The sequence below is a fragment of the Eptatretus burgeri genome, chromosome 8 (assembly GCF_056783735.1).
Source record: "Eptatretus burgeri isolate ZD-2024b chromosome 8, Ebu_testis_v1, whole genome shotgun sequence".
NCBI classification, from domain to species: domain Eukaryota; kingdom Metazoa; phylum Chordata; class Myxini; order Myxiniformes; family Myxinidae; genus Eptatretus; species Eptatretus burgeri.
In genome coordinates this window covers 87,948,160-88,083,159 of record NC_140968.1, presented here as the reverse complement: position 1 = coordinate 88,083,159, position 135,000 = coordinate 87,948,160, and the positions used below count along the sequence as shown (strand labels likewise).

Genomic DNA, 135,000 nt, shown 5'->3' with positions numbered 1-135,000 from the left:
AATATAGCTTTAAATGAAATATTTGTTATAATTCCCATTTCCAAGAAGCATTTAAGCATTAAAATGTTTAGATACTTAAACTTTTGATCGATTACCAGCATACATCCATACATTATATGGTTGTTCAAACGTGTTATAAATATTTCATAAACACAGAAGTCAGTTGTTGAAGCTGGGTTCCAATGAACTCATCTTCAACCATTAAACTTATCGCACCACTCGACCATCCAGGCTTGTTCAGCCATCTAAATAGGTAGGAAGTATTATCTTGACATTCTCTGCACCTCACATTATACAATGTCCATTTAGTTTTCATCACATAATACAAGGTTAGTTTGCGGTAGCAAGCTGTGTGTAATGTTCAGTCGAAATGTGCGTGCAGCATCGTGGTGTGTGAACATTATTCCACAAAATGAATTTCAATGAGGAGCACTAAAATTGGTGTGAGTGAGGTGGGGTCGGGCAATCTCATCCATCCTCAATACGGTTGGCTGACTCGACGTTTTTCATCTCCCAGAGAAGCTCTTGACAAGTGATGATCTTAGACACGAGTAGCACTTATTTAGTTAGTGATACAGTGCAAGCGTTTTCCTATATGAGACATCTTTAGTCAATGTTAACATCTTCACAGGACTGTTGCGATTGCTTCTGGCCGAGAAGCTTGATAATCGTTCAACAATGACACAGGGCAGCTCAACTGGTGGGTGAATGAGTACAAATTACTTGTGATAATAGACAATTTTTGTCTGAAGAACGGCAAAGCAATGACTAATTCCATCTGCTAAAAATTACATATTCTATATGTATAAATCAAATACACATTGTACAAAAATGGTTGACTTCATTACAAAGGCTCATGGTAGGGACTGTTATGGACTGTACATACATTTCTTAAAGACTAGAGAATTGTACGAAATAATGAAATTAATTGAACATTATATTGTTACGGTCTTGCGTCCTTAATGACCGTCATGCTACACACCGAAAATGGGATGACAAAATTTCTGTGTCCACCGGGTTAATTTACCGTGAACTGGCATTTTCGAATGCAACAACCACAGCGGATCTGCTAACAAGATGGCCAAGAAAGTCTGTCGACAATCCACATCGAGGCGTGTAAGCATGGACCCGATGTGCCCATCTCATGAGTTTATCAACCAATTTACTGAGAGCTTTTGAGTCCGCTCGTGGCGACGATGGAAGGTTTCATCAAAAAGAGGGGATTTATTCACAAGCAAATCGGGAAAGGGTATGAGAGTATGACCATGCATCGGCGATCTCAATTCACAATTAATAATGATATATTTTCGCACCCCACTATTCGCAGGGGATACGTTCCTTGAAAATGCCACGAATGGCGGATATGCAAATAGTGAGGCATTGTTTCAATGGAAGAAGGGAGATAGGTTCCCGATGGTTCATGACCCACAAAAAAATACTGCAAATAGTGAAGCCACAAGTGTCGACACTGCAAATGTCACACATTGTTTCAATGGGGAAAAGGGGGATAGATTCCTGGCAGTTCCAGATTCATGAAAAATGCCGCGAATGGCGAAGTCGCGAATGTCATGCATCGTTTCAATGGAAAAAGGGGGATAGGTTCCCTGTGGGCAGATCCTGATTTATTGGGGAAACTTATAAAAGTTTTAAATTTTTTGACCACAAATGCACATGATTAGTTTAATAAAAAATGCTTTAAAAAACAATAAAATAAAAAACCAATGTCACCCGCAGGGTGACCCGTATCTTGCCAAAAGGTGACCACGTATGACTTCTTTAAGGTCACACTGAGGTGAACAGAGCTGCTATCCACCAGGAGCGACTCCTTGAGGAATATCTGCCTACGAGAGATTCCGATGAGAATCGTTCTACAGAGTAACCATGAAAAATATGCTTTTGCCTCATAACGTCACCAAATGGCGTCATAATGTCTCAAGCTTGACATATCTAGAAAGCACTCATCGAGGTGTTCAATTTGAGGTACGACACGATATGGTTCCTAAAACTTGAAAATTTGACCTTGGGGTCAAATATGTTTGACCTGAGGCGCTAACCATGAAGGTCAAGGCCAATCGCCACCAAAAATTAATCAGCTGAGCGCCAGACCATGAACTATATTCCCATGAAGTTTGAAGACGATCTGATCAAAATTATTCAAAAAATAAGGGTTTCGTCGACTCCCCTGATTTGCGACAAAGTGACCTTGACCTTTGACCTTGACCTTCAAAATTTTATGCGCTGAAAGGGACCTCTATAGGCCTCTGATATGCGAAGTTACAAAATTTTCCAATGACAACTGTGCTATGCAGAGTGATTTATACATGATTACAGACCAAAAAAAAAAAACAACAAAAAAAAAAACATATGAAGGTCAAGGCCAATCGCCACCAAAAATTAATCAGCTGAGCGCCAGACCATGAACTATATTCCCATGAAGTTTGAAGACGATCCGATCAAAATTACTCAAAAATAAGGGTTTCGTCGACTCCACTGATTTGCGCCAAAGTGACCTTGACCTTTGACCTTGACCTTCAAAATTTTGTGCACTGAAAGGGACCTCTATAGGCCTCTGATATGCGAAGTTACAAAAATTTCCGATGATAACTGTGCTCTGCAGAATTTTTTCCGTGATTACAGACAAAAAAAAACAAAAAAAAAACATACAAGCTGACTCACATATCGTGCAAAACTTCGTTTTGGCAAGATAATAAAAGACAACACCATGTATTGTTTCTCATGTTTATTGAAGGAATGTCATTACAGTTTATTACGAGAAGGGCACTTGGTAGAGTACAAACCTCTGCCACATAATGCCTGATCCACGAGAACATATCAGGCCCAATCCATTTTTGAAACATCATGCATTACAGTACAATATCGTTTTTGGCCCTTTTCACTCAATAGTGAAGAATCACTTTGAAAATTAAATAACTCTCATATCCAGATCCAGATTTGAACCTTCACCAAAATCGAATCAATTTGTCATAGTCACACACCAAATGTGTCCACCATGTTTCATCCAAATCCTTTCACAACTTTTTGAGATATTGTGCTCTATATCATTTTGGGCCCGATCTCTCAATGGTGAAGAATCACTTAAAAAATTATCAGATCCACATCTGGATTTGGATCTTCACCAAAATCTAACCAGGTCGTCCTTGTCACACACCCAACCTGCCCACCTAATTTCATCCAGATCCGTCTGCAAATTTTTGAGATATCCTGCACACAGCAAAACAAACAAACAAGCCGGTAGGCGGCCATGGGTCACCGAGCATCCGATGACCTTTGACTCCTGATCTGAGTTAATCTAGTACTAAGTACTTCCGAAATTGCAATCAAATCGGTTAACCCGTGTATGAGAAAGGGGCTTTGAATGGTCATTTTGCCCGAACAATGCACTCATTGACCTTTGACCCTGGACTGAGCAGAGATAGGTCAATATGGCCTGAAGAAAAGTTGTAGTACCCATTGAGTACTATGTACCTATGAACTTTCATTCGTATGGGTTAATCCGTGTAGGAGCAAGGGTGCCTTGAATGGTAATTTCGCCCGAAAAATGCACTTATTGACCTTTGACCCTTGACCTACTCGAGATAGGTCATTATGCAAATGAGCAAAGTTGTAGTACTCATTACGGTCTATAAGCATGTAAAGATTCATTCGATTCGGTTCAACTGTCTTGGAGCTAGTGTACTTTGAATTTTCAGCGGGAATGCTCAATGGCCCTCGGACACCCAAGTTGAGAGGGTTACCATTTGGAAACTATAAGATATAGAAAAAATGGATGTCATATAGCGGATAGAGAATCACCTTAAGATTATGCATACCAAATCTCATCGAGTTCCATCTACTGAAAACTACTCGGTATCAATTTGAATGAAAAGTACCGAAAATGCAGTTTGATATCGGAAAACCCCAAAGTTCGAGGGGGTGCTGTGGGTGAACAAAGATGTAAATCGAAAATCCGGCTCAATCGTTTGTGCAAAATGCATTCCAGATGATTAGTGTGAATTTTCATGACCATCCGACCATAACCCTAGGAGTAGTAGCATTTGGCGCGAAGGCACCTCCAGCTCTCGCATATTATCGATTTTTGCACTAATTGACCTTTGACCCCTGACCAAAGCGAAATCAGTCAATATGTCCTGAGACAAAGTTGTAGTACTCATTGAGTACCATGAACCTGCAGTTTAATTCGTATCGATGCAATCACCTCATCGCTAGGGGCCTTCAATTTTCGCCAATTTTCGCGCATACCCTAATTGTAGGGGGCGCTGTGGGTAAAGTTTTCTATATATCACAAAAACCGGAATATATTTGATAGAGCATCACCTGTAGATCATTCGTGCCAAATTTCATAACCCTATGTGGGGTTAATGGCTTTCGTAATTGATTTCGGGTGAACGGTACCGATTTTGAAGGTTTTTCGGTTGTTGCTCGCGAACCAAAGCGTCCCAAGCAACCATCACAATTTCCAAAGCACGAGGTCATAAGATGTACCGAACACCCGAGTTTGGTCAAAATCGGCCCATATTTACTTCCAATTATGCTGATGACAAACGAACAAACAGACAGAATTACTGACAATAAGGGTCACCTATTTCGGCGACCCAACAGACAGAGGGGTGAAAACATAACCTCCTTCACCTTCACCAACCATACCGTAAAGGTAAAAACAAAAACAAAACAACAGCAGGTACACTTTCAAATTATTATTTGCACAAACACATGCAACTTTTCAAATTATGATGATGTTTTAAAATCCAGTGAATGCGGTGAGTCGTCTGAAAACCATGCAGGTGAGGGTGCTGATGAGTTGTGCACCGAAAGGAATGGAGGTGAGGGTGTTGAAGCAGGTGAGGGTTCTGAGGAGTCGCTCACCGAAGGGGATGCAGGGGAGGCAGGATAGGGAGGAGAGGCAGGCGAAGGTGCTGATGCTCCTGAGTTGGACGCACCGGAGTGGAAAAATTCCATGATCAGGAGTTGCCTAGCAAATTGCCGCAGGTTTCGATGTAGCTCCTTGTATGGGAGTATCATTCCATCCAACCCCCTCTTGAACTTGAGGTAATGCTCCATGACGAGATTGGTGTCTTGCAGCCTCTTGGTCATTGACCTCATGTTGTGCAGCATCTCAACCAGGAACTTGATCGTGAAGTTGGACCTCAACACCTCTTCCTCATCATCACCGCCTGTTTCCCCTACTACTCAGAAATCTTAGTCATGGCTTTCAGCTCCTCGTTGGTGACTTCCTCGGCATATGAACTGATAAGTGTCCTCCTCCTCAGGCTCCATGTTTATCAAAGCCTTCCCCACCCACATGCCATGCCAACCCGACAATTCCATGTCTCTCCTCAGTATTGTCGGGAAAGCCTCTGAAGTTCTTCACTGCCTGTGGCCGCAGGATGTACAAGCAGGTGTTGTTAATGGAGGCTCTCACCTCCTCCAGTAACTCTTTAATTGCACGGATGCAGTGGGCTATGTTGAACTCCTTCTAACACTGCCCAATGAGTAGCTCTGGGTCCATCACATCCAAAATGAAGCGAAAGGTGCAGTGGGCATAATAGGTTTTAAAATTCGAGATTACCCCTTGGTTGAGCAGTTGGATCAGGGAAGTGGTGTTGGGAGGCAGGAATATCACCTCGACATTTGGGTGAGCCACCTTCAGGTCTCCAGGCTGGTCAGGAGCATTGTCGACGAGCAGGAGAACCTTGAACCTAAGGTTTTACTTCGTCAGGTACCTCTCTACTTGAGGGATGAAACGGTTATGAAACCAGTCCATGAAAATTTCTGCCATCACCCACGCCTTCCTGTTGGCCCTCCAAAACATGGGCAGCATGTGGTTGTTCTTGCTCTTGAGAGTACCTGGGTTCAGGGAATGGTACAGCATCATAGACGTTCACCTTTTGAATTTGCAAAGAGGCGAAGAGAGACTTTGCAGCCTTGAATCCTGATACTGTCCCCTCATGCTTCAAGATAAAAGTTCTCGTTGGCATCTTTTTCCAAAACGGGCCAGTTTTGTCAGCATGGAACACCTGCTCTGGCAGGTACCCCTTCTCCTTGATGAGTTGCACGAGTTGAGCAGAGAACGTTTCAGCCGCATCCTGGTCCACGGAGACATACTCGCCTGTCATATTGACATTTCGGAGTGTGTCGCGCTTCTTGAAGCAATCAAACCATTCCCTGCTTGGAATGGACTGGGGCCGCTCTTACCCACATCACTTGTGCCAGCGCCACCCACGTCAACCAGATGCACATAGATACTCATCGTCTTTGTGTGAATGAGAGGTTCACTTTAAGGCATGTTCTTCTGTGCTCTGTCCTCAATCCATACACTGAAAGCCTTCTCCATCTTTTCTGTGTGGACATCCTGCACGTGGGTGACCACTTTGGTGTTTGGTCCAGCGTCGCCGCAACACTTTCTCGGATCGCTTTCTCATTCTTCAGTATGTAGCGAATGGTGGATTTGTATATTCCATGCAGTCTGCCCACAGAAGCCACACTCTGTCCTCTCAACAACCGGTCCAGCAGCTCCAATTTGTTGCTCAGGCTCAAAACTTTCTTCTGCCTCTTGGCAGTTGATGCATCTCCTTCACTGGTCTTGCATTTGGAAGCCATGTTTGATCAGCAAAACACTGGTCAAGGCAGCGGGGCGATAAAAATGATTGAGACCCAGGACACACCGCACATAAGTAGTCATGCGGGAATAATGGGTAGCTGCGGGAGGTGTGAGTAGTTTGCCCATTGTTTGTGGGGGATGTTGGCAGATGATAAAGTTTTACACGGTATGCGGTAGATAAGGCGAAGCTTTTTAATTGTGTAACTCGTGGTGATGATGTCTTACACAGCAGCTGGTAGCGACAATGGAGCATCTTTTTGCGCGAATGGTGGGAAATGCTGTGTAGCTCAGTTTATGGTGTGAATGGCTTGTTTATAGCATGGCTCGTGGAACATATGTTTTAGAACTGTGTTATGCATGCGACTCATGGAAGATTTTTTTTTTCGTACATGAAAAAACGTGCAAACGCAAAGTACAGGCCATGAATGTAGAAACAGGTCATGCGTGTGACTCGACGAAGATGTACTTTTGTGTGCGTACAGCTGTTCTCTGCATGGCTGGTGAAAGATATGTTTTAGAACTGTGTTATGAAGTTTTTTTTTTAAGAACTTTAGAAGTTACAACTTTAGAACTTAAATGGCACATAAGTTAGAACTGGAATATATATTTTTTCGCCAAAAAAAAAAAAATCGCAAATATATGTGGCACAGGGCCTCCAATGTCAAAGCAGCTCGTGAATACATGGGGTCCGCAGATAGCGAATCCGCAAAGGGCTGCGTCCGACAGTACAACACCCCATCAGAACCACGACAGCTTATAAAATACGTCTTATTCATTCACTGAGCCGGCCTGTCATATCGGCAGTTCAGGCATGCTTCCTCGGGCCCCCCCAACCGCTAAGGCCCCCCCCGCGATGCTCGAAATGGACATTTACCAGGCAGCCCAAGTCAGAGATGCTCTTGTGGAGGCTTGGCAGAGTTTATCTGATCCAATTGCCAAAGTGTAGGCCCAGACACTGGCAGAAGAGATTGCACCCTACCACTTCCTGATTTACTGTGTTGTGTTGTGACATCCTGACCACTGTCAAACAGGTCAACAAGTTTCTGCAGCCAGCATCCATGCAGTTGGATGTTGCCATGAATCTGATCAACACTGCCAAAACATTCTGCACACAGTACAAGGACTCAGCTTTTGCTGTGGCACAGACAACTGCAAAGGATCTGGGTGAGGAACTGTTATGTGGAGGCAGTTCTAAAGCAGAAGAGGCTTCATCACACAAAAAGACAGTTGGCCTGTGAGGCTTCTGACGAGCCAGTTAATGATGCCCTTCGAAGCCTGAAAGTCACATTTTTAATGTGGTGGTGAATGTTGCTCGTGGTTCTCTGGAAGAGAGCTTCGACAAACTCAACCAGGTGCAAGACAGCTTTGGTGTTCTGTTCAACTTTAATGATGTCCAAGAAATATCCAGTGATACATTGAGGAGGCATTGGGAGGAGATAGAGAAGGCATTGAGCTTTAATGGGGACTGATATCAGTGGATTTTAAAAGGCACAGAAAATCCAGAATCTGCCATCAGTGCCATCTCAGATGACTAGCAGCTCTGCAAGTTTATAGGGATTAGGGGCCCCGAATAAATTATTGCTTTTTGCCCCTTGTGGCGAGAACTGGCACTGTTCATTCACTAGGGGGAGCACGGGACTCAGCAGGGGATCGATGAAACAAAATAAACCTGTTTCACTTGCGCACACGGTGCGAGTCCTTGTTTCGGTGTGCAGTGGTCTGGTGTGGAGGCTCTCCTCGCTGCACCATGCACACCAGCTTCTCAACAACCCATGACATGTGCTACAAACCCGAGCCACCAGGAACTCTCTAACAATGACCTGCAGAGAGCCACCAACCAACCAGAGTCCCAGGACAGAAGAAGAACAGCCACACATGCAGAGTGCGCACTTTTATTACGTCCCACAGGGCCCATCAAACCGTCCATGACAAGCGCCCATTTGCTTACGCAGGCCAACAGATGGTGATTTGTGGTTGTCTTCCATTGGCTGGCAAGTGAGGAAAATTCCACACAATGGACAGGTGTCGATTTATAGGCCTGATTACCGACCACAGCATTAGCGCTCGTGGACCGCGCCGATTGGCTGTTTGCTAAAGCATTCCATGTAAGGACAGATAAACGACAGTGAAGGCTCAAGAATGCTGGAAGGGGGAAATAGATACTGGAGCAGGGTGGGATGAAATCTTTCTAAACACATGGTCGACACGCTCTATTATTCACGGGAACTACACGACACTTACACTAACATGTAGTAGAAATGACTATTCTAATCTATCCCCCAGTTTACCCCCCCCCCCCCCCGAGACCTGGGGTGTGTCCCATTACCAATCAGCTTGCTATTGCTTGCCAAGTGGCTTGTTTGATTCAAAGCGCTCAAGCAAGCATTCCAACAGAACAGATTCGCGGCACCGCTTAACAACATGACAGTCTTCAACGTGAACAATGTTATCGTGCGACTCGAGCAAATGCTGTCCGCGCCGTCGGTTTCAGTTTTACTCGATCCTCTTGTGACGACCTGCCCAAACATATTTACTATGTTAGTAGTGGCTACAGAGTACGAGGAATCAGGAAAGAAAGATAAATAAATGGGGAGTCAGATGGGGCCCCCCTGCCAAGTTTATCCATGGACCCTTCCATTGTGTGCATTTTGGGGGGGGAGGGTTGAATGATTGGAGATGTTGAAGAATTAGGTTGAAAAGTAGAAGTAAAAAATTAAAGTATGAAATACACATTTTAAAAATATTATGAGCCTCTGAACATTTCATTTGTTGAAGACTTGTGAGTGGCTTGCAAAGCGGTTGAAATGGAACGACCGTCTTGCAAAGCGACTGCAAGCCGCTTGCTAACGGAACACACCCAAAATCCGTAACACTCTCTCTCTCTCTCTTTCTCTATCGAGTGCAGCCTGGAGCTGCTGGTTCCATCATCGGTTGGGACGCAGCGACGCCGCTGATGTCCCCCTTACCAGTACACCGGTGCTCATTTTGCCGACCTCGGAAGGATGACAGGCTGAGTCAACTTCCTGGTGTATTTTAATTCAACGGCCAACGGGGCTTGAACTCAGGACCCTAGGATCCCAAGCAACCACCCTAACCACTAAGCCAACACCAGGCTTAAATCCGTAACTATATATATATATATATGTGGTGGTGTCAGGAAGTTGCGTCAGGAAGGGCATCCGGCGTAAAACATGTGCCAAATCACTATGCGGATCATACGGATGATCCGCTGTGGCGACCCCTCACGGGAGCAGCCGAAAGAAGAAGAAGAAGATATATATATATATATATATATATATATATATATATATATATATATATATATATATATATATATATATATATATATATATATATATATATTCACAAAAGTGCTTTAGACGTTATGAAGAATACACTTAAATATTCCATATAAAACGCTTTTGTGGTTTGTTTGACTCTCATGAGTGACTTCTTTGAATTAGATGTTATCGTTGTTGTGCAGCGTCATCCGATTTCTGGTCGGTGCTGCGACGCAGCGAGAAATCAACCAGAAGACAAGCTCTTTCCAGGCTTCGCAGCATTGCATCGTAAACCCTGAAACACACAAGTGAGCGTTTGATCAGTAATTTGAGCTTGCGCGCCGCATACACAGCAGTTTCTATGTCGAAGGTGATGCGGATTTGCCATACATTAGATCAATTGGTTTAGTGTGCGATGGAGTCCAGAGCCTTGTGGGTCAAGGACAGACCACGGATAGAATTGGTATTTCCAGGTTCCACATTTAGCTCAAAGCACCCACGCACCCACCGATGCGATTGCAAGTGCCAGATGGCAGAGTATTTCCCAAACAGAGCACCGCAGGCATGCGATGAACTAATTCCGAGACAAGAAAATATTTTCCTCTGTCCCCGAGGCAAGTCGTTTACTTGTTGTTTTCTTCTTTTTTCATGGAGCTAAACATAATTTCTCCGTTAATGGTGGAAGAGAACGATGCACATCCGATCGGCCGACGCATCCAGAGCAGTGTGACCACTCCTTGGCTTTTTTTTCACAAGATCTTGGCTATTTGTTGTTCACCTTGGCATCTTGGTTTTCTATAGGTTTTCTTGGCGTATCGGTTTTCTATTGTCATCGCTTTTCCGAAACCTTGTGAATTCCTGGCTTTTTTCATTAGCTCACCTTGAGATTTATGAAAATGAGGAGTGGTCACACTGATCCAGAGAGCCGGCATCGTCCGCATCTTCATGTCGCGTGCATTCTGTGCGGATCAGCACGTTGGGCTCGTGCGCACGATGGCGTTACGAGTGCCGGAACTCGATTCAGGATAATACGCCATCAAATACACACGATTGACCAAAAAAATTGCACTTCCCACCTGTCAAGTCGATTGCATCTGCTTTCCTTGCCAGCCTCAAGGCCAGATAAACAGGTAATAATACTCACGCACAACGTCCATATTCAGCCTTAGTGAGACAATTTATTTGCGCAATTTGGCTCGCCTGCATGCTGAAATGTGAGGTTGTGCGTAATCACGTCATGCACCTTGATTCGAATATCATTCCAGGTGTTGAAACTGAGGTTTTGTTTTGCGCTCTGCTGGAGATGCCTGCTGCACCTCCCTTCTCGTCGATATGTTGCGACCTACGAGCTGCGAGCAATTGGTTTCACACGAATGTTTACACGAGATTTATATGCACGACTTGTTGTATGAAGATATTATCATGTTACACTTATAGCTGCGGTCATCATGTCATGGAGTAGAGCCATTGCCATCATGATCCCTGTGCTTATTATGCACGATAGTTTGTCCTTGGCCTCCAGAATGGACGATCTGACGCATCCACAAACAAGAGCGGCTCTTGGTAGAGCGCAAAGCTCCGCCCGGCTGAACAGCTTTTTCTTTTGTATCCCACTGATGGGCTGGAACTGCATCCAGACCTGAGCAAAATATGACGGGCTTGTTCTTGCCACCGACCTAACTTATTCACCAAGTTTCATCCGAATCCTTCCACAACTTTTTGAGATATCGTGCTTGTTTACTTCTATAGCCATCTTGTCCACCCCGTGCATCCTCCCATACCCCTCTTTTGCCCCACACCCATTATTTGTCCAAGTCTCCCTCTATTTTGTCCTTTAACTCTGCTGTCAGTGTTTTCTCTCTCTCTCTCTCTCTCTCTCTCTCTCTCTCTCTCTCTCTCTCTCTCTCTCTCTCTCTCTCTCTCTCTCTCTCTCTCTCTCTCTCTCTCTCTCTCTCTCTCTCTCTCTCTCTCTCTCTCTCTCTCTCTCTCTCTCTCTCTCTCTCTCTCTCTCTCTCTCTCTCTCTCTCTCTCTCTCTCTCTCTCTCTCTCTCTCTCTCTCTCTCTCTCTCTCTCTCTCTCTCTCTCTCTCTCTCTCTCTCTCTCTCTCTCTCTCTCTCTCTCTCTCTCTCTCTTCCATCTCTCTCGTCTCTCTCTTCCACCTCTCTCGTCTCTCTCTTCCACCTCTCTCCTCTCTCTCTTCCACCTCTCTCGTCTCTCTCTTCCACCTCTCTCGTCTCTCTCTTCCACCTCTCTCGTCTCTCTCTTCCACCTCTCTCGTCTCTCTCTTCCACCTCTCTCGTCTCTCTCTTCCACCTCTCTCGTCTCTCTCTTCCACCTCTCTCGTCTCTCTCTTCCACCTCTCTCGTCTCTCTCTCTCTCTCTCTCTCTCTCTCTCTCGTCTCTCTCTCTCTCTCTCTCGTCTCTCTCTCTCTCTCTCTCTCTCTCTCTCTCTCTCTCTCTCTCTCTCTCTCTCTCTCTCTCTCTCTCTCTCTCTCTCTCTCTCTCTCTCTCTCTCTCTCTCTCTCTCTCTCTCTCTCTCTCTCTCTCTCTCTCTCTCTCTCTCTCTCTCTCTCTCTCTCTCTCTCTCTCTCTCTCTCTCTCTCTCTCTCTCTCTCTCTCTCTCTCTCTCTCTCTCTCTCTCTCTCTCTCTCTCTCTCTCTCTCTCTCTCTCTCTCTCTCTCTCTCTCTCTCTCTCTCTCTCTCTCTCTCTCTCTCTCTCTCTCTCTCTCTCTCTCTCTCTCTCTCTCTCTCTCTCTCTCTCTCTCTCTCTCTCTCTCTCTCTCTCTCTCTCTCTCTCTCTCTCTCTCTCTCTCTCTTCCACCTCTCTCTCTCTCTTCCACCTCTCTCTTTCTTTCCACCTCTCTCTCTCTCTCTCTCTCTCTCTCTCTCTCTCTCTCTCTCTCTCTCTCTCTCTCTCTCTCTCTCTCTCTCTCTCTCTCTCTCTCTCTCTCTCTCTCTCTCTCTCTCTCTCTCTCTCTCTCTCTCTCTCTTCCACCTCTCTCTCTCTTTCCATCTCTCGTCTCTCTCCCTTTCTCGTCTCTCTCTCTCTCTCTCTCTCTCTCTCTCTCTCTCTCTCTCTCTCTCTCTCTCTCTCTCTCTCTCTCTCTCTCTCTCTCTCTCTCTCTCTCTCTCTCTCTCTTTTCCTCCTCTCTCTCTTCCACCTCTCTCTCTCTCTTCCACCTCTCTCTCTCTCTTCCACCTCTCGTCTCTCTCCCTTTCTCCTCTCTCTCTCTCTCTCTCTCTCTCTCTCTCTCTCTCTCTCTCTCTCTCTCTCTCTCTCTCTCTCTCTCTCTTTTCCTCCTCTCTCTCTTCCACCTCTCTCTCTCTTCCACCTCTCTCTCTCTCTTCCATCTCTCGTCTCTCACCCTTTCTCGTCTCTCTCTCTCTCTCTCTCTCTCTCTCTCTCTCTCTCTCTCTCTCTCTCTCTCTCTCTCTCTCTCTCTCTCTCTCTCTCTCTCTCTCTTCCACCTCTCTCTCTCTTTCCATCTCTCGTCTCTCTCCCTTTCTCCTCTCTCTCTCTCTCTCTCTCTCTCTCTCTCTCTCTCTCTCTCTCTCTCTCTCTCTCTCTCTCTCTCTCTCTCTCTCTCTCTCCTCTCTCTCTCTCTCTATCTCTCTCTCTCTCTCTCTCCTGTTCCTTTTCCTTTTGTCATGGTGTTTCCTGATCCATTTAGTGCTCAAGCTCTTCCATGAGCCTCAACTTTGTATACCAAAAGAAAAAACATCATGGCACAATCCAAAGCAAGCTCAAGTTAAACGTGCATTCTGACCAATAGCGTAGTCTCTCGGCTCATATTGCAGACATAAATAGGATTAATTAATGTTCTTGAGCTAATTTGATGGGTCGAATCTTTGGTTGGTAAATACTGCTGTGATGCAGTAATATGTATCCAGGATATTCTGCAAGTTAGAATCAAAAAACATGAAGTTTTTTTCATGTATCAAATTATTTACCTCTGCTACGGAAGGTGAACGAGGTTATGTTTTAACCCCTTTCTGTTTTGTTTGTCTGTTTGTTTGTCTGTGTACAGGATATCTCAAAAAGTTGTGGACGGATTTGGATGAAATTTTGTGGATAGGTTGGGTGTGTCACAAGGACGAACCGATGAGATTTTGATGAAGATCTGGAACCGGATCTGACTACGAGAAATTTTTTTAATGATTCTTCATCATTGATTGGGCTAAAAATGATATCTCGCACGATATCTCGAAAAGTTGTGGACGGATTCGGACGAAACTTGGTGGACAGGCTGGGTGTGTCACAAGGACGAATTGATTCCATTTTGGTTAAAATCCGAATCCGGATCTGGATAAGAGAATTATTTAATTTTTTAAGTGATTATTCACCATGGAGAGATCGGGCCAAAAACGGTATATAGCTTGATATTTGACAAAATGTAATGGGCCCCATATAATATGTTCTTGTATTGTGGATCAGGCATTACGTGGCGGAGGTCTGCGCTCCACCGAGTGCCCTTCTCGCTTTAATAGCCTAATTTTAAAAAGTGCAATAATTCACTCATTACATCAAAGCATGTTAATTATTTGATAAGTATGGACATCCACCATGAGTATAGTGACGGTGGTTAAGTAGATCTGATACAAGATACCATATATAATGCCTGAACAGCACTTTTAATGACGAGTTCAAGAACAATGAGCACCTTGCTTTGAAGAACCTGGCTCATGCCCAGAACATCACTTCACCTTCATCCTCAGGCCTGATAGCATGCCTCACTCAACATTTGGTTGAGAAAATTCGATGAACTCAAAAATATTCTCCAGTCAGCTCATTAATTACACCCCATGTCAGAGCAGTGCTGTTTATTTATTTTTGTTCTATCTTTGGTGAAAATGGTTCGACCCAGGCCGTTGTAGTTTATCGGTGGGATCAGCTGTCATGCTTGACGGATATGCTTAATCTATGGGTGTTCTTATTAACTAGGTAAAATATCGCTTATGAGTATTGTGAAGGTTCGTGAATGAGCGAGAAAATCGAGGCTCTTGGAATATGAGCATGATAAGCCGGGTGTTGGCTTAATGGTTAAGGTGGCTGGCTTAAGATCTTAGGCTCTTGAGTTTTAGCCCCTGTCTGCTGTTGAATTAACACCAGGTGGGTTGACTCAGCCCGCCATCCTTCAGAGGTTAGCAAAATCAGCAACAGTGTGCTGGTAATCGAGGGTACTGCATCAGCAACACACCTGCATCCCCAGAAAAAAAAAAGATGCAACGGCAGCCACATGCTGTTCATGATAGCTAGTTGGCTGGCATGATGATGGAAGATATCACATATGCTTTTTATGGCAACGAGTGACAGTGGGACACACACACACAAACACACACTTGTCTTTCAAAGCCTCAAAAGGAACATTTTTTTTGATCCAGACAGACCACCAAAATTAGGTGGATTGCTTGCTCTTGATCAATGTTCTTCCTCTGGTTAATGCAGTAAGTGCGTAGAACTCCAGGACTTCAGGAAGAATCCTCTTCGTCCAAAGAGATACCCAAAGTGAGACGGTTCTCTGACGACTGAACCCACAAATGTAAACGCCAAAGGACACAGGGGTTCAGATGGTGGATGAACAATGGCGGCTTTTCATCGCCTGCTGGCAGGCGTTGCTGAGCCCCACAACGTGAATGCTGAAGGACACGATGGTGATTGAAGAGGGTCCAGGAAGGTAAGTGCAGCTGCTGGTGTGTTCATCTCAGTTTACACTACGGTGTTCTTTTATTTCATTGTGTGGCAAAATGGAAGCTGGGATGCATGCTGGCCCGGTGAGATGCAATATGGCGAAAGTGTGCCAATTTAAACGCAAGCCCTACATAGTTGGTTCTCACTGTCATGACATGTACACTATCGTCAATGCTCCAAGGATGTCAGATTTAAAGGATTGCTTTGCTTTCTTTTTTTAAACTGATGAACCACAGTCAGCAACGTGTCAATGGCTTCGTGCACAACAATTTCTAAGTTAGTTCCAGCATGTTCCTAATTTATCTAAAGCTACAATGCCTGAAGTTTATGAAGTATTTTGGTTTGGTAGATTCATCGTGACCCAAGTGGCCTATGCTTTTTACATGCGATGTGTCTCTTTGTAACGCGCGTTATGTTCATGGTTGTGGTGCCCTGGACACAAAGGGGTCAACAATTTATAATGTACCATTAATTTTTTTAAGTCTCGGTATAACGAGTGTTCATTACGACAGCCAGGCCAGGGAGCATAGCTGTTCGTTGCAGCGAGACGACTGTTATATGGAAGATCAAACACACTTGAATACAAAGCATGCCTTGAATAGAGGGTATCCAGTCAATGCATGGTTCGACCCAGGCCATTTTAGTTGACTGGTGAGATGAGCTATCATACTTGACCGAGACGCTTAATAAATGGATATTGTTATTAACTTGTAAAAACATCGCTTTGAAATATTTTTTCTTGAGTATTCCAGGTTAGAAGAGTAAATCCAATGTGGAATAGCATTGAAGAACAAACTACATAAACTACACTACGTCATGCATAGCTTATCATGTACCTTGGCATTCCGCCGTATTTTTTTGCAAAGTTATGCCATTTGGTTGTTGAAATTTGGTCCCAATTAATGTATTTTTGGCTATATCGATAATAAGTTTGAGAAACACATTTTACTGCACCTTTTGGTGTGGAACAAGGGAGCAGCACGTGAAAGTAAGGTATTGGCAAACGGCAAACAAAAAACTGACTTTCTCAAGAAACTGAAATTCTTCAGAAGCTTTTTTCTCCACGAGAGAAAGGCTCATGCAATGTCGAGGTGGAATTGAGAGTCGGGGTAGTGGGGAAATAATTGGGCAACAAGAGGACAACAACCAATAAAGGAAGAAGCAAGTAAGAAGGTTGGGTAAGGAAGAGGATGGACCATGACATACCTGGTGTTGGCCTAATGGTTAGGTTGGTGGTCTTGGGATCTTAGGGTCCTGAGTTCCAATCCTGCTTGGCTGTTGAATTAATACCAGGTGGGGTTGACTCAGCCTCTCATCCTTCTGAGGTTGGCAAAATGAGTACCAGCTTGCTGGGATGATGGAGCCATTTGAGTATCCTGTGTCAGAGTGCTGACCCATCCAGGATTGCTCCCGATAGCCCAGGAGACTGCTTCGGCAACACAGATGCTCTGTACAGAGTATGGTCCCGATGAACGGATGGAGCATGACACGAGATGGCAGTGCGCTGTGTGGTCAAATCTTTGGAGGGAAGAGTGAGGCTGAACAGCCTCTTCAAGGTGGTTCCACAGATGAGAGAAGTGAGGAATAAATGAGTTGGGGTGTGCCATTGGCCTGGATTTACTGGAAGAACCCATGCTTCCTTGAATTTCTGAGGAGGGTTGAAGGATTAAGAGAGCCGAGGGAGCAATATTGGAGAAGATGCAATGGAAAACCTGCCTGCGATGTGAGAGCAATGGACCTTGTGCTTAAGCCTCATCCAGTGATGGACTGGGATTAAAAAGCTGCCCAGGCATTTGTAAGCACACAGGCTTAAATTTGGGCTGTAGGCAATTATTTATTTCATTATTTTTCCATGCTTTTTTCAAGGCTAATTCACCGTACATGTCTCAGCTAAAATAAGTAATGTTATTAGTATCATTCGTTTTACGCAATTCAATACCGAAATAAAAATGTTGAATGAATGAACAAGGTTAACCTCGACTCATTGAAGAAAATTTTGAAGTTTGTTGTGTGATAAACTTGGGACGTGACGTATTCGCAGGATTTGGCTAGGTGATCTTATTGGCCCATTTGGGCTGGTGCAATAAACACATGGGCTGGTGAGGAAGGATCTCTGGGCCTGCCGAATATGGGAGTTAATGCCAACTGAGAGTGCAAATAAGCGATGAAGAGTACAAATACTTACAATTTCCCCACACAGACTGGCCCACCGGCCCTCAGAGTGGACCAGCCCACTGGGAATTCGCCTGTACTGCCCTATGGACAGTCCGGACCTGACCTCATCACAGGAAATTCCAACAATTTTGAAAGATTTTGATTCCACAGAATCCAGGAGAGACAAATGTAATGTTGGCGCACCAGCCAATAGCAGAAGGCAGTACATCTCTATTGAGCTGCAGGCAGTCTTTTTAGACTGTGAGTATCTCTGACTTTCGAAGAAAAGACATAGAGTGATGGAGGATGCCCAGTCTGCAGCTGGCTTTGGAGATCAGCTTTGCTATGTGGTCAGCTCAGGAAATGTCATAATGGTGAGGGCTGAAAGTGCAAGAAACTGAACCACTTCCAGTGCATCACCGAATACTGTAAATAGGGAGTTGGCAGGGTGAGACTGTTGCATTTTCTAGGATTGAAGGACATGTTCCATTTATGAGACCAGATTCTAATCTTTTTTTTCCGAATCAGCAGAGAGATGCAACTGTTGTCTTCCTCGCGGAGGGATGGTGGACTGTACGACATAATGTGGAATCATTTGCAAGAAGGAAGAGACGGTTTTCCAAAGCATCATTGACGTCATTACTTGTGATAAAAAATGATGACATTTGGGAGAAGTGAATGGAGAAGAAACACATAAATATGTGTTTTAATGGCAAGCGGCTGATTGTACACGTGAGTAAAGCACACACTTCCTTATTCGTCTTATTTAATGGTCTCAATTATTCATTCCCACTTTCTTAAGGGGGAAGGTGGGGGGTTCTGTCTGAATTATTTCTGTGACTGGCTGGTCAGGCCTGATGTTCAAATGGTATGAGTTTGTAATTTGTTCAGAGTGCGAGCAATAACTTGCCTTCTCTCATGAAAGACTGTGGAATCTTTAATGCCCAATAATGCCTGCAGTGCTGTCAGAGAGTCCTTCCAGCAGATGGTGCACACATTGATGTTGTTTTCTCTCTCTCTCTCTCTCTCTCTCTCTCTCTCTCTCTCTCTCTCTCTCTCTCTCTCTCTCTCTCTCTCTCTCTCTCTCTCTCTCTCTCTCTCTCTCTCTCTCTCTCTCTCTCTCTCTCTCTCTCTCTCTCTCTCTCTCTCTCTCTCTCTCTCTCTCTCTCTCTCTCTTTCTCTCTCTCTCTCTCTCTCTCTCTCTCTCTCTCTCTCTCTCTCTCTCTCTCTCTCTCCTCATTCCCTTGCGTGTGTTATAATTTAGCCACATTGTCCTCATGTCAGTTTGTTTGCCTTTTTACCCTTTGTCTTCTCATTCTGTTTGCCTTTTTCATTGAAAAAAAGTTTCTTTTTATGACTTCAAGACTTTACACAATAAAGGCCAAGTAAACATGAAAGAGAGGCTTAAAGAGATACCGACGACTCATTCCCACACCGTGCGAATTCTCGTGCTCAACACTTTTTTCCCATTCATTTTTCGAAAAGCTCTGAGCTACTGAGGAGTTAGCCCCACAACCCCTCCCCTTGTCACCTACCCATCATAAAGTATGTACTTTTCACACTCAGCTGCGCATCTTTGGTTTTATAAAATTTCTCTTTACTTCAATTATTTTCTGGGGAGAACCCTGCAATGGAGGCCAAATATCATTGCCAATTCAGCCCTTTAATCTCATTACAGCTCTTCTGAGTTGAGGTATCTTATTAATAAATAAATAAACTTCAGCAAATGAGAATGCACAGGAAACATCAAACTTGTGGTAGGTATTCTGCCACCAAACACTGAGCAGCATCTGTCTTAAGGCCCTGTCACACCTTGATGATTTAGCCAGCGTACGCCAGCGTTTTACATACATTTTGATACCTTGCCATACGCTGGCTAAAACGTCAAGGTGTGACAGCCCCTTTACATGCAAAGACATTTCAAAGCTTCCCACCACCAATATTTCCCAAAGTTCACATCACCAGTAATACCATAACCGAAAACAAAATAAAACCAGAGAGTTGGTGTCAAAGCCACCCAATGCTCGCCTGTTTATACATTTATCGTTTTTAGCTCGCCTGTTCGAAGAACAGAGAGCTATAGCGATACCCCCAGCGTGAGCGTCAGCATCAGCGTGAGCATCAGCGTCAGCATCAGCATGAAAATGTTAAACTTTTTGGTGCAAGTTATTTGGAAGCTTGCCATTCATTTAATGTGTGTACTCGGATGCTGATATTTGGCATGGAGGTTCCTATGGGGTATATTATTGATGTAGTGAAGTTGTTATTAAAAAAAATACCCCCGAGCGGGAGTGCCGGTCATCTCTGCCAGAGGTCGACAGAAGCAAAATCAAATTAGGGGCATCTATAATCGAAAAGTGAATTTCAGGTCGAATTCGCTTTATTTCAGTGTCGATCAAGTCGTATCTCGGCCACAGAGTAGAGGAGCGCGATGACGTCAGCGCGCACACGCAAAACCTTTACGTGACTCAACGACGCATCTGTTCTCGCGCGTGGTGTCACACGACGAGCCGTGACGCGGCGGACGAAATATTTTTTTATACAATCATAAAACGTCTCTTTTGCACCGGAATTTTTACAGAGACCTGTAAAGCGTGTTCTAAGACCCTCAAAAATGTAAACATTCATCTCCCAGACCCCAACAGTAAGCATTCCCTCGAGGAGACAATTCTCGGCTTCATCCCGTGCCTGTCAGAATCCACGGCATCTCGGCACCCACACTGACCCACCCAACGCATTCGATGCATTTCCCTCATTAAAGGTGAATTTCATGTCGAATTCGCTTTAATCCAGTGTCGATCAACCTTATACAGTGCGAAAGGTGGAAGCATAATTGAATTTGAAGTTAAAATCAGCGCGGGAGACCGTGTTGAGGTCTCCGGCGCACCACGAGGCGGATAAAAACTATAAAATCGGAAAGAGAGCAAATTTCAAAAAAATGGCTCGTGTTGTTCTAGATAATAGTCCATAGTATCTGAATCACTAATAACTTTTGAACTCTCTTGATAAATGAGGGAGGAGATACGATTTGAAATCGACGATTTTCGCAACTTTTACAGCCTCGTGACGTTGACCTCGACCTTGGACGACCTTGAAAGTTATATCGTTGTGCATGTCTCATCGACCTCTATCCATTCCACTATTGGTTATTTGTCTCCACTCGGTTTGATTGTGGACGGACGGACGTACGGACAGGCGGACAGACTTCGAGACTGGCTTTATTAGGTCCTCTAACGAGATGACCAAAAAATAATTTCAAATGTTTTAAATTTTTGACCTGTTTTGACCTTAACTTTTTTGTAGAACATCAACGTTAAAGTTTTTGGTGCAAGTTATTTTTTAGAAGCTTGCCATTCATTTAATATGTGTACTCAGATGTTGATATTTGGCATGGAGGTTCCTTTGGGGTATACTATTGGTGTGGTGAAGTTGAAATTAACAAATGATTTTAATTCGTTTTAAAATTTCAACCTAAGATGGTGTCAAAGCCACCCAATGCTCACCTGTTTATACGAGACACTTGCCATTCATTTAATATGTGTACTAGTTTACTGATTACAATATACAAACACATATATTGCTTTAAAATTATTTGGATCAGACTTCACTGCAATGCTTTATAAAAAATATTATTAGACTAGTCTTTTAAAAATGATAAATGTATAAGCAGGTGAGCATTGGGTGGCTTTGACACCAACTCTCTGGTTCGCTCGCCTGTTCGAAGAACAGAGCTATAGTCATGCCCCCGGCGTGAGCGTCAGTGTCGGCGTGAGCGTGAAAATCTTAAAGTTTTTGGTGCAAGTTATTTTTTCCTTTCTAATGTTTTTATCGACCACACTATTTTTTATACGCCCGATATATATATATATATATATATATATATATATATATATATATATATATATATATATATATATATATATATATATATATATATATATATATATATATATATTGGGGCGTATTATGTGATACCGGTCGTCCATCCGTCTGTCCATCCGTCTGTCTGTCTGTCTGTCTGTCTGTCTGTCTGTCTGTCTGTCTGTCCGTCCGTCCGTCCGTCCGTCCGTCCGTCCGTCCGTCCGTCCGTTCCTGTCCGCACTCCAACTCCCAAAGTTATCAACTTTCACGTTTCATGTTTGGTACATAGGTACAGACTGTGGAGATGATGTGTCATGATATACGTTCTTCATCTAAATTGGTTGCTATGGCAACCAGGATGCTGTTTTCCATCCGTTCCTGTCCGCACTATAACTCCCAAAGTTTTCAACTTTCACGTTTCATATTTGGTACATCGGTACAGACTGTGGAGACGGCGTGTCGCGACATACGTTCCTCATCTAAAGAGGTTGCCATGGCAACCAGGATGCTGTTTTCCATGTAGTGGCACAATTCTGTATATACCTTCTTGTTCGGGCATATATTGTGCTCACTTGCACTCTTGTTACTGATTACAATATACAAATACATATATTGCTTTAAAATTATTTGGATCAGACTTCACTGTAATGCTTTATAAAAATATTAATTATTAGACGAGTCTTTTAAAAACGATAAATGTATAAACAGGCGAGCATTGACTGGCTTTGACACCAACTCTCTGGTTACTGATTACAATATACAAATACATACATTGCTTTAAAATTACTTGGATCAGACTTCACTGCAATGCTTTATAAAAAATATTATTAGACTCTTCTTTGAGCGTCAGCGTGAGCGTGAAAATGTTTAAGTTTTTGGTGCAAGTTATTTCCTTTCTAATGTTTTTATCGACCACACTATTTTTTACTGATTACAATATACAAATACATATATTGCTTTAAAATTATTTGGATCAGACTTCACTGCAATGCTTTATAAAAAATATGTTATTAGACTCGTCTTTTAAAAACGATAAATGTATAAACAAGTGAGCATTGGTTGGCTTTGACACCACTCTGGTTAAAAGACATCTAATAATATTTTTATAAAGCATTGCAGTGAAGTCTGATCCAAATAATTTCAAAGCAATGTATGTATTTGTATATTTTAATCAGTAAAAATAGTGTGCTCGATAAAAAAACATTAGAAACGTAATAACTTGCATCAAAAACTTTAACATTTTCATGCTCACGCTGATGCTGACGGTCACGCTCATGTCGGGGGTATCGCTATAGCTCTCTGTTCTTCGAACAGGCAAGCTAACTAGAACAGCACTCGGTGGAGCGCATACCTCCACCATGCAATGCCTGATCCACGAGAACATATCGGGCCCAATGTATTTTTGAGATATCGTGCGATGTGTCGTTTTCGGCCCTATCTCTCAATGGTGAAGAATCACTTTAATAATTAAATAATTCTCGGATCCAGATCCGAATTCGGATCTTTACCAAAATTGAATCAACCCTTCCTTTTCACACACCCAACATGTTCACTCAGTTTCATCCGAATCCTTTTGCAACTTTTTGAGATATCGTGCTGTATATCATTTTTGGACATACCACTCAATGGTGAAGATTCACTCTAAAAATTCTAGTAGTCGGATCTGGATCCTAGTAGTCGGAGTCGGATTCACCAAAATCTAATGACTTCGTCCTTGTCACACACCCAATCTGTCCACCAAATTTCATTTGAATCCATGCACAACTTTTTGAGATATCCTGCACACAAACAAACAACCAATCAAACAGACAATCAAACGAACATACAGAGTGGGGTGAAAACATAACCTCCTTCCCCTTCGGTGGTGGAGGTAACTAGAATGGCAATCGGTATAGAGTGCACACCTCCACCAGGCTAAACAGTTTACGTTTTGTAAACGCTTCCTGTGAGATACCAAACGATTTGTCTGATTTCCACATGCAGCATGATTGCCTGATCACGATACGTGACCTCAAATCGAATCCTGAAATCCAGATTTGCAGACCAGATAAAGGCCCTGGTGAGGTTATTCTGAATAAGAGTGACTACGTTGAGAAAATGATTGTGATTTTTAGTGATGTGTGCAAGTTCCAACACCTGTGAAATACAAACTGAATGTGACCACACATCTCGTTTGGAGAAACAAATGGCGAAAAAACTATTCCACCTGCAAATGAGGAGACCTCTCTAAGGAGGTTTACGACACAATTTGACCTGTCAGACCGCAAAGACCTCGGATGTATGGTCTGCCAAAGACTCATAAAGATAGTGTTCCTCTTTGGTCAATCCTTTCAATGATTGACTATGCATAGCATGAGCTCGACAGATGGTTATGGGAAAGATTTCAGCCAGCACTGGACAGTGTCTCAGAACATGTAATTGTGGATTCCTTCACCTTCGCTGATGCCATACAGTCCACCACACACCTTAGCGAGAATTCCACAATGTGCTCGTATGATATAGCCTGTCTATTCACGAATGTCCCACTGACAGAAGTGATTGAAATCTGTGCATAACTTCTGTATCATAGTGACTTGACACCTCCACCCATATCTGAGTCTGTCTTCATTGAATTAATTAATATGGTGACCCGTTCCGTCGAGTCCAACTACCTTCCCTTCTTGGATGTCTTAGTTGAGAAATCAGCCAACGCTTATAAAACCACATTCTACCGCAAGTCTATTTTTTACCAGACAGTATATGAAGGTGGGACTCTTACAGCTACTCTAGATACAAGATTGGATTGATTGCTATCTTGGTCAATAAAGGAAGAACGATCTGCCCCACAGATAAACTCCATGCTGAATTTGAGACCATCAAGACTATTCTTCTTGATAATGGGTATCCTGATCAGAGTATCAATAGATATAGATACAAATTCTTGAATGCACCAAATAATCTTATAATCAAACCTGGTAAATGTTCTGTATACCTACGTCCACTTTGGAAAGGCAAAGTGTCTCATTGGTTTGAAAACCAGATCAAACAGACAGTGTCCCATTCTTACTATTCTGTTCAACCTCGAGTGATTTTCACCACTCACCGGTTGCTTCCGTCAGTCAAAAAATATATTCTGCCCCCCCTTCAGATAAATAAGATAATTTATGAATTTCAGTGCCAGTGTGATGCTAGGTGCATGGGCGCACATCTTTGAGATTGAAGGATCACATTGAACAACATGTCCCTTTGGGGATCAGACGGGGTCAGTCAACCAAACAGACAACCAACTCGGGCTTGTAAGAATGTACATAGTATGACAACTATTCCCTGCGCCTCTGCAATTGGTCACCATTTACTGAATAATCCTCAGTGTGCAGAGCAATATTATATTGGCTGGTTTAAAATCCTGAGTAGAGGACACAGTTCAGCTCACCTTCGTGCATTGGAGGCCACATTCAACAGTTCAACCAACCCTATTCTTTGTAGACAGGAATAATTTGTCTGAACTTTATATCTATTTGGGCTATGATGGCTTGACTGTGTGACAACTGTACCACAGTCAATGTTGAGTCATCATGAAAACCACTCCCTTATCCCTCCCCCTAACTATCCCTCAACTAATTAGGATGTTTCCGCTGATTCTTGGCCCTATCTCTCTGCCTAATCATTATTCATGATGGTTCATTCCCGTTTCATTTCCACTGACTCATTAGTCATGATGATCTGTGGTTCCACCAATCAGGTAATCCCGTCAGTTCTTTCTCTCAACTTATCACCGTTGAGGGCATGACATCGTAACTTTAAAATGAGAGATTGGTGCTTCTTCTTTATCTGCTGGCAGTTTTATCCCGTGGAGTGCAAGTCGAAAAGCTTTGATAATGTTTATTTTATTGAAATGCATATTTAAATTTTGTTATACTAATCGAAATATCATGTAATATATATATATATATATATATATATATATATATATATATATATATATATATATATATATATATATATATATATATATATACACATGTAGTTGTTGGCCCCATCTCTCAATGGTGAAGAATCACTTAAAAAAATTATAGTATCCGAATCCAGATCCAGATCTTCATTAAAATGTAATAATTTTGTTCTTGTCTCACACCCAACCTGACGGCCAAGTTTCGTGCGAATCCTTCCCTAAGTTTTTCACATATCTTGCTCGAAGACAGACAAACAAACAGACAAACTGACAGGGATGAAAACATGACCCCCATCCACCTTGGGTGGTGAAGGTAATTAAAAATTCCACAGCACTCCAAACTTACACCACCTGACTTGCTTTCGCAATTCTTTTTCCCAAATCCCTCATCAAAGCCTGGATTATTTTCTCAAAGACATTCATCATCACCCTTGCACATAAACCACACAATTGCTAGTTTGCGGTGGTGTTGGTCATCTGTGAAATCATATTTTAAATTTACCAGACATCTTTATTTTGTTGAAGCTGTAAAAACTGCCAGACATGTTTGTTTTCGAAAATGTGGATTTAAAATTCGAAATCATCATCATCAGTTTGGAAATGAGAAAGAAGGGGTGCATAGATAGGAGGTCCTGTTTCCAGAATTGTTGGTGCAATGAACGGCACAATAAAGACTCCCACCGATGGATGCATGCCAGCAACATAGATGTGGATCTCGAGCAGCAGATCCACAGGGACCCTCATACAAATCCAGATGCTTCAGAGAAACATTTAATGTAATGTGTTTAATCAAGTCACTTCAACAAACATGCTAATTCTGCATGATCATGTTGCAAATCTCCATAATTTCTTTCCCACAGGCCCAAATGGTGCTGAAGGACCAATGCAATGACAGTTGATGTTTGAACTGCCATTTCAAAATCAAAGACAAATTGTGCTTTTGAGAAATAATTAATCATACATTTTATTTATAATTTGTCCCTCCAAAGAATTCTGCTGCATTAACTTGATATGAAGATATTTAGCTCTAAAAAGTGGTTGATGGTAATTACACCTGCCTTTTGATTAAAGAAGTGAAGAAATTTTTGCCAAATGTCACACAGAGGTGCCACTTTTGAACAGAGCGTTGTTCAACAGCATAATGGTTGTCTAATTGAATGATGTATATTAAAAATAAATATATTGGTGCCAGACTATTACTATGAGAAACACTGATATTGTGGAATCATAGAGAGGGTGTTGAGAAACACCTTCTAGGTATCGAATAACATCATCAAGAATCGCCTTCCATTTGCATATGCAGTCAAAAAGATGTGACATAAATCATGTACACCACTGGATTTGGGCCTTTCATGCCAGAACATGCCAAATACATGGGTATAAACTTCGTCAATTTAAAAAATGGAAGCATTCATAGGAAGTATCAATAGATTTCGAATCCCTGCTGAAATTATACATTAAAGAGTGTAACCCAAGAAAAATGAGCAGGTTGCAAGCTAACTGGTAATCAGTGAGAAAGTTTTGAAAGAATGATGACCTTATGTCCACTGTAATTGTCCATTCCATTACTTTGCTTATGATGATAGATATGCTGCATCTCAGAGGATTTATTTTGTCTCCTGCTTACAAGTCAGACTGGTTGAACTGGCATTTGCCATGTTTCATACATATGAAAGGTAGGAAACAATGACCTTTCTTTCATTGGCAAAAAAACACAAGGAGTTAAAATGGATTCAGAGTTCAAAGAAAACAAATCTAAAAGCTCAATGGCCATTCTGCAAATGAATTTAGTTCAGCCATATTTATTTTTCAGTATATATTACCTCGTAAATTAGAGGATGAAACACAACTGATTAAAACAACATTTTATCGATGTCAATCAATCTCTTGCTTAAAGCATAATAAGAAGTAAGCATTACCTCTAGAGGTCTCTCAATAAGTCAGATGTTAGGAATGATACGATTCCAACCACCGATGTCATCTGGTAACGTGAGGCACCACAATATGTAGCAAATGAATGGAAAATGGATAATACAGTATGGACCTGTTGCTTGTTAATTTGCCTCAAGTTTCATTGCAAAATATTTCCAAAATCTAATTTGCTACTGAGATTTTGCAACCGAGATTTTGGCTTACTAAGTGCGTTAAGCTTTTTGATAGTAAAAAAAATTTTTTTGATGTCTGGCTATGTATTTAACAAAATTACTTCATTATTCGAACAGTGAAAACTCTTAGAAAATGCAACTTGGCTTTTCTGTTCATTATCTCTTGTTTTTTGTTTTTTTCCTTTCTATACTGATCCACCCTTTGACTCAAAGATTATAATTCACTTGGTAGGGTTCTCTCCACTGAAAAGTATCTGCACATGTGTAAATATTGTTGCGAATTTGCGCCCCGCCGGCGTGCGAACGACCGCTTTTAACCAATAGTGGCTGCTTCGCCCACCAAATGTGCAATTCAGTCGTGACCCTCTCGGAACAACGCCGGGAGCTAGTCAGCGGTGGGGGTTTAACCTCATCACAACTCAGTCGGCATTCTACCCATGCGAAATAGGGTCCGATCGCCGAATGGTCGATTTACCTAAGTACCCGCGCGGATAGCGTACCGAAGAGTTGTACCACGCCACAGGTCGACTCCGGACACGAACCGCTTAAGCGGCTCATTCCGTGCAAAAGAGATAACCGAGCGGAGTTATCGTCGCCCTTGACATTTCAGATTATTTACCGGGCGTTTTAACCCCACTACCAATCCCTTATGTGATGCAAGATGGAGATTCAATAAAAGGAAAAGATGAAGCAAAACGGAGAACAATCGGACAAGCACATTTATTCACGGAAGCACGGAAGGCACGTATATTACAGTCAAGCAAGAAAACACAATAAAAGCAAGCGAAGAGACACATGCAGATCTACAATCGAATAATGCAATTCACACGGCAACACTTAAAACAGTTCTACTTTTCAAGACTGGCACCACACACACACATTTACACAAAACCCCAAAAGAAAAGGAAGTCGCAACTTCCCTGAACGTGTCGTCCAGCCCTTGGCGACCGCAACTCCGAGTCCCTCCGGCGTGGTCCACTGGGCTCGTGCCTCGCTCCTGCACGTGTCGTCCGCCCGACCCGAATGAACGAATAGAACCTCAACCTCTTCCTCTGAATGAATGAACCATAACCAGGGACTCTCCAACAACTCTCGACAATTCTAATTCAGGGACAACCGACCAGCGACTCTCCACAACTCTCGACAATTCTCCTTCAGGGACAAGGGAACAGGGACAACCGACCATTCTCAACAATTCTCTTCAGGGACCAAGGAACAGGGACAACCGACCGGCGACTCTCCACAACTCTCGACAATTCTCCTTCAGGGACAAGGGAAGAGCGACTCTCCACAACTCTCGACAATTCTCCTTCAGTATCAAGGGAACCAGGACTCTCCACGCCCACGCCTTTTGTAGGGTTGGGCTGTGCCCTTTGCTCCGCCCCGTGCCCCGCCCCATTCTTGGCTCCTCCTTCCTTCGAGACGCTTCCAGAAAATGCGTCGAAGGGGGGCGTTCCTCTCCCCTGGCCGCATCACACCGCGCATCTGCCAATCGGGAGAGGACGCGCCACCCCCTCCCCCTTTCTCACCAAGTGCGGGAAAAATGGCGGGAAAACCCCACAGGCGTTGTTGGTTTTCTTCTCCATGCACCGTACGACGAGGGAAGGAAGATTCGGGCAGGAGATATTTGCGCGGGCGTTTTGGGCGGGAGATCTTGGCGGGAGATATTTAAGCGGGAGTTTTGGATGGGAGATGCCCCTTCGCACCCTTGTTGCTGCTGCCACTCCGCTCCTTTCATCCGTCCCGCGGAGATCGTGACCGCACGGTGCTCGTTGAATGGCGAGTGGCGAAGATGGTGGTTGCGTAGTTGTGGAAGGTGGCGTCGTGGTGTGAATGGCGTGATTGCTAGCTTCGTGTAGTGAATGGCGTGATCGTTGAGATGCTGGTTGTGGCGATGTTCGTTGTTGTTCTTGCACCAAAATAACGACAGCAAAAGAAAAACGGCTAACTGAAGAATCGCAGCCCGAATGGATCACATATATTCCCTCTATACAACGGGTTTGGGCTAACTACACATGGACTTACCGATATATCTCACCTGAGGACCCTTTATGGTGTATTGCGAATTTCCACAACGGTAACACTATGTTGGTGTATATGTTCCCGATCTAGTTCGACAGGATGGTGCAGAGGTAGTGCATGACCTTTGAGGTGTCTAAACTCAGTACGATTCTCGGCCTTGCTATAAACTGTCAGATTATTGCTTCTCGGGCAGTGTGTTGCAAGGTCTCCCATCCTCTGAATTGGCGTAAAGCTGGAGACCTACCTATCTGATCGCATCTGGTTGTAGAGGTAAAAAAAACATACCATATACGTTATCTAAAAAATAGTATATGCATATGCAGAGAGAAGTGAGATGTCAACGTCTTTTGCAAAGAGTTGGGAGTTATTGTCGACATCCTGAACACATTACAAATTCCTGCCCAAATCAGCTCCAATCGAATGTCAGAGTGATCAGCCAGTTTGTAAAATACTTCAACCAAACTTCCTTCAGAAGAAGGCATGTTGATTGTGGCTAATAAAGGCATAGTAATAGTAGTTGTGGTACTAGTAATATTTACCCCGCGCATGCAAAGTGAAAAGCAGGGTTAAGCAATTAGTTCATGTCTAACTGTCCGCCAGTTCGTCCGTCCATCCACAAACGTCAGTTTATGATCGAGAAACAACTCGATTTCATTTGAATGTTATATTTTGAACACGAATCAGACCTTGAATCAGAAAACAAACGGTTAGTTTAGCAGTACGTTCGCTCTGAATTTGTCACGATCACGCATGTGCAAAGAGGAGTGATATATCCTTTTCCACTCTCTGCCTGCCTGTCAGTCAAACAAAATTGGAAATCATTCCAAACAGGAAACTTACTGTTTTAAAGAACGTTATAAAGGACACAAACAACAAGTATGGAAAACTAATGTAACGTGTTTGATAAAGTGATGTAATAGCTAATGCATCAACGGCGGTAAACTAGTGCAGGATCAGGGTGAAGAAGAGGCCGCCAACATGGCTATGTATGATGCCTATTGACGCTGCATTCTCTGGTGGTTAATGAAGCCTCCATCTTCTAAACTGTGACTCAACATCATCTTATTACAGTGTATAAGAGAAATTGTATTAGACTGCTGCAGTCGTGCTAAAATCCGCATTTTTTTGGACTTTTTTTTGTCCGACTTTGTACGACTTCTACGACCTTTAAAATCATTATTTTATTTCAGTTTAATTGTATACTTGAACACTGCATGGGGTATGGTGTTCGATGAACTCTCTTGTGGTGGATGCTCCACAATCCAGTGAAGGAAGTGAAGGAGTAAAGCAAAGTTTTATGAGGGTGGAGTGGAGTATGGCAAGGATTCTTCCACAATGTGACTACTGTGACAGTTGTGGACCCTCAAGAGGATGCCGTGCACCTCTCAGGCAGGTCAAAGCATACACACACTTAAAGTAAAGTCAGTTATATCTTAGTATTCTGTTTAGCAATTAAGTTAGATTGTAAACATGGGATAGATATGCGTTGCATGTGAGATAGTACAAAGTTTTGTTCCTTTCCACTTTCTTTATCTTTTCTATCTTCGAAATTTTGCATTGATTTGTGGCACAAGCAATCAGCAAAAGAGCAGGAAATGTCGAAAGGAATGACATGGGAAAAATCAGTGAGAAATGGTGGAAAAGTTCAAATGCAAAAATGGCGGGAAAAATGAAGATATACATCCCAAGCAATTCAAGGAGACGTATACATTTCCCTTACTCCTGTGTGACATTTCACCCCAGGCAACTTCGAACCATGACTTGAGGCCTTTGTAATACATGGATCCAGACACCCGAAGAAGGGCACAGAAAGGTTGAGTGGAGGACTAAATAAGGTAAAGTGTGATAAGACGAAGAAAGGGGACTTTGTCATGCCCCAGCACACCTTCAGTGACCTCAGTTGAGGAAATTTGGGTTTGCCCCCCTCATGGTCTCTTGGTCCCTCCTGCGACAATTCCCCAGTTGTTTGAGAAGTTGCAGGAGTCCCGTTTGCCCCACTCAATGACCTGAGTGACTTCAGGATTGTTCATTCCGTCGATGAGAGGGCTGATTCCGTCCACGGGAGCGTGGACCATTCCTTGGTGCTGAAAATGGCATGCCGGGTCTGCGTAGATGTCAGTAAAGCCGAGAGAGAGAGAGAGAGAGAGAGAGAGAGAGAGAGAGAGAGAGAGAGAGAGAGAGAGAGAGAGAGAGAGAGAGAGGGGAAGAGGAAGAGGAAGAGGAAGAGGAAGAGGAAGAGGAAGAGGAAGAGGAAGAAGAAGAAGAACCATTGCGGTCCGTGTAAACGAAAGTGCATGTTTGGAGATGTGTAAGACTTGTAAGAATTGTATAAAAGAGTGAAGTGGAAGGAAATTCAAAGTGAGTGAAAGGGCGAAACTGTCAAGTTTGACCGGACTTAGGCGAAAGATGGGAAAAGGACAACAGGCGACAGAGCTCAGGCTTTGAACGGCAGAGAGACCCCAAATCACCAACAGACTGAGTGACAACAGACCCCAAACCACTTATGTGTGTCCCTTATATCCCGTTTCCCTCACCCCTTGTCCTGGCATTCCCGCAGTCACTTCCTTCCCCCCGCAGGTCACACCTGATTGGTATAGCTGCATCACATGGGTGTCACGCTTGGAAAGAGCAAGGTGAGGGGATCTTCGAAGTACTGAAAGAAACTTCAAACCTCACCTCAATTAGTTTTATGTCCCACATTCATTGCTTTGCTGAAGATACGTTTCTCTCAGCAGTCACACCCTTGGTTAGGAGGCATGTCATTGATTCTAAAGGTTTTGTGAGTGTGTGTGTGTGTGTGTGTGTGTGTGTGTGTGTGTGTGTGTGTGTGTGTGTGTGTGTGTGTGTGTATGTGTGTGTGTGTGTGTGTGTGTGTGTGTGTGTGTGTGTGTGTGTGTGTGTGTGTGTGGCAGCTTCGCTGCCAGGTAGCTTTCATTTTCTTGGGGCACCACTATGCCATTGATGCTGTGCTCCTCTACCAGGACACAGGTACTCATTTCGCTGACCTCAGAAGGATAACAGGCTGAGTCAACCCCACCTGGTGTTAATTCAGCAGCTAACATGGGCTTGAAACTCAGGATCCCAAGATCCCAAACCAGCTACTCAAACCACTAAGCCAACACCAGGCTTGTATGTTTGTAATTAATATGAAATGTAGGGGATAGAAAAGATGGGGAGGGTGGAAAGGAACAAAACCGTATAGTATATTATCTCACACACGCAACTCATATTTATCCCATGTATGCAATCGAACTTAATTGCTAAACAGAATACTAAGACATAACTGACTCAACTTTGACCTGCCTGAGAGGTGCACGACATCCTCTTGTGGGCCCACAATCTTGACACTGCCCCATCTCTCCATTCAGCTTCCTCCATTCCTCTTTTCTCCAGCTCTTTCTCCCTCTTAACTTACACAACTCCCCCTACTCTAACCTGTTTGATTATTATCCCTGTGTTATTATTTTTATATACATATAAAAGAATAATAGTAATAGCACAAACATATATACGTTACATATACCCAGAGTTCATTCATTTGTTAGAAGAAAAAAATGAATGTGTTTTCAAAATTTTGCATTATTATTTTCAGTCATGTACTTATCATTCCTTCAAAACGAATAATCAATTTTAAACAGAGAATTTAAACGACGTTCAGTTTTAAAACATTCGTATATTTCATTCTTGGGCTTAATTACTCAATATCACATTTTGAGTTACATATTTTTTCCATTTTGACCTCTATGACCCGAAGTCCCCATCCCTTGGGTATGAACCAGGGATCAAATCCAAATTTCATTTTTTACATATTTCATGCATCCCCCAATGTTGATTGTGCACACAAAGTTTCATTTTTATATGTTTTAAAATGTTCTCGTAATTACATTTTTTTATCCCCATGATTTTTTTTTTAAAATGCGGGGATGTTGTAATTGGCTTGGTCTGTCTGTCCATCCTTCTGTCTGTCCATCTGACATGCTATCTCTTCATAAATGGTTGTGCAGAAATTCACTACATTTGGTGGTTATGATCACCACATGTCACGAAGGTGTGAGAACAGTATCATTTTTGGTCCTGCCCCCTGGGGCAGGGTCAAAAGGTCAAATACAAAAAAAAAAATGCAATTACTCCAGAAACAATAGACTCCAGAATGGCTCTGATGGAAGAACGCTGCTGAACAAACTGGGGAGTTTTGAACTCTTTGCATCCAGTGCAATATCGAACTTTGCTCTTCATCGTACAAGTCTCTCTGCTGGGAAGAAGTGTTCAAGGATTGGATTAATGGCATCGGTCTTGCTATCATAGTCAGGGGCAAATTCATCTCCAAATCAATTTTTCTTTGTCATCAAAAGAAAATGTAAAAAATTATGCTTCTTTCTGCTTTTTCGACCGAAACTATAGGAATGTCTAGTTTAATTGGGTATCACTCGATAGGCTCCAGAACAAATAGTTAACCTAGTTGGTGTGGGGATAGCTTCAACTCTTCAACCGCTCTCTCACCTTAGGTCAGTTGCCTCTCTTCGTTTGTTTTACAGATATTTTCATGGCAAATGTTTTGCTGGACTTTCTAACTTGGTTCTTCCTGTACGAGTGTTTGGGTGCAACACTTGGTTTTCCATCTCTGTACACCTATGCACAATAGCTGATCCAAAGTGCAAAACGAAAGGTGAGGCAAAAAGTTTTATCTCTCATTCTGTCTCACTTTGGAATTCACTACCTGTAACTTGGTTCCCATTATCCTATGAACGACCCAGCTTTAAGAGGAATGTCACTTCCGACTTCTTTCATCTTTGAGGTTCCAATGCATTTCACCTGACTTCTGTTACTCCCTTTGTCTTGGATATTTTCTTGTTATTTTTGTCTTTCTTTTATTTTGTTTTGCTTTAGCCTTATCTTTATCTAACCTTTCCATAGCCCCAAAGCAAGAGTGTCTTAATGACTTCCATTCCATTGGGACCATACTCTCTGCATAGCATTGTTGCTGCCAAAGCAGTCTCCTTGGCTATTGGGCACAATCCTGGATGGGTTGCGACTCTGACACAGGATACCAGCAAGCTGGCACTCATTTTGCCGACCTCAGAAGGATGACATGCAGAGTCAACCTCACCTGGTATTAATTCAACAGCCAAGTCGGATTTGAACTCAGGATCCTAGAATCCCAAGCCCACCACCCTAACCATTAAGCCAACACCAGGTATATTACCTTTCATAAAGCAGCAAAGTCTTACACACGATTGAGCAACAAACAAAATCTCCTAAAAATCGATTTTTTTTTTTCAAAATTAATTTTTATTTGCCTAAAACACTTTCTGATGAACCTATGAAAGTTTGATGAAGATCTGTTAAGCCATCTCTGAGAAAAATGGCAACACACAGACAGATAAACATCTCTCTTATAGTAGAGATACAGGACAAAAATATGAGTAAATGTTGATGTACTTTTGATAAATTTTAAAGGACATTAGGATTTGAACCTGGGTTCTTTCATTATGAATAAGGGGCTTTCATGAGAACACTAACGGGTCAAACTCTACTTCTGGAAATGCAATAACTCACAGTCGAGTATGATTCGTTGGGAGTTCCAAGTGGATTTTCCTCGTGCAATTACCACAGTGTTCACCTTCTTTGGCAGCGACACAGGATTCACAGTCAAAATACATCCCAGAGGGGAATGGTAGAATCAGCAAGTAGATCAGGAAAAAAATTCACAATTTGTTCCCGAGCCATTTTATAGACTAAAATGAAAAACAGAGTTCCCATTCCCACAAAACAATAGTGAATTAAAACGATTTCAGAATTCATTAATTTCTTCTCCAGTGCAGGTTAAAAGCATTTCTCTCACAGAGCTATCTATTTATGATATTGTCATGAGCGGGTGAACAACAAATTGCAAACGAAAGGCCAAAATCAACACTGGAAACAACAAATCAATCAGTAACTTGAACAGTCACTCATTAGAGCACGTACATTTTGTGTCTCACTGATAGGCCAGGTCTGGATTCGGACCTGAACCACAATTAAGTCAGCATATTCTTGTCACCATTTTTTCCTTTAAATGGAAATCTCCCCAATAAGGCATTATAGACTCGGTGGTGTAATGGTGAGAGCATCTGCTTTGACTCTGGTAGGTCAGTTGTTCAAACTCCCAGCTGAGTGATACCAAAGACCAACTAGAAGAGCATTTGGTAGAGCACATACCTCTGTCATGCAATGCCTGAACCATGAGAACATATTGGGCTCGTGACATTTTATGCCTGATGTTGGCTTAATGGTTAGGGTGGTGGGCTTGGGATCCTAGGATCCTGAGTTCAAATCCCCTTTGGCTGTTGAAATAATACCAGGTGGGGTTGACTCTGCCTTCCATCCTTTCGAGGTCGGCAAAATGAGTGCCAGCTTGTTTGTGTCCTGTGTCGGAGTGGCGACCCATCCAGGATTGTACCCAATAGCCAAGGAGACTGCTTAGGCAGCACCAATTTTATGTATGTATGTGTGTATGTCCTGGGATCCTGAATTCAAAGCCTACTTAGCTGTTGAATTAATATCAGGTGGGGTTGACTCTGCTTACTATCCTGACCTTGACAAAATGAGTGCCAGCTTGCTGCTATCCTGTGTTGGAGTGGTGATCTATCCAGGATTGTGCCCAATAGCCAAGGAGACTGCTTAGGCAGCACCAACGCTCTGCACAGAGTATGGTCCCAATGGATAGAAAGGTAATATTCAGTGTTACCTGACCCCATTCCTTTTTGAGTGTATGTAAGTGCTTTAGGCCCCCACAAAAAATAGAAAAAAAAACAAAATTTTATTTCTTCAAAATGCCAACCGGATTAGAACAGCACCAGGCAACGCTGGGTGCCCCTGTTAGTTTAATATATGCACATGTTCCTTGATGAGCATTTGATGAATGTGGAAAAGAAAAATAAAAGCATGAGATTCCTACTGAACCATAACTAGAATACAGGAAGGAAAAAAAACAAACAAACGAGATGCTCACCGAATATTCGTGATAAAGCACAAACCTAAAAAAATACACCCGTGCGGGAGTGACGGTCATTTCTGCGAGAAAATATATAGCCTCCTGAAGGTAGGGCAGTTTTTGCAAACTTTGAAGTTACGTGATGCGAAAACGAAAGCGAAATTCGAAAATCCGTCCTGACCAAATTTAGATCTTGTCCCATAGATTCATATGCCACAATCAAATTCAAGATTGCTTGAAAAATGTAGGAGATAGATTTTCAAAATCGTTCTTTTCGCATGAAAATCGTCATTTTCGCCTTTTTTGCCAACTTTGAAGTCACGTGACACGAAAACGAAAGCGAATATCGAAAATCTTGCCTGATCAAATTTAGATATTGTCCGATAGATTCATATGCCACAATAAAATTCAAGATTGCTTGAGAAATGTAGGAGGAGATAGATTTTGAAAATCGTCATTTTGGCATGAAAATCGTCATTTTCGCATTTTTTGCCAACTTTGAAGTCACGTGACACGAAAACGAAAGCGAATATCGAAAATCCTGCCTGACCAAATTTAGATATTGTCCCACAAATTCATATGCCACAATCAAATTCAAGATCGCTTGAGCAATGGCGGAGGATATAGAATTTGAAAATCGTCATTTCCGCAACTTCAAAGGCCTCGTGACCTTGACCTTGACCTTCGGTGACCTTGAAAGTCATACCATCGTGTACGTCTCATCGACCTCTATCAGGATCACTAATGACCAGATCTCCCGCTTCAACTTCATTGTGAACGGACGGACGGACGGACGGACCCATATTACCCTTTCTCTCACCAATATTATTAGGTCATTGGAAATGACCAAATGAGAGTGTACATCACAATGTAAACCTGCATAGTGAACATATCGACGACAGACGACGAGTCTGTGTTTTTAATGAGTTTCTCTTATCTTTAACTCACGACCTTGTCCTGTTTCTGCCACATTAATCACATTTTTGTTCCTTTTGAGGTCATCTCTTCGAGCATGACCTAATAATGTTGGTGTTGAGAGGAGACGTGACGATCCGTCCGTCCGTCCGTTCACAATGAAGTTGAAGCGGGAGATCTGGTCATTAGTGATCCTGATAGAGGTCGATGAGACGTACACGATGGTCTGACTTTCAAGGTCACCGAGGGTCAAGGTCAAGGTCACGAGGCCTTTGAAGTTGCGAAAATGATGATTTTCAAAATCTATCTCCTCCTCCATTTCTCAAGCGATCTTGAATTTGATTGTGGCATATGAATCGATGGGACAATATCTAAATTTGGTCAGGCTGGATCTTCGATATTTGCTTTCTTTTTCGTGTCACGTGACTTCAAAGTTGGCAAAAAATGCGAAAATGACCATTTTCAAAATTATCTCCTCCTACATTTCTTAAGTTATCTTTAATTTGAGTGATGCATATGAATCTATGGGACAATATCTAAATTTGGTCAGGCCGGATTTTCGATATTCGCTTTCGTTTTCGTGTCAAGTGACTTCAAAATTGGCAAAAAATGCGAAAATGATGATTTTCAAAATCTATCTCCTCCTACATTTCTCAAGCAATCTTTAATTTGATTGATGCATATGAATCTATGGTACAATATCTAAATTTGGTCAGGCCGGATTTTCGATATTCACTTTCGTTTTCGTGTCACGTGACTTCAAATTTGGCCAAAAATGCGAAAATGACGATTTTCATGCGAAAATGACGATTTTCAATTTCTATCTCCTCCTACATTTCTCAAGCGATCTTGAATTTGATTGTGGCAAAATAAATATATGGGACAATATCAAAATTTGTCAGGCCGGATTTTCGATATTCGCTTTCGTTTTCGCGTCACGTGAATTCAAAGTTTGCAAAAACTGCCCTACCTTCAGGAGGCTATATATTTTCTCACAGAGATGACCGTCACTCCTGCATGGGGGTAATTTTTTTATGTAATCTATCTATAATTCCAGCAATGTGTGTGTGTGTGTGTGTGTGTGTGTGTGTGTGTGTGTGTATGTGTGTATGTGTGTGTGTGTGTGTGTGTGTGTGTGTGTGTGTGTCTGTCTGTATGTGACGGCCGTTTCTTGATGACTGCCGGTCCGATCTGATTGAAACTTGCCAGGAATATTGCCGGGGACCCGCGGATGTGCCTTTTCAAGGATTGATATTAATCGGATCAGCGGTTCCCAAGTTACAGACATTTTATTGCTTTTTTCAGTGTAGGAAATGTGTATATATTGCAGTGAAGTGTCGTTCCACCTTATCATGCCATTTTTCCTCAAAGATATCTCAGAATAATGATAACAGCATATTAACACTAATAATAATAGCACAATAATTGGCAGTAATAAAAAGAATAACGTGATACAATGATCAATGTCTGTCAAGCAATAACGACCTTTATATTGTCTGTCAACCAATAATGACCAATAACGTCTGTCAACCAATGACAGGACACGGTGCTATGACGTCACGAATGACGTCACATTTAATGTTTATTTATTTATTATTATTATTATTATTTGCACGATTGACGTCACAATTCTTCTTCTTCTTCATTTCGTATGATGTCACAATTGACGCTGGGGACCTGAGTATGTGCCTTTTCAAGGTTTGATATTGTTCTTCATCCGTTTCAGCTGTTTCCCAAGTGTTTCCCAAGGTTTGAAAGCTGTTTTTTCCCAAGGTTTGAATTAATTGTTCAAATTATTAATTAATCCCAAGGTTTGAATTTTCCCAAGGGAAACGGCTGTTTCCCAAGGGTTTGAAAGCTGTTTTTTTTCCCAAGGTTTGAATTCATTGTTGTGCTTGATAGACGTTTGTGAATACATTTACAGAGAGAGGAGGGAGAAGAGAGGAGGGGAAGAGAGGAGGGGAGAGAGGGGCGAGAGAGGGGGCAAGAGAGGGGGTGAAAGAGGAGGGAGAGAGAGGGGCAGGAGAGAGGGGGGCAAGAGAGGGGAGCAAGAGAGGGGGTGAGAGAGGGGAGGGTGAGAGAGAGGGGGTGTCACAATTCAAGAGAGGGGAGAGAGGAGGTGGTGAGAGAGCGGGACGTGAGAGGGGGTGAGAGTGGGGGCGAGAGAGAGGGGCGAGAGAGGTGGGGGAGAGAGGAGGGGCGAGACTAGGGGGAGAGAGGGGGAGAGAGGTGGGGCGAGACAGGAGGGGCGAGACGAGGGGGAGAGAGGTGGGGCGAGACAGGAGGGGCGAGACGAGGGAAGAGAGGGGGGGAGATGGGGGAGGGGTGTGAGAGAGAGGGGGCCTCACAATTCTTCTTCTTCTTCGTTTGATATGACGTCAAAATTGACGCTGGGACTTGAGTATGTTTCCCAAGTTATTTCCATTTATGATACTGTTGGTCCGATCTAATTGAAACAATGCCCCAATCCAGTCGGCGTTTACGAGAGCGAAGGAACGAAGCTGCACATACTGGCACGCACCTACGGGCCCGCACTAGTCCTTGTAATGCTTACATTGGAACATCAACATTTACAATTGATGACCCATCATTTTCATGTTCCAGTAAACTCCTTTAAAAATGGTCTTTTTGAAGAATTATGACAACATACGAGAAAAAAATTGCAATTCAATAAAAACGAAATGGATAAAATACACTTAGCACTTCATTAAAAAAACCTGATTGCAATCTCTTGTCAAAATGCATCTTTGTTTTAAGAGGCATTCAATAATATTTGCATCAGGATTTTGTTAACGTTGATACGCAAAACAATCAGGTTTCAGTATGATGTAAAAATAAAGTTTTGAAATGCATCTGTTGGTGTCTAGCCATATTCTCTTCTCAGATGTCTCGCTGTCTTGTTTGTTCTTCGATGACATGACGCATAACAAAAATCGTTGTCTGGTGTAGTGCAAGCACGAGTCGCTGCTATGTAGAGCACGCCATCTTTCAGAGGAGACCCTATGCTGCTATTCCTGTCTGCATTCATGTGGATGTGAATGATGCATTCCAGAGTAAGTTTACACACAAACAAAGTGCTCAAAGAAAAGCGATGGAAAGAAGTGAAATTAAAGTGGTGATATAAAGAAAGGTGATGGAGTGCGATTGATGGTTTGGAAGAACAGAAAGATGAATCGTGAAAAGGCCGACGGAATAAGACAAAGTGAAAAAGACCTTGCAGAGAAGGAATTTTTTTGATATATATATAAACTTGTTTACACACGTATTATAATATCAAATAAATAATACAAGGAAATCAATGGACTTTCTCAAGCAAATGATTCAATGGGGCACTGCATTCCATGTTGCTGCAAATGAAACACAGCTTTGCGTTATGACATAGCACACACCTCCAGATTTTTTTTCTATGCATGATGGAGACTCGTGGAAGAGCTTGAGCAGATTGGACGGGAACCAAATTGAAAAGGGGAAACAGCAGCAGAGTAGAAGTGAGATCCAGGGGAGAGTAAGACGGCCACATTGGAGGTGAAAAAACTGCACACAAGCTGAAGGAAACACAGCAAGAAGAGGAAGGGGAAAGTGGGGATGAAATAGAAAAGGAACAAACCAACCGATAACGACAAATGAAAAGAGGTGAAGAAGGGGGAAAATCACAACATAGAAAAAGGGTGTGCTTTACAATTGGGTCATTTGGTGTGTAAGAGATCAATGAGTATGGATGTGGGTGGGGGGGTGACCTGAGGGAGTGAACAGCTGTCTTGAAGCCCTGGATGGAAGAATGGCACTGAAAAAACTGAGGAAGTCTTTGAATCCATTGCAATACCGAACCATGTTCTTCATCGTGCAAGTCTGTGCTGGAAAGAACTGTTCAAGGAATGAATTAATGGCATCGTTCGTGCTGTCATAGTCAAGGGAAAACTCATCCCAAAATCAAATTTGTTTGTCAGTTTCAAAAAAATAATTACACTTCTTTCTGCATCTTAGGCCTCAATTCTTCGGCCTCAATATAAACCCTCAATTTTGGTTCTTGCAAAGCCATCTTGAATGAGTTTTAAAATCACCATGTTCAAGAGGTCCACCTGATAACTGATAATTTTGTTTGTTCATTCTTTTAGTGTTATTTATTGAATGATCCAGTGGTATTATTCATGATGAATAAAGAATAGGTTGTATGATTATGATATGCTCTTCGATAATAGTTTCCGAGTTCAGAAGGGCATCAGTATCTGCACAACTACCAGTAAATAAGTACATCATGTACTAAAGTATAAAGAAAGCAAGTTAAATCATCAGGTGCGATTGAATTATTTTTAAAACAAAAGATGCACTGTCGTGTTGTGGAGATATTTCTATTTTCGACTAACTACGTTTGCTGTCATTTGTGCTTTGTAAGTATTATAATTAAAATGGAAATGTGCATCCATAATCCACAAAGATGTTGTTTATATGCATCTTTATTTACACAACATGTAGAATCCTAGTTGTACACAGTATGTGTTTTCATTGGTTTTTGGTGTGGTATGTATGAAGATATCAGTGGCCCTGGAGGCAGACTATGTACTTAGATGTGCCAGCAGACAGGTTTTCTCTTTCCTTTGACATTAATTTTTTTCCCCCATTTCACTTTGTCCTTCCCCAAAACTTTCCCCACATTCTTGGAAGGATCTTGACCAAATTAATGGTCACCATCCATGCCAATAATAAGAGAGCCCTGCGGCATGTCAAAATTAAGAGATGAATCGGGATCCTCTCTGCACCACCAACCACCCTCTTTTACCCTCTATTCCTGTGATGGGGATAAAAGACGTAGAGGTCTGGGGATAGAAAGAAAAAGAGAAAGAGAAGGCAGCAGAATGGTGTACTCACAAGAAATGTAATTAGAGTAATGAGTGTGGGATAAGTAAGGGAGAGGGAAGAGAGCCAGGTGGTGAGTTGACTGCAGGAACAAGAGTCCCAAATACGAGACGAAGCAAGTGCCATACCAAGGAACATATCTGCTCTTGGGTGTACACTTTCATGTTGTCTGGGGTGGGTTCACTCAATGAATTAGGAGAGACTGCCTGCTGCTTAATTACCCCGCACACACGAAGCAAAAAGTCCATCTTATCAGTTAATGATCAGTCCATCTTTGTCCGTCTGTCCATCTTATCAGTTTATGATCGAGGAACAACTTATTTAAATTGAATGTTATATTTTGAACACGAATCGGAACATTAATAGAAAGACAAGTTTTCCGTTTTGCCGGATATTCACTGTGAATTTGTCCCAAACACACATGTGTAGAGAGGAGTGAAGTCATATTTTTACTCTGTCTGACAGTCACATCAAATTTAAAATCTTTCCAAACAAGAAACTTACTGTTTTTAAGGACATTACAAAGGACACAAACAACAAGCATGAATAACTAATGTAACATGTTAGATCGGGTCATGTAATATACGCTGGGGACAACATGGAATTTATTTATTTGCCTTTAAACCTCTTTAAATCTTTACTTAAATTTATAGCAACACCATTTAAACCTTTCTAAACTTCATAATCTTACACAGAAAGCTCTTTTGAACCACTGACTGACTCACTGACTGATATTAAAGATCGGCACCTTCCGGGTGACGAAGAAAGCTGAAATTTTGTGTGCCGATGGACATCGCAGCTGATACACCAGGAAAAAATCACAGAACCGTCGGAAAACATATATTAATGACAAAATTTAAAAAATGAAAAAAAAAAAGCAGGTTAGCGACCCAAGACAATGGGGGAAGCATGGTTCATATGATTACGCAATGTATAACCACACCTCGTTGGTATTATATAAAGCTCTTTCTAACCACTGACTGACTCACTGACTCATATTAAGGATCAGTACCTTCTGTGTGATGTAGAAAGCTGAAATTTTACGTGCTGTCAGACAGACATCAAAGCCGGTACCACTGGAAAATTTCACAGAATCGTCGGAAAAGGGTTTGCGGTATGATCCTTTTAGAGAGAGTGAGTGTCAGAGGTTTCTCAGGATTGAAAGACATGTTCCAAGTGTTTGACCAATTTGTGATTTTATAAAGGTCTGAGGAGAGGGAAGAGGCTGCAGCCTGTCTGTCAGAAGGATGAGGGATGTCATGGCAGAGAGTAGAGTAATTAGCAAAGAGTTCGAGAGGATTTTCCAGAGAGTCAGTGAAATCATTGATGAACATTAGGAATAATATGAGGCCTAGAACACTGGATATGACTGGGAATGGTGGGTGCAGAGAGAGAGAGAGAGAGAGAGAGAGAGAGAGAGAGAGAGAGAGAGAGAGAGAGAGAGAGAGAGAGAGAGAGAGAGAGAGAGAGAGAGAGAGAGACAGAGAGAGAGAGAGAGACAGGAAAGAAAGACAGACAGACAGGGACAAGATTTTTATGCAACCACAGAATTCAGGCATTTGGCCTTCTCACAAGCCGAGTTGGCTGTGGTGCCATTTCAGATGAGGGAAGGGATGGAATGAAAGCATACACCAGAGACATGATGGTGAGTCTTTTTTGAGAGCTGATGAAAGGGTCTTAGGGTTCTTGTGGGTTTTAGTGTCTTAAAGGGTATTAGGCATATAAAAGATTTTGAAGGGTCTTAGGGGTCTTCAGGGTCTTAAAGCATGTGAGGGGGTCATTTTAAAGGTCTGAAAGTGTGTGATGGGTTTTTAATACTATTATTATTTGAAAGGGATTTAAAGGGTCTTTGGGATTTAAAGGGTCTTCGGGTCTTCAGTGTCTGAAAGGGTGTTAGGGTTCTAAAGGATCATAGGGGTCTTAAATGCTCTTCAGGTTACAAACGGTCAATAGGGTCTTCAGGTTCTCGAAGGGTCTCAGGGTTCAAAAGGCTCTCAATGGTTTTAGGGGTCTTAAGAGTTGTATGGGGTCTTTGGAGTCTTCATGTTCTTTCGGGTCTTCATGGTTTTTGGGTCTTCATGGTATTTAGGGTCGTTGGGTTGTAGGGGGTTTTAGGGATCTTAATGGGTCTTGTGGTTCTTCAGGGTTTTATGTAATTCATACATATACTCACGTTCTGTGCAGACAATCAATCAAGTAACCACACAAACAGACAAACAAGCCGGTAAGCGACGAGGGATTCGCAATGATCGAAGTGCTCGATACGATGCTTTTCATTCTGACTGATCCACTGATGAAGATTCATTGCCAAGACGTATTGGTTCACATACAATTGTTCCTCTGCCTGGCAAGATTTTTCCCTTTGCGTATTTTGCCAACTGGCACTCCTCATAAAAAATGACGGTAAATAGACACCCTATTTTTGAAGGACTACCATTTGAAAAATAATCGCTTTGCTGGATTGTGCTGTGGAGCCTCGCGTTGCAGACACACACACACACACACACACACATACACACACACACACACACACACACACACACACACACACACACACACACACACACACACACACACACACACACACAGACGAAAAACCCGAGAAACTTCTCTCAATGCTCTTGTTTGACCACACCTCCTGAGCCACACAATATTTTTCATAAGCCACGCCCACTTTCCACAAGCCACGCCCACATTACTACGCCACTCCCACTTTCCTACGCCACTCCCACTTTTCATCAACCAGTCCACTTTCCCTAAGCTCCGCCCACTTTCCTAAGCCCCTCATAAAAAATAACTGTGAATAGACACCCGATTTTTGAAGGACTACCATTTCAAAAATAAAACCTCAATCAAAAATCGGCTCAAGTAAAATTTTCTAAATATCTCGAAGTGTTTAATTCCGAAGTCTCGATTCTCTACATTCAAAACTGAAGGACAAGTATTGAAAATACTGTACGCGGTTTTTTTGGCCACTGCACAGCAATGGGTGGTTGTGAGGCAACGAAATTCAAACGTGCACATTCCCAACACATATTGCACATGTTGGCAAAGTTTCATCGAAATCGGTTCCCTGGTTTGTGCTGTGGAGCCTCGCGTTGCAGACACACACACACACACACACACACACACACACACACACACACACACACACACACACACACACACACACACACACACAGACGAAAAACCCGAGAAACTTCTCTCAATGCTCTTGTTTGACCACACCTCCTGAGCCACACAATATTTTTCATAAGCCACGCCCACTTTCCACAAGCCACGCCCACGTTACTACGCCACTCCCACTTTCCTACGCCACTCCCACTTTTCATCAACCACGTCCACTTTCCCTAAGCTCCGCCCACTTTCCTAAGCCCCTCATAAAAAATAACGGTGAATAGACACCCAATTTTTGAAGGACTACCATTTGAAAAATAAAACCCCAATCAAAAATCGGCTCAAGTAAAATTTTCTAAATATCTCGAAGTGTTTAATTCCAAAGTCTCGATTCTCTACATTCAAAACTGAAGGACAAGTATTGAAAATACTGTACGCGGTTTTTTTGGCCACTGCCCAGCAATGAGTGGTTGTGAGGCAATGAAATTCAAACGCGCACATTGCCAACACATATTGCACATGTTGGCAAAGTTTCATCGAAATCGGTTCGCTGGTTTGTGCTGTGGAGCCTCGCGTTGCAGACACACACACACACACACACACAAACACACACACACACACACACACACACACACACACACACACACACACACACACAGATGGAAAACCCGACAATAAGGGATATCTAGTGAATCCAATAATTGGAGGTGGTGTGTGGGTCGTGGAATCGTTTTCAGAAAATAAATAAATAATTGGAGGTGGTGTGTGGGTGCGGAATCGTTTACGGAAAATAAATAAATAATTGGAGGTGGTGTGTGGATCGTGGAATCGTTTTCGGTAATCGGTAGATTAATAAATTATATGTTTGCTGGTTTGTGCTGTGGAGCCTCGCGTTGCAGACACACACACACACACACACACACACACACACACACACACACACACACACACACACACACACACACACACACACACGGAAAACCCGACAAAAAGGGATATCTAGCATATATAGCGAATCCAACAAACGGATCCAAATGCAATACCCTCTAATCTGGCGAGGGTAGTAAATACACAACAGACATTATAGAAGTGGGGGAATTAATCCATCTGGAAGCATGAGATCTTTGCTTGGAAACATAAACATATTAACTCGTATTGAGCATCTATGATAACCTCCCCTCTCATAGCACGTTTTGGATTATCCACCACAGTTCACATGACCCAGAGATAGCAGAGGTGTTCAAATGATGTCGCCTCATCTCTGACTCACTCAACCCACCCTCACATCTGTCCATCTTATATCAGGCACCCAAGTCGCACACCTTCTTGTCCTGATTACCCTCCCTCTTGCTCAGTTGAACATTCACCTCTATCCCTTTACAGTTTACCCCTCTATTCTCTCATCGGTGAAACAGACTTCCCGTGCTCGTTGTATTGTGGCCCTCCCTCCATTTCTTCAAGAGTGCTTCCCAACACTGCCTCATGATTGCTCCTACACTCAGCGCTGCTCTCTTCATGATTACTCGTGGTTATGCCTCTTAATGACACATTATCGCCTATATAATAGGCCTTCCACTGGCGTTCGCCATCATCGTCAAAATCATACTACATAACTCGGGAAGTGTCTACGTTTAAAAATGGAAATTTTAAAAAGGGAATCCCAATGAATATGTGGAATACACTTGTTACTAAAAATGTGCTGGGCTACATCATTCCAGTGGGCAGTGCTTCCAGAGTCAATTGTGGATTGTTGTTGATGTTCTGTATCTTCCTGCTCCTTAAGGACGATTTCAAACTAAAAACTATATGAAGAGTGAAGGGAAATCACTAGTTTACGAATGTGTCTGCAAGCTGAGGCTGGTTGCTGCGTGGGCCTGCAGAGGGTCGCCTGACCTGGACTGGTTAAACTGCTACCATTTAGTGAACAGGTCTTTTGAATGAGAGTCCAAATGTCACAAAGAATGAAGTCATTGACGTAAGACTTCAATAACTTGTATCCTCCGCCTACGTATCGTCCGTTAATATTTATACAAGGCCTTAGCTTTCATTGCTTTCTTCCTTCATGAAAACCAAAACCACGATGGTGAAGGAAGAGTACAAGATCAATCTATCCGACAGATCATCCATGCATGCAAAAACATGATATAAATGCGAGACTGTGTTGGAATAAAGCTCACTTCAAAGTATATAAATGTCTTGAAAAATTATTGAATCACTCCCACCTCTACCCCTCCCCCCACCCCAATAAATAAATAAATAAAATAACAACCCAAGGGCACGGCATGGCACTCTCTCATTTCTCCCTTGTCACTTCCTACCCGTGGGCCAAAACAAATTCCTATTTCAGCGTTTATTAGCCAACAAAGATCATGTGTGCTCATCTTGAGCACAAATAGCACAAACATGGTTTTATTAAAATGCATCGTTGTGTCAACATTTTTTTAAAAATACCTGTTGATCATTTCACACTTGCAAGACGTGCCCAACATGTGAAAGGAAGTACATTTCAAACTAGAATGCCACTCGGTAGAGCACATACCTCCGCCAGGCTAAACAGTTAACGTTTTCTACCCCATTGATGGGTCGGATCTGCATTCTGACCTGAACCATAACCTAATCGGCTTGTTCTTGTCACCAAATCAACTCTTTTTGAGATATTGTGCTCTGTGTCGTTTTTGGCCCTATCCCTCAATGATGAAGGATTACTTTAAAAATTATAGTATCCAGAGCCGAAGATTCGCAAAAATCTAATCAATTCTTCCTTGTCAAACACCAAATCTGTCTTCCGAATTTCGTCCGAATCCAGCCACAACTTTTTTTGAGATCTCCTGCTCACAGACAGAGACAGACAGGCAGGGGTGAAAACAACCTCCTTCCACCTTAGGTGGCGGAGGTAAAAACAATTTACAAGGAATCAGTACAAGAGAAAGACAAAATTGATGAGTTGAGTAAGATGGAACGTTAAAAGTGAACGTGCAGGTTATTAATTTTTTGGAATACAAAGTCGATGCTCGTGGAGGAGCCAGAGTGTAGAAAGGATCAGGATGTAACAGATCAAAAGGAATAGTAGGAGGGGGGATAAGGACTGGGTGTCCAAAAGGTGGTCCTACTAAATGCTAACTACTACTGACTGGGCAGGAAATATGACCAGCAAACTGTTTTCCTCGTTACCCCACGCACACGAAGCGAAAAGTGGGTTACTCAAGTGTTTCAAGTCCGTCCATCCATTTTATCATTTTATTTCATTTAATCATTCGATAAGTTTGTGATCGAATAACAACATATTGTTGCGGTGCCGGTGCCACAGTGGAACCATGAGGGAGGCGCTGTCTCAGGTTCCTCTCCGGACTCACCGGGATCGCAGGCCATCGCACACAAATAACTCTGGTTGCGGCAGTTCGCTCATTGACCGCGAACGCCGATAAAATGACCACCTGACTTAGGGTCCTCCGTCGAACAACTTTTTATCTAAGGACACATGATATCCTTATCGGGGAATTGTGCCCTCGGTACACAGTTGTGTTATTTCGATTACCTACCGGATCAGGTGCAGCCGAGTGGAGCTGCCAAGTACATACCGGCTATAGAACAGATTCTTGAGGAATAACGTCCTGGCGAAAGGCCCAGTTACACCTTGACGTTTTAGCCAGCTTATGCCGATTTTTGGAAAATTTGTGTAAACCGCTGGTACACGTCAAATACGTTATGGGTAACTTTTGATAACATTGAGAGCACGCTGAAAAACACTGCCATACGTCGTAGTACGCTGGCTTTTAAACGTTGTACTTTTCGGTTGTCCTCAAATTTTCCATGCTTGAAATTTTAAGACTTATGCCAGTGTATGACTCACACGTTCCGCATAACGCTGGCCATAAGTTGTAGCCACGTTACGCGATCGTTGACACACGTCGACACACGTTACTTGCAAGTTACTCATAAGCCGAAACACGTCGAGGTAATGTTTAGCATACCCGAAACTTATTTCTAACCTATGAGTAACGTGTTGTAGGCACGTTACGCGATCGTTGACACATGTCGACACTCGATACTTGTAACCCAGGTCGAAAAACCAGTTAAAACCAGTACACATTTTCAACTGGTCTCTATTGGTTCTAATTGGTCTTTAACTGGTCTCTATTGGTTTCAACTGGTACAAGTTAAATTCAGTCAGAATTCCAATTTCCCAGTTGAAAAAACCAGAAGCTCATATTTGTACCAGTTAAAGTCTTACTGGTTCCAGTTGATACCAGTTGCAATGTACTGGTCCCAGTTGATACCAGTTGCAATGTACTGGTCTCCCAGTTGATACCAGTTACAATGTACTGGTCCCAGTTGATACCAGTTAGTTAAATACAATTGTATTTCAACTGGTAATATATCACTCTATTCCAATTTCCATATTAAAACCAGTAAGAAACCAACTGGCTTTACTGGTACCAGTTGGCTACTGGTTTTCAACTGGTACCAGTTGACCAGTAAGCTACTGGTCTTTACTGGTTTTTTGACCTGGGAAGGTACTCATAAGTTGAAACACGTCAAGGTAATGGTTAGCGTCAGTGTTCCAGACTCCCTGGGGTTTTTTTGTTTTCTTCTTCTTCTTCTTCTTCTTCTTCTTCTTCTTCTTCTTCTTCTTCTTCTTCTTCTTCTTCTTCTTCTTCTTCTTCTTCTTCTTCTTCTTCTTCTTCTTCTTCTTCTTCTTCTTCTTCTTCTTCTTCTTCTTCTTCTTCTTCTTCTTCTTCTTCTTGACGGTGATGTCGACACTTCGATTTCTTGTGCGGTTATAATATAATATAATTAATAGGCTGCCGCTCAATGATTTAAATCATAACCGCACTGTACACTGAACACCGTCATACCGAAGAAAAAAGAAAAAAAAAAAACAAAACGGGAGTCTGGAACACTGACGCTAACCATTACCTTGAGTGTTTCGACTTATGAGTACCTTACAAGTAACTTTTGTCGACGTGTGCCAACGTTGGCATATCGTGCGTACAACTTATTCCCATCGCATGCAGAACGTGTGAGGCATACGGCAAGTACGTCGTAAAATGTTTAACACGTTTATAATTGCAAGACGTACTCCACTTAATACGACATATGATAGCGTACTTTAGCGTTTTATTCACGCATACCAAACTTACCCATACCGTATTCGACGTGTGCCAGCGTTTTAGACGCATTTTTCAGAGGTCGGCATACGCTGGCAAGATCGTCAATGTGTGACTGCGATGTTGACACTTCCATTTCTGCGGCGGTTATGATTTGAATCGTTGTGCGGCAGCCTTTTAATAAGCCACGTCACGTCATCGTCAGCGATGCGTGCAGCGCGCTATGCATAAGTTAGACTATCGTTGGGCATAGGTTGGGAAGGCCGACAACAGGCTCAGCATTCGTTGGTATAAGTTAGCTATAACACAACGAAACGTTCTGTGTCCATTACGAATATGTTATGCATACGACCAACTCGTTATGAAAACGTCCGAATCTTAAAAAACACATCAAAAGTTAAACGTAAGCCAGCGTTTTACATACATTTTAATACGTTGCCATTGCTGGCTAAAACGTCAAGGTGTGACTGGGCCTTAAGCTGGGTTGTGGGCCATGCTGGACCAATGGAGGAAAACACAAAAACCAGCTGGGAACATTTCTAATAACACATTTTCATAAACCAGGAGTGAGGAAAGTAATGTGGCAAGGTAATGGGATTTATTGCAAATGTACAGCAGGGAACACAAGGAATTTCTGGGGTGCTGCAAAAGGCAAACAATATTTACAAAAGAAGACAGAGCAGAGTTATCCTGAAAGTTGTTACACAGTCTTAACTTATGCTACGTTCGGCACCATCTCACACGCACACACACACACACACACACACACACACACACACACACACACACGCACACGCGCACACACACACACACACATGCACACGCACACGCACACGCACACGCACACACACAGATGAGGAAAATTAGAGATAGCCCAGAGAGATAGAAACAGTTGAGGATTAATGACGTCTCAATACCTGGCATGGCCGGCAGACCTGTACAACCCAGAACGCTTCGGAAATGGGAGAAGGGAGAAATACTGAGGGTGTCTCGGGTGTGTGTTTGAGAAATGTAATGCGATGTGTGGTGCAACATAGTGGAAGAGGAAGAATGTGAGATGCAGTTCAGTTTGGTTCGCTCTTGGGTTTTGCTCGAAAAAGAAGAGTTGGTTGGGCTTGCGCACATTGACTGCTCTTTTGTGTCCACAGTAGATGAGAGATAACTTTGTAGAAGAAAGATGCGTGAGAGAAAAGATGTTATTCTATATTGTGTAAGAGTCTGTATGTGTGAATGTCATTGCAACCTAAATGAGTGACGTTGAAATGGAGCAGTCTCGGCTCACAGCAGCAATGCATGACCCCACACCTGGTCATATTGACTCGGCACTTGTCCTTGCATTGACTGTCTCCGTGGCAAGGTCCGATGTCCAGCGATAATTGCTCCTGCCATGCTCTTGATGATCTGCTCCTGGAGATAGTCTGCTCCCGTGATAGCCTGCTCCCATGATAGCCTGCAAAATGAGCCACATACATTCTTCTTATAAGCCCAGGCGAGGGGAGGAGCCAACCATTGGAAAAGAGGATCTCTAACGAAATTGAGCTCCCCTATTGGTCCATAGCGGTCGAAGCCACGCCCTGCCAGGCCCAAGAGGAGAAATATGGCTCAGTCGCCGGCCCACAGGGCCACACACAACTGCTCCGGATCATTACATGGGGCAATAGTTTTTGAAGGCACTCTCTAGACCCGAACGTGTGCTGGCCTTCATTCAAATGCGCAATTTCAGGTAAATCCCTGTGCCACCCCTAGGTTGTTGTCAGGTCAGGTTAGATCTGTAACCTGCTTCAGGTACCATGTAAACCTGTACTCACCTGTTCCATGATCGGCTTGTCGGCGACGAAACCGTCTCCCCCATCAGGTTTTCTGGCGAGGAGGGTGTTTGGATATGGACACCCAGCAGGATTAAAAACAAAACCTGTCAAAGGGCGGCGGAGCTCTTTGTGAGCCAACGGCCATCCATACCTAATGCCCAACTGTGTCTGCGGACGTCCTCCTGCAGTTGGGTTACTTTTTATTAGGAGGTTGGTGGCAGGATTTGCACTCCGGCCACCGTAAAACCCTTCATTCCGCAAAACACAAAAACGCAAAAAAATCTGAAAACCCACTCCGTGGGAGTACCTCCTGTGCAGCTTCCCTTCGCAGGGCAGCTCACCGGATGACGGGATTGGGGCAAAGCCTTCGGGACCCCCAATCTTTGATGAAAGGAGGGAAACCACGGGGTAACATCCTGGGGTCAGATTGTGGGGGAGTGTGTTGGAGTGGTGCTGAGGTGTCTTCCACCAGACGGCGGTCTCCTTGGGTTAACCTGAGGCAGTCCCTTTGGGTGGGTGCCTGGAATGTCCTATCCCTAATAGAGGATGATCACCTGTCTCTGTTATCATCTGAGCTCAAGCGCTTCGACATCGGTATTGCAGCACTCTCTGAGGTTCGGAGACCGGATTGTAGCGAGATCATTGTGGGTGGTTACACCTACTATTGGTCTGGTCGCTCTGATGGTTACCATACTCAAGGAGTTGCTGTAGCTGTGTCCAATAAGCTGACCCCAATGATAATTGAGGTAACACCGGTCAACGAGCGTATTATGAGACTAAGGATTCGTCACTCCTTAGGTGTCATTTCCCTGGTCTCTGTCTATGCTCCGACTGAGGCGAGTGACCTCACCGTGAAGAACACATTCTACGCCACGCTCGAGTCTGTGGTGACCAGTGCCACAGACAAGATACACTTCTAGTCTTGGGGGATTTCAATGCATCGACTGCAACTGATAGGGATGGTTATGAGACATGTGTTGGTCTCCATAGGTCTGGAACTATGAACCAGAATAGCACTAAGTTCCTTGACTTTGCAAGAAGTCATGGACTTAGGGTGGCTGGTTCATGGGTTCAGTGCCCACAAAATCATCACTGGACTTGGTATTCCAATGCTGGCGGTGTGTCAAAGGAGATCGACCATGTCCTCGTTGACGGTCGATGGAGGATGATCGATCCAGAACTGCAGGGTCTACCGGAGTGCTCAGTTCCTCAATACTGACCACAAGCTTGTTGTAGCAACTCTAAAGCTGCACCTTAAATCCTGGAGAATGGTACCATCCCAGCCTAGGCTGGATGTTGCCAAGCTCAGGGATGAGAGAGTTGCTGTGGAGTTTGCGAACAGGCTGAGTGGACATTTGGGGTGTCTGGGTGCTTTGGGGGGTCCTGAAGAGTGTGGAGTGCCTTGAAGCCCACCATCCTTGATGTTGCCAGTGGATGTCTTGGAACTCAACGCAGGGCAAAGAAGAATTTTGACTCTCAAGGGACACTGGATACCATTGACCAGAGTCGCAGGGCCAGGCTGAATGGCAGAGCTGAGCTGTTCATGGAGCTGAGGCGTAAAACTGTACGTGCACCAAGGGTGGACAAGGAGGCCTATGTGCGAGGAATCTGTGAGGGGATAGAGCATCACCTGTGGACAGGTGATTCTCGTCCCGCTTACAGGGGAATTCGTGCATTGCTTCATCCAAGCACATCCCTCAGAGCACTGCAGTTCGAGCATAGAGTGGTAGGCTCTTGACAGAGGAGTCTGAAGTGAAGGCCCGCTGGGCCGGTTGCTTTGAGCGGTTGTACCAGGCTGATCCCCCAGCTGTCGAGTTGGACGCCAAGGGTGTTACAATCCCTGTTGCTGACCCTCCAATCAACTGTGGTCCACTTTCGCTTGTGGAAACGCGGGCTGCGGTGAACCGGTTGAAACTGGTTACAGCTCCAGGGATATGTAGCATCCATGCTGAACTTCTCAAGGCTGGTGGAAATGCTGCACTCGTGTCCTTGCATGCAGTTTTGTGCTCTGCCTGGAACACAGGCATCATCCCAACTGATTGGAAGAGGGGCCTTGCTGTCCCTCTCTGGAAAGGGAATGGTGATCTCCAAGACTGCAACAACTACCGAGGGGCGACACTGCTCTCAGTGCCGGGCAAGGTGTTTGCTCAGATAATTCTTGATATGGTTCGCCACCATCTGCTTGAGCACCAGCATCCAGAGCAGTCAGGCTTTACACCAAAGAGGTCAACGATTGACTGTATCCTTGCTCTTTGTGTCCTCACCGAACGCAGACGAGAGTTTCAACAGGGGGCTGCTTGCAGCCTATGTTGATCTCTGCAAAGCGTTCGATTCCGTGAATCGGGATGCCCTTTGGAGTATTCTTGGTCCTCGTGTGGTGCCACCAAAACTGATCAATCTGATGTCTGAACTCTACTCTGGTACTGAGAGTGCTGTGAAGTGTGGTGATACCATCTCTGACTTATTTCCAGTTGTTACTGGAGTTCCTCAGTGGTTTGTACTGGCCCCCACACTTTTCAGCACTTGTCTGGACTGGATTTTAGGGAGCATGTCAGAAAGATCAAGCTGTGGTGCATCGTTTGGGAATGTCAAAATCTCGGACCTTGATTTTGCAGATGATGCAGTCAACTTTGCAGAGACTTTGGATATCCTTTTGGGGGCCCTCGAGGTGCTGAATGAGGAGTCGGATCCGTTGGGATTACGGGTTTCTTGGGTCAAAACTAAGATCCAGGCTTTCAATGACATCTTGGATACTGCTGTCCTGTCTGTGTCTGTTTGTGGTGAGGATGTTGAGGTCGTGGAGAGATTCACTTACCTTGGCAGTGATATTCATGTCTCTGCTGGCTGTGAGTCAGAGGTCAATGGACGTCTGGGTCGGGCCTGGAGAGTCGTGGATTCACTGGATCATGGGGTGTGGCGCTGCCGGTACCTGTGCGGGAGGACGAAAGTCTGAGTCTTCAGGTCCTTGGTGCTTCCAGTCTTGCTGTATGGATGTGAGACTTGGACTTTGACCAAGGATCTGAGACAGAAACTTAATTTCTTTGGTACCAGGTCTCTTCGGAGAATCCTTGGCTATCGCTGGTCACATTTTGTGTCCAACGAGCGGTTGCTGAGAGAGACTCGGATGAGATTTGTTACCTGCATGGTCTGTGAGCATCAGTTGCGGCTGTATGGACATGTGGCTCGTTTTCCTGACGCTGATCCTGCTCACCAGATTCTCTCAACAAGGGAGTCTCATGAGTGGAGGAGGCCAATGGGCCGACCACGTGCCTCGTGGTTGCAGCAGGTTGACCAGCATCTCAAGGAGATGGGGATGGGCATGGCATCTGCCTGGGGGAAGGCCAGACGAAGGCCCCTGGAGTACCGGCGGAAAGTGGACGCAGCAACACGCTATTCTGCCACATGCTCCCATACCTGACCTGACCTGACCCCCTAGGTCCTTAAAAGAGCTCCAGCGCACGTTTGCGCTTCAAGTTATGCCCCAAAATAACCCGACCTACATCTCATCCATGTCTTCTGAGGCTGTGGTAAGTGTTTGATTATCATGTGGCAGTTGAGGAGGTTGTGGAGTATCAGGGGCACGTTGTGGCGTTTTTACAGAAGTATCAGTACATTGTGGGGAAGAGGTGGAAATGCCTTGTTACGAGGTTGTGAATAATGGTCACGTTTGTAATGGAAAATGTATACGTGGGTTCTTACGGGGATTTTTAGTCATCGTATGACGTGGTTGTGGTGAGTATGGTATAGTTTGGTGAGAGGAATGAAGGTCTGAGTCGAAATTGCGGTTGAGAATTGGCGTGCAATTTTTAATGGAAAATTGTTGTGCCAATTATAAACCTTGTGTTTGGCTTAGTGGTTAAGCTGGTGGCTTGGGATCCTCGGGTCCTGAGTTCAAGCCCTGGTTTCCATTGAATTAACACCAGGGGGTTGTCTCAGCCTGTCCTCCTTCTCAGGTTGGTGAAATGAGTACCAGTGTAGCAGCCAAAAGGCTCCACACGAAGGGAGTGGGTATTGACGGATTTATTAAATCTGGTATTGGTGTGGTGCAGGTATGATTGGCCGAATGGCCTCCTCCTGTGCATAATTTCCTTGTCGTCTTGACTGATTTGTGTGCGTGCTTGCTTGTGTGTTTCGTGTGAGAGAAAGGGGGTTGAATAATGCAAATATTGAAGGTTAAAGAAGTATAAGACGTCTAACTGAAAGAGTCCCATGCAATGCTTCTTTCCCCTTTACTCACGAGACATATGGAAAGGACTAATACACAAACTATTGAAATAACTGCCTTGGGATCACTGTATGGCGTTTGCCATTGCCTTGGAGGCAAGTGGTTTTACAGAACCACAACAATATTTAAATCAAATGGTATATTTTTAACACAAATCGGAAATAAAATGACAAGTCTGTCATTTTAACGTACCTCGGCTTAGAATTCATCCAGCCCACACATCCACAGGGAGGAGTGAGATAACATTTTTACTCTCTCTGCCTGCCCGAGAGTCAAATAAAATGGAAAATCATTCCAACAGGCAACTTACTGTTTTATGGATGTTACAAAGGGCATAAAAATAACATTCACAAAAAAAACTAATGCAACTTGTCAGATAGGGTGGTGTCATAGCTGCTGGGAAAATGGTGGTAAAACCCAGATATTTCTTATTTATATGTCTTTAAACCTTTTAAAACCTTTAGTGAGATTGAATTACATACTTGAAGACTGTACAAAACAACTCACCTTCATAATACTACCAATAACCATGCAATATATCGATATATCAAATTAAATCAACCAATGGTTTTATTTCTTCCAATGTATCGTGGCAATAATCCGAATTGCACATGGTTACATAAAATAAACAGGCAGAGTATAAAAACATATTTTTAAAATCTGAATTGTGCATACAAATTCATGTAATAAGTAAAACGTCACTTAATTGCTACTTATTATCAATATATAGACTATAGAGTCAAATTAAAATATAAGTAGAATCTCCAATAATTCAACACAAAAATAATTACAAAATATGTCCATTATACATTCATTTTACCGAACATTTACAACAACAAAGAAGTTGAACAAAATCAAATCAAACCAAGCGTTAACATTATAATCAAACTCCATCAACTCGTCTTTATCGTCGCCATCATTTATATCGTGATCACATTATTGGATCAAGTTTATCATCATTATTACTCAAGGTAAATATAATGATCTTAATAACTGAAAAAAATAAACTTTATTTCATGTTCTTCATAGACCCTTGTTGTTGGCTGCATGGTTAAGTTGCCTGGCTTAAGATCTTCGGGTCTTGAGTTTGAGTCCCTGTCTTGTCATGAATGGTGTACACAAAGGTGGGTTGCCTCAGCCTGTCATCCTTCCAAGATCAGCAAAATGAGTACCAGCTTGCTGAAAACGGGACACTCCATCAGTGGTTCAGCTGCACTCCCAGCAATGATGCAACCAGCAGTCACAGGCTGCGTACAAAATAATAATAATAATAATAATAATAATAATAATTCACAAAAATAAACTTAATTTTATGTGCTTATTAATACAGGAAAATAATACTTTATTTTATGTTTTTACTAACACTTTTATTCATGAAAATTAAAAGCACATAAACAATGCACAAACATGTTAATTAAGGGTACAGTTTGGACAAATTTTAAAGTTGAAGTACCTCACCCTATTTTCCCCATTAGCCCCTAAGTTTGTGGATTTGCTGTTCATGAGGATTTTCAAGAATGTAACGCCTGCGATGGGCAATACCTCATGTCTATATTTGAACACTGCGCGGGATTTCCTGTTCGATGAACTCTCCAGTTTAATACATACGAGTCTATGCCATTTCTTCAAAAAAAAATCAAAAAACTAAAAATTATAAACTACATCAGGAGATTTCTACTTGACAAATACAAGAATGTTATCCTACTATAAATTGAGAAGTGTTTGTTTGTTTGTGTGTTTTTTGTTGGTTTGCTTGTTTGTTTGACTTATGTGCACTCCTGAACTGCATGACATTTTAATGATTGTTCCTGGTTATTAGCCCATCCACCCCCCCGCCCCCCCTCACATAGCGGTAGACCAGGTTTTGCGTGTGTGTGTGTGTGTGTATGCGTGTGTGTGTGTGTGTGTGTGTGTGTGTGTGTGTGTGTATGTGTGTGCGTGTGTGTGAGTGTGAGTGTGAGTGTGTGTGTGTGTGTGTGTGTGTGTGTGTGTGTGTGTGTGTGTGTGTGTGTGTGTGTGTGTGTGTGTGTGTGTGTGTGTGTGTGTGTGTGTGTTGTCCAGGCCATAACTTTTTTACCATTTGAGATTTTGTCATCATATTTCCACCAAATCTTTATTCTGAGAATATGGAGAAAATAATTAAAATGGTGACAAAATCTGAAAGGGCAAAGTCAGTGACTATAAATAGCCCTTATTAGCCCCGCCGCAGCGCATCAAGCATGAGACGTCCCTTTTTTATCGCTTCCATATTTATATATTGACCATTGAACTCCAGTGTGTCTGTCCAGGCCACAAATTTTTTCCTAATAATTCCGCTTTTGTCATCAAATCTTCAACAAACCTTTATTATGAGAATATGGAGAACACAAATTAATAAAATGTACAATTTTTTTTACTGTCGTTTTCATCAAGTTTATTTCGAGTACAAAGTGGACACCGACGGGCTTTGCATTTTGAGATGCTTCCTCGTTAATATTTGTGTTATGAAAAACCATTGGACTCCTGAATGAGTTGAAAACTAGTGCTTGTACTCAAGGTGCACCCAGGAAAGGTTTTGAGGATGAAAAAATTCATAGTCCCATGGGTTGAGGGTGGGGGAAACCTCCCAATTATGTATATGTAAATATGCATCATATAGTGCCACTCCTGGTGGAGGTGGGGATTATAGGTCACCTCATCTGTAATTGTGGGGGTATTTAACGCAGCTCTAACAACGGGTTCTTCACTGGTATTGAACAAAAAGAAGAGTATAAATCGGGGGGGGGGGAGTAAAAATAAGCCACAATGATACCTCCTGACTAGAGTATTGTCAAATCATAACAGATTAGCTCTTCAACAATTCTTCGTCTTCTTCTTCTTCTCCTTGTATATGGCAGCTTGACTGCTGGGTAGCTATCATTTTGTTGGAGCACAGCTGTGCCACTATAACAGTCGGCTGATACTCATTTCACCAACCTCAGAACGATGACAGCTGAAGTCAACCCCAATTGGTGTTAATTCAGCAGCCAACAGGGCTTGAACTCAGGACCCCAATATCTCAAGCCAGCCACCCAAACCACTAAGCCACCACCAGGCTGCTTCAGTGATGCTGATTGAAAATACATTCAACAATTCCTGGAAAGAGAGCAGTAGATATATAATTAATTGCTGAGAAACTGTTCTTCGTTCATATGCAGCACAAGTGAAGGGGTAGCATCATTGGCTGAGGGCACGTCTGTGCTGCTAATGTAAATGCTTGTAATTTGGCCATGGTCTCAGTGATAACTCGCTTACTTTTCATGAAGAACACCTTGTGATCTTTCACGTCCATCAGCGAATGCTGGTAGACTGGATACTAGTTTAACGTCTGTCCCAGGGATGGCACAAACATTGATGAATCACTCTGCCTCTGAAACACCTGGATGACTGTTTATAGCTGGGTCGGGATTCAGACGCTGGCTCGACAACTTAGAGGTGAGTGTGTGTACATCTCGGCCACCCTGCCAGCCCTGAGAAACTGTGTAATGGAATTCATTTTTGAGATGGAATATCCTCTTGGAGGAGTAGATGATACACACACACCTACACTTGCTCCATTATATATACAGGGTGTCCCAAAAGTCTTCATACACAAGGAAAATCTACACTTTTAGCAAAATGTAACTTTATTTACAAAACGTTCTCTGCATGATTGCCATTTCTTTGTAAACACACACGAAGTCGTCTCTCCCACTCATGGTGAACTCGTGTCAACACATCTGGCATTATGCAAGTAATTCCACTTCGAATGCGTTCCTTTAAATGATCCATGTTCTGAATCTTGTCGTGTGTGATGTGCTTGCCATGTTTCCTGTTAAAGTCGAATGCAACCTTGCGACAGCTTCCCGAACCAGCCATGAGAATGATTTCAATACGTTCTTCTTTTGACAAAGGCATTCCTGAAGGGAATCTGAAAAAAAAGAAGATATAAGCTATATATGAATAATTTCAAGAGACATTTTGCTGAAAGTGTTAATTTTCCCTATGTATGGACACTTTTGGGACACCCTGGAGATTATTATTATTGTTATTATTATTATTATTATTATTATACCTGTGCAACTCCAGCAAATCAGCCTTTGAGCTGCTGAAAATTGCTTTATGTAGGACTGCTGTAAAGCACAGGCCAGAGAATTTAAAAATGAAAAATGCATCAAGTTGAACAAAAAGATTACGATTGTCATCTCTCCGAGCACAAACTATAGTGCAATGCCTTACAGCTTTCATAATTCCCCTTGAAGTAACAAGCAAAACAGAGGCAATTCCATTACTAACCTTTATTCTAACCTTACCTTTAGTGCAAAATATGTTCCTCCACTCATCCATAAGCTAGCAACGTTGGATTTGAGAAATAAATAGTCAACAGTTTGACGCAACATAACTTACAGGTGCCAGAGGCCACACGACGTGTTTTCCAAATTATTATTCAACTGTGCTATGCCGAGAGTTTCCCTGGTTTTGACATTTTTTTTAGTTTCAACACATCTCACTTGTACAGCTCCTGATGTCGGTGCATGCTATTTGTTGTGTAACCATATAAGTCCAAAATGAGAATAACCTTTGATTACATTTGCATTCTATCCTTGTGATACAGCCTTGCTGCTCAATGCACAAATCTTTAAGGATGAATGGAAAAGCATAAGGAATGCATTTATCGCAGGGATGAAGGTGCAAATATCCGTACAACGGTGATGGAATGAAGGAGAGAAAAGCACGGCTTGACGCAACTCCTCATCTGCCAGCGATCACTCAACTGTATCAGGTTCCAATAAGGCAGAGCTGCAGTCTTGCAAATGTATTGTCACACGATTAAAGATTTCATTGATTTTGTTTGATTATTTGTGTTGTGAAGCTGACACTCTTTGTATTTTATGATGCAGCATCTTCTTGGAGGTAAAATTGTTTTGCAGAGTTTTGTATTTTCACTTCACATTTGCACCGTGCAATAACGGCTCCTTATAAAGATAATAAAAACATTAGCAGCCAATATTTTACCAGAAAAGCAAAATATATAAATAAATAATAAAAATATATGCATATATGTATGTATATATATGTATGTATATGTATATATGTATATATGTATGTATATGTATATGTATATATGTATGTATATGTATATGTATATATGTATGTATATGTATATGTATATATGTATGTATATATATATATATATATATATATATATATATATATATATATATATATATATATATATATATATATATATATATATATATATATATATATATATATGTATATATATATATATATATATATATATATATTATATGTATATATTATATATGTATATATTATATATGTATATATATATATATAAATATATTAGGGTGGTCCAAAAACAGCAAAAAAAATAATAATAATTCAGACATCTCCACAAGCCTTAAATTATTCCACTATGATTCAATAACGCGAATAAAAAAAGTGAAGTTGATCGGAGGTGATATAGAGGTCGCTCCATATGACGACTTTTAGTTTCATGAGTTGGTTAAATTAGGGTATGGTCAGGTACGATTACAGGTACTTCTGGATGTCCGAGGTGGAAATGGAGTGCATTTTCGAACTCTATGGGGTCGATTGACTCTAAGAAATGACTGCACCGACATTGAATTCACCACCATTTCGAAAATATGACCTAAAACAAGATTTATCATGACTGGAGTTGAGTAACTAATCTTACTCATTTCAATATTTTCGAATCTATAATTAATTTGTTGTCCGTCTAAACATTTCTTATTGAAAATCGACCCCACTGAGTTCGAAAATGCAGTCCATTTTCACCGAGGAAGTTCAGAAGTGTACGGATTCGCATCTCACCATACCCTAATTTTTCAATCAATGGAATTACAAACTCTTAGAATATTTCGTCTCATTTACCAAATACCACTATCATCTCCGCCTCTATTGCTGTCTCCACTCCCGCCTGAACTTATTTCTAGCAGGTCCAACATCCAGTGTTTTAGATTCAATGATTCACAAAAAATATGTTAGTTATTTATTTAGTTATTATTATATTAAATTTTAGGGTATGGTGAGATGCGAATCTGTACACTTCTGAACTTCCTAGGTGAAAATGGACTGCATTTTCGAACTCAGTGGGGTCGATTTACTCTAAGAAATGTTTAGACGCACCACAAATTAATTATAGATATGAAAATATCGAAATGAGAAGGATTAGTGACTCAACTCAAGTAATGATAAATCTTGTTTTAGGTCATATTTTCGAAATGGTAGTGAATTCAATGTCGGTGCAGTCATTTCTTAGAGTAAATCGACCCCATGGAGTTCGAAAATGCACGCCATTTCCACATTCGACATCCAGAAGTACCCGTAATCGTACCTGACCATACCCTAATTTATTCAAGTCATGAGACAAAGTCGTCGTATGGAGCGACCTCGAAATCACCTCCGATCAAGCTAAAAAAAATTATGCGCGTTAATGGATCATATAAGAATAATTTTAAGCTTGTGGAGCAACATTCTATTTTTTTCGACTTTTTTGGACCACCCTAATATATATATATATATATATATATATATATATATATATATATATATATATATATATATATATATATATATATATATATATATATATATATATATATATATATATATATATATATATATATATATATATATATTGTTGCATTTCTGCAAAACTGCATGCCTCCAAGGCAATGGCACCCAACATGCAGTGATCCCCAAGCAGTTATGGCATTAGTCTTCATGCAGTCAAACCTTCCCCTCATGTCTAATGGGTTCACGGGATGAAGTGCATTGCGTGGGTCCAATTGATCACGACCCTATACAATCCTATCTGAACTATTAAATCGGTTTATCTAACCCCATAATCATAACAATGAATAGATATAGATAGAGATATAGAAATGAATATATATATATATATATATATATATATATATTGTTTATATATATTGTTTATATATATTGTTTATATGTGTGTATATATATATATATATATATATATATATATATATATATATATATATATATATATATATATATATATATATATCGATTGCAGCCTGTGGCTGCTGGTTGCATCATTGGTTGGGGCGTGGCAATGCCACTGATGCAGTGCCCCTCTTACCAGTCGACTGTTACTCATTTTGCCGACCTCAGAAGGATGACAGGCTGAGTCAACCGCCTGGTGTATTTTTTATTCAGTGGCCAACGGGGCTTGAACTCAGGACCCGAGGATCCCAAGCCGTCACCCTTACCACGAAGCCAACACCAGACATATATATATATATATATATATATATATATATATATATATATATATATATATATATATATATATATATATATATATATATATATATATATATATATATATATATATATATATATATATATTTATATATATATATATATATATATATATGACCGGGCGTAGTGGCATGCGCCTGTAATCCGGCAACTCGGAGGCTTGGGTTGGAGGATCACTTGAGGATGGGGGCTCTGTACTGGGCCACGCTATGAGAGGGTGTAGGGCAGCCCGGAATCATGGCGAAACCCAATTCTTATCTCTGTGTCATAAGAGGCGACCAGGGTTGCGTCAAGGAAGGGCATCCGGCGTAAAACCTGTGCCAAATCAGTATGCGGATCACTACGGATAATCCGCTGTGGCGACCCCGAACGGGAGCAGCCGAAAGAAGAAGATATATATATATATATATATATATATATATATATATATATATATATATATATATATATATATATATATATATTTCTGTATATATCTCAGCCCAAGCTTTCACTTGCACAGCCATAATCTACTTTCTTACCATCATAGGTCTGCGAATGTCTGGTGTTGGCTTAATGGTTAACCCTAACCCTAACAGCTTTCAAATCCCCCTCGGCTGTTGAATTAACAACAGGTAGGGTTGACTCTGCCTGTCACCCATCTGAGGTCAGCTAAATGAGTGCCAGCTTGCTGGTATCCTGTGTCGGAGTGGCAACCTGTCCAGGATTGTGCAAAATAGCCAAGGAGACTGCTTCGGCAGCACCAACACTCTGCACAGAGAATTTTTTCTTTGTATACCTTGTCGAGGCTCATGTGCGAGCTTACACACAACGCACAACAATGGGGGGCATGAGACAAGAGGGGCGGGAGTGGGAGGGACAAAACAGTTGGGAACAGACACATGAGGAGATCTGTGGAAGGGAGAGGGATGGTACGGGAAACATGGGGAATAGAAGATGGACATTACAGGGACTTTCAGGAAGGAAAGCAGGGAATTTGAAGGAAGTGGGCTTGGGTGGATTATCGGCGGTAGAAAAGTTCGAGGATTTGGATGGGGGATGATAAGAGGTGGTGGTGAACAGCTGTTTTGAAGGCCTGGAGGGAAGAATGGGAATGAATAGAGTGAGGGAGTTTATTCCAAAGGTGGGGAAAAAGAGGAATGAAAGAGTGAAGGTGAGCAGTGATTCGTGATTTTGGTAGTTTTACCAGAAGGGCGTTGTTGGCTGACCTTGAGCGCCCTGTGGAAATGTGGTGGGGACAAATCGCAGAGAGAGCAGGGGGGGCAAGGCTGGAGAGGAGACGGGTAGAAGACAGAAAGACCACCGACCAACCTGCGGTGATTGAGTGAGAGGCCCAATGACTCAGCCTCATTGCAGGAGATGCCGATGATCCGAAATGCCCTGGTTTCTACAGCTTGAAGCCGAGAACGGTGGGAGGCAGGAGCACCAGCCCAGAGGGGAGAGCAGTACTCCATCAGGCTATGGACAAAAGCTTGTAAGTGGTCAGGAGCTCAAGAGGGCCGAGGAAGGACTGAGCACGACGGAGGATTCCCAGTCGGCGACTGGCTTTTGAGGCGAGGTTGGAAATGTGACTTTCCCAGGAAAGGTCATGGCAGATAGTGAGACCTAGAAGCTTGAGTGAAATGCCAGACTCGACGGCGGTGAGGTGGTTCTCTGATAACAGCCAGAGAGATGTCCACTTTGACAAGGACGTGGTCAGAAGAACCAATTGGAGCGAAGGAAGAGCAGCAGATATTGTCAGGGAAATTTGTCAAAATCAGATCCAGAAGAGATGGAGTACCATTGGTTGAGATCCGGGTCGGGAAGTTGACCGATTGAGTCAGTCCCAATGAGTCGCAGAGACTTTGGAGGCGAGGTTTGAAATGTAGCTTTCCCAGGAAAGGTCATGGCAGATAGTGAGACCCAGAAGCTTGAAGGAAAGGACTTCTTCCAGAGGATTGTTGAGAAAGTGGATGGGGGGGTTTTCTAAACGGTCTTTTTGAAGAGACATAGTGAGAGTGTGAGATTTGTCCGGATTGAAAGACATGTTCCACGTGTTGGACCAGTTTGTGATTTCATCCAGATCTGCAGTGAGCGAAGAAGCTGCTGCTTGCCAGTCTGAGAGATGAACGATGGTATCGTAGAGGGTGGAGTCATCAGCAAAGAGATATAGAGGATTTTCCAGAGAGTCGGAGAGATCATTGATGAAAACCAGAAAAAGAACAGGGCCCAGAACGCTACTTTGAGGAACTCCAGCCTGAACAGGAAGAGGGGATGAAAGAACTCCATTTAGGGCCACACGTTGACTGCGACAGGAGAGGAAGTCTGCGAGCCATGAGTGGAGATGGCCTTGGATACTATGGGAAGAGAGTTTGGTGAGAAGTGCAGGGTGCCAGACTGTGTCAAAAGCACGTGATATGTCCAGTGATACGGCTTGGATTTCCTGTCTGGCATTGAGGACCTCCATCCATTGTTGGGAGAGCAGAAGCAGCATATCCAGGGTGGAGTGACCTGGTCTGAAACCAAATTGATGATCAGAAATCAAGCCATTGCATAAGAGGAAGGATTTGATGTCTGAAGCGATGATGGATTCCATAACCTAATTGATGATTGGGAGAAGGCTGATTGGTCTGTAGTTGCAGGGATCTATTTTTGCACCCTTTTTTATGCAAGGCAGTGATGTTTGCAGATTTCCAAGCAGATGGCAGATGACCTTGAGCAAATGAGGGTGAATAGAACAGAGAGAGGGTGAGCAAGAGCAGAAGAGCAGGCTTTGAGGACATGTGGGCTGATGCCGTCTGGACCGGTTGCAGAATCTGAGTCGAGGTTTGACAGCAAGCTCTCCACCTTGTCAGGAGAAAAGGACACACAGTCCAGGGACAGTTGGGTGCGACTGCATAAAGTGGGTAGAGAAAGTGATGGGTTTTGGGCACAAGATTTCGCTGCAAACACCGAGTTTAGACATTCAGCCTTTTGACGTGTGGTATCAGCAGTGCGGCCATTTGAGGTAAGGGAGGGGATGGAGGGGGAACATACACCAGAAACAGATTTGATTAGATGCCACCAGGATTTTGAGGAGGGAGAGAGGTTTGAGAGTTCAGACTTGAGATGAGAAAGATGTTGTTTTCTAGCTCTCCTGAGGGTAGATACACACTTGTTCCGAGCTTTGTGGAAGGAACTGAGATTGCCCTCAGTTGGGTTTGCTTTCCATGAAGCAAAGGCAAGTTGTTTCAGGACAACTGCCTCACCACAAGCTTCAGTAAACCAAGGGCAGGAGGAAGGGTAGGACAACTGAACACGAGAGGGGATAAATCTGTGCATGAGGGAGAGCAAGTTTCTTTGGAAGAATTCCCAGGATGAGTTGATGTTGGAGAAAGTAGCGATAGGAGACCAGTCTGGAAGTTTGATGGCTGCTTGGAGACCCTGCCAGTCGGCTTGAGTGAAATGCCAGACTCGACGGCGGTGAGGTGGTTCTCTGATAATAGCCAGAGAGATGTCCACTTTGACAAGGACGTGGTCAGAAGAACCGATTGGAGCGGAAAAAGAGCAGCGGATATTGTCAGGGAAATTTGTCAAAATCAGATCCAGAAGAGATGGGGTACCATTGGTTGAGGTCCGGGTCCGGAAGTTGACCGATTGAGTCAGTCCTAATGAGTCGCAGAAAGCTTTTGCTGAGGTGCCATGACAGGTGAGAGAGGTACCCACACCTAGCAAACTGGCATGATGACAATTGAAGTCGCCACATAAGAGGAAGAGAGAGTTTGGATGAGAAGATAGAAGTTGGTCCATGTTTTTGGATAGTGAGGTGTAGATGGAGTCATCACTGTTAGGTGGACGGTGCAGTACACATATAAACATGAGGTGGGAGTGGAGGGGAAGCCGTAGCCAGAGGTATTCCTGGGGGTGTGGGGGAGTGAGAGCAGTGCATGGAGAGTGAGGAAAAGAGTCTTTGATGAAGAGAGCAACTCCTCCACCAGGGCGAGGATCAGGTCTGTCATACCGGAGGAGGGAGTAACCAGGGAGAGATACTTGGGAGTCAGACACATCTTAGGGGAGGAAAGTTTCTGTTAGGCAGATTATGTCTGGTTTGTCAGTGGCAACCTGTATGGAAAGATCTGAAAGGTTTGAGCGAAGGCCCCGGATATTTGAGGCCACACTTTTAATGAAGAGGGAGGGGAGGAGGCTTTGGGTGCAGGGGGTAGGGGGAGGGGGAAGGTAGGACAAGGGATGAGGGGGGTAAGGAGGGTTGTTGAAAGAGTGTGGGGGATTGCAGAATAGCTTGGGGAGGGGGCCGAATGAGGAGGAGAAAAGGCTCTGTGGTGCTGGGGGAGAGGGGAGACAAGAGAGGGGGAAGAAGGCAGTTGAGGATTTGAGGAGGTGGAGTGAAGAGATGGAGGTGAGAGGGCAGTGGAAGGAGGCAGCTTTGTGGATGAGAGAGGGGGGCAACTTTGAGGATGAGTGAGGGGGATGAAAGGTAGGACAAAGGTGAGGGGGGAATTTTTGAGATAGGTGAGAGGAAGGCTTGGAGGGAGAAGCGTGGGATGGTTGCTTTGAGAGTGAGAGTGAGGGGTGAGAGGGGTGAGTTGGCACTGAAGTTGGAAAAAAAAGAATGGTTGATGGAAAGCGACCATTCATAGCAAACTGCGGTTTTTTAAAGTTTTAGGTCAGAGATGCGATTCAACACATTTCTTGATGGATGCAATAAAGGCAAATTCAGAGAATGGAGAGAAGAAACGCTGCAACAGTTGGATTTTTTTGGCAAGGAACGAAGGAGAGGTCGAAATGAGAGCAGTCTGTTAAAATAGCCGAAGAGTAGTACATTTTGAAACAGTAAAGAGTACCACATATGTGAGAGAGGAAGAGGAAGCATTATAAGATATCGTTTTTGTTATTATTGTTAATGTTTGAGAGAGTTTTCAACAGATTAGGTCATGGAAGTGTTGTAGAAAAAATCGAGGAAGAAGAAGAAGAGGAGGAAGAAGAATAGGCGATGAAGAAGAAGCAGAATCAGGAGAAAGGTGGGGGTTTTTTATGATAAGAAATAGAGAGATTAGTTGGGAGAAATGGGGGACGTAAGGAAAGTGGGGAAGATAGAAATTGAAGTTAATGGAGAGAAAAAACAAATAAAACAATCGTACACCAAGGGGAACTGGTTGGCCTCAAGCCTCAAGCCTTGCCCTCAAACACCCGGTAAGAATGCTTCCAATGGATGTATGGATGTATGGATGTATGGATGTATGGATGTATGGATGTATGGATGTATGGATGTATGTATGTATGTATGTATGTATGGATAGGTCTGCATGCAGGATCAATGTAGCTGCTGTTCAACCAATATTGAACCAGAGGGCCATGTATTTTTATGTCAAAAAGGCTTCTCCCCTTCCAGTATTTATTCCTCCATACCAGCACCACATCTGCACATTTCTCTTCTAAACTTACCCTCTGGCCTTTAAGCAATATTTCCCTTTTCTCTCACGCCTTGTCTTCCTTCCATTCTCCTATCCTGCTTCATCTCTCTTAATTCCCTGAATTTTGTGTCAATTACCCACTTTCTCAACAAACATACATTGTAAACATGTAAAAATTCCCAATAGCAGAAAATAAAATACGAACTCAGTGCTTGTGTTGTGAAAACTATGAATGCCGGTTTCACTTTGTGAAAAAAAAAATTGCCGATTTGTTTTATTGATAACCGGAGGACAAAATTTGCTTTTCTTACATTAAAATGCATACTATAAGAATCAAACATGTTGTAACAGATCTGGCTTTGGGGATAAATGGGCATCGTTCAGAATAGTTATTTCATAGTGCATGTTCGTATAAGTGTGACATTATTAATGCAATCAACGAGATAATGTCAAGTCGGTTTTGTGAATTCTTGTCTTTCCCACCAAAATGTTTCTGTCTCAGTCTGCCTTTTCCTTTCCATACACTTTGCCACATCCAGTTGAATATATTTGGGTTTTTTTTTCATTCTGAACTAAAACTGTGTGATCGGTCACGACGTTCTGGAACCGTGAGAGCCTCGTGATTTTCCTTCACATTTAAAGTCTGTGGAGGGTGCATCATTGGAATGTTAGAATCATCATCAGAATCACTTTAAAAATTATACTAGTTGGAACCGGATCCGGATCTTCACCAAAATCGAATCAATTTTTCCTTGTCACAAACCCAACCAGTTCTCCAAGTTTCGTCTAAATCCGTCCACAACTTTTTGAAATATCATCCTATATATCATTTTTAACCCGATCTCTCAATGGTTAAGAATGACTTTTAAAATTCTTGTAGTCGGATCCGGATCTTCACCAAAATCGAAACAGTTATTCCTTGTCAGATACGCAACCTGTCCACGAAGTTTCTTCCAAACCTGTCCACAACGTTTTGAGATATTGTGCAATATATCGGTTTCGCTCTCTCTCTCTCTCTCTCTCTCTCTCTCTCTCTCTCTCTCTCTCTCTCTCTCTCTCTCTCTCTCTCTCTCTCTCTCTCTCTCTCTCTCTCTCTCTCTCTCTCTCTCTCTCTCTCTCTCTCTCTCAATGGTGAAGAATCACTTAAAATATTCTCGTATTCGGACCGGGATCCGGATCTTCACCAAAATCTAATCAGTTCGTCCTTGTCACACACCGAATGTGTCCACAAAATTTCATCCAGATCCGTTGAAAACTTTATAAGATATCCTGTACACAGACAAACAGATGGACAAACAGACAGAAAGGGGTGAAAACATAACCTCCTTCACCTTCGGTGGCGGAGGTTGATAACCCCCGTTTTTTGCTTCATGGGCATGTACCTGCTTTGTTAAAGGATATACAGTTGTTTTAAGATAATTTGGATGATTTGTTTTTTGTGTGTAAATTATTATAAATGAAGAGATAGTTTTCTATTTCTGTTTATCCACCTGTCTATTTCCGTGGCGAGACACTGGAAGAAGTTTGGTCTCTTGAACTTCTTGGCTTCACCATGAGAAATGACCTCTCCTGGGCCCACCAAATAGCAAATCTATCCCCTGGACTGGTGCTCCCGCCTCTCACCTTTCTCCGATTCACACTGTGGAACTCAAGGCATTTGGGTGATTGGTGTCTCCAACCTGACCTGGTGTCAGGTCAGGTTCGATCTGTAACCTGCTACAGGTACCATGTAAACCTGTACTAACCTGTTTCATGGTTGGGTTGTCGGCGACTAAACCGTCTCCCCCACCAGGTTTTCTGGTGAGGGGGGTGTTTGGATATGGAGACCCAGCAGGATTAAAAACAAAACCTGTCAAAGGGCGGAGGAGCTCTTTGTGAGCCAACGGCCATCCATATCTAGTGCCCAACTGTGTCTGCGGACATCCTCCTGCAGTTGGGTTACTTTCATTAGGAGGTTGGTGGCAGGATTTGCACTCCGGCCACCGTAAAACCCTTCATTCCGCAAAATGCAAAAACGCAAAAAAATCTGAAAACCCACTCCGTGGGAGTACCTCCTGTGCAGCTTCCCTTCGCAGGGCTGCTCACCGGATGACGAGATTGGGGAAAAGCCTTCAGGACCCCCGATCTTTGATGATAAGAGGGAAACCATGGGGTAACATCCCTGGGTCAGATTGCGGGAGAGTGTGTCGGAGTGGTGCTGAGGTGTCGTCCACCAGACGGCGGTCTCCTTTTGTTAAGCTGAGGCGGTCCCTTCGGGTGGGTGCCTGGAATGTCCTATCCCGAGGAGAGGATGATCACCTGTCTCTGTTATCATCTGATCTCAAGCGTTTGGACATCGGGATTGCAGCTCTCTCTGAGGTTCGGAGAACGGATTGCGGCGAGATAATGGTGGGTAGTTACACCTACTATTGGTCTGGTCGCTCTGATGGTTACCGTACTCAAGGAGTTGCTGTAGCTGTGTCCAATAAGCTGACCCCAATGATAATTGAGGTAACACCGGTCAACGAGCGTATTATGAGATTAAGGATTCGTCACTCCTTAGGTGTCATTTCCCTGGTCTCTGTTTATGCTCCGACTGAGGCGAGTGATCTCACCGTGAAGGATGCATTCTACGCCACACTCGAGTCTGTGGTTGATCAGTGCCCCAGACGAGATACACTTCTAGGCTTAGGGGATTTCAATGCATCGACTGGAACTGATAGGGATGGTTATGAGGTGTGTGTTGGTCCCCATGGGTCAGGAACTATGAACCAGAATAGCACTAAGTTCCTTGACTTTGCAAGAAGTCATGGACTTAGGGTGGCTGGTTCATGGTTTCAGCGCCCACAAGCTCATCGCTGGACTTGGTATTCCAACGCTGGCGGTGTGGCAAAGGAGATTGTCCTCATTGACGGTCGTTGGAGGATGATCCAGAACTGTAGGGTCTACCGGAGTGCTCAGTTCCTCAATACTGACCACAGGCTTGTTGTAGCAACTCTAAAGCTGCACCTTAAATCCTGGAGAATGGTACCATCCCAGCCTAGGCTGGATGTTGGCAAGCTCAGGGATGAGAGAGTAGCTGAGGAGTTTGCGAACAGGCTGAGTGGACACTTGGGGGGTCTGGGTGCTTTGGGGGGTCCTGAAAAGTTGTGGAGTGCCTTCAAGACCACCGTCCTTGATGTTGCCAGTGGATGTCTTGGAGCTCACCGCAGGGCAAAGAAGAATTTTGTCTCTCAAGGGACACTGGATACCATTGACCAGAGTCGCAGGGCCAGGCTGAATGGCAGAGCTGAGCTGTTCAGGGAGCTGAGGCGTAAAACTGTACGTGCACTGAGGGTGGACAAGGAGGTCTATGTGCGAGGAATCTATGAGGGGGTAGAGCATCACCTGTGGACAGGTGATTCTTGTCCAGCTTACAGGGGAATTTGCGCATTGCGTTCATCCAAGCCCATCCCTCGGAGCACTGCAGTTCGAGCGGAGTGTGGTAGGCTCTTGACAGAGGAGTCTGAAGTGAAGGCCCGCTGGGCCGGTTACTTTGAGCGGTTGTACCAGGCTGATCCCCCAGCTGTCGAGTTGGACGTCAAGGCTGTTACAATCCCTGTTGCTGACCCTCGAATCAACTGTGGTCCACCTTCGCTTGTGGAAACACGGGCTGCGGTGAACCAGTTGAAATGGGGCAAAGCTCCAGGGATCTGTGGCATCCATGCTGAACTTCTCAAGGCTGGTGGAAATGCTGCACTCATGTCGTTGCATGCAGTTTTGTGCTCTGCCTGGAGCACAGGCATCATCCCAACTGACTGGAAGAGGGGCCTTGTTGTCCCTCTCTGGAAAGGGAAGGGTGATCGCCAAGACTGCAACAACTACCGAGGGGTTACGCTGCTCTCAGTGCCGGGCAAGGTTTTTGCTCGGATAATTCTTGATAGGGTTCGCCACCATCTGCTTGAGCACCAGCGTCCAGAGCAGTCAGGCTTTACAACAAAGAGGTCAACGATTGACCGTATCCTTGCCCTTCGTGTCCTCACCGAACGCAGATGAGAGTTTCGGCAGGGGCTGCTTGCAGCCTATGTTGATCTCTGTAAAGCGTTCGATTCAGTGAATCGGGATGTCCTCTGCAGGATTCTTGGACTTCGTGGGGTGCCACCAAAACTGATCGATCTGATTTCTGAACTCTACTCTGGTACTGAGAGTGCTGTGAAGTGTGGTGGTACCATCTCTGACTTATTTCCAGTTGTTACTGGAGTTCGTCAGGATTGTGTACTGGCCCCCACACTTTTCAGCACTTGTATGGACTGGATTTTAGGGAGGATGTTGGAGAGATCGAGCTGCGGTGCATCGTTTGGGAATGTCAAGATCTCGGACCTTGGTTTTGCAGATGATGCATCATCTTTGCAGAGACTTTAGACATCCTTTTGGGGGCCCTCGAGGTGCTGAATGAGGAGTCGGAGCCGCTGGGATTACGGGTTTCTTGGGTCAAAACTAAGATCCAGGCTTTCGGTGACATCTTGGATGCTGCTGTCCTGTCTGTGTCTGTTTGTGGTGAGGATGTTGAGGTTGTGGAGAGATTCACTTACCTTGGCAGTAATATTCATGTCTCTGCTGGCTGCGAGTCAGAGGTCAATAGACGTCTGGGTCGGGCCTGGGGAGTCTTGGATTCACTGGATCATGGGGTGTGGCGCTGCCGGTACCTGGGCGGGAGGACGAAAGTCCAAGTCTTCAGGTCCTTGGTACTTCCAGTCTTGCTATATGGATGCGAGACTTGAACTCTGACCAAGGATCTGAGACGGAGACTTAATTCCTTTGGTACCAGGTCTCTTCGGAGAATCCTTGACTATCGCTGGTCGGATTTTGTGACCAACGAGCGGTTGCTGAGAGAAACTTGGATGAGATTTGTTACCTGCATAGTCCGTGAGCGTCAGTTGTGGCTGTATGGACATGTGGCTCGTTTTCCTGATGCTGATCTTGCTCACCAGATTCTCTCAGCAAGGGAGTCTCATGAGTGGAGGAGGCCAGTGGGCCGACCACATGCCTCGTGGTTGCAGCAGGTTGACCATCATCTCAAGGAGATGGGGCTGGGCCTGGCATCTGCCTGGGGGATGGCCAGACGGAGGCCCCTGGAGTACCGGCGGAAAGTGGACGCAGTGACACGCTGTTCTGGCACATGCTCCCATACCTGACCTGACCTGGTATCTTCCGCGATGAGGCTGTCTTTGGGTCTCTCATTCTCTCATGACAGATAAGTCGGTGGTCTTTCTGTATTCTACCATCTCCTCTCTGGACTCGCCCCCCTCCCCCTCTGCTCTGCTGCTCTTCCTCACAGCAAACATCACCACTTTCCATAAAAAGGTGCAAAAACAGATCCTTGCAACAACAGACCAATCAGCCTTCTCCCTCTCAGCAGCAAGGTTATGTAATCCATCATCACTTCAGACAATAAATCCTTCCTCTTCTCCAATGGCTTTATTTCCGATCACCAATATGAATTCAGATCAGGTCACTCTTCCCTGAACTTGCTGCTCCTGCTACAATGGATGGAGGTCCTCAATGCCAGACATGAAATCAGAGCCATCTCCCGAGACATATCGCATGCTTTTGATATGGTATGGCACCCCGCCCTGCTCACCCAACTCTCTTCCTATGGTATCCAAGGTAATCTCCACTCTTGGCTCGCAGACTTCCTCTCCTGTTGCAATCAACGTGTGGCCCTCAATGGAATTCTGTCATCGCCTCTTCCTGTCCAGGCTGGAGTTCCTCAAGGTCATGTTCTGGGCCCTGTTCTTTTTCTGGTTTTCGTCAATGATCTCCCTGACTCTCTGGAAAATCCTCCTTATCTCTTTGCTGACGACTCCACCCTCTGCCGTACCATCTGTCTTCCATCAGAAGATCAGCAAGCACCAGCCTCTTCACTATCTGCAGATATGGATAAAATCACAAGGTTGTCCAACATGTTTAACATGTCTTTCAATTCTGACAAATCTCATAGTCTCACTGTCTCCAAAAGGACTGTCTGGAACCCCTATCTCTCCCCCCCCCCATCTACTTTCTCAACAATCCTCTTGCAGAAGTCCTTTCATTCAAACTTCTGGGTCTCACTCTCTGCCATGATCTTTCCTGGGAAAGCCACATCTCCAAGCTGACCTTCAAAGCCAGTCGCCGACTGGGCATCCTCCATCATGCAAAGTCCTTCTTTGGCACACCTGAGCTCCTGACCACGTTCAAAGCTTTCATCCACAGCCTGATGGAGTACTGCTCTCCCCTCAGGGCTGGTGCTCACACCTTTCACCTTTCTCGGCTTCACACTGTGGAACCCAATGCATTTATGATTATTGGTATCTCCCACGATGAGATGAGTCTTTGGGTCTCTCCAGAAGGGGGTTGCTGGCAGACCTTGAGCTCCCTGTGGAAATATGGGCAGGACAGATAGCAGACAGAGCACAGATCTCCTCACGTGTCTATTCCATTCATTGGGACTATACTCTGTGCAGAGCGTTGTTGCTGCAAAAGTAGTCTTCTTGGCTATTGAGTACAATCCTGGACAGGTTTCCACTCCATCACAGGATACCAGCAAGCTGGCACTCATTTTGCCGACCTCAGAAGGATGACAGGCTGTGTCAACCCCACCTGATATTAATTCAACAGCTGAGGGGGATTTGAACTGCGGATCCTGGGATCGCAAGCCCACCACCCTAACCATGAAGCCAGCACCAGGCATCACGTGTCTATTCCCCACTGTTTTCTGCTTCCCTCTCCTGTCCCTCTTGCCTCCTGCTCCCCTTGTTATTCGTTCTATGTGCTAGCTCTTTTATACAAGCCTTGACATTGAATATATATCTATATATATATATATATATATATATATATATATATATATATATATATATATATATATATATATATATATATATATATATATACACTTGCTGTTTTCATTGCTTCCTCCTCTACTCTCTCTCTCCCTTCCTTTCCTGTTCAATTATTCCCTGCTGGTTGTGCATTGTTGTTGTCTTAGAATCACCTTGTCAATTTTACCTTGCTTTTCATGAGCCTCACTCTTGTTGAGAAAAAATATTTTCAAACTTTATTGCATGAGTCCTGTTTAGCTTGTATTTTGTTGAAGCGCCTTTTTACTCCAACTACTTGCAAACCGGGTGCAACTGGATCCATTTCTGCAAGTGTGGATACCCCCTTTCGGTGTGGTCATATGACTGCAACACATGTGTGGTCATGATCACTGAGCAGGCAATCATAGCTTTTGCTTTTTTTCTCGGCAGGAAATCAAGTTTATTGAAGAGCTCATCTGCAACTGTACCGCCCCACCAACAGCATACAAGAGATCATAAAAATAAGAATGGAAGACTTCAATTACAAGATTCAAGGCCATTATTTTTTTGGCAAATGCATGTTAGCAGTAAATGTATGAGAAACTGTAAAGTAACTCAGAAGTGGCAAAGGCATGCCCATAGTTGAACAACTTTAAAAAAAAAAAAAGCAATTCCTGATTGTAAATGTTCATTCAACAACTTCGTTGAAACTCTCAAGGTTACCCCACTTGGGCAGCCAGAATGGACAATCTTCTTGCTTAATCTAACAGAAATGACAGATGTAATGATGTTTACCCATTTTCTCCCCAAAATTCTCAACTTGGCGATTAAACAAAAAAAATTGCCAATCAATTTCTTTCATGTATTTTGGCAACAATGGCAAATCAGATCCGAAGCCCGAAATTATACCAAACTCACAATTCTAACCCACGGAATCTGCATTAAAATTAAGAAAAGCTTGTACTGCTGTTTTTCATGAATAGTAAATATATGCGCAACATTGGTTCTATGTAACTTTTTCACTGTACGTTCTCTCTTAACCTTTGCTATCTATTCAATTAATATTGATCGTACATTGTTGTTCATCTCTTTATATATTCAGGTATTGAGGCTCACGGACGAGCAGAGAGGCAATGGATCAACAGACAAAATGGAGCATAAGGAAAACAGTCGGACAATAACAACCAAACGTCCACCGGTGAGCAAAGAGGGGTATGAAAAATGGGAAAGACCATTAGGTTTAGACTTGAATAGAGCGAGTAGGGGCAGGGACAGGAGGAGCAATACCAGAGCAGCCGGTATAAAACAACAAGGCCACAACCTGATAATGATTGGCAAGAAGCCGAGCCTAAGATCGATCTTCCTGACACGACATTTTTAACGAGGGGGTCTTATTTTCTGAAGTCAGAAAAGAGGGGCAAGACGGGAAGCAGCTGTATAAGACAGCGGTGAGTCATATTTTTTGACACTTTGAATGAAGGCTTTGTACATTGTTATAAGCTGAGGATGGCAGAGAAAGGACTTGGCCATGCGGAGAATTCCAAGGCGGCAGCTGGCAATTGGAGGATATCTGGAGATATGATCTGCGCAAGAGGTTGTAGCTAAGATTCTTGTGGTTGTGCATTTTTGATAAAGCAATTCATTTCTACAGTTGCTCCAAATAGTGAATTTCCACATTTTTGTTTCAAAATTGGTTATTGAAAAGTTGAACTAGAATGGCACTCGGTAGAACACATATCTCCACCACGATGAACAGTTTACGTTTTGTATCCCACTGATAGGCCGGATCTGTGTCTGGACTTGAAGCAAAATCGAATTGGCTTGTTCTTGTCACCTTATCAACTCATCCAACAAGTGTTGTCATAATTCATCCAGAACATTTTGTGATATGCTCTACATTGTTTCGAAAGTCGACACCATTTTGTTCAAATTTTTCACCTTTTGTTGCCTTATAGCCTGGAATTAAGTTGCATTAAATCAGACTTTTCCCACCTTTATTTACACATAGTAACCCACAGCTTCCTAATGAAAAACAAATTGTCGGAATTTCAGAAAATTAATTAAAAATACAAAACTAGAATATCTTGGTTGGATAACTGTCCACCTCCTTGTAATAGCAATTGCAAATTAGCACAGGCATAACCAATCACCTTCAAAATTACACACCAAGTTAATTGCCCTCCCCGTGTGTTAAATTGTAGTGATTCTGATTATTACCTCCACCACCGAAAGTGAAGGAGGTTATGTTTTCATCCTCTCTGTCTGTTTGTTACTTACTAAATCGAAGATTTTTCAAGTATATTGGTCAGTCGATTTTGTTTGTCTGTTTGTGTGTCTGCCAATCGCCTACAGATCACAATTCTAAACCGATCATCATGAAACTTTACCAAGTTGTCGAGGTAGTCTCACCTGAGAAGCCGATCGATTTTGAGGTCAAAGGTCATCTTGAGGTCAAATTTCTAAAATCGCTATTTTTCATGTGATTGACTTGAAATTTGAGCAGGATTTGCAGGTTGCTTCCACTGAATTGGGAAATCAACTGTTTTTGAGATCAAAAGGTCAAAGGTCAACTCAAGTTCAAACTTCTAAAATCATCAATTTTCACTTGAAAGATCGTCAATTTGCATCCTATTAACTTGAAAGTTGAACAGGATTTGCAAAGTCCATCACTTAATGTGAAAAGCAATTACTTTTGAGGTCAAAATTTCAAAGATCAACTCAAGGTCAAACTTCTAAAATCATCTGCAAATGATTTGCATAGTCCATCATTGAAAGCTGATTGACTTGAAATCTGAACAGGATTGGCATATAAAATTGGGAAATCAACTCTTTTTGAGGTCAAAAGGTCAACGGTTAACTCAAGGTCAAACGTAATCATCAATTTAAATCTGAAAAATTATCAATTTTCATCCGATTGACCTGAGCTTTGATTAAGATTGTAAATTTTAATCTTAATGAAATGGACAATTTGATATATCCATAGCAACCTTGGGAGAGGGGGGGTGGATTTTGAAAGTATCCTGCTCTGCACAACATCTTTTTCTTGTTATTCTGTTGGGTCGTCGATCCAATCGAAAAAAATAAATTTAAATTTTGAAATTTGTTCTACCCTTATTATCAAGGGTAGAATTAGCAGGGTGGGGGCAGATATCATATTATTATATGTTTGTCTGTCTGTCTGTCTGTCCCTCTGTTCGGTCCAGTGCTCCGTTAATACAATGGCGATTTCAATGAAACTTGGTTGGTAGGTTCATACCATGACCTAGTTGTGTGCAAATGAGAACCGTTGCTAGGGACAACACCGTTGCCTAGCAACGGGACTTTGAAAATTTTGAAAAATCATAAAAAATTTATTTTTTCGAAAATCAAAAATCGAGCCATGAGCGACTGTGGGCAGTACATTCAGCCATCTTGTCAAAAATTTCCAGCCGGATCCTATGAAATCTGTCGGAGAAGATAGACTTTGAATGAACCCTGGTCGAAAACAATAAAAAAAACGAAGTTCGTTATATCTCAGAGACTATGAGTCAGATATATATGAAACTGGTATGGTAGGTTCATGGTATGTCCTAGTTATATGTGAGAAACAACCGTTGCTATGGACCCCTCCGTTGCCTAGCAACGGCCGAAAAACTTCGAAATGTGGGGGTATTTTAACGAAAAAACAATCTGCAGCATTAACCCTTGAAGCTAGAATCATGAATTTTCTTGTGCTTAATCCTCAGGTCATTCCCCATCGAACGGGCCCATCGCCTCAGGTTCCATTGGGTAGGCGACTACCCATGTCCGCCTACCAGCTTGTCTGTTTGTCTGTCTGTTTATCGCCTCCAGGCCACAATTCTAAACTGATCTTCACGAAACTTCACCACATGGTGGAGCTTATCATAAGGAAGACGCCTATTGTTTTTGAAGTCAATATGGACCAAAAGGTCAACATTGGCCCAAGGTCAACAACGAAAGAGGAGGAGAGGAGAGGAGATTTGGACCATACTCTGTGCAGAGTGTTGGTGCTGCTTAAGCAGTCTCCTTGGCTGTTGGGAGAATCCTGGATGGGTCGCCACTCCGACATAGTATACCAGCAAGCTGGCACTCATTTTGCCGACCTCGGAAGGATGACAGGCTGAGTTAACCCCACCTGGTATTAATTCAACAGCTGAGCGGGATTTTAACTCAGGACCCTTGGATCCAAAGCCCACCACCCTATCCATTAAGCCAACATCAGGCATAATAACGAAGGTGGTATTTCTAAAATCCTCAATTTTCATTATATTGACTTGAAATTTGAAGAGGATTTGCACATCAGGTCACCAAATTTAACCACCAATTATTTTTGAGGTGAACATATGCCAAAAGGTCAACATAGGCCGAATTACTAAAATTGTCAATTTTTATCTGATTGACTTGAAATTTGAAGAGGAGTTGCATATTTGGTCATTGAATTCAACCAGAAATTATTTTTGAGGTCAAATTTGTTTTATGGATTTTGCAAGTGTCATGATCTGCACATTGTCTTATTCGTGTTTATTTGTCTGTGTGCAACATATCTCAAATAGTTGTGGTCGGATACGGATGAAATTCGGTGGGAGGTTGGGTGTGTGACAAGGACAAACGGATTAGATTTTGGTGAAGTTCCGGATCCCGATCTGGCTGCTAGAATTTTTTTATGTGATTCATCACCATTGAGAGATAGGGCCAAAAATGATACGTAGCACGATATCTCAAAAAGTTGTTGATGGATTCATACGAAACTTTGTGGACATGATGGGTGTGTAACCATGACAAATTGATTCGATTTTGGTGAAGATCCGAATCCGGATCTGGATAAGATAATTTTTCGATTTTTTAAAGGGATTTTTCACCATTGAGGGATTGGGCCAAAAACGATATATAGCATGATATTTCAAAAATGTGTTTAGGCCTGATATGTTCTTGTGGATCAGGCATTATGTGACGGAGGTATGCGCTCCACCTAGTGCCCTTCTTGTTTTATTTTGATTTTTCTTTGTTATCTGTATGGAAGTATACAGGTACAGTATAACTATTTGATTACATTCCATGGGGAGGGAGGAGGAGTGGGTGCAATGCATCTCCTCTCCCCACTCCCTTTCTCCCTCTGCCCCCCACCCTGCTAATCCTCATTTATTAGGAGAGGAAATTAGGATTTTGCCAGGGTACCAGCACACAATTTGCTAATTAATTTTGACAAACCGAACTTGGCACTGATTGTATTTGTGTTGTAGCAGCAATTGCATTATTGAAATGTTTTGTTATAATGTGGGAGGTGTGTGCACATTGCATGGTTGTGTACTTAAATTAGTACATTGCTATTGTATCATTGACAGGAGAAAATGGAGCTTTGCTTGATGCTTAAATGATTAGTTATCTTCCTTCCAGGATTGTGCAAATTAAACGTTGTTAGTCTCATGTTATACATACAATGCATGTATATATTTGTATCATTTCAGGGTGCAGACATTATATTGTTATAGTGGAATAAATAAATGTAAGTATGAATTAGAGTGGTTGATGGCGCACCATTGCAAATCCCACGTTTCCCACCAAAAGCAGTTGTAAGATGGCAAAAGGTTCCAGCAGGAATTACATAATACCAGATTTTGATTAAAAAAATTTTTGGCGTTTTGACCCCTGTGACCCCAAGTCCCCACCCCCCTGGGGAATGAACTGCAGTTCAAATCCAAAAAATCGTTCCATATTTCATGCATCCCCCGATGTTAATTGCACAAATAAAGTTTCATTTAAAAATGTGCCCAAAATTGCATTTTTTGGTATTTAACCTTTTGACCTCCTCGGGACAGGGCCAAAAATGACACTGCCCTTACACATTCATGCCATGTGTTGATGATAACGACCAAGTTTGGTGAATTTCTGCCAACTGTTTCGGAGGACATAGCATGACGGACGGACGGATGGACAGACAGACAGACAGACAGACAGACAGACAGACAGACAGACAGACAGACAGACAGACAGAGAGACAGAGCCGATTACAACATCCCCCGGTTTTTTGTTTTGAAGAGCGTGGAGATAATGATGCTTGTAGTAAGCGCACAATGTGCTGGTCAGATCCATTCTCATGTGATGGCTTCACTTCCTAATGTTACTCTACATTGCACTCACAAACAGAATCATTCACTGCATTTTCATTTTGCAGGACATCACTTTCAAGAAAAGAAAAAGGAGATTCTATGCCTTTGTCATGCTGTAGTGCTGAAATAAAGGGTAAAATGTCCTCTTCAGAAAATGGTAAAGTCTGTGTGTCTGGTTAAATGAAGTGTAATAATTTGTTATTATAATTCCATTAAGAATGTAAATATTACATTAGTGCCTCATACATGGTAGGTTTTCAATGGTCAGCACTGCAACAACTTTTGTGACCCCAATTAATACAACCTTATTGTGGGGTGGTCCACAAGAGTTTCCCTCCCTCTATCCCAATAATCCTCTCTCTGCACCTTAATGTCCCTATGCCAACGTTTTTCACCTTCTATTTTGGTCTGTCCCAACAACACCTGCCAACTGCATCGATATCAAAAAACATATCTGACATCCCACTTCCTTCTTAGCACATGCCAGAAATAACACAGACACAGATAGTACCTTGTGCATGTTGCTAATGTGCCTTACTCTTACAAACCTCCTGATATCCTTATTCTTCTTCCCTTGCCTCGTTTAGATCCCAACCAGACCTTCAGCAACCAAATCTCGGTCCTCCACAGTAATCTCACTTGGGAAGTTGCAGAGATTTCTCTCACAAACCTCTACTACAATTCTCCGACAAACCCAGGCAGGCGGCATCAGTGCACGTGTCTTAAAAACCTGCTCTGCTGTAATTGCTCTTCCTCTTTCTGCTCTGTTCACCCAATCATTCTCTCTGGGTCAGTTTCCATCTGCCTGTAAGTTAGCCAACATCACTGCAATGGACAAACATGGTGCACAAATGGATCCTCTGAACCATAGGCCTCTCAGCTTGCTTCCAAATTTAAGGAAGGTAATGGAATCTATCGAAACAGCTGACATCAAATCCTTCCTTTTCTCCAACAGCCTGATCTCAGATGATCAGTTCAGCTTCAGACCCAGTCATTCTTCCTTGGGAATGCTGCCTCTACTCTCCCAACAATGGATGGAAGCCCTCAATCTCAGACCTGAGATCAGGGCCATCTCTCTCAACACATCTCGAGCATTTGATAGGGGCTGGCACCTTGCCTTGATGTCCAAACTCTCTGCTTATGGCTTATGGCAGGCCACCTCTTCTCATTGATCATTGACTTGCTCCACTCCCATAGTCAGCATGTCGCTATATTTATTTATTTGTTTTCGTATACAGAGTCAGGGCTCCTAGAAGAGCTAGAACACAGAATGGATCAATACACAACATAACAGAAGGAACAGTGGAAAGAGAATGGGGAAATGCCAACAGTAGTGCCGAGGGAAAGAATATACAGAGACGGACAAAGCAAGGGGTGGACAATGTGGATCCAGAAGCAATTTTTTTTTTTTAGGTGGGATGTGGTGGTGTTGGCTTAACAGGTGTAAAAAAGATCATGATTTTCGAATGGGGACGATCTGAGATTGGAGTGAACAACTGTCTTGAAGACCTGGAGGGAAGAATGAGATTGAAGAGAGTGTGGAAGTTTGTTCCACAGGCAGGGAAAAAAAAGAGGATCAAATGAGTGGAGGTGAGCAGTAATTCTGGATTTTGAGAATTTCATTGGAAATGGGATGCTGGCTGACAATGTGCGTCCTGCACATACCTGGAGGGTGGGGGGTTGGAAAAAGCACAGAGAGGGCAGAGGGTACAAGACCAGAAAGGAGACAGAAGAAGACACAGAGACCACCGACCTGTCTGTGATGGCAAAGTGAGAGGCCCATAGACTTAGTTTCATCGTGGGAGATTCCAATGATCTTGAACGCCTTGGTTTCCACGGCATCAAGCTGATCAAGATGTGATGCAAGAGTGCCAGCTCATGAGGAGAGAGCAGTATTCCACCAAGCTGTGGATGGAGGCCTTGTAGGTGGATATGAGCTCAGGTGTGAGAAGGAAAGACTTTGCACGACGGAGGATGCCCAGTTGGCATCTGGATTTGAAGGCCAACTTTGAAATCGGGTTTGCCCAAGAAAGATCATGGCTGATAGTGAGACTTATGAGTTTGAGTGACTGAACTTCTTGAAGAGGGTTGTTTACATGGTAAATGGGAGGTTTTCCATCTGGTCCTGATGAGGTGATGTTGAGTGTACATTTCATATAACTTCAAAGTGTAATGTGTACATAAAAAATCCCATTGCTTTACTCATTCTACTCCTTTATGATTACCCATTATGGTAATCGTTCTTTTAATTCGATCTTTAATTTAATTTATTTTGCCTTCCTATCCCCGCAGATTTGCCCACGGAGAACATCACCGTGGCCACGCGAGCCATCGCGGCTATCCTCCTGGTTAATTATTTTCGATGCACTCAATGAAGTTACACTTTAGGCACATTCCTTAATCTTTTCTTCACTCAATGTAAGTCTCCGAACAGGAGAAAAAGTTAAGTTTTATGCTTTGGTATTTTGTAAATATGGAGGAGGGATCACAGCCTTGCTTGCTTTAAGTAAAATATGTAAGTGGGGGGGGGGGGAGGGTATTCTGGACATACGTTTAATAGGTGGACTTGAGGGAAAGCGGGGGAGGGGGAGAATGGTCCCCTCATGCCAGCATTAACACAGGATTGAACAAAATTGTGCAAGATAAAACAGCAGGTTCAAACGAGTCAAACTAAACAATGCCTGGACACCACCCAGAGAGGTCCATGTTGGGTGGAGGGGCTTTGGGAGGAGGTAAGCATAAGGGAATTGGAAGGGAAGGAAGGGTGTTTTCCTCACATCATCGAACAATCTGTGCCAGTGTTTGTTCCTTGATTTAATTTCCACACATGTGATTAACTCCTGAATATCTTAACCTGAGATGAATTGCAGAATTGATCTGAGCAGCAGTTCTGAATGATAAAAAAGAAGCATTCATTTGTCCAATTTACACATTCTTTGACACACCTTCCTCTCCTTGACCTCCGGAGAGTTGTATGGTGGTTTATATGGTGGAGGGGGTTGGGAGGAGGATAACATGAGGGGAGGGGAAGGGGAGGAAGCGTAAGAGGAGGGGAAAGCAGTGTGAAGGGAGGAGGCAGCATGAAGTGGAAGGCAGTGTGACAGGGGAAGGAAGCGTGAGGGGTTATGACATGGGCAAAATGAAATAAAGCAATGAACACTAACATCTCTGCGTGTTTATAAGCATTGCAATCTACGCGGTGATTCAAAGCTACGATTTACAGCCATTCGATAATATGATTGAGGAAAGTGAAAAAATACTGTATCATTAAGAAATCGTTGCGGCCTGTTCCAAGTGAAGGTAAGGTTGAGCAGGCCAAAAACCATGGCTGTTTCAGACCCCAGCGAGGTTACCCAGGAAACGCCTTCAGATCCCAGAGAACGAGGTGACCGAGGATCACCTGATGAAGGATTTAATTAAATAAGGGCATTAATTATCTTCAAAAAGGGTGTTTTAATGAACCCAAACACACAATTTTCACTCTTGCACTTCCTTGGAGTTTTCTTAGTATGCATGCAAAGTTTCAGGCTGCTTGGTTTTGTGGTTTTGGAGTTATGGAGGCGACACACACACACACACACACACACACACACACACACACACACACACACACACACACACACATCAAGTTCCATTATGGTGATACAGTTTATATACGTACACACCCGCACAAATGTACACACGCATAAAATGCATCAAAACAACAAACTCAAAGATTTACCTTTCAACAGAGTTCTTTGAAAGAGGAATTCAAGTGGAAATTAGCAAAATTAAATTCAAAAATATATCAAAGCACAAAACACAAAATATCGATCTATGCTCAATGCCTTCACAGCCAGATCACAGCAAACACCTGATGGAGCTTATTGTATATATATATATATATATATATATATATATATATATATATATATATATATATATATATATATATATATATATATATATATATATATATATATATATATATATATATAGCACCATGGGGCCCAACACAGGCGAAAATATGCGTCTCATCAATCTGAGATTGAAAGCAGGGTACTTTTACCGAAATGAACAACGATGCAGCTTGGAGAACACATGGCAAGTGGCTTAAGCACTCAAGGAAGCACTCCAACGAATTGGTACATAAGGTACAGCTGGCTTGGCAAGCGATGAGTATCGTCTATCTATCATATTTAACACACCTCCTGGAGATGCCAAAATGTCAAATATGTCCAAATTGGACAAATTCATACTTTTTAGCAGTTGGAACTACTGCTAAGTTCAATTCTGGAACTTGAATTTTGTAATTCATCTTAATTTAAGAGATTCTTGAGGTTATGGCATGTGCGGAAATGAAATAAAGCCACAAATGCTGGCATCTCTGCGCGTTATAAGCATTGAAATATATCCATTGACTAGTAGGTATTGATAATGTGAATGAGGAAAATGAGAAAAAAAATAACTTCATCATTAAGAAATTGTTGCGGCCTGCTCCAAATCAAGTCATGGTTGAGCAGGCCAAAAAACGTGGCAGCTTCAGACCCCAGTGTGGTAACTCAGGAAATGCCTTGAGACCCATCGATAGCGAGGTGGCCAAGGATGTGCCTCATAAAGGATGTAATGAAATAAGGCTGTTAATTATCTTCAAAAGGAATGTTTAATTTAACACAAACTTCCAATTTTCACACTTCCTTGGAGTTCCCTAAGTATGCATGCTAAGTTTCAGACTGCTCGGTTTCATGGTTTTGGAGTTATGAAGAACACACACACACACACACACACACACACACACACACACACACACACACACACACACACACACACACACACACACACACACACACACACACACACACAAACACACACAGTGGCATTTATTTGTTTTGATTGCTTATTCTGTCTTCTTCTTTTTCCTCTTCCTCTTGTTCTTCTTTTCTCAGAAACTGTCCCGTACGTGGTTCATGCACAGTACATTGTTTACGAGTGGATTGGTTCATGGATGTTATGGATCTGGCATAAAGTGGTTCGAAAAAAGAACAGGTGAATATAATGAATATAACAGGTTTGCGAAAAAGTTACGATCTGCCAATTTCAAACTGATGGTTTAATAAGAACAGCTGAAGAAATGAATGACTGTGCTGCTGCAGAAAACTATGGCGTTACCAAGTACAATGTTCAGCGATAGTGCATGTAGATTGTAGATAGTCATTAGGGAATGCGCACTCTCGAAGAACAGCATTTTGTGGGCCCAAGCATGGAAAGTTTCAAGACATAGAGAAAAGTGTTGTTGACTTTATGAATGAAAAAACGCAATGAGGAATGGCCATAACAAGAGAAGTGATTTTAATGAAAGCACATTAAGTTGCTCGAGAGATACAGGGGCTGCCTGCCGGAATCGGAGTTTAAAGGCAGTCTTGGATGATGCGAATGTATGATGCATCATAACGAATTTATGATGCATTATGATGCATTTTCCAGAATTACTAACAGTAGATTGCTGTGTGCCAGTACAATGAACAGATTCCATATTCTTGCTCTAATCTGTGTGAGACACTGCATTGGCAATATAGCTGTGCCTTCAGGAATCAAGGCAATCGGCAGCTTTGTTTTGCCTCTGCATTGTGAAAAAACACATTGTGAAACTCTACATATGATTTATTTTGGAGTAGTATGTGATCATCTTTGATGCACAGTCACATAAACCAGAGTTCGTGTCAAAGCCACCCAATGCTCGCCTGTTTATACATTTATCGTTTTTAAAAGACTTGTCTAATAATTAATATTTTTTATAAAGCATTGCAGTGAAGTCTGATCCAAATAATTTTAAAACAATATATGTATTTGTATATTGTAATCAGTAACAAGAGCGCAAGGAGCACAATATACGCCCGAACAAGAAGATATGTACAGAATTGTGCTACTACATAGGAAACAGCGTCCTGGTTGCCATGGCAACCACTTTAGATGACTAGCATATTTCGTGACATACCATCTCCACACTCTGTACCTATATACCAGATATGAAACGTGAAAGTTGAAAACTTTGGGAGTTAGAGTGCAGACAGGAATGGATGGAAAACAGCATCCTGGTTGCCATGGAAACCACTTTAGATGACGAATGTATGTCGCTACACACCGTCTCTACAGTCTGTAACTATGTACCAAATATGAAACGTGAAAGTTGAAAACTTTGGGAGTTAGTGCAGAGAGGAACGGATGGAAAACAGCATCCTGGTTGCCATGGCAACCACTTTTAGATGACAAACGTATGTCACGACACACCCTCTCTACAGTCTGTACCTATGTACCAAATATGAAACGTGAAAGTTGAAAACTTTGGGAGTTCGAGTGCGGACAGGAACGGATGGAAAACACCATCCTGGTTGCCATAGTAACCACTTTAGATGACGAACGTATGTCATGACACCGTCTCCACAGTCTGTACTCGTGTACCAAATATGAAACGTGAAAGTTGAAAACTTTGGGAGTTAGTGCAGAGAGGAACGGATGGAAAACAGCATCCTGGTTGCCATGGCAACCACTTTAGACGACGAATGTATGTCGCGACACACCGTCTCCACAGTCTGTACCTATGTACCAAATATGAAACGTGAAAGTTGAAAACTTTGGGAGTTAGTGCGGAGAGGAACGGATGGAAAACAGCATCCTGGTTGCCATGCCAACCACTTTAGACGACGAATGTATGTTGCGACACACCGTCTCTACAGTTTGTACCTATGTACCAAATATGAAACGTGAAAGTTTAAAACTTTGGGAGTTAGAGTGCGGACAGGAACGGACAGACAGACAGACAGACAGATAGACGGACGGACGACACATAATACGCCCCAAAATATAGATTTTGGCCCTTTCTCTCAATGGTGAAGAATCACTTGAGAAATTAAATAATTCTCGTATCCAGATCCGGATTCGGATCTTCACCAAAATCGAAACAATTCGTCCTTCTAACACAACCAACCTGTTCACCAATTTTCTTCCGAATCCGTCCACAACTTTTTCAGATATCGTGCTACATATCATTTTTAGCCTGATCTCTCAATTATGAAGAATCACTTTTAAAATTCTAGTAGTCGGATCCGGATCTGGATCTTCACCAAAATCTAAACATTTTCGTCCTTGATACACACCGAACCTGTCCACAAAATTTCATCTGGAGTCGTCTATAACTTTTTGAGATATCCTGGACACAAACAAGCAGATAGAGAGGGGTGAAAACATAACCTCTTTCACCTTCGGTGGTGGAGGTAACTAGAACGACACTCAGTATAGCGCATACCTCCACCATGCTGAACAGTTTATGTTTTGTATCCCATTGACTGATAGACCGGATCTGCATCCGGATCTCAAACAAAATCTAATCCGCTTGTTCTTGTCACCCAACCAACTCATCCACCTCATTTTGTCTTAACTCGTCCACAACCTTTAGGAATATCATGTTATTTATCGTTTTTTGCCCTTCTTAAAAAATATATTTTTTGATGAATCACTTAAAAAAAAAGTCGTGCATGGATCCGGATTCGGATCTTCACTAAAATCCAATCAATTCGTCCTTGTCACACACCCAACCTGTCCACCAGGTTTCGTTTGAATCCATCCATAACTTTTGGAGATATTGTGGTGTTTGTCGTTTTTCGCCCAATCACTCATTCCTGAAGAATCACTGAAAAAATTCTCGTATCCGGATCCACATTTTCACCAAAATCTAATTGATTCGTCTTTGTCACAAACTCAACTTGTCCTCCAAGTTTAATCTGAATCCGTCCAAAACTTTTGGAGATATCCTTCTCACAGACAAACAGATGTGAGTACAACCTCCGTCGACTTTAGGTGGCAGATGTAATGCAATGCCCCCTGATGCGTAACATCACATGACCCACCTTAAGTTACAAAGACTTTCTTCTTCTCACACATATAAAACAACTGGCTGCCGATTTCCTAGATTCCTGAAGGCACAGCTATGTTGCCAATGCAGTGTCTCACACAGATTAGAGCAAGAATATGGAATCTGTTCATTGTACTCGCACACAGCAATCTACTGTTAGTAATTATGGAAAAGTGCAGTGGAGTCGTTCGCCCAAACTAGTGAAGGTAAGCAGATCAGAAAACTGGATTAATGTTGCTCTGAATGATGGTGAATGGTGATACAACTCCTCGCTAGCGATGCTGCAGGGTGACAGTTTATAGTCATGTCAGGAATCAAACGCAGACTGGAGACAGCTCAAAGTTTAGTATGCTACGTCTGAGCTATCCTGAGAACCTGTAAGGTATGCTGTCATGCAGGTGATGGTATCATTCATGTACTTTTTGTGTTTGCAAAAATTATCGCAAAAATAATTTGGCTTGAAAAAATTGATTTTGTAAGAACCTGTTTGTTTGTGTTTGTTTGCGGTCGAATAACTCAGATTTTTTTTGGGTTCCATCACACATTTGTATATTTATGTTGCTTCACCTGCATTGAATTAATTTGGACTTTTCATTTCCTAATGGAAGGTGCATTGTTATTCTTCTGGTTATTATTTTCCCCAGGCGTTTTCTAAAATGTTTTTTTTTTAAAGGGGGGATTATTGTAATCAGCTCTGTCTGTCATTGTCTTTCACACTATCTCCTAAATGGTTGTGCAGAAATTCCCCAAACTGGTGGTTATGATCACCACATGGCAAGAAGGTGTGAGAGCAGTATCATTTGGCTTCGCCCTCGAGCCCCTGGGGTGGGGTAAAAATGGCAAATTCCCTCAAAATGCAATTAGGGAAGTTTTTAAACCATTTTTAAATGAAACTTTGTTTGTGCAATCAATATTGGGGGACATGTGAAATATGCAATGATTTTCTTCGATTTGACCTCTGGTTCATGCCCCAGGTGGGTGGGGGACTTGGGGACATGGGTAAAAACATAAAAATAAAATTTAACTCAAAATTTGATATTGAATCATTCCTGCTGGAATTTTTTTGCTATCTTTCAACTTTGCTTTAGATGGGAAGCGTGAGGAGTTGTGATTACGTGCCACCGACTTCACTCAAGACTCGAGGTTGACCTATTTTCATCCAATATCAAATCTAATCATTTGCTTGTGCACTTTACCTGTCCTGTCGACCCTTTTGCAAAGTAGGTCATGATGAACTGTTTATGACCTGACCTGACCTTTGATTTATTTCAGCCCTTGTCTTACATTTTAACCTGCTGATACAACTTGGGTGTCTCAAAGTCCATTTGTCATGAGGAACAATAAATTATAAACAACGAAATGTACATATGGCTTCCTTTACCTGCACTATTTTACCAGTCAACTGATTTCAGTGACCAATGTAATCGCAACACTTGGTGATCTCCAACCCTTTCTAATTCACCACTCATAGACCATGTCTTTGCCTCCCTGTCTCCCATTGGTTCTCTGTCAGTCTGTGAACCTGCTTCCCTCTGTCATTTTGCTCATCGATGAACCGAGACCTCTATATCCCAAATAATAATAAGTGTTTTTTTTTTTTTGCAGCGGCATGTGTGGCTTCCTGAGCAATGCTGAGTGGTTAAAAAAAAAAACACGGAGCAGCCACAGGCACTCTGCACACAGAACCCTCCCAGCTTGTCAGCTACAAAATGCAGAACCTCCACCCCCACATTTCTGGTGTCCACAGTGCCTGAGTTCGCTTGTTATCAGCCACTGATGCATTTTTCTTCTCTGCTGGAAAACTATCTCTCTTCTCCTTTCCTGCTTACATATGTCCAAGTAAATTTGGCTTGCTTGGCTTGGCTATAAAATCTAGGGAGCTTCGATGGGTAGTCTGTGGGACTGTGGCAGTGCATAAGCTGCAGTCTCAGCCACAGTGGGACACAGCCACAGTCTCAGCATCAAAATTTCCTGCAAGTGCCCATTACAGGACTAAGTGACAGTTTTAATCAACTGAGAATGAGCTTTGAGGTATTTTGCTTGGTTAAATTTTTAATTTGCTGCAGTAATTACTATTTAACATGTAATGAATTTTAATGCGATAATTAGATTTCTTGAAATGTTGTGGATGCATTTATAGCCTAACACATTAATTAAATACAATACATTTGTCACTGTACTTTTTTGTTTGATGCAGCCTCATTTGTATTGAAAGTGCATAATAATATTTCAGACAAAACATTGACAACTTCACCTGCATTAAATTAAATATTTTTAATGTTGTCTTCAATTGCTTCTTATAGTGATATTCAAGAAGCGATACACCAGCACAAACATATTTGGCCACATCGTTGTGATGTGGTCAAAATACTGGTCGATTGAAGGATGCATCCCCATCAAGCCAACGATGACGTTCCACAATCCAGAGACCATGTACGCTATCACTGGGTACATGGCTTGTGTGGATTGGGAATTCGGCTTACTCTATCATGGCAATCTGCCAGCGCTCCTTTGCCCCAGCCTAATGAGGCATAGCGCAGAGTGATGCATTGTTCCAAGCTTGTGAGCTGACCTCGACATTGACTTGCTCCTTATGATAAAGGACCATCAGGAAATGAAATAATGCACCAGAGTGACGTCACAAACAAGCCACAACAAATAAAATCACTTCTTCCTTCCTAATAATTTCTCACCCCGAAACATCAATCCTTTTTTTTTCCACATCACCAGCAAAGCTTTTTTGATAATACAGGCAATTATAGCTGAGAAAAAACATATATATATATATATATATATATATATATATATATATATATATATATATATATATATATATGTCTCAATTTATTAGTGCCGTTTCTTACTCAAATTTCAATGAAACAGAAATATTGTGAATCATTTAGGGATTTGGCTGCGAATCTGTGAATGATGTTTGGGTGCACACATGGGAATGAATTCCCAACCTCAACATTTTTGCATCCTTCGACCGGACTTTTAATGAAGGCATCACATAATAGTGTCTCTGTGGTGACAGTAAATTTGCAAATTTATTGGCCAAGAGTTTCCTGCTCAGGTGTCAGTGTTCAAGTTTTCCAGGATATTTTTTCTCCCACAGGGTGACTGTTTAGCAGGATATAAGGGACTATTATTACTCTGAATGATTTCCCTGGGCAGCTGTCAAAGCCTCAAAGAAAATTCTAAATGCATACACAAGGCATTCTCTGACAAAGTACAGTATGCCTTCATTTTATGCATTATCACCCATAAATGCATTGTTAAACAACTTTTTTGAGCAAGTTATGATTTATTTGTGAATCATGAGCATAATCTATTTTCATCAACAGCTTGAGAAATTGGCACCTTCCAGTGTAGAAAGGCAGAAACATGTGTTAACACAGAACAAGGTCCCATGCGCAGTCTCCCATTGCCATCTCTTTTGAGCCTGCTTGTTGTTAAAGCTTTATCTCATGTTAAAATTGGCTAACAATTAACTTTTTTGGGGTTCATGATAGGATTATTTCCCGATCAGATAAATGTATGTCACGTTTTGGTTGAGGATTTTTATTTTCCTCCATGAATCACTTTTCTACATTTGTGGTTTCTTTACTGTAATGGAACCAATAACATTTTATGGTTGTGGAATGCATTTGCAAACATAAATCACTCTTTTTCGAACAGGCTGTTACCAAGGTGCTTTAAATTTTGACTTGGACTTGCTTCTCAACGGTAGAGTAATGTATGTAAATATATTTGAGGGAGTTTGTCTTGCTAACCGTGATAACCATTACACCATAATCATGTTTCTTTCTTTAATGCAAGTGTTGAAAATAGATTGTTGAAAAAAAAATGTATGTATCTCGACTGATAAATGTCAGTGTGTGTGCATGTGCAAGTGCATGTGCAAGTGCATGTGCAAGTGCATGTGCAAGTGCATGTGCAAGTGCATGTGCAAGTGCATGTGCAAGTGCATGTGCAAGTGCAAGTGTATGTGTATGTGTATGTGTATGTGTGTGTCTCCTCCATAGCTCCAAAACCATAAAACCTAGCAGCCTGAAACTTTGCATGCATACTAAGGGAACTCCAAGGAAGTGCATGAATGACAATTCGGTGTTTGGGTTAATTAAAATACCCCTTTTGAAGATAATTAACGGCCTTATTTAATTATCCTTTCTCAAGGCTCATCCTTGGTCAGCCCTCTGCCAGATTGTTGGGGTCTTAATTCGCCATTTTGTTTGGCCTATCCATGCATGCCTTGATTTGGAAACACTCTCACGGACTAATTGAAGTATATAATCGAAACTTTATATCTGGTTTGAGAATCGAATCTCATGGAAGTTTAGATTTAACATTTTACTTCTTTGTGGGATTGTGATGGAACAATGTCAAAAGATATCATGATGCTAATCCATAAGAGGATTGTGTTGTGGTATTGTGGCATCATAATGTGGTGCTGTTCTTCATTGTTATTGTTCTTCATTATTCTTCTTCATCCATCACAATCTCAGAAAAAGGAACATGTCAAAATATGCAGTGATGTTAACCCATAAGAGGATTGTTGTGTGGTATTGTGGTGTCATTCCTACCTTGTCTGGTTGTTTTTTGTGATTTAATCCCTCTATGTCTTCACATTTTTTAGATCCTCGTGGAGGATCTCGTCTAACTCACGTTGTTGTTCTTGTGGACTTTTTTGTTTCACAGTCTGCAGTTTTCATCGAAACTTCCTGAAACTTGGCATATATATGTAAAAATACCCTGCACAGACAGTAAAGATCTCCGATTTTGAAAAATCCTCCGAGAAAAAAAGTTATGATGTCAAAATATCTCCGCTAATGGAAATCGCCTAAGAAAATATCTCCGAAAGTAAGCAAGCTTTTTGAATTATGTTTGCGGGAATCGAACAGGGCATTAGCAGAGATGAATTACCGCACATATGATATCACTATGATGTCATATCAATTTTTATGACGTCATTCCTATTTTTTGACATTTTTTGTTTCACAACCCAGAGTTTTCATCGGATCTTCATGAAACTTTCCATGTATATGCAGAAAGCCCACGCGTAGGCAGTAACCATCTCCTATTTCGAAAATTCTTCCTAGAAAAAAAGTTGACGTCATAATATCGCCGCTAATGGAAATCGCCTATACCATTATCTCGGAAACTATGTTTTTAGTTTGAATTTTGAATTTTGTTTGCGGGAATCAAGCTGGGCATGAGCACAGATAATTTATCGCAAACCTGATACATCACAATGACGTCATATTCGTTTTTATGATGTCATCATTAAGAGGACGAGGATCTTAGCTCATTCGAGCTTGTTTTAAATGTTTTTTTCTCTTGTTTCTGCAATTTTTTAAAGCAATAAAATGTTTAATGTTTTTTTTATATTTTGTTATTTTGGTATGGAGTAAATCCATCTATGTTGTGAAAGTTGGCTTATTGGTACATTCTATCCCCCAATCCCGGCTTTTGGTTTAGTCCACTCTAAAGATTACCACATCTGCAGAAATGTCAATGTGAATATCATTTTAAGAAATAATAAAATGCTTAATATTTTATATATTTTGTTCTTTTCATAGGGAATAAATCCGTCTATGTTAGTAAATTGTTTTCATACTTGTTTCAGTTGATTTGGGTGATGGTTTGGATATGTATCGATTTTGGAATGGTTCTGTCTCGTGTCAATTGCCCCCCTCCCACACTCCTGCATGGTTTGGTTGAGTCCACATTTATGTTAGTTTTATTTTCGTTATAAAACGATTAATGTTTCATATATTTTCAAATTTTGAGTTGTGTGCACTAGCTCAGAGACAAAGTAACTTCCTCACGTTGAAATCACCATCATAGCTTCAGCAGTTATTGAATTGGATTGGGCTACAGTTTTACATTGTTTTTAGAGTTGAAGAATCAGAAGAAGAGAATGTACAAATTGGCGTTTTAGCGATCTCTTGATGTGATACTTTAGTGATGTATCCTGCCATCTTGTTAAGTTTTGGTTGTTCAGAAAATGCTCAAAAATAAAAGTTATGGCTTTTAAATGCTTATGACTTCACTCTATAGTAGTCTATGAGCATATCATTGTGTACACATTTGAATGGGTAGCCATTTTATTCCCGTATCATCCCTCCATATAGAGTACTATTGTACTCCATGACATTGGATTCGGATTAAATACTCACAAATACCACCCTTCGCTTTGCTGACGGGAATACGAGTTGGGATTTAGGGGGGGGAGGGGTGGGAGAAAAAGTGTCACAATGGCTGGCAGTAGGGTGAATATACTGATTCTGGCTCACTTTTCCCCATGTAAATGAATGGGGGATTTTCAGCGATTCATTTTTTATTTCCCTAAAAAGTAAACCCCCTTTTTATCCCAAGGTATATTTATTTGTCTCCCCTTTTAACCTTGGGACACTTTTTTTTCAAATCACCAATGCAATAAGATAAAGATTTGTTCAAGTAGTAAAGTAGTAATGTGATTTGCTAAAGGTGATTCTAAAGAAATATCTGAAACATGTAAGCCGAGGGACACTCTTTTTCAAATAACCAATGCATATTGTTTAGCTCACTCATTGAACCTATAAAGATTTGTTCATTCTCAAATTCCTTCAATAGTTCAATTTTCTTTGCACAATAATCCCCATCTAAAATATTTAAAAACAAAACATTTGAATCTTTCTATTTTTTACGATACCCCTTTTGTGCCATTACGAAATGATAAACTTCTCTTCATGCTCTTGTTTGACCACCTCCTGAGCCACAGGTTATTTTTGTTAAGCCACGCCCACCTTGTATAAGCCCCGCCCACTTCTAAATGAAATTTCCCTAAGCCACGCCCACTTTTCCTTAGGCCCTGCCCACTTTTCCTTATGCCCTGCCCACTTTTCATGAGGTATTCCATAAGCCACGCCCACTTTTCCTAAGTCCCGCCCACTTTTGCTAAGCCCCACCTACTCTTGCATCATTTACAGTTCATCTCTGACTCACAAAGAAATCACCAGAAAATTCTAGAATGTTATGCTTTTGAAAAATTTGCCTGGGCTTGCCCAGGGAATTTCCAAAGGAAACCACACCCACCATTCTTTCCCTATAAAAGCCTCAAGCCCAGGCTCCATTTTAAACATTTTTTTTGCTGGCAATGGTGTGCTGTGTGCTTGCCTGGAGATCGACTACTTGTATGGAACTAAACCTTCAAGTTGATGAACTGGATTCAAACTTCTTATCCATTGAGGTAAGATTTTATTTCCCTATTTTCAGTTTGATTTAAGCATCGACTCATTTAATAATTAAATAACTTGATGAATACATTATTATTTTCTCTCACAGGAAATTGTATCTGAAAATACTGATTTTGCCACAACTTGGGGCGAAATTGTTGGCTTGGTTGAAGACCTCGTGAGCGACCAAGACCTACAGAACGAGCTAGGCCTTGGGTGGGATGACTTTGGGGTTCCTTGGAGATTGACTACTTGTATGGAACTAAACCTTCAAGTTTATGAACTGGATTCAAACCTCTCATCTGTTGAGGTAAGATTTTATTTTTCTATTTTCAAAGTTTGATTGAAGCATACTCATTTAATAATTAAATCACTTAATTAATACATTATTATTTTCTCTCACAGGAAATTGTATCTGAAATAACAAATGAAAATACTGCTTTTGCTACAACTTGGGGCGAAATTGTTGGCTTGGTTGAAGACCTTGTGAGCGACCAAGACCCACAGAACGAGCTAAGCCTCGAGTGGGATGACTTTGGGGTTCCTTGGAGATCGACTACTTGTATGGAACTAAACCTTCAAGTTGATGAACTGGATTCAAACCTCTTATCTGTTGAGGTAAGATTTTATTTTCCTATTTTCAAAGTTTGAATGAAGCATACTCATTTAATAATTAAATCACTTAATTAATACATTATTATTTTCTCTCACAAGAAGTTGTATCTGAAATACAAAATGAAAATACTGCTTTTGCTACAACTTGGGGCGAAATTGTTGACTTGGTTGAAGACCTTATGAGCGACCAAGACCCACAGAACGAGTTCGTCCTTGATGACCCAACCAAAGAGTTATACCTTGGAGATCAGCAAAATCCTGAAAAAGAGTTTTGCAACAATAGTACTCATTGTGAGTTATCAAGACAATAACCCCTGAACAAGTTATACCTTGATGAGCCAGAATTCAAGTTTTGTCTTGGAGACTCACAAATTTCAGACATTTTGAAAAAATGGAGTTTTCCTTGATGATCCATAGTTATACGATGTGAGATCTATCACTGAAACGCATAAAAATTGGAAAAATGGAGTTTTCCTTGATGATCCACAGTTATACTATGTGAGATCTATCAATGAAACCCATCAAAATTGGAAAAATGGAGATTTCCTTGATGATCCACAGTTATACTATGTGAGATCTATCACTGAAACCCATCAAAATTGGAAAAATGGAGTTTTCCTTGATGATCCACAGTTATACTATGTGAGATCTATCAATGAAACCCATCAAAATTGGAAAAATGGAGATTTCCTTGATGATCCACAGTTATACTATGTGAGATCTATCACTGAAACCCATCAAAATTGGAAAAATGGAGATTTCCTTGATGATCCACAGTTATACTATGTGAGATCTATCACTGAAACCCATAAAAATTGGAAAAATGGAGATTTCCTTGATGATCCACAGTTATATGATGTGAGATCTATCACTGAAACCCATAAAAATTGGAAAAATGGAGATTTCCTTGATGATCCACAGTTATACTATGTGAGATCTATCACTGAAACCCATAAAAATTGGAAAAATGGAGATTTCCTTCATGATCCACAGTGATACGATGTGAGATCTATCACTGAAACCCATTATATTTCTGGAAATTGTGATTCTACCTTGGAGTCTTGGATAGATGGTTATATTTTTGGAGACTTGAAATGTGGGTTCTGGCTTGATAACTCACAATGTGATACGTATCTTGGAAACTCAACAGGAATGTGGTTATACCTTGGAGACTTGGAAAGTTGGGTTTATTTTGGAGACTTGAAATGCTACCACTCTTTGGGATCTAAACCTATCAAGAAAGTTCTTACTCCCCCTTTCTACGTCATCAAACCTGAAAGCCTTAAAAGACAGAATTGGAAGAAGAGAAAAAAATATATATTGTTAGTTCTGGGAAGAAAGTGCAGGTTTACTTCCCCTTTCTACATCATCAAACCTGAAAGCCTTAAAAGACAGAATTGGAAGAAGAGAAAAAAAAACGTAAAAAATATATATATAGGTGGAAATCTCATTTTGAAAAAGACATTGTGTTGGGGGGTTGGGGTTGAAATTTTGAATGTGAGGGTTGGGACACACACACACACACACACACACACACACACACACACACACACACACACACACACACACACACACACACACACACACACACACACACACACACACACACACACCAGCAAACAAAAGTTAAGCCTTGACTATTCAGTTGAGGATTCTGTATTTGGGGTTCACAGATCTAAGAACGTCCCCCTTCACACACATTATATACTGTTATACACCTTGGACTTGGCCCTCGAGTGTTCAAAATGGTGTATAGTAGGAGGGAGAGAAGGACCCATTGCTCCCATGGGTATTATCTGCTTAGTTTTGTCTTTTGTCATTCCTGTGAATAAAATGAACCTAAAATCTCTTCCCCTTCTAAATCGTATATCTTATAAGTCCAAGGAACCGTATCTATTACATAAACAATTTAAAAAAGTTCGTTCATCCATCGTTTAATATCACCTTTTTCAAAATGAGATTTCCACCTATATATTCTTACTATATCACCAACTTTGAACTTAGGTTTTCTGATATTAATCTCTTTTTCATATTTTAGTTTTGTAAATGTTTCTGATGGTTTCATATTTGCTTGCTTTCAAACCTCGAGTCAGATTCTGCAACCGGTCCAGACGGCATCAGCCCACGTGTCCTCAAAGCCTGCTCTTCTGCTCTTGCTCACCCTCTCTCTGTTCTATTCACCCTCTCATTTGCCCAAGGTCATCTGCCATCTGCTTGGAAATCTGCTAACATCACTGCCCTGCATAAAAAAGGTGCAAAAACAGATCCCTGTAACTACAGACCAATCAGCCTTCTCCCAATCATCAGCAAGGTGATGGAATCCATCATCGCTTCAGACATGAAATCTTTCCTCTTCTCCAATGGCTTGATTTCCAATCATCAATTTGGTTTCAGACCAGGTCACTCTACCCTGGATATGCTGCTTCTGCTCTCCCATCAATGGATGGAGGTCCTCAATGCCAGACAGGAAATCCGTGCCGTATCCCTGGACATATAACGTGCTTTTGACACAGTCTGGCACCCTGCCCTACTCACCAAACTCTCTTCCCATGGTATTCAAGGCCATCTCCACTCATGGCTCGCAGACTTCCTCTCCTGTCGCAGTCAATGTGTGGCCCTAAATGGAGTTCTTTCATCTCCTCTTCTTGTGCAGGCTGGAGTTCCTTAAGGTAGCGTTCTGGGCCCTGTTCTTTTTCTGGTTTTTATCAATGATCTCTCGGACTCTCTGGAAAATCCTCTATTTCTCTTTGCCGACGACTCCACCCTCTGCCGTACCATCTGTCATCCCTCAGACCGGCAAGCAGCAGCTTCTTCGCTCACTGCAGATCTGGATAAAATCACAAACTGGTCCAACACGTGGAACATGTCTTTCAATCCAGACAAATCTCACACTCTCACTATGTCTCTTCGAAAGGACCATTCACAAAACCCCCCCATCCACTTTCTCAACAATCTTCTGGAAGAAGTCTTTTCTTTCAAGCTTCTGGGTCTCACTATCTGCAATGACCTTTCCTGGGAAAGTCACATTTCCAACCTCGCCTCAAAAGCCAGTTGCCGACTGGGAATCCTCCGTCGTGCAAAGTCCTTCCTCGGCCCTCTTGAGCTCCTGACCACTTACAAAGCTTTTGTCCGTAGCCTGATGGAGTACTGCTCTCCCCTCTGGGTTGTTGCGCCTGCCTCCCACCTTTCTCGGCTTCACGCTGTCGAAACCAGGGAATTTAAGATCATCGGCATCTCCCGCAATGAAGCTGAGTCTTTGGGCCTCTCACTCAATCACCGCAGGTTGGTCGGTGGTCTTTCTGTCTTCTACCGACTCCTCTCCAGCCTTGCCCCCCCTGCTCTCTCTGCGATTTGTCCCCACCACATTTCCACAGGGCGCTCAAGGTCCGCCAACAACCCCCTTCTGGTAAAACTACCAAAATCATGAATCACTGCCCATCTTCACTCTTTCATTCCTCTTTTTTCCCGCCTTTGGAATAAACTTCCTCACTCTATTCTTTCCCATTCTTCCCTCCAGGCTTTCAAAACAGCTGTTCACCACCACCTCTTATCTTCCCCATCCAAATCCTCGATCTTTTCTACCCCGATAATCCACCCAAGCCCACTTCCTTCAATTCTCCTGCTTTCCTTCCTGAAAGTCCCTGTAATGTCCATCTTCTCTTCGCCATGTTCCCCGTCCCATCCCCATCCCTCTCCCTTCCACAGTTCACCAAATGTGTCTGTTCCCCACTGTTTTGTCCCTTCCACTCCCGCCCCTCTTGTCTCATGCCTCCTTGCTGTGAGTTGTGTGTTAGCTCTCATACGAGCCTCAACCAAGGTATACAAAAAAAAAAAAAAAACGAGTTCTGTGAACTTTTTCTAGTCTCTCTTTTCAGGTACAATTAAAACGTTCAACAACAACGGCCTTCCCTTCATTAACGGTACTGTATAATGCAATACTGTTATTTTTTAGAAAATTCATAAATGTCTTGTTATAAAACTCTTTACCCTCATCAGTCCACAATTTTTTTAGGTTTTCTCTTACTTTTATTAAATATCTGTGAAAGGCCAACAGAAGAGTATTACCTGTTTTGTTTTTTAAAGGGACAACCCATGTGTATCTACTCCTCAAATCAATAATGGTTAAAGCATACTTGTACCCCTTATCATTATTGAGTTCAATCAAATCAGCGGACCAGATATAATCAACTTCCTTGGAATAAACCTTCCTTCTCTGAAACTTTGTGAATATCAGTTTATGTAATTCATCAGCTAATTGTTCTTCAGTCTTAATGACATCATTAGAGCCAATAAGTTTTTTGAATTTCCAAATCCAAGTTTCAATTTAGCACTGATCATCTTCTTCACAATGAACCGATCAACTTTTTCTCTCAAGGTTGGATTTTGTATCAGAGACAAATTATACATTTCTCTACCGGCTTCATGCTTTTCTTCCAAAGTTGTGGTATTCCCATAATCAATATCGTGTCTCATGCACACTTCATCAACTCTATTGATGGGTTTACTCCATGATTTAGGATTGTCTGTCTCATCTAATCTTTTATCCAAGTTTGTGCCTGGACCACAGAAAGAATACCCTGGTAGATGTAATTCCCCTGGTATTCCAGTCGTCGTAAATTTACTTCCTGATAAAAGCTTTTGTATATCTCCTCCGAGTTTGTGTTTGGAGATAAATTGATTTTTTTTTTGAACCACACACCGAACATATACCTTTTTGTATAAACCTGTTATTTTTACTTTTAATATATGAAATATTTTTAGTATTAGTTTTCTTTTTACATTTGAGACAATAACTCATTTATTTATGAGAAAAATTCCTGCAGAGTGCAAAAACCTTTTTAGTTTCCAATATGCACATTTGAATCTCAATTTTTAAAACATAAAGAATCCTTAGAAATGCCTTCACTCTCTCCTCCATTTATTTAAGAAAAAAATGAAAAACTTGAATTAAAATGAATATCTTGTCGATGTCAATAGTCTTGTCGAAAGTATTGCAAATGGACTTGTCAATTCTTTGTTTTCCTCCTCGGTGGGTTGAGTTATTTTCTGTAATACCACCAATCTTTTTTTAATCTCACTGGTTTCCATATTTTCATATTTATTCATTCTCGCTCTTTCCTGCTTCTCTCTCTTCTCTCTCTCTCCTTCTCTCTGTTCTCTCTCTCCTCCTTCTCTTTCTTCTCCCTCTCCTCCTTCTCTTTCTTCTGTCTTTCCTCCTCTCTCTTCTCCTTTTCCTCCTCTTCCCTCTATTCTTCAACTCCTTCCTCATCCCTTACTATCCTTGAATCACTTACTCCCCATAGAATATCATACATATATTCATCAGGATTTCTTGTTATTCCTGTATCCAAAATATTTTTTTTTACAACAGGAAACCAATAAAATTTCTTTTGAATTTCTAAAAGAGCCTTACCTTTTCTTAACTTTATAACTTTATCATTATTTAACATTCCAATTAAATCTAAAGTTGTCGGTTTATCAACATCAGCATAATGCCAATCTTTTATTGAAAATTCCTCATTCTTATGTTGTGGAACATATTTATTAAAATACCGAATACCCTTTTCTTGAAGGTATGCTTGGACACAGAAATGATAATTTTCTTGAAGCCTTCTTGCTGTCATTTATGTATTAGAAATATATGTTAGAATAATATTATGGCACGAAACACCTCCCCATCTTCCCATAGTTAAATCATTTTGTATTTCCTTACTTATTATATATAATCCTGGTTTTTTTTCTGTTTTCATGATATAAACTATGGCAAAACCATTATTATATTTAACCTTATAAAATTCTGTTATTTGTTGTTTATGAATCGTGCTTCCACAAAACTCATTCTCTATACCAAGTGGATAATGTTCTTCCTTACGAGACTGATTTAATTGTTCCAGGTCTTCTAGGTCAATTTTAAATGACCAATTATACCCTAAATCATTCATATCATACCCCGTTGTTCTATTCTCATACAAATGAAACGCCCTTCTTTATAAAAATTTATTTTAATTCGAACTGTGAATTCTGTATGACCTGGAGATGAAATCAACACTACTGTATCCTTGGAATACACGGCCGTTTTATTTAAGGATATATATTGCGATAAATCGCTTAATCTCACCAAGTCATTCGCGTCAGTCAGGCTTGGATAATTTTTTTAACTTATAAGCATTTTTCATATTAATATTTTTGGTTATATTATATTTATGTCGTTCAGCATGTGCCTTTGTGTAATAATTTGATAAATCAATATCCAGTTCTTGGGATACACCAAAGACAGAACCATCTTTACCAACATAAGTCATTTCTATTTGATTGAAAATAATGTCATAAAATATTTTATTTTTGTTGAGTTGAAATAACACATATAGACATAATTGACCACAACACTTGGAATTTAATTCTTGGACTTGAAATGTTTGATAAACACCATTCTGTAAGAATTTTTTGACTTCAACAGGTGGTGGAAGACCAAAATGATCAAAATAAGATTTGCCTTGACTATTAAAAATACAAACCCAATGAGAACTGTTCCCATTATTATCTTCAAAGTTCATAATAATATTCTTTGTATGTTTAGGCACATTTGTTAATTCATCTCATACAAATAACCATTTTAGGAATTTTTTATTTCTTACAATATTTGACAAGCTGTAAATTTGATGTTGTATTCTTTCCAAATTTATTAAACCACTCATCAATGGTCATTTATTTATTCGAAAGATATATAATCCATTACCTCTTTTAGTTAATTTTACACCTGCTTGTGTGATAGAAGAAAGCATATCTCCAACTAACAATCAGGCTTTATCAGGCAGACCTTCAAGTTTTTCAGCAAAATCTACAATTACAGCACTTCCACTAATTTGTTTCTCCAACTCTTTGTTATGTCTTTCAAATTCTTTTTGAGCCTGGAGTTGAGCATTCCTTTCGTTGGCAGTTTTCACCGCTGTTGAAATACCACCCGTCAATGCTCCAACCGCACTTAATCCAGCAAAGAAAGGAATTAGAAATGGGAGAAATCCTCCACTCGTCTCTCTTATTGAATATTTTTTCAACATTGGTTTTGTCATTTTAATTTTAAGTGAGCCAGTATCATTCAAGATTTTAACCTGTTCTCTTGTGAGCAAAACATCAATTCTTACTGCTCCTTTTCTCTGGATTGTATTAACGTTAATCGTACAAGGCTTTTGATTTTGAACACAAGATGATAGTTTATGAAGATTGATTTGATTAACATATACCCCAGTTGGTACTTTGCCACTCATTTATTTAACAAAAAATTATGTGAGACTAATCATAACACCATTATCTGTATTAATCTGCAATTCTGTTTCTTCCAAAAGCAAACAATATGTATCAACTTCTTCACTCTCTCCTTTTTCAATGTATTGGGAAGTATCCACTCGATTAGACTTTATAGTTTCCTTTTGAGCGCTCAGGTCAAACGCATAGATTGTATACAAACTTTTAAATGCTGTCATATCCAAAATAGGTTCTTTATTTCCATTACTTTCACACACCTTTTGGTAAGACTTGTATGCTTCAGCCAAATCATTTTTTTCCCAATTAATTTCCAATCTATCTCGTGGATAAAATGTTCCATCTCGAGAAACGCAAAGTTGTTTCACCTTCGCATTATCACTCAATGCATTATTCTTATCAGTCACAGTATCACCATCTTGCTTTTTAAAAATGATCCACAGATATTGTGGCTTTCCTTCCAGAACAGCCAAATTCCACATGCAAGTGGTTTGGTTGAGTTTAACGTGTTGACATCTTCTTTTGAGGTATGATACACTGAGTGGTTTCTTTGAGTTAAGTCTTCTATTCAACATCTCTTCTGTTTTAAGATTAGGAGTATATTCATGAATATACCAACTCATTTCATCAATTACAAATTTATTCTTCTCACCAAAAGCATTACCAACACCAAAAAGCAATCTATTTTCATTATCATTCCTTTGGAGTTGAAATCTAATTTTAAGACCATACAGAACTTTATCATGATCACAAAATCCAAATATACTTTTAAGAGGAACTGCCACAGAAAAACTATTCCCTGCTTTTGTATCATCATTATACATTCCTTTCCTTTGATTATATCCAGGGTCTGTGTTTGTTCCCATTGACATATCAGGAATAAAACCTTCGACAGCCCCCTTTCCCATTCTATCATCGAATGAATATCGTGTAAATTTCATCATTTCAGATACAGCAGAGACATAATCAACCGCTTCAACTTCTTGTGTTGCAATGTAGAAACGCACACTATCAAACAATTTCCAGAAGAAATCATTTACGAGTGTAGCGTTTGTGTTATTCCCAGCCTTAGTGAATTTAAATTTACACAACAAGAAACTTTCGGATAGATTCAAATAGGTTTGTTGATTATTTATTTCAAAACTTTTTGTACCATTTGCATTCCAGTCTGTTCCAGTTATTACATTTACCTTGAAGTAATCTTCTTTTTTAGTGGAGTTTGAGATAATAATCGTATCATCCAAATCATAGATACGATCAATTGCTTCCATACTTGTATTTATTTAGGAAAAAAGATGTTAAAACTTTTGAAACCCTGATCCAAGTATTCGAATTATTTTCTGTCGTTCTTGGGGGGACAACTGGGTTTTGCCTTTCTTAATTTTTTTAATTGCTTGTAATTTATGAGGTTCCTTCTGGGCATCTTTTATGCTCTTTACACCACCTGCTACATTTCTCACAGCAGAAGCAGTTGAACCAATCAGGTCTTTATGTTTAAGAATAATTGAGCCAATACCCATTAGAGTATCAATTATCCCATCTCCTCTAAATTGATGTCCAACACCCCTTGGTCTCTTAGGTTTACAGTATCCTCTACCAAGATACATACCTTCACCCTTGTAGTATGGGGAAAGAAACATCCCTTTCCCTGTAATTATTTTAAATTATCCCAACTCGTGTTTCCTCACAATAACCATCATATTTATTTATTGGAAAACTTCACGTAGGTGAATTCTGATGGATATAACTTCCCTATTAAAAGAAATTGTACAATTATCTTGGTCGGTTATCCTAAAATTTACTCTGTGTCTGTTTTTTCCTGACACAGGAGGATAAACCAAATTTTTGGGTTCCCTATTAAATTTATAACCAATTGGGGTTGACCATCACCGGATTTATAACCATCACCGGATGACGGGATTGGGGCAAAGCCTTCGGGACCCCCAATCTTTGATAGGAGGGAAACCACGGGGTAACATCCCTGGGTCAGATTGCGGGAGAGTGTGTCAGAGTGGTGCTGAGGTGTCGTCCACCAGACGGCAGTCTCCTTGGGTTAACCTGAGGCGGTCCCTTCGGGTGGGTGCCTGGAATGTCCTATCCCTAAGAGAGGATGATCACCTGTCTCTGTTATCATCTGAGCTCAAGCGTTTGGACATCGGGATTGCAGCTCTCTCTGAGGTTCGGAGACCGGATTGCGGCGAGATAATGGTGGGTGGTTTCAGCTACTACTGGTCTGGTCGCTCTGATGGTTACCATACCCAAGGAGTTGCTGTAGCTGTGTCCAATAAGCTGACCCCAATGATAATTGAGGTAACACCGGTCAACGAGCGTATTATGAGATTAAGGATTCGTCACTCCTTAGGTGTCATTTCCCTGGTCTCTGTTTATGCTCCGACTGAGGCGAGTGATCTCACCGTGAAGGATGCATTCTACGCCACACTCGAGTCTGTGGTTGATCAGTGCCCCAGACGAGATACACTTCTAGTCTTAGGGATTTCAATGCATCGACTGGAACTGATAGGGACGGTTATGAGGTGTGTGTTGGTCCCCATGGGTCAGGAACTATGAACCAGAATAGCACTAAGTTCCTTGACTTTGCAAGAAGTCATGGACTTAGGGTGGCTTGTTCATGGTTTCAGCACCCACAAGCTCATCGCTGGACTTGGTATTCCAACGCTGGCGGTGTGGCAAAGGAGATTGACCATGTCCTCATTGACGGTCGTTGGAGGATGATCCAGAACTGCAGGGTCTACCGGAGTGCTCAGTTCCTCAATACTGACCACAGGCTTGTTGTAGCAACTCCAAAGCTGCACCTTAAATCCTGGAGAATGGTACCATCCCAGCCGAGGCTGGATGTTGCCAAGCTCAGGGATGAGAGAGTAGCTGAGGAGTTTGCGAACAGGCTGAGTGGACACTTGGGGGGTCTGGGTGCTTTGGGGGGTCCTGAAGGGTTGTGGAGCGCCTTCAAGACCACCGTGCTTGATGTTGCCGGTGGATGCCTTGGAGCTCACCGCAGGGCAAAGAAGAATTTTGTCTCTCAAGGGACACTGGATACCATTGACCAGAGTCGCAGGGCCAGGCTGAATGGCAGAGCTGAGCTGTTCAGGGAGCTGAGGCGTAAAACTGTACATGCACTGAGGGTGGATGGACAAGGAGGCCTATGTGCGAGGAATCTGTGAGGGGGTAGAGCATCACCTGTGGACAGGTGATTCTCGTCCCGCTTACAGGGGAATTCGCGCATTACGTTCATTCAAGCCCATCCCTCGGAGCACTGCAGTTCGAGCAGAGAGTGGTAGGCTCTTGACAGAGGAGTCTGAAGTGAAGGCCCACTGGGCCGGTTACTTTGAGCGGTTGTACCAGGCTGATCCCCCAGCTGTCGAGTTGGACGTCAAGGGTGTTGCAATCCCTGTTGTTGACCCTCGAATCAACTGTGGTCCACCTTCGCTTGTGGAAACACAGGCTGCTGTGAACCAGTTGAAACGGGGCAAAGCTCCAGGGATCTGTGGTATCCATGCTGAACTTCTCAAGGCTGGTGGAAATGCTGCACTCGTGTCGTTGCATGCAGTTTTGTGTTCTGCCTGGAACACAGGCATCATCCCAACTGACTGGAAGAGGGGCCTTGTTGTCCCTCTCTGGAAAGGGAAGGGTGATCGCCAAGACTGCAACAACTACCGAGGGGTGACGCTGCTCTCAGTGCTGGGCAAGGTCTTTGCTCGGATAATTCTTGATAGGGTTCGCCACCATCTGCTTGAGCACCAGCGTCCAGAGCAGTCAGGCTTTACACCAAAGAGGTCAACGATTGACCGTATCCTTGCACTTCGTGTCCTCATCGAACGCAGTCGAGAGTTTCGGCAGGGGCTGCTTGCAGCCTATGTTGATCTCTGTAAAGCGTTCGATTCAGTGAATCGGGATGTCCTCTGGAGGATTCTTGGTCTTCGTGGGGTGCCACCAAAACTGATCGATCTGATGTCTGAATTCTACTCTGGTACTGAGAGTGCTGTGAAGTGTGGTGGTACCATCTCTGACTTATTTCCAGTTGTTACTGGAGTTCGTCAGGGATGTGTACTTGTCCCCACACTTTTCAGCACTTGTATGGACTGGATTTTAGGGAGGATGTCGGAGAGATCAAGTTGCGGTGCATCGTTTGGCAATGTCAAGATCTCGGACCTTGATTTTGCAGATGATGCAGTCATCTTTGCGGAGACTTTAGACATCCTCTTGGGGGCCCTGGAGGTGCTGAATGAGGAGTCGGAGCGATTGGGATTATGGGTTTCTTGGGTCAAAACTAAGATCCAGGCTTTCGGTGACATCTTGGATGCTGCTGTCCTGTCTGTGTCTGTTTGTGGTGAGGATGTTGAGGTCGTGGAGAGATTCACTTACCTTGGCAGTGATATTCATGTTTCTGCTGGCTGCGAGTCAGAGGTCAATAGACGTCTGGGTCGTGCCTGGTGAGTCATGGATTCACTGGATCATGGGGTGTGGCGCTGCTGGTACCTGTGCGGGAGGACGAAAGTCCGAGTCTTCGGGTCCTTGGTACTTCCTGTCTTGCTCTATGGGTGCGAGACTTGGACTCTGACCAAGGATCTGAGACGGAGACTTAATTCCTTTGGTACCAGGTCTCTTCGGAGAATCCTTGGCTATCGCTGGTCGGATTTTGTGTCCAACGAGCGGTTGCTGAGAGAGACTCGGATGAGATTTGTTACCTGCATAGTCCGTGAGCGTCAGTTGCGGCTGTATGGACATGTGGCTCGTTTTCCTGACGCTGATCCTGCTCACCAGATTCTCTCAGCGAGGGAGTCTCATGAGTGGAGGAGGCCAGTGGGCCGACCACGTGCCTCATGGTTGCAGCAGGTTGACCATCATCTCAAGGAGATGGGGATGGGCCTGGTATCTGTCTGGGGGATGGCCAGACGGAGGCCCCTGGAGTACCGGCGGAAAGTGGACGCAGCGTCGCGCTGTTCTGGCACATGCTCCCATAGCTGACCTTAACTACTATTGAACGAAATGTCATTTCACCTGATATATTAACATCCTTTATTTCATCAGGATTTACATCTTTTGGGTTGTTGAAAAAAATACAAATTTCTACTTGCATATTACAGATGGTCTTATCTTTTCTTTCCAAAGCTTCATCCATAAGGTTTTTTTTTTTGTTACTTTTTCTTGTTTCATTGCTTTTTCTAGTTTTGAATATATTACCAGAAGGTGAGGGGAAGCTTTTGTTCGAGATACTTTAATTGATGTTCTACCAGGTATTCTAAAATCCCTTCCACTGAAGGAAATTGAAGAACTCATCTTATCCACCATAATTGTTTTTATCCAATAGTTGTTATATTTATCTTTGTTCAATTTTACATCCTTGACATATTTCTCCGTATCTTTTACAAATGAAGAGATTGATTGAAACTTGTCTTTTGTCTCTTGAAACATTGTATTTATTAAGTGAAAAAAGTTGGAGGAAAAATGGTTTTAAGCACAGATTCACCTAGAAATTAAACGAAATTTTCATCAACAAAATTTTAGTTTCAGAAAATTTTTATTATATAAATATGGTGATTACAACGTACTGCGATGTTTTTAATCACGAATGTAAATATTATAAAAAAAACACCTTCAAACCAACAAACATACATTTAATCTATTTCATCAAATATCTCCTCTTGAGTTGGAAAGAAAACATTGTGATATCTGCTCAAAGGATGTTTTGAAGAGTAGTTATAATAGACATCTTCAATCACAAAAACACAAGAAAAATGAGTTTAAATTAAAGGGAGACTATTATATTGAATACATTGATGGGGCATTTAAAGGGCATATAAAAATAAGGATTTTTCAATTTGGAGAACCCGGTCCATCATCAATATCTGAATCAATTGAAAACCTGATGTTGAAAAAGTTATGAGAAAGACATTAAAAGAAATGAAAACTTTGAAGTTTTATATGGGGGTGAAAATGAATATGAAAAGACAAGATGAAGAACAAACTCCTTAAATGAGAACAGATCTTCATTTTATAACATCATTTCAAGATTTTTTGAAAAGTGGGGTTTATGAAGAACTATCAAGACAAGAGGAGGATGTTGATAATACAGTGGTCGGAAGTGGATTTCATATTAAAAAAAATCATCCTTTTAGATATACACATTCTAAAATCAAACCCTCTTAAAGCTTCCTCTTATATTGAATTACCAAAAGAAATAAAACTAAAGAAGGCAGTTGTTAATATTAAGAACAATGATAATAAATGTTTTCTCTGGTCTGTTCTTGCTCACTTACATCCACCAAATTATAATTCAGAAAGAGTAAAACAATATATGAAATATGAGAATACCTTGGACATTAAAGATTTTAAATTCCCAATGCCACTAACAGATATTCCTAAATTTGAGAAAAAGAATAATCTTTCTATTAATGTTAATGGATTAATGGATACAAACAAAGTTCAAATATTAAAAATTTCAAACAACTATAAAAATGAAGAAACACACATTGATCTTTTATATTTTAGTGTTTGAAAGAATTCACATTATACATACATCAATAATTTATCAAGATTAATCTCTTCTCAGGTATTCAGAACAGCAAACAAAATATATCCTTGGAACCGATGTCTTAATTCATTTCATACAAAAGAACGATAAGAACAACATTCAAAATATTGTAGTAATCATAAATCCGCTGTAATTACAATGCCTAAACCTGGTGAAAAGATGTATTTATGAAGATTATAATAAATCTATCATGCACCCATTTATGATATACGCTGATTTTGAATGTATCCTAAAAAAGATAAATACTGCTTCTCCTAAAACAAAAGAATCACATACAAATAAATATCAAAACATATTCCTTGTGGTTTCTGTTATTATATTAAATCATCTGTTAGAGAAAAGTATAATAAACTTGAACATTATAGTGGAAAAAAGCTTCACAAGAGTTTGTAAAACGATTAGAAAAGGATTGTATAAGTAACTAAATTAATGAAAGAAACAAATGAACCGATGAAATTAACCGAAGAAGAAAAATTAGAATTTAGAAAGAACAATATCTGTCATATTTGTGAGGAGGAAATTGAGGAGTCTAAAGTTAGGGATCATTGTCATCTTACTGGTAAATATCGAGGTCCCGCTCATTCCTGTTGTAATCTTAATTATAAATTTCCTTCTTTTATTCCAGTCTTTCTTCACAACAGCACCAACTATGATACACATCTATTTATAAATGAACTTTCAAAAACACCAGGGAATATTTCTGCCATAACAAACACAAGTCAAAAGTATATTTCATTTACAAAAATGATATTCACAAAACCTTTTACTCCTATTCGGTTTATAGATTATTACAAGTTTATGGGAACACCACTAGCCTACCGAGCATCAAATTTAAGCTCCACGGGGTCTTTTCAAAATCTTAATTCATTCTTTCCAAAAGAGAAAATTCTCACTAAAGAGGAAATTCAAATTAAAGAGAGAATTCAAAGTAAAGAGGAAATTCTAATTCATGAATAAATTCTAACTGAAGATGAATTTCTAATTATAAAGAAAGTTCAAACAATGAATGAAATTCTAACTAAAGAGGAAATTCTGATTAAAGATGAAATTCTGATTAAAGAGGGAATTCTAACGAGAGAGGAAATTCAAACAAGGAATGAAATTCAAAGTAAAGAGAAAATTCTTACAAGCAAGGGAATTTATCCTTATGATTATATGGATTCATTTATGAGATTTAAAGAAACACAACTTCCTTCAAAAGGAAGTTTCTATAATTACCTTTATGAAGAAGAGATAAGTGCTAAGGAATATAAACACACACAAGAAATTTGGAAAATATTTAAGCTAAAGAAACTTGTAGAATATCATGATTTGTATCTAAAAACATGTTTTATTGTTGGCTGATATGTTTGAAGCTTTTAGATCACTCTGTCATAATAAAAATTGTTATGGATTAGATCCTGCCCACTATTTCACAGCTCCTGGTTTAGCTTGGAGTGCAATGTTGAAAATGACAAAACAAGATATAGATTTAATCAGTGATGTAGATATGCTTTTGATGATTGAGAAGTCGAATAGAGGTGGAATATCACAAGTATGTTCAAAAAGATATGCTAAAGCAAATAATAAATATCTTCCAAATTATGATAGTGAAAAAGATAGTAATTATTTAATGTATTTTGATGCTAATAACTTGTATGGATGGGCAATGTCTCAATCTCTGCCTTATGGTAAATTAGAGTTGGTGGAAGAAAAGGATTATGAAAAGGCTTTGATGAATATTGTTATTTCTTCTCAAGAGGAATTGAATGAGGAAGAAGAAGGTTATTATTTTGAAGTTGATTTGAAGTACCCGAGTGATCTTCATAATAAGCATAAAGACCTTCCTTTTGCATGTGAGAAAGAAACCCTAAAGAAAGAATTGTTAAGTGATTTTCATAAAAGTTTTAATATTAAAGGCAAATCAACAGAAAAGTTAACAACATTCTATGATAAAGAGGGATATGTTTTGCATCAGAGAAGCTTGAAACAGTTTTTGAGAGAAGGATTGAGAGTTGCTAAAATTCATAGAGTTTTAAAATATAAACAAAGTCCTTGGATGAAAAAGTATATTAAATTCAATACAGATATGACAACAAATACAAAGGTAAAATTTGAAGGGGAATTCTATAAATTGATGAATAATGCTGTCTTTGGAAAGACAATGGAGAATGTTAGAAACAGGCAAAACATTAGATTTGCAACATCTTGGAAAGAAGCTTCGAGATTGATAAATAAACCAAGTTTTAAGAGAGAAGAGGTTTTTTCAGAGAACTTTTCTGCGATTCATATGGAAAAGGAAAGTATTGTAATGGATAAACCAATTTATCTTGGAACAGCAGTTCTTTATTTATCAAAGATATTGATGTATGATTATTTGTATAATGGCTTAAAGAAAGAGTATGGTGAAAATGTTTCATTGTTGTATATGGACACCGATAGTTTTATCCTTGATATAAAAACTGATGATGTTTATAAAGATATGAAGAAAAATATTGGAGTATATGATACAAGTAATTTAATAAGAAGAGTGAGTTATTTTCCAAAAAGCATGAAAAGGTTATTGGTAAGTTTAAGGATGAGTTGGGTGGAAAGTAATGAGTGAGTTTATTGGATTGAGAGCAAAGGCATATGCTTATAAGTATGGTGATCAGATTGATAAGAGGTTAAAGGGAATAAAGAAATATGTAATGAAGAAATCAATAACTTTTAGAAATTATTATAATTGTTTGATGAATAAGAAAGAAGAATATTGGAAAATGAATACAATAAGAAGTAATAAACATAACATATATAGTGAAGAAGTAAATAAAAAGGCATTAAGAGCCTCTGATGATAAGAGATTTATTTTTGATAATGGAATAGATTGTGTTCCATATGGATATTGTATGATAGAGTGCATAAAATAGATTGTGTTTTAACGATGGGAAGATGGATTAGGGTTTTTTAAGGGCTATCGCCGTGTTTTTTCACAATTTATAAATGGTCAAACCAAGTATTAATCAAACTAAAGAGTGGAGAAAATCTCAGTCTTGGTATATAAATGGAAAACATAATGAATGTGAAAAATATCAACTAAGTCTTATTGAAAAAATAACTAAAACAAAGGTAAATAAAACAAATAAGCGAATCAATTTAAAAACGAGCAAGTTAGAGGATGTAAAGAAAAAATTAATATGCTTGGATGGACTGAAAACTTCGATGGTTATCAATTGAACAATGAAAAAGCAATTTACTATAATCTCAAAATGATATGTGGCTCAGGAGGTGGTCAAGCATTAAGTTTTAAGAAAAGTTTATCATTTCGTAATGGCACAAAAGGGGTATCTTAAAAAAAATAAAGATTCAAATGTTTTGTTTTTAAATATTTTCAATGGGGATTATTGTGCAAAGAAAATTAAACTATTGAAGGAATTTGAGAATGAACAAATCTTTATAGGTTCAATGAGTGAGCTAAACAATATGCATTGGTTATTTGAAAAAGAGTGTCCCGAGGCTTACATGTTTCAGATATTTCTTCAGAATCACCTTTAACAAATCACATTACTACTTTACTACTTGAACAAATCTTTATCTTATTGCATTGGTTATTTGAAAAAAAGTGTCCCAAGGTTGAAAGGGGAGACAAATAAATATACCTTGGGATAAAAAGGGGGTTTACTTTTTAGGGGAAAAAAATGAATCGCTGAAAATCCCGCATTCATTTACATGGGGAAAAGTGAGCCAGAATCAGTATATTCACTCTACTGCTGGCTTTGTCAATTTTTGTGAAAATCGCATAAATTCCTACAAAAATCTTCTCCTCAAACCCACCAGTTGGAATGCTACCAAGTTTGGATTACTTTTGGGTCTTTGGAATTTTTAGGGTCCTCTGATTTTTTTGGTAATCTGAGTCTTTTGGATCATCTTTGTCTTTTGGGTCCTTGGAGACTTTTGGGTCTTTGGGCTGTTTGGAGTCTTTTGGGTATTTTTGTCTTTTGGGTCTTAAGGGTCTTGGGGGTCTTAAGGGTCTTTAGGGGTCTTAAGGGTCTTGGTGGTCTTAAAGGGTCTTCAAAGGTTGAAGGGGTCTTAGTAGACTGAAGGGTCAAAAGGGTCCATTTTTCATAGAAACACCGAGTGTTAGAGAAAGGTTCTTCTTCTTCGTTTTTGACTGACGGACGGACTGATGGAAATAGTCAAATATCGAAGTGGCTTCACCGCTTAAAAATCCAACTTACTTTTTCAAAATTTTCAATTTTTTTTTCCTAAAACTCCCCGACACTCACTAATGAACCTCTGAATATTTGATAAAGATTTGTTTGGCCATCTCAGAAAAATGATGACAGACACACATCTCTCTTATCGCATCGATAGAGCATTGACAGACAACATTAGGTTATCAATCATTGTGTAGGCTTTCATGGGCCTATTGGCCTCCTCCTGCATTGAAGTTCCTTGCAAGGGAAATCATATTATTATGATTATTCGTTATTACTATTCATGGGCTTCTACAACCATCCTTGACCATGTTGTGCAACGTCAGCCGAGGCCCTCACTTGTTTTTCTTCCTCCCTCACCTTTTCACTTTTATTGGTTCACGAGCGCCAGCCAGAGTCACCACTGTATTCGTTATGTCTGTGTGTCTGTCTCTCTGTCTGTGTGTCTGTCTGTCCAGAGCATAACTCCATGGACTTTGATCCGATCTTGATGAAACTTGGTTATGTGTTCGATATCAATGTCAAGTTGTGTTTTCCTGGATGAAGGCATGCTACGCCCATTGTGGGCTGAGCCACACCCCAAAATAGCCATTTTTAGGGGTAGTCGGTTTTAAAAATATATCTTCTCATAGGGAATTGACTGAATGGAATGGGTTATTCCGTATTTGAATAGCAAAATGAATTATCTAAAACTTGTCATTGTCCGATTTTTCATTTTCGTCACAAGGTCAAAAACTTAGGAAATTGAGAATTTTGACATAAAAATCATACAACCGCCCAAACTTTGAGAGCTGGGATGACAATATTTTTAATTATAACTTGGTCCAAAATTATCACATTGTCTCATCCTTGACTTCTGAAACAATCTAGATCGTCAAATACCGCTCGTGAACCATTGTCATCTTCAGACTTGTTCGATTTTAAATTTGTTTTCTCTGCAACCGTTTGAACGATTCACACAAAAACTTTCAACATAGGAGCACAAAAACTTCAACATCGGAGCACGAACCCATGCATATGTTTTTTTTAACAAAGTTACATTATGATTGGATGAAAAATGTGGCTGGCGTTCCAAAAAGTGTTTTCTGTAGACATGAGCTGCAGAATGTTTCACATATTTGGAATAACCATCCTTGACCTTGCTTTGCTCGGCCTTGGGCAAATTATTATTCGCCCCCGTTGGACTTAGTCCAAAACGAGGGCTTATGGATTTGGTCTCAATTTTAGTGTCCTTGTGTGTTTGCATTCGCAACTATATCTCAGACATGTATGGACCAATTTTATTCGTACTTGGCAAAAACACAAGAAATGATGGCCTACATATGCACATCATTTTGTTTCACGATGCGATCAAAGATTGCCGACTGGCAGCCATTTTAGTTGTAAAAAAATACAACTTGGTGCCGAACACGTCCTAAACCATTTCTCAGAAATGCCTTTACAATCTTGTTCAAACTTGGCACACAGATAATGAATGATGACTTCCCAAAGCACGCCATTTGTTTTCAAGATCAGATCCAAGATGGCTGACTGGCGGCCATTTTAGTTGTAAAAAAAACAACTCGGTGCTGAACACTTCCTTAACCATTTCTCAGAAATGCATTTATCAGTCTTGTTCAAACTTGGCACACAGATAATGAATGATGACTTCCCAAAGCACGCCATTTGTTTTCGAGATCAGATCCAAGATGGCTGACTGGCAGCCATTTTAGTTGTAAAACCCCCCCCCCCCCCCCCGTTGTTGAACTCTTCCTCAACTATTTCTCGGACATGCATTTACTGATGTTGTTCAAACTTGACACACAGATAAAGAATGATGGCTTACACATGCTCATCATTTTTTTCCCAGATCAGTTCCAAGATGGCCAACTGGTGGCCATTCTGTGACTTAAATGTGTCCCCAACCATTCCAAAGACATGCGTGATCTGATTTTATTCAAACTTGGTGAAAACACAGTACACAATGCCATACACGTGCACCTCACTTCATTTTGCGATCGGATCAAGGATGGCCGACTGGAAGACAGGCTGCCATTTTATTTTCACATAAATATGGGCTAGCCCTTTAACTCCATACAGCAAAATTACCAAAACAACTGGGGCTAAGACATTTTATGTCTTTTTTACTTGTTGATACGATTACAATTATGTATTGTAGAGAAAATTGTACAAGTCAAATATTGTACCACCCTTTAAGGTGATGTTATGTGTTTTTTGCTCTCTGATAAACATCTCACCAACAGCTTTTCTTCACTATGGTGACTTAAAATATGTAGTGTGAAAATTCTGCTTGTTTGGGTCATTTTTTAAAAATCAACTTTTCAGCAATATCACCACAATGTTTCAACAGATTTTAGGCACCAACCATCAAAGAAAGTTTGTGGCCACTCATGCTCTTAGAATCTACCCTTGATTTGGCTTGAGGAAAGAGTGAGGGATTCTGCACTATAAGTGACTGAATTAAAATAAACCGTGGAGGTTTGAATGGCATCCCCAATCTACACTGTTGCCTTTCTCTGCATGCCACCTCACTGTGAGGTTGAAAGTATGGCCAGGTTATAAAACCTGCACTAAAAGTCACACAATTAGTGTGACAACTTTTTTTTTGAACTGAATATTATTGGAGATTGAAGTGGCCATTCCTCCTGCTTTCCCCATCATGCTGATCATCCCACATCACTGCTTGATCTACATCATTGCGGGCCACCATTTATGGTTGTGTGGAACGTCTTCAAAACTAATTTCTTCTTTGTATTCTCATGTCTTTCTGATGTGTGTTTCACAATCTTCCTTTGGTCTTTTTTTCCTGCGAGTTACACAATTACTGTACACAGTAAAGTAAAGCTGTGCTTCCCATTGATGTTCATATGTGAAATGTAATCAATTAACAAGCCAAGACATGAATGCTTGCAAGTCTTTGTGTGTAGCTTTTATGCAAATGGGTTAATTGTTGCAATCCTGGAATTTCTTTGACTTATGAACTGTACACATTCATAGTTTGATCGTCTAATTATATGAGACAAAATTGCTTCACTGACCCCAAGGAGGTAAAATCGCTAGGCCATTCTGGCAAATGTCTCGCAACTGTCATTTGGGCCAACTGTGGAAGAATGTGATAGCCATTAAGGTCAGTCAGTCATTGGGTTTTGTGTGATCCCACCAAGTTGTCATACCCCTTTAAAGGATATTTATCACCTGGCACACAATTATTGTATAGTACCATATGATGACCACTCAGTAGTGGAAACGGACCTGAGCCTTACTTATTGGGCAGCTATATTTGTTGGCACTGCTTTCAAGTTTGAATGTGGATCTTCCCAACTACAACCAGTTTTTTGTGAACTTAATACAAATCGATGGTGAGACCTCGAGATAAGGACAGTGGTAACTTTGATAAGTTCTGCATGCTACACTTTTATGGAGAAGTCCAACCATGCACACAACAGACCACACCAACACTCAGTCACGTAATAGGTGATAATGTTAGGTTTCACCATTTCCTCATATAATTCCTTCACCTCTATGGAAGGATATCGAACACCTGTGGAGCCCTGGATGAAGACCACACGGTGTTAAACGTCAGACCTGAGCCTTTGCTGCTGGCAGTTATATTAGCTGGTGGTGTCTTCAACTTTTCATTGGGATTGTCAGCGCCCCTTGATGACACAAAACAGACGATGCCACAAAGAATGGCATACTCCTAAACATGGTTCATTTTCTAAACCAGGCATTGAGATGGCCATACATGCCACAGTCAAATATATTAGCAATTTGAGCAGATTAAGTTCAGTCACTCAAACTCTTTTGTCTCACTCTCAGCCATCATCTCTCTTGTGCAAGTCACATTTCAAAATCGACCGAAAAGCCAGTCGCCCATTGGGCATCCTCCATCATGCAAAGTCCTTTCCTTGGCACAACCGAGCTTCTATCCAACTGTAAGGCCTTCACCACAGCTTTATGGAGTACTGCTTTCCCCTTTGAGGTGGCTCCCCCGACCTCACATCTTGCTCAGCTTGACACCATAGAAATCAAGGCTTTCAAGATCATTGGAATCTCTCACGATGAAGCTGAGTCGATGGGTCTCTCACTCTCTCACCACAGGCAGGTCGGTGGTGTTTCTGTGTTATACCATCTCCTCTCTGCCCCCCGCACACTGCTCAATCAGTGGTATTTCCCCCCCCCACCCCCCCAATATTTCCACAGGGTGTTCAAGGTTCACCAGCACCCCCTTCTGGTGAAACTCCCAAACTCAAGAATCCCTGCCCACCTTCACTCTTCATTCCTCTTTTTCCCCACCTTTGGAATAAACTCCCACACTTTCTTCCATCCCATTCTTCCCTCCAGGCTTTCAAAACAGCTGTTCACGACCATCTCTTATCTTCCCCATCCAAAACCATGATCTTTTCTACCCCTGTTAATCCACCCCCAACCCCATTTCCTTCAAATTCCCTGCATTTCTTCTTGAAAGTCCCTGTTGTGTCCATCTTTTATACCCCGTGTACCCTCTCCTTTCCACAGCCCCATCCCTCTCCCTTCCACAGCCCCATCTCTCTCCCTTCCACAGATCTCCTAATGTCTCTGTTCCCCACTGTTTTGTCCTTCCCACTCCCGCCACTCTTGTCTCATGCCCCCCTTGCTGTGTGTTGTGTGTTAGCTCTCATACAAGCCTCGACAAGGTATACACAAAAAAAAAACTCTTCAGGTCCCCCCAAAGCACCAAGACCCCCAAAATCACCACTAAGCCTGTTTGCAAACTCCTCAGCTACCCTCTCATCCTTGAGCTTGCCACCATCCAGCCGAGGCTGGGATGGTACTATTCTCCTGTCTTTAAGCTGCAACTTCAGAGTTGCTACAACAAGTCTGTGGTCAGTATTGAGGAACTGAGCACTCTGGTAGACCCTGCAGTTCTGGATCATCCTCCAGCGACCATCAATGAGCACATGGTCAATTTCCTTTGCCACACCACCAGCGGTGCAATACAAAGTCCAGTGATGAGCCTGTGGGTGCTAAAACCATGAACTAGCCACCCTAAGTCCATGACTTCTTGCAAAGTCAAGGAGCTTAGTGCTATTCTGGTGACACATGTCTCATAACCATCCCTATCAGTTCCATTCGATGCATTGAAATCCCCCAAGATGAGAAGAGTATCTCACCTTGGGCACTGATCAACCACAGACTCGAGCGTGGCATAGAATGTGCCCTACACAGTGAAATCACTCTCCTCAGTAGGAGCATATACAGAGACCAGGGAAATGACACCCAAGGAGTGATGAATCCTTAGTCTCATAATCCGCTCGCTGAACGGTGTTACCTCAATTATCATTGGTGTCAGCTTATTGGCCACAGCTACAGCAACTCCTTGGGCATGGTAACTATCAGAGCGACCAGACCCATAGTAAGTTTCATCACCCGCCATAATCTCACCACAATCTGGTCTCCGAACCTCAGAGAGAGCTGCAATACCGATGTCCAAATGCTTGAGCTCAGATGATAACAGAGACAGGTGATCATCCTCTCTTAGGGATAGGACATTCCAGGAACCCACCCAAAGGGACCGCCTCAGGTTAACCCAGGAAGACTGTTGTCTGGTGGATGACACCTCACCACCACTCCGACAAACACGACCGCAATCTGACCCGGGAAGTTTACCCCATGGTTTCCTTCCTGTCATCAAAGATTGGGGGTCCCGAAGGCTTTGCCCCAATCCCGTCATCTGGTGAGCTGCCCTGTGAAGGGCAGCTACACAGGAGGTACTCCCACAGAGTGGGTTTTCAGATTTTTTTTGGTGCTTTTCATATGTTTTGCGGAATGAAGGGTTTTACCATGGCCAGAGTGTAAATCCTGTCACCAACCTCCTAATTTAATAGTAACCCAACTGCAGGAGGAAGTCCGCAGACACAGTTGGGCACTAGATATGGATGGCCGTTACTCACAAGGAGCTCCTCCGCCCTTTGACAGGTTTTGTTTTTCATCCTGCTGGGTGTCCACATCATACACTCTCCTCACCAAGAAACTTGGTGGGGGAGATGGTTGAGTCGCCACCAATCCGACCATGGTACACGTTAGTACAGGTTTACATCGTACCTGTAGCAAGTCACAGATCTAATCTGACCTGACCTGACAATAATATAAAAGCCCATCAGAAATGATGGGTTGGAGTTATTTTATCTTAAAAAAAAAATTATTTGATGAAAACTCTTTCCCCTTGCGGCAACAGTTGTTGAATTTCCCATTACTTGGTTGCGAAGCTCTGAAGTTCATTGACTGACAGAACTGGCAAATAATGTTCATCTCACCACATTTGTGGTGTTCTAATTGACTTTCCCTGAATGTCATATTATATGCTGGTTGCCATGTCTTCTGTTTCCTCTTGTTCTTGCCATTGCTGCTGCATTTAACTGCCTCCGCCTGTCAACTTCCTCGTGTCTTGTTCTCCACTATTTCCACTGTCCTGTGTCTAACATCTTTTGTCTGCCTGCCAGTATCTTCATGGCTTTCGTTCTTCCAGTGCTCTCTCCTGTATATTACCTGTGAGGCTCATCTCGCAGTTGCTTGGCTTTGATCCTGACTGCCTCTTTGTGTTTGCTTCTTCTCTCACACTATGCACTTTCTTCTCTCAACAGTGCTTTCACCCATTGCCTGAAATAATTTTTGGACTTTTAGTGTGTTTGCTATTGTTTAAAATATGATGTGACTGACAGACACAGAGATAAAAACTATGTTTTATATCAGTAGAAAATAGTGTAATGCCAAAAGCCTTGTAGAATGTTTTCTTCAAACATTAACATGTTGATGTTTGTAAAAAATATATATACATTCTATAAGCATGCTGTTGTTACAAAAATGCCATTTAATATGGTTATCAACATATTTGTGTTTGAAACATTTTAAATCGGCCTCTGATAACTCATTGGTTAACAGATGGGTTTTTTTCAATATAGTTATTGAGGTAGGCCCACTTCATCAAGGAATTCATCATTATTCTTTGGAAAGTTAAAGACCATGTTTACATGGTTAACAACATATTTGTACTTGAAAAAAAACATTCTATGCACATGCTATTGTTTCCATCATACACACAGTAAGTTGCCCTAAGGTTGCTCTCATCTTTTATACCATGTGTATTTGAAATATGCCTCGATGGAACATTTACAGGTACAGTACTTGTGTGAAATGGCAAGAAAATATTCAAGGACACTTGAAGATATGGTTTTGTGCAAAGAAAAAGCATTATTTTAAAACGCTACATGTACAAATGTGACCATATTTGCTTTATCTTCTTGGATGTTTCATTTCAATGGTACAGCCTCATGAACATGACAAAGTCCGAAGCCTCGGCCTAGATCAGGTGTGCTTGTATCGTCTTTATTTATTAGAAATCCTACATATGTAAAGGAACGCTCATTTTAGTCTGCGCATTTATGTGCTTCACGTAAAGTGAATTTCATCTCCCTGCACCTTGTGTACATTGCTATTTTAAAAATAATGCTTCTGTACACCACCCTTGAGGCTCAGTTTGCAAGTAAATGTCTACAATTCGAATGGAAGACTTAATTTACTGTTTTCCTAAAATGTTTTTCAAGGTCCCCCCCCCCGCCTAAAAATAGACCGTTGTAAATACACAGTCATGTTAAATGATTGGCTTTTAAAACCTTACTCAAATCGTCCATTTGAATGGGGATAGACAAATACACAAATACACACTTTTTTATGTAAGGCTCGATATTACAGACACATATACATTTCCTCAAATTATCCCATTTGCGACAAACCCGCCTCAAATCTTAATCAATAACCTTACACTCCCACTTATTTTCACCAAGACATACCTCCAAAGAAGTGAGAGATAGGGAAGCGGTGAGGAAGAAGAAGTGGTTAGAAAAAAATAGTGGGGGTCATTTGTAACGTGTCGACACACCTTGGAACAATCCGGCTGGATTGCCGCTGCCCAATGATCTGACCTGATGGTCCAGATCTCATTCCCCTCAGGCACCCTTCCAGATCCTCTCTCCGCTCTGTTCATGGTCCTGATCTCTTGGGGTGCCCTATGGTAACTGGCTGGCACAGTAGATTGTGCAGCCTTTGCGGGAACAGCTGCCGGTGAGGCGAGGTGAGCTGGACAGCTCCAATGTGGCCGGGTGTCGAGGTGAACAACTGAGCGAAGGTGTGCAGGGCTTGGTGCGGAGATGTTTGTGTCATGAGGTGAAGAGAAGTAAAGGTGCGAAGAGAAAAGAAGAGTGCATGAAGAGTGAGCATAGCAAGCAAAGTGAGTGAACTGGAGAAATAAAAGAAAGAAAGAGAGAGAAAAGGAAAGATGTTGTGCAAAAGGAAGAAAATATCAGAAAGAGCACAGTCAAAGCTGGAGGTTCTGGACATTGCTCCTTGAATCTCAAGTTCAAGTCCAAAGTAAAGACCCTGTCACACCTTGACGTTTTAGCCAGCGTATGGCAAGGTATCAAAATGTATGTAAAACGCTGGCGGACGCTGAACTATTGATGTTTTTTTTCAAGTTTTGGATGTATTCATCATGAGTTGGACGTATGCAAAACGGATGAGTAACATACATAGAACGTTTAGATAACATATAGATAACTTATACCAACGAATGCTGAGCGTGTTGTCGGCGTTCACAACCTATGCCCAACGATAGTCTAACTTATGCATAGCGCGCGGCAGTGTATCGCCAACGATCACGTGGCATAGCCTTTTAAAAGGCTGCGGCTCGACGATTCAAATCATAACCACACTAGACATCGAGGTGTCAAGCCACTATCACACCTTGACGTTTTAGCCAGTGTATGCCGACGTATGAAAAATTTGCCGAATACGCTGGCACACGTCGAATACGTTATGGGTAAGTTTTGTATACGTTAAGAGCACGCTGAAGCACGCTGGCATATGTCGTAGTACGCCGAGTACATGGACAAATTTTCAGCATGTTGAACATTTTTCGACGTATCCAGCGTATGACGCACACGTTCTGCATACGCTGGCATAAGTTGTAGGCACGTTACGCGATCATTGACACACGTTACTTGTAAGTTACTCATAAGTCGAAACATGTCGAGGTAATGTTTAGCGTACCCGAAACTTATTTCTAACCTATGAGTAACGTGCTTTGAACCTTTGTGTAACGTATCTCCAACGCACATTGACGTATGTAGATGTATTTGACGTCTTCCGGACGACCACAGAACTTACTGAACGTGTTAATAACTTACAGATACCGTATAATGGTGTATTGGCAGCGTTTAGGGGAATTGGTATATAAAAATGGGGTTCCCACAGAAGGAACCCATCAGTGTTCCAGACTCCATGATTTTTTTTTTCTTCGGCATGACGGTGATGTTGACACTTCGATTTGTAGTGCGGTTATGATTTAAGTCATTGAGCGGTAGCCTATTAATTATGTTATATTATAACCGCACTATAAATCGAAGTGTCAACATCACCGTCATGCAGAAGAAAAAGAAAAAGAAAACCATGGAGTCTGGAACACTAACGCTAAACATTACCTCGATGTGTTTCGACTTATGAGTAACTTATGAGTAACTTACAAGTAACGTGTGTCGACGTGTGTCAACGATCGCATAACGTGCCTACAACTTATGGCCAGCGTATGCGGAATGTGTGAGTCATACGCTGGCATACGTCGAAAAATTTCAAGCATGTTAAAATTTGTGGACAGCTCGGCGTACTACGACGTATGCCAGCGTACTACGACGTATGCCAAACTTACCCATAACGTATTCGACGTGTGCCAGCGTTTTAAACAAATTTTTCATACGTCGGCATACGCTGGCTAAATCATCAAGGTGTGACAGGGCCTTACATGATTCCCAAGAATATACAAAAGTGTAAAATGCATTTTATTAGCAGATGAATTTGATCCTAAAAGTATTTATTGTCAAAATACGAGGGACATTCAAAATGCACAACAAATGAGATGCAGTTGTACGAGAGCAATCAACTTGTTTTTTATTTCGCAAAGCAGTTTCTGTCTTTTGAGTACAATGCACTTGTTCCATTTGTCTTTTAAACCCTTTTGCAGTCAAATGAAACTTTTAATATGACTTCTTCAACTATATTTTGGTTGCTTCATTAAGTTCCTCATCATTTGCAAATTGGTAGCTACACAGAAGGAATATCAAACATCAAAAGAAATAATCATTAGGGGCCAGGTCCCCACAGGGGGTGGATCCATCTTCTTGACATCAAAGTTATGAATGGCAGTGTGCGCAATATGGGCCTTGTGCACAAGCACTTTGTCGCGAAGGAGGGGCGTGCCACTGGTCAACCTCCTTAAGAATTTGTTTATGTTGTCCTGCCGCAATATTTGCATGAGGCTAGCATAATATTCCCCGGTGAATGGAGTTTTTTTTAACGTAGTCAATCAACCGGCCAATTTCCCTTGGACCTTGGAATCCCAGAAAATCGAGACAGTTTTCTTGGTAGCTGACTGTTCGGTGTGAAATTTGTTCTGCCTTACTGTGCTTTCATTGCATACATTCAAATTTGGTTTCAAAATCCCAGTGGTGAAGCGAAGTTTCATCAATAGCCAGCGACCAAACAAATGATAAAGTTGGAGGGATATGCACTTCACAATTTGACATGCTTACGACATGATGCCAGATGGTGCTCTTCGTTGTGAGCACTGAGGTTTTGGAGGACGCATCTTGCTTAGACCTTGGACAAACCCTAATAGTTTGTGGATTATGGTGAAAATACTGCTATGAGAAATTAGAAATGCTATGGGTATTTTGTCAACTCTGACTGGGCGATCTTCCATGTTTAATCCTTTCACATCAGAAACAGTTTGTGTGTCAGTTGCATCTGCCAGCCCTCATTGGTTCGGGTCATCTTCATCGGAGTTGCATCAATGCTTTAGGTCATCTTCCCAATTGCCAACTGTAAAACATGAAGCTGCATCTTGCCATACATGCTCATCATGCATTCCTGGATTTTAATGGAGCTGGCACTTTCTTTGCATAAAAATGTAATGGCATCACACTGCTCAAATTTAATAAGATCAATAACTGTATAACCTCATCCAAGTCTGTATTATACTTTGAAACAACAAACCATGTCAAATTAATGAAACTAATGGCCAATTCAAACCAGATTGATGAAATGAAAGCTTACCTGTAAGTTCACAATGAGTAAAAAGCAGTGGCTCTAACTGAGTGCGGACGAATATCTCATCCCGATAAGATTTTGAAAGCCCTCATGTATTTTTGTGTGATGGCAGGGGCAGGGGGATGCAGAAAGTACTCCTATTTCTATTATTATTTTTGTGGGATAAGGTCCACGATCAATATTAGAAACAGCAGCAAAACTAAAAATAGTGAAATCATGAACAATGAAGTCATTTCCTTTGCAGTTCAATGTAGGTTTTGGTTTGTAGACACGTTGCCTGCGGGCATGTGTAGAACATTAACTGTGATTATATCTTGACTGCGGAAGCACAGTGCTTAACCTCAGCCCAAGATAAGCAACACTGCTCGTAAAAACATGATACTAATTCATCATTCTCGTCAGCATCCGCTGACTTTTCATATTTGAAGAAATATATTGTGGTGGAACTGCTGACGAATAGGTTCAGGAGTTATAATCCATTCTTGAGGGCCACCAACTTTAAAATATAGTGGCATTTGTGTGAGACAGCTTTATGGTGTTTAATCCCCATGAAGTGATACTCTAATGTGCAGTTTATTCCCAAATAATAACATGAGCAGCATATTAATTCTGTGGATATTTATTTGTTTCAGAAAACAGGTTTTTTATATTTTATAAAGTGGGTTTTTGTTTTAGAAAGCTGACTATTTATTTTCAGCAAGCATTTTTGAATTGGAAAGCAGCTTTTTTGTTTCAGCAGTTTTTTTCTTCTTTCCATTTTTGGATTCCTTTTGGTCTCAGTAAGTCGATGATTTGTTTCTGAAAGCAGATTGTTTTTTGCTTTAGAAAGCAGATTTTTTTGGGGGGTTTCAGAACACAAGTTTTTTGGGGGTTCAAAAATTGGAATTTTTTTTGAATGAAAAAGTGGAATTTTTTGTTCCAGAAATTAGATTTGTTTGTTTATATAATTGCAATAAGATATTGATTGCTTGTTTTCCCACTGCTTGAATGCAAACGCTTGTGTGAATCATGATGATTTGAAATTACCTCCTCCACCGAAGGTAGACAGAGGTTATGTTTTCACCGCTGTTTGTCTGTCTGTGTTGTTTGTCTTTGAGCAGGGCATTTCAAAAAGTGATGGACGGATTCGGATGAAACTTGGTGAACAGGTTTGGTGTGTGGCAAGGACTAAATGATTCGATTTTGGTGCAGATACAAATCCGCAACCGAGATTTTAAAAAAAATTCTTAAGCGATTCTTCACCATTGAGAGACGGGGCCAAAAAAAACAATATACTGCATAGCATGATATTTCAAAAAGTTGGGGATGGGTTATTACAAAACTAGGTGGATTCGTTTGGTAGATGACAAGTATAAGCAGAATGAGTTTTGGTTAAGGTCCTGATTCAGATCCAGCCCATCAGTGAGATGTAAAATCTAAACTGTTCAGCCTAGTGGAGGTATGCGTTCCACTAACTGCTGTTCTATTTGTATCTAAACAGCATTGTGCTCAAAATGAACATTCTTTTGATGTCACCTATGTAGTTGCTCGATGGCAGCAATTTGACATCACAGATAGAGGTAGGTGTGTGTGTGTGTGTTTTTTTCTTCTTCTTGGCATTGGCGTATTGATCCATCAGAAAGCATCATGACTCTGACTGTGCAGTGATTATATGACTGGGAAGGTTTCTAATTGAGGTAATAGCATCAGCCATATGCTCAGGTCATGAAAGTGAATTGAATTTTTGGCAATGCATTCTGTCTGCAGGTCTATCCTGGCTACATGCAATATGTGTTCACAAACGTCCATATTCAAGAAGAAAGAGCCAATATGACATCCTTTAGAGCTTGTTCTTCAAGGCAGTGCCCCTGCTGGCACTGCAACAGATGGCAATTGTGCTGTGGTCTGATTCTGCAAGAAGTCGGCTCCCAGACAACACAGCTCAGGTGTGACTACACTCATTTAAATGCACCGACAACCCTCTTTTTGTGACCTTAACTGAAACAGCACATTTTGCAGTAAATCTCTGCATCCACGGTCAGATAACCTGTGGAGGGGTGCATTAATCATCTAGGTAATCGCAAAATCACGGATGCAGTCAATCGTGCATCACAAAAAAAGTATATCAAACTGTGATACAAGGGAAACAGAAAGTATATGTGACTCCAAGAGTCACTTAAAAAAGAGGTGTTGGCACACCTGCCAAGATAGCCATCTGAATAATGTGGCTTTGTGAAGTTTTGACGCCATCATCCATCATCACAGCTTTGTCTCTTGGCGGTGACAAAGAGCATGTGGAACCAACATCTAACACATGTTTTACTGTCATGCCATCAGGAATTGCAGTCTTCAAAAGATAATGCTTTACTGGAATTAATTTAATGACATAATGGAAAAGCTAAAGAGTGAGCAGGCAGTGGATTCATTGGAGTAGGGTGTGATAATGCATATGTGCATGTGTATATACATACAGTATGTATATATACATACTCCCGTACAGAATTTATAAATATATATATATATATATATATATATATATATATATATATATATATATATATTTATATTGTTGCGGTTGTGGAAATTCACAGAACATCATTCAGGTTCCCCGAAGATCAGTTATTTAGATAAGTATGTGTTTCAGGTTAGAATCCCCACCGATGTGTAAAGGGCATTGTTCATGTGCCAGGCTGTGAATCTTTGAGGTAGCCATTTTTCTTTCTCGATCTTTTATTTTAAAACAACACAACATCCTCATCATCGACAAACAACACCATCTTCGCAACCCAGCATCTCCTACAACACAAAACAAACAGCAACCGCCATCTCCTCACCATCAATGAACAATGCCACCTCCACAGACAGGCGAACGGCCACGGCGCGAGCCAATTTGCATAACCGGATCAAAAGAGGGCTTCCGCGAAACCAACTGGTGACGTCGGACTTGGGATTTCCTTTGAGGGGTGAGAGGTCAGAGGTGACGAGTGGGCGGAGCCTGGCTTCGGGTGAGAGTTTGAAGGGCGGGCGCCCAGCCTTATAAAAAGGGTGGAGTAAGTCGTCGGTGGCGAATCAGTGAGTGGAGTGTCGGTGGCGGAGAAGCAGGGAGCGCCAGACGAGAGTCGGAGGTCGTCGGAGAACAGCCGGAGAGGAGCGCGTACCAGAGGTCCTGCTAGCTGTGGTGGAGTCGAGCAAGCTGCGTCGTGGTCTGGGCGAACGGCCCTGAGACGGTTGAGAAATGTCGCTGAGGTAGTGAACGGCCCCCAAGAGCATCAACTAAGAGAGCAAAAGACCCGTTCACTCCTCCGAGCGTGTCGCCGGCCAGGCCCGACTGACCAGGCGGCAGTTGAGGCCGGACGACCGAGGGGAACCGAGCAAGCCACTCGCCAAGCTGCTCAAGCCGCCTGGCCGCTCAGCGACTGGCGCGTTGTGACACGAGGGCCAAGCAAGAGACACCAGGGGTCACCGAACCGAAGACCTTCGAGCCGTCACAAGGGGCAGTCAGGTAACCTGCCTGGCCTCTTGTGAGCCTTCGGTTATCCAGTTGGAATAAAGGCTCACGAGCCCGTTTCTTTTCTGGGGTTTTGTATGAAAGTGTTCTGTGGCGCCTTATCTTTATAAGTAGAATTGTTGGTTAAGTGCGTGCCTGTACATAATAGACATCGGCTGTAGGCTTTGCTTGTGTCATGTCCCCATCCCCCATTGATTGCTCATTTGTAATAATAAATGCCCCCATTGTTTGAATGTCAATGTGCTCCCATTGACTTCCACAGCGCGTTCGGGAAATTAGCCGGCTATTAACGCAAAATAAAAGTGGTCATTTGGTCCGACGGAACTTGGTGATTAAAACCGCTCGGCATCGCATACGGAACGAGCGCGCATAGCGGCTCGTTTCTGCACGAGTCCCGTCGAGGTATAAATTCTCGATACTTCTGTCTGCGCAGATAATTATGTATGTCGAGATTCGGCGATTAACCCTGTACCGCGTGGACAGAATATTGACAGTTTATGGTGCGTTAAGGCACCCGTAGCAGGTTTCCGGAGTTGTCCGGAAGCTACGACTGAATTCCATTTTTCGGCGGATGCGCGACTGCGGTTGGGACTTAAGCGGTCGTGCATGGCTGTCCGAATTGGCTAATTCATAACAATATATTGTTACGATTGTGGGAGTAGGATATCATGTGCCGAGCAGGCAGAAGCGCGCCTCCAGTTGTGACGGTGGGCAAAGTCACACCCCTGAGGCTGATGATTGATGGGCATGACGTCAGAAGCTAGTCAAGCGGGCAGACACCCCGCTTTCCCAGGCTTCTTACGAGCAAGCCATGCCCCGGAGGAGAAAATGGGGGTTCGGTAATGTCAGTGAGTCAGAATTGAGTTTGGAGGATGAGCGGTTGAGTGCGGAGTGAAGGACGCATGTGGTCGAGAAGGAACGTTGTTAGGAGATGGCCTGTAAGAACAGGGCTTTATGGCTGGCTTTCCTTTAACGCATGAAGAAGATGGCACGATTCTTGTAATTGTGTTGAGGTGATTTGGCTCGTGTTGTGAAGCAAGATGCTGGCCTTTGGCTCTTAGTTGGGTCATGAGGAACGGACCCAGAGCCTTGTGTATGTCAAATATCAGGTCAGTGAGGATGATCGATGCATGAAGCAGCTGCACAGGGTCTCTGAGCCTTGGTGTTGAAGACCGCTCATGAATTGCCTGACATACATTTGTCCCACTGTGAGGGAGTGATTTGTCGCCACTTTGTGCATGTCTAAACATGCAAATAGGAGCGCCACAATTCCAAGTTCCACAAAGACCATCTCTGTGCCAAGCGAAGTTCCAGAGTAAAGGAGGGGTTTTCTTTTATTTTGTTTTCCTTTGTCTGTATTTAAGTCCGTGTGGAGAAGCACCTTGCCTTCGAGTTTAATTTATCTCACATATTTATAATTATTGCATTTATTATTGTCCTTTGTAATTATTAGTCAATTTATGTTAAATGTGTTAATTTTAAGAAGCTGTAGCCATGTATTTGTTGTGGTATTCGAGTATAATCCCCCTGCGCATCTATTTCTGTACTCCTGTCGCACCGCCATTTTGCCCTGCCCCTCCCACACGCGTTAAAATCTCCGAGGATCAACATGTCCACCTCCTAATAAGGAAAAGACCGCTCAACCGTCTGGGCTGGTGGTGTAAAACAACCCATCACCACAATTTGGGCCAGGGGATTAACCTTGGCCACCAGCGCCGTGACAAAATATATCAATTTATCATGTATATACATATATATATATATATATATATATATATATATATATATATATATATTGATATATATATTGATATCTTCTTCTTCTTCTTCTTCTTCTTCTTCTTCTTCTTCTTCTTCTTTCGGCTGCTCCCGTTAGGGGTCGCCACAGCGGATCATCCGTATGATCCGCATAGTGATTTGGCACATGTTTTATGTCGGATGCCCTTCCTGACGCAACCCTGGTCGCCTCTTACGACACAGGGATATCGTACACCTATTTTTAACCAGGGTATACACCGGCCCAGTACACTGGTACTCATTTCGCCGACCTCGGAAGGATGACAGGCTGAGTCAACCCCCTGGTGTATTAATTCCGTGGCCCAACGGGGCTTGAACTCAGGACCTTTTGGATCCCAAGCCGCTGCCCTAACCACTGCGCCAACACCAGGCTATATTGATTGATATATATATATATATATATATATATATATATATATATATATATATATATATATATATATATATATATATATATATATATATATTGATATATATATATATTGATATATATATATATTGATATATATATATATTGATATATATATATATATATATATATATATTGATATATATATATATATATATATATATATATATATATATATATATATATATATATATATATATATATATATATATATATATATATATATATATATATATATATATTGATATATATATATTGATTGATATATATATATATATATATATATATATATATATATATATATATATATATATTGATATATATATATTGATATATATATATATATATATATATATATATATATATATATATATATATATATATATATATATATATATATATATTGATATATATATATTGATATATATATATATATATATATATATATATATATATATATATATATATATATATATATATATATATATATATATATATATATATATATATATATATATATATATATATATATATATATATATATATATATATTGATATATATATATATATATATATATATATATATATATATATATATATATATATATATATATATATATATATATATATATATATATATATATATATATATATATATATATATATTGATATATATATATTGATATATATATATTGATATATATATATATATATATATATATATATATATATATATATATATATATATATATATATATATATATATATATATATATATATATATATATATATATATATATATATATATATATATATATATATATATATATATATATTGATATATTGATATATATATTGATATATATATATTGATATATATATATATTGATATATATTGATATATATATATGTATATATATATATATATATATATATATATATATATATATATATATATATATATATATATATATATATATATATATATATATTGTTACGGTTGTGGAAATTCGCATTACACCATAAAGAGTCCTCAGGTGAGATATCTCGATAAGTCCATGTGTAGTTTGCCCAAACCCGTTGTATAGAGGGAATGTATGTGATCCATCTGGGCTGCGACGCTTTGAGTTAGCCATTTTTCTGTTCTGTCTTTTATTTCAAACAAACAGCATCTCAACAACCAGGCCATCCACACCACAGCGCCAACCACACTACAACCACGCCACCTCCACCACCTACGCTACCACATCTTCGCCACTCGCCATTCAATAAGCCCCGTGCGGTCACGATCTCCGCGGAGGAACAAAACCCACCAACGATGCTCAAGGGTTTTTCCCGCCTGTTTCTCCCATCTAAATTCTCCGCGCTTGGTGTGGTGGAAGTGCGATCCGAGCTGGGGTCAAAGGTGAGAAAAGGTGGGGGCCTCTTTTTGGTGGAATAATTCTCTGGCCCTGAGCCAAAAACTGACTCTCCCGGCCCCCGGACGGGGCGGGGTGGAGGGAGAGCGAGAGGGCACGCCCCCCTTCGAGAGGCTTCTCCCAGAAGCTCGAAGAGAGGCGGGGCTGAAAAAGGGGCGGAGCCCCGCGCTACAAAAGGCGGACAGCACGGACCTTGAGTGAGTTAGTGAGAGTTTTCGAGGCTTCCTGTCTCCTTGTCTTTGAGAATTCCTGTGTTCTTCGGGTGGTTTGAGCTTCTGGGCTGGACGCAGTCTTCTTCTTGGCGCTGCTTGTCTTGTTGGGGGAAGAGGTCCTGCGCTCGCGGCTTGGCGAGCGGCCTGTGAACGAAGGCACAGACGAGAGACGCGGCAGCGCCGGTTGTGAGGTGGACCTGCACGTCCGGACGAGGAGTGCCGGAGAGGGTTCGCCGGCCGCGAGAGAGGTCAGGGCCAGGCGCGACCACGCTGACGGTCGTGGGAGAGGGACTCACCAGCCACGAAAAGGGAAGTCACGACTTCTTTTCTTTTTCCTTTGCTTTTTGTGTTAATGCTTGTGGTGGCGCCGTCCGTAAAGTAGAACTGCGTAAGTGTTGCCGTGTTTCGGTCTTATTTGGTTTAAACTCTGCATTTGCTTTTGTTGCATTATTCTTTTGCTGTAAATACGTGCGTCTGTGTGTCTGCGTGTGTAAATAAAATGCTTGCTTGTTGAACTGTTTCCGCTCTGCTTCTTCTCCTTTCTT

General features: G+C 41.5%; 1 protein-coding gene and 1 long non-coding RNA gene across 3 annotated transcripts in view; both read left to right on the top strand.

The window, feature by feature from the left end:
* The first annotated feature begins 33,961 nt into the window (after positions 1–33,961).
* On the top strand, positions 33,962–92,926 carry LOC147022226 (uncharacterized). 2 transcript variants are annotated; one of them, XR_015061119.1, is made up of 8 exons: positions 33,962–34,328; positions 61,341–61,442; positions 77,287–77,382; positions 82,357–82,448; positions 82,879–82,989; positions 84,584–84,639; positions 87,217–87,316; positions 91,785–92,926. XR_015061119.1 is itself a non-coding variant. In XM_085892922.1 (6 exons), the coding sequence occupies exons 2-6, from the start codon at positions 82,391–82,393 to the stop codon at positions 91,802–91,804; spliced, it is 345 nt and encodes a 114-aa protein (XP_085749048.1). In that variant the 5' UTR covers positions 77,392–77,632; positions 82,357–82,390; the 3' UTR covers positions 91,805–92,926. The 2 variants fall into 2 exon arrangements, 1 of the variants encoding a protein (XP_085749048.1); XM_085892922.1 differs by lacking the exons at positions 33,962–34,328; positions 61,341–61,442; positions 77,287–77,382 and adding an exon at positions 77,392–77,632.
* Positions 92,927–128,177: 35,251 nt separating this feature from the next.
* LOC147022225 (uncharacterized) overlaps positions 128,178–135,000 on the top strand; it is a 14,153-nt gene continuing 7,330 nt past the window's right edge. Inside the window, exons 1-2 of the long non-coding RNA XR_015060640.1 lie at positions 128,178–128,691; positions 128,879–129,057. This is a non-coding gene — a long non-coding RNA (uncharacterized LOC147022225). The remainder of the gene's footprint in view (positions 128,692–128,878; positions 129,058–135,000) is intronic.

Bases quoted from the DNA above. Each gene is read 5' to 3' on its own strand.
- LOC147022226 (XM_085892922.1), top strand. From the start codon at position 82,391: ATGCCTTTGTCATGCTGTAGTGCTGAAATAAAGGGTAAAATGTCCTCT. The intron at 82,449-82,878 runs GTAAAGTCTGTG...TGCCTCGTTTAG, and splicing joins AATGTCCTCTTCAGAAAATG to ATCCCAACCAGACCTTCAGC. The intron at 82,990-84,583 runs GCAGGCGGCATC...CTATCCCCGCAG, and splicing joins CAATTCTCCGACAAACCCAG to ATTTGCCCACGGAGAACATC.